Source organism: Scardinius erythrophthalmus (genome assembly GCF_964197995.2).
Source record: "Scardinius erythrophthalmus genome assembly, chromosome: 20".
Taxonomy (NCBI): Eukaryota; Metazoa; Chordata; class Actinopteri; order Cypriniformes; family Leuciscidae; genus Scardinius; species Scardinius erythrophthalmus.
The window spans coordinates 36365151-36483632 of NC_138240.1; the positions used below are offsets into that span (position 1 = coordinate 36365151).

Sequence of the window (118482 nt, forward strand, 5' to 3'; positions counted from 1 at the left end):
ATGCATTAAAAGGTTTACAAAGAAATCATAAAACTAATTACAAATTTTCTGAAGAGACTTGATCGCTTTATATGATGAACAGATTTAATTTAGGCTTTTATTCATGTATAAACATTCATCAAATCAGTTGTGATAAACAGAAGCTCAAGCTTGACGTTCGAGAAGCAGCGAGATGTTCCGCAGCACATTTGAGCTTCAGCAAGAACCAATGAGGTTCATTCTCGTGTTACGCATCACATTTGAGCTTCAGCAAGAGCCAATGAGGTTCATTCTCGTGTTACGCATCACATTTGAGCTTCAGCAAGAGCCAATGAGGTTCATTCTCGTGTTACGCATCACGTTTGAGCTTCAGCAAGAGCCAATGAGGTTCATTCTCGTGTTACGCATCACGTTTGAGCTTCAGCAAGAGCCAATGAGGTTCATTCTCGTGTTACGCATCACGTTTGAGCTTCAGCAAGAACCAATGAGGTTCATTCTCGTGTTACGCATCACATTTGAGCTTCAGCAAGAGCCAATGAGGTTCATTCTCGTGTTACGCATCACGTTTGAGCTTCAGCAAGAGCCAATGAGGTTCATTCTCGTGTTACGCATCACGTTTGAGCTTCAGCAAGAACCAATGAGGTTCATTCTCGTGTTACGCATCACGTTTGAGCTTCAGCAAGAGCCAATGAGGTTCATTCTCGTGTTACGCAGCACGTTTGAACCTCTGCAAGAACCAATGAGGTTAATTCTCGTGTTACGCAGCACGTTTGAGCTTCTGCAAGAACCAATGAGGTTCATTCTCGTGTTACGCATCACGTTTGAGCTTCTGCAAGAACCAATGAGGTTCATTCTCGTGTTACGCAGCACGTTTGAGCTTCTGCAAGAACCAATGAGGTTCATTCTCGTGTTACGCAGCACGTTTGAGCTTCTGCAAGAACCAATGAGGTTCATTCTCGTGTTACGCATTACGTTTGAGCTTCTGCAAGAACCAATGAGGTTCATTCTCGTGTTACGCAGCACGTTTGAGCTTCTGCAAGAACCAATGAGGTTCATTCTCGTGTTACGCAGCACGTTTGAGCTTCAGCAAGAACCAGTGAGGTTCATTCTCGTGTTACGCATCACGTTTGAGCTTCTGCAAGAACCAATGAGGTTCATTCTCGTGTTACGCAGCACGTTTGAGCTTCTGCAAGAACCAATGAGGTTCATTCTCGTGTTACGCATTACGTTTGAGCTTCTGCAAGAACCAATGAGGTTCATTCTCGTGTTACGCAGCACGTTTGAGCTTCTGCAAGAACCAATGAGGTTCATTCTCGTGTTACGCAGCACGTTTGAGCTTCAGCAAGAACCAGTGAGGTTCATTCTAGTGTTACGCATCACGTTTGAGCTTCTGCAAGAACCAATGAGGTTCATTCTCGTGTTACGCATTACGTTTGAGCTTCTGCAAGAACCAATGAGGTTCATTCTCGTGTTACGCAGCACGTTTGAGCTTCTGCAAGAACCAATGAGGTTCATTCTCGTGTTACGCATTACGTTTGAGCTTCTGCAAGAACCAATGAGGTTCATTCTCGTGTTACGCAGCACGTTTGGGCTTCTGCAAGAACCAATGAGGTTCATTCTCGTGTTACGCATCACGTTTGAGCTTCTGCAAGAACCAATGAGGTTCATTCTCGTGTTACGCAGCACGTTTGAGCTTCTGCAAGAACCAATGAGGTTCATTCTCGTGTTACGCATTACGTTTGAGCTTCTGCAAGAACCAATGAGGTTCATTCTCGTGTTACGCAGCACGTTTGAGCTTCTGCAAGAACCAATGAGGTTCATTCTCGTGTTACGCAGCACGTTTGAGCTTCAGCAAGAACCAGTGAGGTTCATTCTAGTGTTACGCATCACGTTTGAGCTTCTGCAAGAACCAATGAGGTTCATTCTCGTGTTACGCATTACGTTTGAGCTTCTGCAAGAACCAATGAGGTTCATTCTCGTGTTACGCAGCACGTTTGAGCTTCTGCAAGAACCAATGAGGTTCATTCTCGTGTTACGCAGCACGTTTGAGCTTCTGCAAGAACCAATGAGGTTCATTCTCGTGTTACGCATCACGTTTGAGCTTCTGCAAGAACCAATGAGGTTCATTCTCGTGTTACGCAGCACGTTTGAGCTTCTGCAAGAACCAATGAGGTTCATTCTCGTGTTACGCATCACGTTTGAGCTTCAGCAAGAACCAATGAGGTTCATTCTCGTGTTACGCAGCACGTTTGAGCTTCTGCAAGAACCAATGAGGTTCATTCTCGTGTTACGCAGCACGTTTGAGCTTCTGCAAGAACCAATGAGGTTCATTCTCGTGTTACGCATCACGTTTGAGCTTCTGCAAGAACCAATGAGGTTCATTCTCGTGTTACGCATCACGTTTGAGCTTCTGCAAGAACCAATGAGGTTCATTCTCGTGTTACGCAGCACGTTTGAGCTTCTGCAAGAACCAATGAGGTTCATTCTCGTGTTACGCATCACGTTTGAGCTTCAGCAAGAACCAATGAGGTTCATTCTCGTGTTACGCAGCACGTTTGAGCTTCTGCAAGAACCAATGAGGTTCATTCTCGTGTTACGCAGCACGTTTGAGCTTCTGCAAGAACCAATGAGGTTCATTCTCGTGTTACGCATCACGTTTGAGCTTCTGCAAGAACCAATGAGGTTCATTCTCGTGTTACGCAGCACGTTTGAGCTTCTGCAAGAACCAATGAGGTTCATTCTCGTGTTACGCATCACGTTTGAGCTTCAGCAAGAACCAATGAGGTTCATTCTCGTGTTACGCATCACGTTTGAGCTTCTGCAAGAACCAATGAGGTTCATTCTCGTGTTACGCAGCACGTTTGAGCTTCTGCAAGAACCAATGAGGTTCATTCTCGTGTTAAGCATCACGTTTGAGCTTCTGCAAGAACCAATGAGGTTCATTCTCGTGTTACGCATCACGTTTGAGCTTCTGCAAGAACCAATGAGGTTCATTCTCTTGTTACGCAGCACGTTTGAGCTTCAGCAAGAGCCAATGAGGTTCATTCTCGTGTTACGCATCACGTTTGAGCTACAGCAAGAACCAATGAGGTTCATTCTCGTGTTACGCAGCACGTTTGGGCTTCTGCAAGAACCAATGAGGTTCATTCTCGTGTTACGCAGCACGTTTGAGCTTCTGCAAGAACCAATGAGGTTCATTCTCGTGTTACGCAGCACGTTTGAGCTTCTGCAAGAACCAATGAGGTTCATTCTCGTGTTACGCATCACGTTTGAGCTTCTGCAAGAACCAATGAGGTTCATTCTCGTGTTACGCAGCACGCTTGAGCTTCTGCAAGAACCAATGAGGTTCATTCTCGTGTTACGCAGCACGTTTGAGCTTCAGCAAGAACCAATGAGGTTCATTCTCGTGTTACGCAGCACGTTTGAGCTTCTGCAAGAACCAATGAGGTTCATTCTCGTGTTACGCAGCACGTTTGAGCTTCTGCAAGAACCAATGAGGTTCATTCTCGTGTTACGCAGCACGTTTGAGCTTCTGCAAGAACCAATGAGGTTCATTCTCGTGTTACGCAGCACGTTTGAGCTTCTGCAAGAAGCAATGAGGTTCATTCTCGTGTTACGCAGCACGTTTGAACTTCTGCAAGAACCAATGAGGTTCATTCTCGTGTTACGCATCACGTTTGAGCTTCTGCAAGAACCAATGAGGTTCATTCTCGTGTTACGCAGCACGTTTGAACTTCTGCAAGAACCAATGAGGTTCATTCTCGTGTTACGCATCACGTTTGAGCTTCTGCAAGAACCAATGAGGTTCATTCTCGTGTTACGCAGCACGTTTGAGCTTCTGCAAGAACCAATGAGGTTCATTCTCGTGTTACGCATCACGTTTGAGCTTCTGCAAGAACCAATGAGGTTCATTCTCGTGTTACGCAGCACGTTTGAGCTTCTGCAAGAACCAATGAGGTTCATTCTCGTGTTACGCAGCACGTTTGAGCTTCAGCAAGAACCAATGAGGTTCATTCTCGTGTTACGCAGCACGTTTGAGCTTCTGCAAGAACCAATGAGGTTCATTCTCGTGTTACGCAGCACGTTTGAACTTCTGCAAGAACCAATGAGGTTCATTCTCGTGTTACGCATCACGTTTGAGCTTCTGCAAGAACCAATGAGGTTCATTCTCGTGTTACGCAGCACGTTTGAGCTTCTGCAAGAACCAATGAGGTTCATTCTCGTGTTACGCATCACGTTTGAGCTTCTGCAAGAACCAATGAGGTTCATTCTCGTGTTACGCAGCACGTTTGAGCTTCTGCAAGAACCAATGAGGTTCATTCTCGTGTTACGCATCACGTTTGAACTTCTGCAAGAACCAATGAGGTTCATTCTCGTGTTACGCAGCACGTTTGAGCTTCAGCAAGAGCCAATGAGGTTCATTCTCGTGTTACGCAGCACGTTTGGGCTTCTGCAAGAACCAATGAGGTTCATTCTCGTGTTACGCATCACGTTTGAGCTTCTGCAAGAACCAATGAGGTTCATTCTCGTGTTACGCAGCACGTTTGAGCTTCAGCAAGAGCCAATGAGGTTCATTCTCGTGTTACGCAGCACGTTTGAGCTTCAGCAAGAGCCAATGAGGTTCATTCTCGTGTTACGCAGCACGTTTGAGCTTCAGCAAGAACCAATGAGGTTCATTCTCGTGTTACGCAGCACGTTTGAGCTTCTGCAAGAACCAATGAGGTTCATTCTCGTGTTACGCAGCACGTTTGAGCTTCTGCAAGAACCAATGAGGTTCATTCTCGTGTTACGCAGCACGTTTGAGCTTCTGCAAGAACCAATGAGGTTCATTCTCGTGTTACGCAGCACGTTTGAGCTTCTGCAAGAAGCAATGAGGTTCATTCTCGTGTTACGCAGCACGTTTGAACTTCTGCAAGAACCAATGAGGTTCATTCTCGTGTTACGCATCACGTTTGAGCTTCTGCAAGAACCAATGAGGTTCATTCTCGTGTTACGCAGCACGTTTGAACTTCTGCAAGAACCAATGAGGTTCATTCTCGTGTTACGCATCACGTTTGAGCTTCTGCAAGAACCAATGAGGTTCATTCTCGTGTTACGCAGCACGTTTGAGCTTCTGCAAGAACCAATGAGGTTCATTCTCGTGTTACGCATCACGTTTGAGCTTCTGCAAGAACCAATGAGGTTCATTCTCGTGTTACGCAGCACGTTTGAGCTTCTGCAAGAACCAATGAGGTTCATTCTCGTGTTACGCAGCACGTTTGAGCTTCAGCAAGAACCAATGAGGTTCATTCTCGTGTTACGCAGCACGTTTGAGCTTCTGCAAGAACCAATGAGGTTCATTCTCGTGTTACGCAGCACGTTTGAGCTTCTGCAAGAACCAATGAGGTTCATTCTCGTGTTACGCAGCACGTTTGAGCTTCTGCAAGAACCAATGAGGTTCATTCTCGTGTTACGCAGCACGTTTGAGCTTCTGCAAGAAGCAATGAGGTTCATTCTCGTGTTACGCAGCACGTTTGAACTTCTGCAAGAACCAATGAGGTTCATTCTCGTGTTACGCATCACGTTTGAGCTTCTGCAAGAACCAATGAGGTTCATTCTCGTGTTACGCAGCACGTTTGAACTTCTGCAAGAACCAATGAGGTTCATTCTCGTGTTACGCATCACGTTTGAGCTTCTGCAAGAACCAATGAGGTTCATTCTCGTGTTACGCAGCACGTTTGAGCTTCTGCAAGAACCAATGAGGTTCATTCTCGTGTTACGCAGCACGTTTGAGCTTCTGCAAGAACCAATGAGGTTCATTCTCGTGTTACGCAGCACGTTTGAGCTTCTGCAAGAACCAATGAGGTTCATTCTCGTGTTACGCATCACGTTTGAACTTCTGCAAGAGCCAATGAGGTTCATTCTCGTGTTACGCAGCACGTTTGAGCTTCAGCAAGAGCCAATGAGGTTCATTCTCGTGTTACGCAGCACGTTTGAGCTTCAGCAAGAGCCAATGAGGTTCATTCTCGTGTTACGCAGCACGTTTGAGCTTCAGCAAGAACCAATGAGGTTCATTCTCGTGTTACGCAGCACGTTTGAGCTTCAGCAAGAGCCAATGAGGTTCATTCTCGTGTTACGCATCACGTTTGAGCTTCTGCAAGAACCAATGAGGTTCATTCTCGTGTTACGCATCACGTTTGAGCTTCAGCAAGAACCAATGAGGTTCATTCTCGTGTTACGCATCACGTTTGAGCTTCAGCAAGAACCAATGAGGTTCATTCTCGTGTTACGCATCACGTTTGAGCTTCTGCAAGAACCAATGAGGTTCATTCTCGTGTTACGCAGCACGTTTGAGCTTCTGCAAGAACCAATGAGGTTCATTCTCGTGTTACGCATCACGTTTGAGCTTCAGCAAGAACCAATGAGGTTCATTCTCGTGTTACGCATCACGTTTGAGCTTCTGAAAGAACCAATGAGGTTCATTCTCATGTTACGCAGCACGTTTGAGCTTCTGCAAGAACCAATGAGGTTCCTTCTCGTGTTACGCATCACGTTTGAGCTTCTGCAAGAACCAATGAGGTTCATTCTCGTGTTACGCATCACGTTTGAGCTTCTGCAAGAACCAATGAGGTTCATTCTCGTGTTACGCATCACATTTGAGCTTCAGCAAGAGCCAATGAGGTTCATTCTCGTGTTACGCAGCACGTTTGAGCTTCAGCAAGAACCAATGAGGTTCATTCTCGTGTTACGCATCACGTTTGAGCTTCAGCAAGAGCCAATGAGGTTCATTCTCGTGTTACGCAGCACGTTTGAGCTTCAGCAAGAACCAATAAGGTTCGTTCTCGTGTTACGCAGCACGTTTGAGCTTCTGCAAGAACCAATGAGGTTCATTCTCGTGTTACGCATCACGTTTGAGCTTCAGCAAGAGCCAATGAGGTTCATTCTCGTGTTACGCATCACGTTTGAGCTTCAGCAAGAGCCAATGAGGTTCATTCTCGTGTTACGCAGCACGTTTGAGCTTCAGCAAGAGCCAATGAGGTTCATTCTCGTGTTACGCAGCACTGTCAATGGTGGGACAGAAATCTCTCAGATTTCATTAAAATATCTTCATTTGTGTAATGAAGATGAACAAAAGTCTTATGGGTTTGGAACGACATGAGGGTGAGTAATTAATGACAGAATTTTCATTTTTGGGAGAACAAACCCTTTAAATATGACTAAATGAATCATTCCCCCCAAAAAATTACACTGTCACTATTTACTCACCCTCAATCCATATGACTTCTTTTGTGGAACAAAATGTTGCACTTGACCAGGCATGACCCGGAGCTGTCAAGAAACACCACGATTGCAGTCCACATGACTTGCACAATATATTCCAGGTGATGAACAGAACAGGAGACCTTGACTATTATGCATGAGTCGAATGAATATGGGTCACTTTTTTGGTATTGTTAAATGGAAAAGAGCTGTTTAGAAGAAATATATCTCCTTTTGCAGTAACAATGTGCATGAGGGATAAGAGAGAGGGAGAAGAAAAAAACGAGAAGATTTTTATTCGTGAGTCCACTATTCCTTTAAAAAGCGAGGGCTGACCTGATGATGATGATGATGATAATGTATCGTGTGAAAGGTGAGGTGCCTGTAATGAGGAGGCAGAGGAATGTTTGGAATGTTCCATTTCATTAGCGCTCGGTCTCAGATGGGCGTGGAGGAGCAGGAGCACTAAAGCAGGGATTCAGCAGTCCTTTTCAATAGGGGAAATTTCCAGGGATGCCGAGGTGAGTGAGACACGAGCGTGTGTTTAAAGCTCGACTGTTGGTTCTGGACCTTCAACACACGACTTTACTGCAAATGCGCAAAGCGCGTTTCACGCGTGATTTATTGCGTGTTGCGGGTGGTCTGCTCGTCATCTCCGCCGATCATCTTTCACCAGCAAACCCAGCGCGACACTTGGGATTTCACCATATATCACCAGCACATGTGAGTTCGCATCACTGCTTTATGTTCGTTGCATATGATGCAGGAAAATCGAGCTATATGTTTCGCACCTGCAGTAGCTCGCGCTCAGCGTCAACATTTCAAGCGTTCATTCATCAGCAAGACGCTCGCCTCGCTCGCGCATAGAGACTACCGGCTAAACCAGGGGTTATGAAGCATTTTACAATGTTGACTTTGCCACAATATTGTGTACTGTCCAAATACACATATTGTTCTGATGTCGATTACATTAGAATTTAGAGGTAGCATAGCATGTGGAGGCCACGCTCTTAAAGTGGCATTTGCTCATGCAGTAAATAATATCATCTTTCACCGCCGCGTGTTTAGAACCATATTCCACCATATTTCTGGTAAAATAGCATTCTATGCTAAAATAGGTATTTTTATATAGCCCACGAAATGCTCAAAAATTCTTTTACTACTTGGGAACCTTCTGACAATGACTTACCACTTGATTGTTCATGAAATTAAGAAAAACTCGCCTTGTTTGTGCAGTCTGTCACTTCTGATGCAATATGAAAAAAATATGCATATTTAATGAGATGTCACCTAATTTGCCGGCAATCAAAAAATGTGGCAACTTCAGATTAAAACGAAAACTAGAGAATTTACAATCTGCTACTAATTTGAGCAAATTTGAATTTTCTCTCTATTTTGAGAATATTTCTTTAGAGAGTTTTGAGTCTTTTTTTATTTCTTGCCAATTTATGGTTTGTTTTGTCTTAAAACAGGGCAGAAAACATTAATTCCCTACACATTTTCAAAAATGTAAATATTAGTAGCCTATTAAATGAGCAAGTCCCTGAAAGAAGCACATTTGCACCAGTGTTAAATTAAAAACTGACACCTTTTGCACACGGAGGCAAGTTTGCCAGATTCCATGCATAAAGAAATTGTGCATTTTGTTATTAGACCTATTTAGATTAGTAGTTGTGCTGTGTCCTAAATCTTAAAAAAGATTCTGCCGTGAATGCATTAATGATGAATCTGTTGTATTCCCACAGATGTGATATCGCTGATGTTCGGGATCATGCGTCAGTGCTGCACCAGCCTGTGATTGATTTAAATCATGGAGCCCAAACCCGACTGCTGCGCTTCTTCGGTGCCAAACTCCCAGTGTGAGCTCAAGCTGAATATCTATGAGACCATCAGCGAGGGCAATGTGAATAAGCTGGAGAGCTCTGCACTGGTGCGGGCGGGCAGTGACCCGAGCTCATACCCGTCCTCCAAACACCACAGGTTCATCCGACGGAGCCTGTGGTTCGCGGATCATGACGAGCACCAGGCGGACGACTGCGCACCCGAGTGTGAGGAGCAGAGCAAGATACTCAGCATTAACCTGCGTACCATAGTGGACCGGACTCTGGCCGTACGCTCCGGTTTACAAGAAGGGTCGAGCACGGAGAGCCAGAAGGGTCAGAAAGACCTAGACAGCACCAGCACAGATGAAAAGGAGAAAACAGACCCTAAGATGGACTCCACGGATGCGGGTAAGATGACCATGAAGGCGGCCAGCGAGGAGAACGAGGAGGATGCTGGGATGAAGGCTATCGCCACCTCTCCGGGAGGACGCTTCCTCAAGTTTGACATCGAGATCGGACGCGGGTCCTTCAAGACCGTCTACAAGGGCCTGGACACGGACACCTGGGTGGAGGTGGCCTGGTGTGAGCTTCAGGTGTGTTTCTGTTGTTCATTAACTGTGGCAGTGCCATTGTGCTGTGATGGGCGCTTTGTGAAGCTTCGAATCCTTTGTGAATCCTTTGTTTCGAGTCGGTGTTTCGTGGCGCATATCGAAGTGCCAAAGTCATGAGATTACAGTAATCTAGGCTTCGTTATGTCGTAACTGCTTTGAAGCGTTTTGAAATTTCAGTGGTTCCCCACTAGGGGGCGATGATCTCTGTTAACCAGGGTCTGAATGTTGTTGTTTTTGCAAACAAATTTGTAAACATTTTAAATGACACATAAGACAATGAGTGCAAAAAAGCGCTGCACGGGGTGTAAAAATCCGTATCCCGCTGCTCTTTGGATGTAGGGAAAATGCGACTCATAAAAACGGATCAAGTAAAGGCTTTCGACAAATTTAAAGCAAAAACAAAGGCTTTTCATGTTTTATACTTTAATTGTTGTGTGCCTTGGCTTGATACGTTTTTATGAGTCGCATTTGAATAATATAAAGGAAGAGTTTTAGTTGGTATTTATCTGATTAAAGGTTATATTTGAAATCACAAAAACAAACACGCCCCACCCTATTTTATAGCTCTGCCCCCAAATTAATGAACACGTTATGCAGCACAGGCCCCTCCCCCTCATGAGTGGACACGCCCCTTACTACTGATTCGCTACAAATGTGTAGATCCACTTTTAACATTGTCTCTCAGAAATCGCTTACTGCACCTTTAACCATGCTGTCCATTAAACTAGCCCTACACATTTAATAAAATATAATGTTATAGACACTTCATAGTTAATGGTATTAGATGATTTGTTGATTGCGTTGAATAGATTACACTTTCAATAAAACAGCGTTGAGCGTTTGAAACGGTGAAATATTTTGTGAAGCTATTGGTTCAGTTGATTGAAAGTTTGATTCAGAGCTTTGTTTTCCCATCACTACTGGAAAAGACCATTACAGAGTGGTTTGTAGCGTGTCTCCCAGCATAAGCTAGGTGGTTTTCAGAAGGTTTAGCTGGTAGTTAGGGGCCTTAAGCACATAAATAGGTAATTTCGCGCAAATTCATCTAAAAGCGCCAAATTTGGCACAGATGTAGCTCAGGTCATACCGAAATGATTTAGCTAGGGCGCCGGAGCCAGTGACCCTCGGGGCCAAGATGGCGGCCAAATCCAATATGGCCGCCGCCCGAAAAGGGTTCCGGCTTTAACTTTTGAACCACATGAGTTACAAATACAAACTTGATATATTTTTCAGCTTAATTGATCATGAGAAACACATAGGAATGTTTATTTTTATGACCCAGTATATCTGGACCCCTTAATCCTCCAATTCCAATATGGCCGCTGTCCAAAAAAGCAGTTTGGGCTGTTGTATGGGGCCTTACACACCATTGTTCGCGCAAATTCATCTACAAGCACCAAATTTGGCACAGATGTAGCTGAGGGGATACTGAAATGATTTAGCCAGGGCGCCCGAGCCAATGGTCCCTGAGACCAAGATGGCGGCCAAATCCAATATGGCCGCCGCCTGAAAGGGTTTCGGCTATAGCTTTTGAGCCAGATGAGATACAAATACAAACTTGATGTCTATTTTACCTTCTTTGACCATGGGAAACCCATAGGAATACTTACATTTATGATTGGGTATATCAGGACCCCCCAAATTCCCTAAATTCAATATGGCCGCTGTCCGAAAAATGGTTTTGGCTACAAATTTTGAACCAAATGCGCTACAAATGAGGATGTGGTGTCTATTTTATGTTTATTGACCACAGGAAGTCCATTGGCATATTTATATTTATGCTTGTGTAAGTCTGGAACCTGTATTTTTTCAAGACTGTGGTTGAAAATCCTTTTTTTTTACCACAACTTTGAAGGTTATTCTCAATGTTGATTCATTTCCTTATAAAAGTGAAATGGTTTTCAGTTTACCACAGGTGAATACATTTCAAAGTGTAATCATATAAGAAAGAATAAGACACAATTATTATTGCAAGGCAATATTTATATTATATCAAATTGTTAAAATAATAATATAGTCAATTTTTCCAAAACTCTTAAAGGTTTGCTTAGCATAACAAAAAAACAGCAATAACATAAAAAACAACAGTGAATTCTCATGGTCTCTCACATGAATTATCATTATCACTCACAATCACCGGATCTCTTATTGTCTTCACCATCATTGTTTGTACAAGCACCCTCACATGCACATATAGAAGTGCAACGAACTCCAGCTTTACAGCACTTACAGTGCCCTCTACATGCTGTCTTGCAGCCACAGTGGAGGAGAATGGTGCAGGCTTTACTGGCGTCTCCGAGATTAGTCCAGTAAGGTTCCCAAGTCTTGCTCGTAGAGTCCCGATACCATCCCCAGTCAAGTCAAGTCAAGTCAAGTCATCTTCATTTATATAGCGCTTTTAACAATGTAGATTTGTTCAAAGCAGCTTCACAGAGATAAGCGTATAATTTAAGGTAACAGAGATTGTTTTGGATTTATAGCAGAGTTAAGTTATTTTCCATCTAAAGTTATTTTTTATTGATTTGCTTCCGTCGCAACGATCATTTGTTATTAAATTAGGGGCCGCTAAGACGACACCATTCCCTCTACACAGACTTTAAACGCGAACCTGTGAGAAACGCTGATGGCGTTCATATGCGCATTTAGAATGGGTTCTATAGTTATGTGCATTAGAATATACGCAGGTTTGGAATTCCCTACAAGCCAAGCCTAAACAAAGTACTTGTCTTTCCTTATAAATTTTGATAAAGAATTTAATTTTATTTTGTTGCTTTGGGGTAGGAACGCGAAACGAATTTTCCCGACAACGCCTTATCTGTATAGTGGTAGTGGGATCCTCCATAGGGAGAATGCATCCCCATGCATTGAACTCTGGGATATCTTGCTGGACAGCGGTTGCCTGATTCCAGTAGAAGCTGGCCTGCAGCAGTGCTCTTTTGATGTGCTGAATCAATGCAGCTTGGGTGGGTGGCAGGTTCTCGAGAGACTTGGTACCATTCAAGAAAAGGTGATGTCTAGCTTCATCTACACGGCTGGAACCACAGCTCTTGCTGTACATGATGACGACCATACGCTCCAGTCTTTGGACATGGACGTCATTGTTGATCTGTTCAGGCTCTAAGGTGAGGGTAACCATAGATTCTGTGAGATCTGGTGTTGCCTCCCAAGCTGCCCATGCACTCTTTTTCCCATGGCACAGGAAGGCTGAGGTTGTGTCACAGCCTGTTAAAGCGTGGAAGAGTGGTAAGGCTAGTGACTTCTGGGGACCAAGATCCTTGCTGATTTCATGAGCAGGAATGTCCATATAGTTTTTTCCACCTGCAAAGCCGATCCAGAGCTCTGTGAGGCCGAGTGTGTTGAAGAAGCGGATGGCAAGGATGACAACATCGCTGTCGACAGTCCAGACAAATGCCTTTTTATGGCCATTGGCCCCAGCATGTGCAAGATGCAGGATTATTCTTGCATCTGCTTCTGGATGATTACAAGGCTGAAGGGCAGACATGTCATACCCTGGTCTGTTGGAGAGTACAGCATCTTTCTTGGTGGAAAGGAGGAGTTTACCTGACATGCCATGCTTGGTTATCTCTTCACTGATATATCCAAATAGTTAGATATATAACAATATATCCAGTATATATATAATAGATATATCCAGTTACGTTTTGGAATTGGAGTTCTCCCATCTACTTTAGTTCTTGATCCGGTTCCTCTGCGTTGGTGAGTTTGTGTTTTGAGGTTCTCCTCTGGATATGTATCAAACACAATATCCAATCACGTGACAGATTCATAGCTCATGTGTGACCTCACAAACCCAGCAATATTGGTGTTAACGTAGTCATGGAATGTTTTTTCAGTAGTTGGCCGGACCATTTGGACCATGAGCTATGAATCTGTCACATGAGCCCATCATGTACAGCAAGAGCTGTGGTTCCAGCCATGTAGATGAAGCTAGACATCACCTTTTCTCGAATGGTACCAAGTCTCTCGAGAACCTGCCACCCACCCAAGCTGCATTGATTTAGCACATCAAAAGAGCACTGCTGCAGGCCAGCTTCTACTGGAATCAGGCAACCGCTATCCAGCAAGATATCCCAGAGTTTAATGCATGGGGATGGTTTCGGGACTCTACGAGCAAGACTTGGGAACCTTACTGGACTAATCTCGGAGACGCCAGTAAAGCCTGCACCATTCTCCTCCACTGTGGCTGCAAGACAGCATGTAGAGGGCACTGTAAGTGCTGTAAAGCCAGAGTTCGTTGCACTTCTATATGTGCAAGTGAGGGTGCTTGTACAAACAATGATGGTGAAGACAATGAGAGATCCGGTGATTGTGAGTGATAATGATAATTCATGTGAGAGACCATGAGAATTCACTGTTGTTTTTTATGTTATTGCTGTTTTTTTGTTATGCTAAGCAAACCTTTAAGAGTTTTGGAAAAATTGACTATATTATTATTTTAACAATTTAACATAATATAAATATTGCCTTGCAATTTATAATTGTGTCTTATTCTTTCTTATATGATTACACTTTGAAATGTATTCACCTGTGGTACACTGAAAACCATTTCACTTTTATAAGGAAATGAATCAACATTGAGAATAACCTTCAAAGTTGTGGTAAAAAAAAGGATTTTCAACCACAGTTTTGAAAAGAATACAGGTTCCAGACTTACACAAGCATAAATATAAATATGCCAATGGACTTCCTGTGGTCAATAACCATAAAATAGACACCACATCCTCATTTGTAGCGCATTTGGTTAAAAATTTGTAGCCAAAATCGTTTTTCTGACAGCGGCCATATTGAATTTAGGGAATTTGGGGGGTCCTGATATACCCAATCATAAATGTAAGTATTCCTATGGGTTTCCCTTGGTCAAAGAAGGTAAAATAGACATCAAGTTTGTATTTGTATCTCATCTGGCTCAAAAGCTATAGCCGAAACCCTTTCAGGCGGCGGCCATATTGGATTTGGCCGCCATCTTGGTCTCAGGGACCATTGGCTCGGGCGCCCTGGCTAAATCAATTCAGTATCCCCTCAGCTACATCTGTGCCAAATTTGGTGCTTGTAGATGAATTTGTGAGAATAATGGTGTGTAAGGCCCCATACTACAGCCCAAACTGCTTTTTTGGACAGCGGCCATATTGGAATTGGAGGATCGAGGGGTCCAGATATACTGGGTCATAAATATAAACATTCCTATGTGTTTCTCATGATCAATTAAGCTGAAAAACATATCAAGTTTGTACTTGTAACTCATGTGGTTCAAAAGTTAAAGCCGGAACCCTTTTCGGGCGGCGGCCATATTGGATTTGGCCGCCATCTTGGCCCCGAGGGTCGCTGCCTCCGGCGCCCTAGCTAAATCATTTCGGTATGACCTGAGCTACATCTGTGCCAAATTTGGCGCTTTTAGATGAATTTGCGCGAAAATGTGCTTAAGGCCCCCAACTAGCTGGTTGGTTCTGCTTGGTGTAGTTTTGGCTCTTCATTAGCTACATGCACCCAAATAATCGGAAAAGCCTACATGTACATGTCTCAACTGATCCGAAATAACAGTTCGATTAGATTGAAAGGGGGGATTTAGACCGGAAATAATCCGATCAATAGGAAAAGCTAAGCATGCAAACGCTTGAGTACGGGCATCTTCTCAATCTGATTCAGAAACACCTTATGTGCTATGATGCTTATGATCCCTAGCCTGTTATAATAAGATATTTACGTTTACATGCACTCAAAAAAAAATATTTTTGCCTCTTGTTAAATTTAATGAATTAAAATAAGCTAAAGTAACACAATTGTTTAATATTTTGTCACAACTTAATTTAATTGTGCTCAATCAACCTAATATATTTAAGACTGAAGTTTACTTAATTTGTGTGAGAACTACATGAATCATTTTTGTTGACAACTAACTGGGCAGTGGATCTGTAGTTCCCAGCATGCTTTGCAAGGGACTGCATGGTAAATTTAGGGATTAAAGTGTTATTTTAGGTTTTTCTGTAAATGGAAAGATGTTGTTAGTTAATTTTAGTGTTTAATATTCAGTTATGTTAGAAACTTAGAGGACTTTCTGTAATGTTTTTGAATTTTGTGGTTACCATTATGCAGAAGAGTGTGTTTAGTTTAGGGTTGTGGGCACTCAGTACATTACACATGCATTAAACCTCATTCGCAGATCTGCATAAGTAATATTCAATATTACTCTGTATAAAGTGGTTTTAATTTAATTGAACACTAGTAGCTTCTATCCTTGGAAATAACTGTAGAGTCAAATTAGCTAACATTATAATGTTGGTGATTTTAGGCAGGGCAAAAATTAAATGTAGTCAACCTGACAAAACTTTGTCAGGAATGACTAAATTAATTTAAGTTCATACAACAAGATTACAATAAATCATTTCAAACAAATTAGATTTTGTTGGAAAAATGTAATTTATTTTCGTGGAAAAGTTTTCCTTTTTTAATCAAGTTCGTTCAACAGTAAACGTATACGTTTTACTTCTGATGAACGTGCACGTGTTTCTTTATAACTGGTCAGTGGATGAGATCTAATGAAAAATGTGAACTGGATTGCAAGTTTTGGGTTGGATTTCTGATTCATCTCGATTGACTGAAATGAGTGCATGTGAACTCATTGACTGTGTGTGTTTGTTCTGACATGCTTTACTGTTCAAGCTGTTCATCTGTGATTTACACCGTCTGTGCTTCGTTCAGGTTACTCTCAGTCTCTCTCTCTGTCTTTAATGGTGTGAGTGTTTATTATTGACAGTGCTCATTCCCAACACAAATGAAGAAATGACTTTCACTGTAAAAGAATGGTCAGATCGTGAAGCTTTTGAAAGATAAGCATTTGATGAAAACAGCAATCTGTGAATGTGAACAACAGCCATCATGAGATCTTCTGCGATCTTTGCAGATATCTGGTGTTCTAGAGATCCCAATGTTTAAAACGTTTTTATATCCTTTCATAACTGTAAATGCCAGAGTCACGTTGCATGTAGTGTGCTTAACTTTCAAATGTTTTCACATAGATTTAATCATCCTAATTAATCATGTATGAAAATGTTCTGCACGAACCGACTGAAACCACAAATGCACAAATCCTGGATTCCTGGTGGCCTTGGAAACACGTAATAATGACCAACATTTTGAAACAAATTACAAGTTGAATAACAAAGTGGCATTTCATGGTGGCTTCTGGTATTTGATAAGTAGAACAATGGCTCTTATACTCCTCAGATCTGAAGGGATGAACATTTAGTGTTTGTGTTTGGAAGTGTTTAGTCTGAACATTAATCTCAAGTGTTGATGACAGAAGGAGCCATTGTTAAAAATAAAGACACATCACTCATGTTAAAAATGGCACACATAAAGACAGTGGCGGCAAGCCTAGAAAACTGACATCTTCACACTTTATTCAAACATTTATTAATATAAATGTGTTCATTTTGTAGTAATATTGCGTAGTTGTGCTTGGAGTTGATTGTTTTATTTGTGATAATAACACAATGACAAATGTGCAACATAATTTTTGGCCAGACTGTCATACATAGAAATAATGAACATGCAAAAACAAGAGCGAACCAAGGTAATATTAATAACTGATTATGTTGTAGTTAATGCAAACTGTTAGCTTTGTTTTTCAATGCTTTTTTTTTTTTTTTTGCATAGTAAAGTAAAACCTGTAAGTGTTGTTGTTGTTGTTTTTTGCCAAATCATTTTGTCAGAAATATACAGTAAGTTTAGTTTTTTGTTCTTCCCTCATATTTAAAAAATATATTTCCTCATATTTTGATGGTTTAATGAACTTGTATGGTCATTATAAACAAATATCCTCTCCTGACGTCGCTTTTATACTGTATGTTGTGCAACCAGGTCATTGTCTGATAATAAAAATGATTGTCTTCTGTCAAAGGTTGAGTAGACCGAGGCGAATCGCTGTCGTTTAGGAATGAGATCATGTTTGAATCCAGATCGCCATCTTTTAACGGTTAATCGTTCAGCTCTAAATGCATCACAGAAAAGCAAATGTTTAAGGCTTGAAGTCACATGTGCATTATAAAGAAATGTGAGATCTAGTGAAACTGTAACAGTGGCTCTGTGATGCAGTGATGAGGCAGAGGCTTTATTGATGAGCGCTGGAAAGATGTTCTGGTGATTTAGGCTAAATGCTTTTGAAAGCACAGGCCTTGATTTGCAGTTTAAAGGATAAGTTCACTTCAGAATTAAAATGTCCTGATAGTTTACTCTCCTCCACGTCATCCAAGATGTTCATGTTTTTCTTTCTTCAGTGGAAAACAAAAGAAGGTTTTTGAGGAAAACACTCCAGGATGTTTCTCCATATAGTGTCTTCAATGGGGTCCAACGGGTCGAAGGTCCAGATGTGAGTTTCAGTGCAGCTTCAAAGTCTCGACACGATCCAGCCGAGGAATAAGAGTCTCATCTAGACAAACCAGCGGACATTTTAGAACAAAATAAACATTTATATACTTTTATCCACAAATGCTGGTCTTGCACTCGCTGTGATGCGACACACATTACGTGATCACGTTGAAAGGTCAAGCGTGATCCGGTTTATAAATGCCCTTTTATTCTTTTTTTTGTAAATGGCGTTTGACTTAGTCTTTGCATGTTCAGTTTGTAAACACTAAGTCGGTACTTCCACCTACGCGTGACCTTTCAATAGAATCAACAAAATGTCCGCTGGTTTGTCTAGATGAGACTCTTATTCCTCGGCTGGATCGTGTCGAGACTTTGAAGCTGCACTGAAACTCACATCTGGACCTTCGACCCGTTGGACCCCATTGAAGACACTATATGGAGAATAACTGTGTGTGTGTGTGTGTGTGTGTGTGTCAGCGCTCTGTCGATAAGCATCTCCTGCTGGAATGTGGCGTTGCTGATGGTGATCATACACCCACACACTCGAGTCGTGTCAGGGTTTGTCTGCTCATGTGTTTGGGAGGATTTAAGGGAAACAAGCAGAAACGCTGCCAAGTGGGTCAGTGCTGTTGTTCACTTCAGCGGGTCATTAGAGGTTGAGTTTTAAATTACCCCTTTGTTTCAGGTCTGTTTGCATTTCAGTGCATTGAATTCATTTGAAGGATTCAGATGTTGATGGCTTTGAAATGAGATCTTTTGGCTGGTGACAGATTGTTGATGATATTATTGACATGTTGTCCTTCACGGTTTCTGCTTTGAGCTCATTAGTGACCGGACTCGATTACAGCAGCTGTGATTCAGGAAGATGTTGGCATTATTAGATAACCTGGATCCTACTGTTATGAATCCGGTCTGTGTGTCTCAGGATTTGGCTTTGTGTGCGTGTGTGTGTGTGTGTAATTAATTAAAGCTCCTCGTCATAGGTCTTAGTGTTGATTGTGTGTACTCATGTGGGATGCCATAAAGCGTTTTATGGAGTTGATTGTGGAGTCGAATCTGTTAATGTGCATCTGGCGCCCTGCCTGACAGATGAAGCCACATCAGGTGTGTTTGTGCTGTGTCAACATCGCCATGCTCGCGTGGGAAACACACTTTACTGAGCTTTACAAACCTGCTGCCAGATGAGGACGAGCAGAGAGAGATGGAGAGATATGGACATGACAAGCAGAACCAAACCGTGAATCACTCATGGAATCATTCTTAAGTGTCCTGTTATGCTTTTCCATCTGTGTTTAGTGTGTAATGTTGCTGTTTGAGCATGAAAAAGCTCTGCAAAGCTCCAGTTGTGTCAGTGTTTCTGAACTCCTTGAAATGCCTCAATTGTAGTCTTGAGTTTCTTCCAGGAACGAAAAACATCACAATATTCCTCATTTAAAGGTGCAGTCAGTAGGAATGACAGCTAGTGGTGGAAATAGGTACTGCAGGCTAAATTCAAAGTATCAGAGATTGTGGTTTCTCCCGCCCCGCCTCCTCAGACTCGATGCTCACACGGGTTGCTAGTTTGAGCACACGCAACAGGAACGAGCGCAATGGACAATGAAAATTGCCAACGTGCAGCATCACAGACCAAAACAATAACACACATTCCAGCCTGGAAACGCACATTTCAAAGTAAAATAACTGGCTGTAGAAGTGTTTTCAGAGAAACGAGTGTGAACTTAGCATGTTTCCTCAATATATGCAAACATATTATGGTATTTTTATGCTTTAGTAGAGTAAAAAAGTTACATACAGCACCTTTAAATAATTAATGCGCAGAATAAAGGGGCAGGGCCTGGTTGAGTTAGTCAGTAGTGTGTTAAACTGGCAGTTATGGTAAGAGACGGAACATTTCCCAAACACACTCAAAGTGCTCATCCAATCACAACACACCGCTCCAGCCGACCAATCAGAGCACAGTGTGCTTTTCAGGAGGAGGGGCTTGAAACCTGTTCTAGTAGAGCCTGAAACAACATCAAGAGTTTGTAAAAGAGCAGAATAGGTCAACTTTAAAATGTTGCATTGAATTTAATGTGACAATTCATGCAGTTTTACTTGTTTTTCATGTTCAGTAGAGTTGCACAATAATTGCTACAGTCTTTGAATTATTATTATTTTTTTAAAATCTGATTGAATAAATGATTGATTCACTTGTTTCATCACTGGATTAATGTGTTTTTGAACAAATCTCTTAAATGAACGATTCAATGGCATTGTTTAAGGGCGGTTAAGTCCACCTACAAAATTCTTTAAAAAAACAGTTTTCATGATTTCATGATGAGCTGTTAATTTCCTTAATAACAATGTGTAGATAAATTGTGTTTACAGCAATAGTTTTTTTCTGGTAATTTAACCCTATGTTACTTCCCCTATAATGCTATTTTAAAGGCTCCTAATTTTGTTCTTGAGTCTCAATAGGTTTACACGCATCAAAGGTAAAAAACTCTTTAATTTTGAAATGGTTCGATCATGGATTCAGTCTCTCTAAACTCCGCCTCTCTGAGAGCTGCTCTGATCTGATTGGTCAGATGGCCTAGTCTGCTGTGATTGGATTATTATATCTGAATCTCAGCTCTTGATCACAGTGATACGAACAGTAACGATGGCGTGGGTTTTACCGTATCAATCTCAGAAAACAGCGTCTTCTCGACACGAACAACACGAACCAAACTCTTCCAGTCTCAGATACACTACAGTGTTTGAGGGCGGGGCTAAGAGACGCTGATCAGCCAATCAAGACCACAGGCTGGCATTATGCTAATGAGTTACAAACCTACACAGGTTCAGCAGGAACTGAGACTGAATTACTGACGACTAGTTTCAGTTCAGAATCAATTCTTTCTGTTATGAGACTTTGATATTTTCAGACCTTTTACATTCATAAACTGCTATATTACACACTACATGAAAGGTTAGTGTGTTGCTTATATACACCAGACCATGAGGACAACATCTCAAAAATGTGAAAAACATCACTGAAAAATGACAAATGACAGCAGTGCTAGAAAGGTTATGAAACCTTGTGGCTTAAATTGAGGTCAAAATCTAAAATTACATAAATATTCCCTTAAACAAACAGATCTTTGCATTTTTCTAATTGTATTTATTGAGCAAAGATTTTACAGGAAGTAGATCTATTTGTTGGCATTTGTGGATGCAGACCTCCAAAAAATTGTGATTGTGAAATCGTGAAAATGTAATTTTCATTTTCATTAATTTGAAATGAAAAATTGATGAATTAAAATGAAACCTTTGTGTTATTAAGCTAGTATTAATATTCAGCTCCTGCCGAAGGGCTCGGGATCAGGATTCTGCGGTTGTGATTCTGCCGGAGATGAGAGGAGGCGTTTCTGTGTCCAAAAATAGCCGGAGCGAGAGAAACACAACGGCTCTCAACACCGGCTAAACATTAACACTGTTAACTCATCATGGCTCAGCGTCAGGTCTCGAAGACAGTTGTGCTTCAGACCACAGCGAGAATTGCAGTATTTGGCTCTTCAAACTCTCAAAGCAGCATTTGCAACCCGATTTACTTTCATAGTTTGCCATGTTTCAAGTAGCAAGATTGCTCAAGATGTTGATCTTCAGCTTCTCGCATTTTTAAAACAAACACTGATGAACACGAACTGTGAACAGTTTCTCTCTTCACACACTGTAAGCTCATGGCACAAAGTCCTGAAAACAGACCGATATCTTTAGCTGTTGCTCTGTGTCTTGCGAAACATTGCAGGGTCACTTTTAAAGAGTGCAGGGTGATGATGCTTGACTTCCATTTGGTTTTAAAATGTGCAACCAACAAACAGCCTTGTCTTAAAAAGCTCTGTTTTTTCCAATATTCCCTTCAGGCGTTAAAAATAAAGCTATAAAGCTTTAAAGCTTTATAATATTTGCAATAAAGCTTTTTATGAATGTAAAAGGTCTGGAAAGTTTCACAGATCAAAGTGCAGATAAATTGAGTTTTTGTCTCCTAAAAGAAAGTGATTCTGAACTGAAAGGAGTCGTCAGTAACTCAGTGTCTCCTCCTGCTGAATCTGTTTTAGGTTTGTAACTGACAGGGTAAAACCCACGCCATCGTTACGGTTCGTATCACTGTGTATCAAGTGAATGAATTGAAAAATATTCATATCAAAAGACTTAACACTGGTTCAGACCTTTCTTTCATTTTCCATGAACAATGTAGTCCAAGTGAATTTAAGCATGTGAGTCTGTCTTGCATAATGCATACAGAATATTCATAAGATTTATTAAACGTGTGCCTCTCTAGGCCTCGTTTACACTGTCAGTGAAATGTGACCCAATTCCAATTTTTTTGCTCATATGTGACACAGATCGGATGTGTTCTATGACCGTGTAAACAGGAAAAAAACACATGCATTCGGATATTTCCAGATCGGTTCCAGGCCTCATTCATATGTGGAAATAAATCAGATATAAATCATATCTGTGCCAATGCGACTGTCATGTAAACAGGCAGATCGGGTTTTCTGAGGCATTAGGCAACGTCTCCACAGTTTAATGACGAGAAACACCGACGTGCGTCTGCAAAGGGACGGATGGCCCGGCGAAACGCAGTGTTGTTGTAGGAGAGGAATGTTGACAACATATCAAAGGTTGGCTTGCTCATCCTAAAATTTCGGACCCGCTGTTCCTCGTTAAAGCCCGCCACGATCTCATGAAAGTGCGTATAGCACAAATTTTATTTCTTGTGCCATTTACGCCAAAAATACTTTTTTCGTGCATATGATACGCAGTTTTCGCGTGCATAAGATATGCACTTTATGGCGTGTAATACACACACACACACACACACACACACACACTCCTCACCCCTACCCAAGGGATTTACAGTGCGTATCATGCACGAAAAAACTATTTTTGGCGTATAAATGGCATGAGAAATAACATGAGTGCTATAGATACACACTTTCATGAGATTGTGTTGTATGTTCCCGCCAGTCCTGAGATCTCTCTCGCACACAATAACCGAAGCACATGCTGCAATGATGGCCCTTTTCTCCTCCTCCGCCTCATAATCATGGTGATGTTTGGCGAACTTCACATTTATCACCAAGCTAGCATCAAGCATATTTCGCATTCGTCCATCTTTGTCAGAACCCCCTTTAAGCATGCGCGATGTTTCAGATAGTATGTCAAGTTTAAACACATGAATCGGATATGGGTCACAATTGAAAGAACGTGTAAAACGGACGGTCAAAAAAAAAAACGGATATAGGCAACAAATCAGAATTGGGCATCAAAACCTGCAGTGTAAACAAGACCTAAGACACACACACACACACACACACACACACACACACACACTGTGTGAAACCGTGGGTTCGAATCTCTTTCAGTGGCCATTACATGATAGGAAACCACTGAATCCTTCTGTGTCTCTGCTTTCTTCATTCATATCTGCTGTTTTTTGTTTTGTTTCAGCCTGAGCGTTCATTAAGACTCTTCTGCTGTAATTGAAATAAGCCTGAGTGTTTCCTTTCATTGTAAAGAGGCTTAAACCGTATGTGAGCTGCATCCTAATCCATGAACAAACACGTTCACTTCAACACACACGTTTACTGGGCCGTCTAAAAGACGACATACAGTACCGCAGACTTCTTGTTTTAATATAAATACTAAACTAAACCCTAAACTCAGCCCAAAACAGGGTAATGTAACACATGTAACATAGTATAATTAAAATGGTATTTGTGTTTTAATAGAAGTGTATAAACTGTTGCACTGTTTGTTTCAGAATGAAGAGTGTTACTGTGTTCATTTACACGCATGTAATCCGCTTATAAAAGCGTCTCGGTTCACAGTAAATGCCGCTTCTCACGAACTCTATCTCCAGCTCAGTGAGTTTAACCTGCATTAGGGAGTGCAGTGTTTGCTAGGTTCACTTTATTTACATTTATATTCATTTAATTGCCATAATTGCATAATCATTCTTCTAGCTCAAACAGTAGATCATAGGATCATGGGTTTGATCCTCTGGGAAAGCATGAACTGATCCACATCCTTCAATGCAACGTAAGTCGCTTTGGGTAAAAGTGTCTTCCGAATGCGTAAATGTAAAAATGTGTTGTAACATCTTCTTTGACAGAAGTTTACAGCATTTCACCAGTTTCAGCCAAAATGAAAGCTTAAGGATTTGAAAGTGGAAAATTGAAGACATAAATATTTGTATTGTAACTTGTAGTGTTCGTTGGTCCTTGTAAAGAGTGAACCTATTCAATTTATGTCCAGCTCATCTGTGAACACAACCATGGATTTATTCTAGATTATGAGTATTAGAATTATTATCCATCCCAATTAAAACGTTTTAGACAAAGTGTTTGGAGGTTATTCATGATGACACGGCATATCTAAAGTGCTTCAGATGGACATGCATCATATCCCTGGAAGTGTCCATGATCACAGCGAAACCCCAGCGTCAGCGAGTGTCATAGAGACTCTTCTGAAGTGCAGGGTCGTACCGTGACCCCTGACCCCATGACCTGGGCATTCACAGGGCCGTTTGTCCTGAATCAGGTCAGTGGGTCAGTCAGGGCTGAGGTCAGACGCAACACAAACATGTTCATTCAGGACTGTGGTAAAGCGCTGAAGTCAGGAGTCTCCTGTGTGGAAGAAACTAAACGCCAGTGAGTTCATGGCAAGCACAGAGACACTGCACAAACTCCACAATTCAACAGATAATTCTATCTCTATCTGGACTAGATCAGCACACTAACTACACTGTAAAAGATGATCATGATTTTTAACGGTAAAAGGCTGTAAAAAGGCTACGGTGAAAACTGTTAATTGATTGACAGAAAGTACTATACAGTGAATAACTGTGATAGATCTAACTGTACATTTAATGTAATTTGTAATTTTTTAGGTTTTTTTGGAAGTGAAAAAGAACAAGTCATTGTATAATTTACAGTGAAATACTGTAAATTGACATTCCCACAATTCCCTGCAACACTTCACATTTGATTGTATTTTTGTTGAAATAACTGTTTCTTCATAGTTTTTCTTAGTTTTTTCTAATCTGCTATGTACGTTAGCGTTTTATGTTGTTTGTTTATTGCACTTTTTAAATTTCATGTGTGTTTTAGTGTATATATATATATATATATATATATATATATATATATATATATATATATATATATATATATATATGTATATATGTATATATATATGTATATATATATATATATATAATATATTATTAGTATTAAAGGTGCTTTATGTAACTACAGCCCCTTAGAGTAACTTTTTCATGTACTAAAGCATGGAAATACCCTATGTGTGCAGATATTTAGGAAACATGCAAAGTTCATATTCTTGTTTCTCTGAAAAACACTTCTACGGCCAGTTATTTTACTCATCATTTTACACGCTCCGTGTTGTCAGTCGGGTTTTGTTTTGGTCTGTGTGACTCCGCCCACAGCCAGTTCAGCCAATAGTGTTTCCACACCCGAGATGCCAATTGGCGGGAAACACAGCGTATTGTAGCCTAGGAAACGAGCAAACAACCTTGGTCAGAGATTGCAGATTCCACACAACCTAAAAAGCCTCGATATCCATCTAAAAATCTCTGAACGAGAGCGTATTAAACTGCAGATAAATCAACTCATTTACTTGCAGTCTGTAAGTCTCCTCAGCTTTCGTCATCGTTCCTGTAGCGTGTCCTCAAACTGGCGTCGAGTCAGGAGGCGGGGAAACAACGATCTCTGATATTGTGAATTTGGACTGCAGTACCGGTTTCCACCACTAGCTGTCATTCTTACAGACTGCACATTTAAAGGTGGTATCACCGATTTCAGGCCCAAACATAAATGATCACATTCATCTAATATTTCGCTAGCTGCACGCCCCATAAGCATGCTGTCAAAAAACCGCGTCTCTCTAGGTAGCCTAGGCTCTGAGATCTGCACACAAAAACAGTTGGTATCAACATCACTCAAAACCCAAACAAATAGTGTTAGATTTATGCATTGCATTTGCATGCATGTCGATTAATGGTTGTGTTCCAACCAATCATCGACAGGGGCGGGTGTTGTGAGGTTTTGCGCTCGTGCACGGCTGCCTATGACGGCTGCACGCGAAAACCTCACAACACCCGCCCCTGTCGGTGATTGGTTGGAACACCATCTGTTTGGGTTTTGATTATTTGGCCAAACAGACTGAAAACAGCTGTTTTTGTGTGCAGATCTCAGAGCCTAGGCTACCTAGAGAGACGAAGTTTTTTGACAGCATGCTTATGGGGCGTGCAGCTAGCGAAATATTAGATGAATGTGATCATTTATGTTTGGGCCTGAAATCGCTGATACCACCTTTAACTTTCTCAGCTTGTGGAAAAGCTGCTTGTGATGAGCTTGGATTCATCATGTGACTCATCACCACTGTGATTGGTGGTTGTCAGTATATTAAAATAGTACAAAACAGATATTAATACTTCAATAGGTTGGTAAATTAACATTATATCAGATAATAGGTTTTTTTTTTACTGTAAATTTAAGTTAAATCTGTAAAACCTAAAATGTTGCTACCATATTTATACGGAAAACTACTAGCACACACAACTGCTGTTTGTTTTTTTTACCGTAAATTTAGCAGAATTGTTTTGGCAGTGTACCTCTCTAACTAACTAGTTCTCTACATAAATAGTCTGCAGTTGATGAAGGAAAGTCTCTCAGTAAGTGTGTCTGCAGTTTTTCATTATGATGTTTGAGCCACTGCAGCTGAAGTCTTATTTCACACAACAGATTTTGTGATTAACCTTTGGTTTGTCGTTTGCCTCTGGGAATGGAGACGCAAGCGTACTCTCAGATGTGCTCTGTGTGCTCATCTGTGAGTGTGTATAAAGCTCTATCAATAAATGTCTTCTGGGAGTGTGTGTCAGTCAGCGGTTGAGCTAATAGAGCTGCTCATTGATTCCAGCCCATATTTAGATGTGTCTGTCTCTCAAAACCGTCTCCTGTCTCCATGAACGACTCGCCAGCACGTCAGTGTTTATTTCATGCTTTTATTTGCACTTTTACACATGCTGACCGCACTGATTTTAAAAGTATAAAATGGTCTAAAGTGAATCTAGTTAAAGCCTCTTTGGGAATCATGCATTTGTTATCATCATTTGGTGTGTTTGTAAAGTTTGAGTAAAGCCTGATAAAGGGAAAGAAGAATAAAATGTGTTGCTGTTTAGAGTTGCACGATTCTGTTATGGTGATGCAAGGATAAACCCAATTGCAGACGGTTTGCAGGAAACAAGGTTTATTCTTTACAAATAACAGGGAAAACAAAACCCACGAGGGGGCAAAACAAGACAGGATAGACTAACAAGACTAGACTAAGACTGACAGAAAACAGAACAATAAACTAACAGCTAAGACAGGATCAAACACTTCACAAGACTTCTCAACAGGTTACTCACGAATGAATCTTCACATAAAGATTGGCAATGAACCAGCACAGGACAGCAAACACAAGGGGATTAAATAGGGAGAAACTAAAGATGACAACAGGTGACACAGATGATTAATAATGACTAAACAAGGGTAACAAGGGGGCGGGGTTATGTGACGAGACAACACAAGCACATGGCCCAAACAAATGGCCATGTGCTTGTACACAAAACATGGGTCTGTCATGATCCTGCCTCAAAACAAGAAAGATCTAGGACATGAAGGCAGAATCATGACAGAACCCTCCCCCCAAGGAGCGGCTTCCAGACGCTCCCTAGAGGGAACATGAAACACGGGACAAGACCGACTGAGACATAGACACAAACCAACAATACATGACAAAAACTAATAAAGGCAGACATGAATACACAATGACAGGATTGGGGTGACATAATAAAAATAAAAAACAAGGGAGAGGAGGCGGAGACAACACAGAGTTCATGGGGGAATGTCCAGGGTGGGTGGGTGGGACTGTGGTCTTGGGTGGACAGGACGATGGCTGAGGGCGAGGGGTCCGGGCAGACTTGGATGGGGACACACGAGGAACAGTCTTAGGGGAAACAGTCCGGGGTGAAGTGGTGACAGAGGGAACAGCTACAGCCGGCAGTGGAGCGAAGACAATGGGTGAGGCAGGTGGTAAGGGAGTGGAGAAAGATGTAGACTGATGCTGGGACAGGGCTGGACACAAAATTAGGGACAGGGCTGAACACTGACATCCTCCTGTCAGCTGGGACAGGGCTGGACACATCAGCTGGGACAGGGCTGGACACATCAGCTGGGACAGGGCTGGACACATCAGCTGGGACAGGGCTGGACACATCAGCTGGGACAGGGCTGGACACATCAGCTGGGACAGGGCTGGACACATCAGCTGGGACAGGGCTGGACACATCAGCTGGGACAGGGCTGGACACATCAGCTGGGACAGGGCTGGACACATCAGCTGGGACAGGGCTGGACACATCAGCTGGGACAGGGCTGGACACATCAGCTGGGACAGGGCTGGACACATCAGCTGGGACAGGGCTGGACACATCAGCTGGGACAGGGCTGGACACATCAGCTGGGACAGGGCTGGACACATCAGCTGGGACAGGGCTGGACACATCAGCTGGGACAGGGCTGGACACATCAGCTGGGACAGGGCTGGACACATCAGCTGGGACAGGGCTGGACACATCAGCTGGGACAGGCATCTCCAGAATCTTGGCTAGACTGGACAGATACTCGGACAAGGCTCTTGCAGCGATGACAATCGGCATCTCGTGGCTCGCCGAAACCGACCGCAAAACAGCCTTAGCAGCTGAATCGGCCGCTGCTCGCTCTGCAGCCTTCCTGACTGCAGACTCTGGAACAGCGCTTGCAGGAGCGGGCTCTGGAACAGCGCTTGCAGGAGCGGGCTCTGGAACAGCGCTTGCAGGAGCGGGCTCTGGAACAGCGCTTGCAGGAGCGGGCTCTGGAACAGCGCTTGCAGGAGCGGGCTCTGGAACAGCGCTTGCAGGAGCGGGCTCTGGAACAGCGCTTGCAGGAGCGGGCTCTGGAACAGCGCTTGCAGGAGCGGGCTCTGGAACAGCGCTTGCAGGAGCGGGCTCTGGAACAGCGCTTGCAGGAGCGGGCTCTGGAACAGCGCTTGCAGGAGCGGGCTCTGGAACAGCGCTTGCAGGAGCGGGCTCTGGAACAGCGCTAGGGAAAGCCTGAGATGAAGAGCGAGAGGCTCCCTTTCTCCTCTTCTTTCTCCTTGGTCGCGAAGCGGAATCCGTAGCCGGACTAGCGACCAGTTGGAGATGTTCAGCAGGGATCGTAACTGGAGCTGGGAGGGCGTTCTCGGGCAACGCTGACTCTGAAGAAGATGACTCCGAAGGAGAATCCCATGAAGTTCGCCTCCCTCATTTGCCACGGAGATCAGCAGGTGTGGGTAAAACCTCGGGAGACGAAACAGTACCAGCCTGAACACCCTGGGCAACAACAGCCAGGACACGACCCTCCGGGATCACAGGCAGCGAGACGGATGGAGAGAAGACAGAGCCCCGCAACTCCCTTCGTGACAGGCCGTCCACCATGTCAGAAAACGGGCGATCTATCAACCTCTCCCGTTCAGCCAGAGGAGGAGGAGCGTTGAGACCCGCTATGAAGTAGCGGTTGAGAAGGATATCAGGGAGGAAGAGCCGCTTCTCATTCGCGACCCGGGCATACTCCCTTATCGAAAGCTCTCCCTGGGAGGGGATCGGGAGTCTGCCCCTCTTCGAGTCGGCGATGGTCCTGTGCCACCACTCCTTAAGAAGGTCCGACTGAGACTCGACGGGCGAGGACCTTCTGTCTGCTGGGTTCGAAGTTGGCTGGTTCATTCTGTTATGGTGATGCAAGGATGAACCCAATTGCAGACGGTTTGCAGGAAACAAGGTTTATTCTTTACAAATAACAGGGAAAACAAAACCCACGAGGGGGCAAAACAAGACAGGATAGACTAACAAGACTAGACTAAGACTGACAGAAAACAGAACAATAAACTAACAGCTAAGACAGGATCAAACACTTCACAAGACTTCTCAACAGGTTACTCACAAGACTTCTCAACAGGTTACTCACGAATGAATCTTCACATAAAGATTGGCAATGAACCGGCACAGGACAGCAAACACAAGGGGATTAAATAGGGAGAAACTAAAGATGACAACAGGTGACACAGATGATTAATAATGACTAAACAAGGGTAACAAGGGGGCGGGGTTATGTGACGAGACAACACAAGCACATGGCCCAAACAAATGGCCATGTGCTTGTACACAAAACATGGGTCTGTCATGATCCTGCCTCAAAACAAGAAAGATCTAGGACATGAAGGCAGAATCATGACAGATTCTGCAGAAATTAAAGGGATGGTTCGGAGTAAAATCCTCCTAGGGTCCTTTGCACCATGACCTCGAGCCAAACACCCCACAGAAGCCTTTTCTCCCTGGGTCGAACATTATTAAAGTTAGAGCTTATTTAGAGACATCAGCCGGATGGTTTAGTGCAGGCGCTAATGGATCCAAGGCTGTATCTGGTAAATTACCGCACTAATAATGCCCAGAATGGCACCAAACTTCTAGAACTACAAATATGTTCTGTACTCATAAAACGAGGCATTGGAAAGTTTATAAGTACATCAGGGGCCTCATTTATAAAACTTCGCGTAGGATTTGCGTCAGAAGTGGCGTACGGATGAAACATAGGACGTGCGTACGCACAGAAATATTCGGATTTATAAAACCGTGCGCACGCACATCCTACGCAGTTTTCCCTTAATAAATCACAATCAATTCTAAATGTAGCGCAGCTTTTGCGGCTTTATGTCACGCCCATAGTTGCCCATAAATAGTCCGTGAAACGCCCAAAAGTTAATATTAATCGACGATGAATATTAACTTTTGGGCGTTTCACGGACTATTTATGGGCAACTATGGGCGTGATCGATTGCGAAATCATGGCAAACACAGAGAGGAAAACCAAGAAACGTAACTTCACTCAATGTGAAGTAGAAATTATCGTTGGCGAGGTGGAAAAGAGAAGTAAAATGTTGTTTGGAGGGCACAGTGTGGGCAATACTAATGGCAAAAAGGCACTTGAGTGGCAAAAGGTTGCAGACGCCGATAATGCTGCAGCCTCACAACCTCGGACCGTGGCCGAAATAAAAAAGAAATGGTCGGACATCAAAGTCGTCGGACAAAAAAAAAAAGAGTCTAGCGCTCCATCGCCAGAGTGTGTCTGCCACGGGTGGAGGAAAGGGGATACGGGAGCGTTTTATTACCATCCATTTGATTGCGTCTGACAAGCTACGAGGATGAATTGCATAACATGCCAATATTATTGCAGAACATATTTCACTTTTCTTTTTGCAAATATGTGTTAATTTGCATTTCTGCTGTAATTTTCGTTTGATTTTGTTTGTTTTAGACTGCAGATCGATCAAACGGGTGTTCGTGGCTGTTAACTGTTAGACTTGCTTTGTGAAGTCTTCGTGTTATTTATGAGAGGCAGAATTGACATTTCTTTTACACAACGGTCTACAGTTTCACACACTTTCACATGTTTCTTCATCTGCCGACGGTGTCGCCATTTCTCATTTCACCCGTTTTTGTGCGTACGCCTGGGTCAGAGTATGCGAGAAGGACCGCACATTTTCCAGTCAAGTTAGCTTTTTATAAATACCAATTATTACGGCGTACGCCTTCTTTTGTGCGTACGCAACGTTTATAAATGAGGCCCCAGGAGTTTATTTAAATAACACTTGCCTGACGGCTCATGCTACCACTAACCCGGACGTCGAGGTCACTTCAGGGGTTTGGGAAAAGTAAAAGTCCTGCAGAAAGCGATGCATAAGGATGCAGTGTAACAACGCCCAGCTCCAGGAATGCACTAATATTTTGTTGGTAGTTCCAGTTTGCAACAATTATTAGTTAACACTAAGTTGTCAACACTTTGGAAAAAATAATAATTCGTTGTTACACTACATCCTTGTATCAAATATCAAAATGTACCATGATTCTCCAATTCTGAACAGACAACTAAACAAAATAACATGTAATTTACTAGAGGTTCTGAGTCTGACAAAATGTTAATTGTTTAATATAAATATTTATATTAAAAAAATCATAAATGATAAAGACTTCTTGTTTTATAACTGGATGAATCAGCGTTTTTTGAAACAAATCTCTTGAGTGAATGATTCAATAAACACATATTTTAAGTCTCCTGTCGCCACCTACTGGTGTAACGATGTAATCAATACAATCTTCATTTGAAGCATCAAGTGACTTTTAAAAGCTGATTTGCTCTATTTTGATCTCTACTGTAGACATCAGTGTTTATATCTGGGCTATAATCTTTTCTCCAGCACTTCTGTGATAATCTGAGTGATTGTAAGAGAAATAATGAAGCTGTGATGTTGAAAAGACTGTTAGTGAAGCTGTTTCACATCTCTTCATGACAACGGCTCTCTCTGGATCAGAACACATCTGAGTGTTTAACGATTTAACGCATTTAATGATTCGATACAATTTCGATTCACAAGCTTGATTTGATTAAATTCTGCTTTTGGTTCAGTTATATTTGATCTGGATTAGTTTGGATGTATGTCAGTACATCCAAATATAATGAATATTTACTATAGTGCATGTATTTAGCAATATGCTCTTCTCTATAGTTCTTATTTTTCTGGCTGACTATTGAGTTTATGGTCATTAAATATCTTTTCTGAGGTAAATGTGACTGTGATATTATAGTTATTGGTCTCCGGCTGTTTTATTGACGGTTGAAACATGGATTGATGGATTTCATGAGACATGATTGATTTCAGAAAGTTGTTCTGTATCTTTCAACTTTCCTTCTGATGTTCACTGATGTTTATTTGCTTCTGTAACTAGTAGTAAAGAGGAAGAGATGATCGGTTAATCCGTCACACACACACACACACACACACACACACACACACACACACACACACACACACACACACACACACACACACACACACACACACACACACACACACACACACACACACACACACACACACACACATTTATGGACTGAATTCAACAGAACCTGAATGTTTAGGGAAGTTCACGCATCAACTAAAAACGTGAGCTTGCATCCCGTCTCTTATCTCACCCTCTCTCCCTCATACGGACACAAGTGAACATAACTTACATGCTTTGAAAGATTGGGAATAACCTTATACAGGCGGACGTGGTTTGGCACGTGCTCGAATCCCTCCAGTCCCAATCCAATGCCTGTGAAACGTTTGACATTCTTATCGGCTGAATTTTTCTATTTTTTCTTTTGTTTTATGCAACTCCTTGTGTAAGTTGAAGGAAACGTGCAGCTCTTGTGTTCTCGGCTGCTGACATGCATTCATCTTTTCTACCAGCCTCAGACATGTGACGTGTGTGTGCTTGTGAAAGTGTGTGATAATCTCCTGTTTGAAGCGTTATGGCAGCAGAGAAGCAGGAGAAGCAGAGATCACTCCAGTCCTGCTAACAGAGAGAGGAGATGCTGCATGTAGAGACTCAAACACTCCCGGAAACACTGCATAATTCATGAGGCTGCTGCAGCTGGAAAAACCACACACACACACACACACACACACACACACACACACACACACACACACACACACACACGCACACACACGGAAGAACCTCTCACAGACTCACACACACACACACTCACAGACTCACACACACAAACACACGCGCAAGGAAAAACCTCTGCCAGACTCTCTCTCTCTCTCTCTCTCACACACACACACACACACACACACACACACACACACACACACACACACACACACACTTGAAAAAACCTCTCGCTCACACACACACACACACACACACACACACACACACACACACACACATGAAAAAACCTCTCGCTCACACACACACACACACACACACACACACACACACACACACATGAAAAAACCTCACACACGCACACACACACACGGAAAAACCTCTCACAGACTCACACACACAAACACACACGGAAAAACCTCTCTCTCTCACACACACACACACGGAAAAACCTCTCACAGACTCACACACACAAACACACACGGAAAAACCTCTCTCTCTCACACACGCACGGAAAAACCTCTGCCACACACGCGCACACACACACACACACACACACACACACACACGCACGCACGCACGCGCACACACACACACACACACACACACACGGAAAAACCTCTCACAGACTCACACACACATGTGGAAAAACCTCTGCCAGCCTCTCTCACACACACACACACACACACACACACACACACACACTCACTAACACAGTCACACACTCACATAAACACACTAACACACTCTAACAACACACTCTCACACTCTCTCTCACACACACTCAAACTCTCTCAGACACACTCATGTAGTTTCTTGCACACATTAGACCCTAAAAACGACACCTCTACACTTCCAGCTACACTGGTTTAGAGTCGGCACGAAACAACACTTCGCTTCAGTAATGTGTGTATCAGTGTGAAGCGGACTTGATGTTCTCCACCAGGAATTGACTGGGTTGTGAAAAGTGTCTCTATATGATTAAATGTGCTGTGAATGTGTGTGTAAACCGACCCGAGACGTCAGAGGAAGATCTCGCTTATTGAAGAAGAGACACTCAATACATGATGACATCACCAGCCTCTCCATCTCTCTCTGCTTCATTACAGTCACTCAGCGGATTCAGTCTGGCGGGATTTAACATCCAGCCGATGATGGAGTATGAAGACTCTTCTTTCATGTTTATATATCTGGGTCTCTACGGTCTCATTCCACTTCTAGGTTCAGTGGGTTCTTTATAGAACTCTACGGTTCTAGACTCAGTTTTAAAGAACCATTACAGCAAAAAGCTTCTATATAAGGGGAAATGTCTTAAATACAGTCATGTTTAACTGGTTATTACATTTTTTTTGTGATAAAGTATGTTTACATGAGGTTTAATGTATAAAATTTGATAAAAAATAAAAAATTATTAAAAACTAAATCCGTAAAATGTTTCCATGATGGAATGTTCATATATGAAGAGTCTGACGGAACCCTTTAAGCTTCTGTGTAGAACCTCGTCTCCTGAGAGTGACTGCGTGTGTCCGGCCGAGTGTTTTAATCGCGTGTGTGTGTGTTTCAGGACCGCAAGCTGACGAAGGCGGAGCGGCAGCGCTTTAAAGAGGAGGCCGAGATGTTGAAGGGTCTCCAGCACCCGAATATCGTGCGCTTCTACGACTTCTGGGAGTGTCCGCTGAAGGGCAAGAAGTGCATCGTTCTGGTCACAGAGCTCATGACGTCAGGAACGCTCAAAACGTGAGGAGATTCCCACACGACACCGACATTTGAGTCACATTCAGATCGGGAATCAAGTGTGGTAGTGTTTTTTGCTTTGTTTTTATATTTGATTTTTATATTTTATTTATTATATTTTTTATATATTTCATTTTATTTTTTTATTCATACAGTGATAGTTCTTATTGAACAGACCTGTCAGTCTCCAAAACACACATAAAAGCGCCCTGAAGTCATCCAGGTACGCAACATTTGGGTTCTGGAAGTAAAAACCCCACTAAATTTTCTCCGTAGGGAAATTGATTTTAAACAGTAATTTATAAGCGTTTATACACACCTTCTGTGAATTATGAGCTTGGATTTGCTTTTGTTGTATTTGCTTGTGTTTGACAGCGGTATTCGTGGTGAAAACTACATTACCCATAATGCTGTACAGAAGTATCAGATAGTCGCCACAAGCAAAACACACCAAAATATCTTGTTAGCTCCGCCCACTCCCATGAAGCACTGCAGATGTAATCAAGCTGGTCACCCTAATCTCTCAAAGAATATTCTGGAAAAAAAAAACTAAAATATGTTTATATATATATATATATATATATATATATATATATATATATATATATATATATATATATATATATATATATATATATATATATAGGCTATAATCAACATTTGTAAATAAGCAGTTTTATAGGCTATTTCTCCATCATTTTTTATTGGATTATGTTGTTTGCAATGCATCATGGGATTGTAGGTCTTTCTCTCTCACAAGCTTCAAATCAAAGTTTGTAGTGCTGTGATTCTCCTCATAGCTGGTTGGTTTGGTTCATGGCTTATAACGCTAAAACAAAGACTTTAAAGGGGTGGTTGCTTATTATTTAATTTTTCTAACTTTAGTTAGTGTGTGATGTTGCTGTTTGAGCATAAACAACATCTGCAAAGTTACAACGCTCAAAGTTCAAAGCAAAGGGAGAGATTTGCTTTTAAAGAAATCGCTTTTTAAGGACTACAACAAACGGCTGGTAGAGACTACATCACATTCCTCCCGGGTTAGTGACATCACCAACCCTAGAATTTACATAAACCCCGCCCCCTGGACACGATTTATAGATTATCAAGACAGAATATGCTAATCAATGACTAGAAGATAACTACACATCAGCTTCATAAATTCATCAACTAACCATTCAGAAATGTCCTGTTGCTTCTACATGTTGTCACTTCTTCTCTCCATCATTGACTGACTCCGGTTTGAACATAAAAGGCTAAAAGTTTGACATTTTCAGTGCATGTCTGTGTGAGTGCAAACTCTTGAAGCTCCGCCCCCTGTGCCGGGAGCAGCAGCTCATTTGCATTTAAAGGAACAGACACAAAACTGGTGTGTTTTTGCTCACCCTCAAAAAGTGACAACTTTAACATGCGATATAAAAATATCTGTGGGATATTTTGAGCTAAACCTTCGCACACACACTCTGGGGACATCAGACACTTATTTTACATCTTGTGAAAAGGGCATTATACCACCCCTCTAAAAAAAAATCCCTATTGGAGAAATTAATGGAAAAAATACTTCCGGAACCGACGCCGCTGAAAAAGTGGGCGGGCACTAATGCGCTGTAGTGCAAAACACTTGTTGTGTATATTATAATAACATTACACAAGAAGTGCTGCTTCATCAAAGGATTCATTTAAATGTTATTACATAGTAGTTACTATAAAGTGGTTTCATAGTCCATATGACTATATTACGTTTTCTGAAGTCATATGACAGCTCTGCGTTTTTGCGTTCACTCATCATTCTTGAGCAGTTTGAAAATGCATGTTGGAGAAAGAGAAAGGAAGACTATGTATATCATATGACTTCAGAAGACGTGCGATACAGTGTACGAGCCATACAGACTGAAGGTATGGAGGTTTACGGTGCTTTTATGATGCTCTTGTATCAATGTAACAGTTGAATAAGTATTCGTTTCTCAGCCAGAGATGAGTGTGTCAAAGTAACGTCCAGATGACAGTGATATACAGATATAATATAGCACACATTTTGTGGTTAGTTAATGTCATGTATTCAGTTAAACGGACATACTGCACATGTTAAGCAGTGTTGAAATGATTACAGTACAAGTAATGCTGATTATCAGTTATAAGTGCTACTCATTGTTTCCTCCAGGTATCTGAAACGCTTTAAGGTGATGAAACCCAAAGTTCTGCGCAGCTGGTGCCGTCAGATTCTCAAAGGTCTGCATTTCCTGCACACGCGCACTCCTCCCATCATCCACCGGGACCTGAAGTGTGATAACATCTTCATCACGGGCCCCACGGGCAGCGTCAAGATCGGCGATCTGGGTCTGGCTACGCTCAAGCGAGCCTCCTTCGCCAAGAGTGTGATCGGTGAGGCGGTGGTCCTTCATTTCCAACTGTTCTGGATCCAGATTTTTTTTTAATTATTCGGGTTCATTTGATTTTGCTTTTAACACATTTTACCATGTTTACATGATCCCCATGGGTCGTCAAAGTCTGAAATTCAGTTTGATCAAATTCAATATTCACAATATCTTAAAGTCTCCCTGTAGTCAATAATTTTATCCCTTAAAACTCATCTTTGATCACCAAAATTACATATTAAGTGTTTTTTTGTCATGCCTAAAAATGGCTTGAATGTAACTCGACACCCTTGCCTTGTTTAGTATGTACAGTTCTATGAATATGCAAATGAGCCCCGCCTCCACTCACTCACTCAGCTCAGAGATCCACTGGTTGACGATCACACGTTGATCTGATTGGTTACAAGGTAGTTTGTGACGTCAGAAACACCAGTGATTTCAAAGCGTGTTTTTGAGACTGTCTTTGGTTCACTGCTAGCCTGGATGCCTGAACTTAGCCCCGCCTACAACATTTGAGGTCGGGAAGTTCGGTCTGGACTTGATCCGTTGTGGAGCAACTATGCTCGAACCAGAGCTGTTCGAACCAATCAAATTGTCAGGGCGGGCTTTATATGATGATGGACAGATGATCAACAGGAACGTAATCATCCACGTCACCAAAGAGCGCTTGGGTTGAATTAGTTTACAACAAAGATACCGCCATCGCGTCTGTTATAGAAGATATACAGCGCATTCATTTTAATAGAGGAACGGAGAACTGCGATCAAGGCATTTGTCGATCGGAAAGATGTTTTTGCAGTCCGTCCTACAGGATTCAGCAAAAGTTTAATTTATCAGCTGGCCCCGATGGTCGCTAAAAGATGGGGCGCAATGAAAACCCTGTGGTCATTGTGGTTTCTCCGTTGCTCTGATTGGCTGTAGGTCTATCCAATTGAGTGCAGAGGCATTTTCTTTCCTGGTTCTGTTGAGACACGCCCCATGATCACAGCCCAATGGAGCAGATCAGACTCACATTCTGACTAGAACCTGAGTATGACGATGTCAGGCTAGCTCACTGCAGTTAATACTCAGCAATGGTGTTGACTTATGAATTTACAGATGGTTTGTCTTAAAAAAAACATATATTAATATTACCAATATTAAAAACACCACATAGAAACACATAAAAAGTTGGATTTTCACCACAGGGGGACATTAAATGGTGTAAGAAAAGTCTTGATGGTCATTTCAAGAGGTCTTAAATTAGGGGACAGAAAAACAGGCATCGCATTTCAAAGTCGCATTTCAGAGTAAAAACGTGGTGCTGTTGTTTTTATTCAAGTGCATGTCTGAAGGTTCCAGGCAGTCTTTAGGAAAGTTTCTATTGCATTTTCTTTTCATCTTACCTCCTTATAATGCCTACTACAGTTAACCGGGGTAACCGCTATACTTCTACTATTGCAGAATTGAGAGGCGGCGATTGAGTGCTATTATAAGATGGTTTCTCTGTGTATCAGAAGAGTATTTCATCCTTTGATTTGGCCAGGTACGCCGGAGTTCATGGCCCCGGAGATGTACGAGGAGCATTACGACGAGGCCGTGGACGTCTATGCGTTTGGCATGTGCATGCTGGAGATGGCCACGTCAGAATACCCGTACTCCGAGTGCCAGAACGCGGCTCAGATCTACCGCAAAGTCACCAGTGTAAGTCCTGCACTTCAACACTACTGCAATCATTTCATTTCAGTTCAGTGGAGGAAGAATACTTTCTACACAGACCCTGGTCCTGCTGCTGCTCATATCCGTCAAAAAAAGAAACATTCATGACACTAAATGAGATTTTATGTTGTTCACTGGTAACATTTGTTTAAGTAAAACAAACAAATAAATACAGTACATTCTAAAATTGGTTGCGTTAGAATTATATTCTTTGGGAAAAGTGATGCATCTGAAATAGGTTGAAATAGGAATTTTTTCTCCCTATATTTCCAGATAATATTTTCCTAAATTTGCTTTGGCATTAGTGCATAAAAGTAAATTATTCAGCACATGATCCCTTGTGAGATTTATTTGTTTGTTTGTGTATAATGGTCTTTTGTGGTGTCATCCACACATGCAGAGTTGATGAATAACGGCAATAAAGTAAAAACCTAGTTAGCAATTACTTGTTTACATAGTATGATGTATTTTATATTATTATATTTTTGTCTTGTTTTCCAGTACAAATATCCAAACATTCTTAAATCAAGATGCATTTACTGGAGAAGCAAAATGACTGAAGATATTAAGTCTTGTTTTCTGAAAAACTGATAAACATGAAGTGAGTTCATGGTTAAAACAAGAACAAATATCTCCATATTTGTATACCCTGTAAGATACCCTATATGTATTTGTGTTTTTACCTTTTTTTTATGACAATTAAAGGGATAGTTTACTAAAAAAGTAAAATGTCAGTCATGTACTCTCCCTCATTCACTTTCAAACCTGTCTGATGGTGTTTGTTTTTCTATTGAGAACAAAGTAATCTTTTTTCATACAGTGATAATTCATAATGAAGAAAAAAATCCCACCAAAACATCACAGTAAAAATAGTCCATGCAATTTGTGCACTATATTCTAAGTTGAACGATGGCTTTTTGTGACTGAAATGTAATTTCTATGCCCTGAAAAGCCGAGAATCGCTCCGGTTCATAGATCTGTGGAATGAGTTCAGCTCATGAGTCTCAGCTCGCCGGAGGAGAAGAGTATCAGCGAATAACAGCATCAGTTTGGGTCTGTTCCTCACAAACACGTGCGATTGTGTCCGACAGTAACGGCTCTTAATGTGTGTCTCAGGGAGTGAAGCCTGCCAGCTATAACAAGGTGATGGACCCTGAGGTGAAGGAGATCATCGGAGAGTGTATCTGTCAGAAAAAGGAGGAGCGGTGAGTTACCGACGGCTTCTCAAGTCACTGTATAATATAGAGTCATTTAACCTGTGTGGACATTTTTTTTATTTTTTTATCATTTTGCCTATGTTAATGCCAACTGCATACATTCTGGCACAGGTGTGTATTTCGATTGGAATTTTACTATTTCACCCCCATTTCCTTTAAAATAAATCTGTTTTGCACTAGTAACACGAAAATAGTTCCTCTCAGCAGCTTTTGAACCCATTGAAACCCATTAAAACAGCAATTTCTACTATAAGGGCCATTTAAAGCAACACTAAGTAGGATTTTTTACCTTCAAATAATGTTTCCAAAATCGTTTCAGTGGTTCATCAAGTTGTGACAGGGTGAAAGGCACTTATGCGACCGCTTTGCGGTCCTTTATCTGGTATATCCACACTATGTAAGATAGCCAGATCGGGTCGCGTTTCTGTAGTTCTAATGAGACATAATAAAACTACAAATTTGACTTGCTTTACGGCAAGCGTTACAATTGCCGATAGGTGGAGCGTACTGCCGGTGCTGTGTACACAGCGAGCGTGCACGTGCGCGTGTGACAGTAGGATATGGTAGGCTAAATTATTTACGACAGCGGTAATGGACAATTCCGCTTCCAACCTGTAGGGCGACCGCAGAGGGAAAGTTCCTTGGTGTTGCTTTAACTATAAAATGTTGCAATCATTAATAATAGGCTTTTATTCTGTTGGCAAGGCTTCAAAATTAAAAATTGTAAAAAAAAAATTACCAGTGCCATTTTCTCAGGTTTGGCCTATAAAGCAAATACTCGCTTTATTCCTGTTTTCGGTTTCTGCATATTATAGAGCCAATTGGATAAATTATGCAGCTATAATTGTGTTGGTGTGTTGGTATGGATGTCAGAGTGTGGTTTGTGTGTGTGTGTGTGTGTAATAAAAAAAAATGTGTGTGCTTGTAATAAATGAGAGATAAAAACTTTAATCCAACCATTGTGTGTGCATCAGTTTTGCTGCATCTAACAGGGAAAATCTGTCACTGCGCCCAAACAAAATCTTCCTGAAAGCTCATTTTCTGAGATGTCATCCTCAAATTTGGAACACAACTCATTTAGATTTATGGCTTTTCTTATTTTTCTAGCTCAAAATGATTTTATGATCACACTGAACTCTGAGTTTAGAGTTCAGTGTGTTTTATAATATACAGGTGAAACTCGAAAAATTTGAATATCGTGCAAAAGTTCATTTATTTCAGTAATTCAACTTAAAAGGTGAAACTAATATATTATATAGACTCATTACATGCAAAGTGAGATATTTCAAGCCTTTATTTGTTATAATTTTGATGATTATGGCTTACAGCTTATGAAAACCCCAAATTCAAAATCTCAGAAATTTTAAAGATGTTCATAAGCTGTAAGCCATAATCATCAAAATTATAACAAATAAAGACTTGAAATATCTCACTTTGCATGTAATTATCTATATAATATATTAGTTTCACCTTTTAAGTTGAATTACTGAAATTAACTTTTGCACGATATTCAAATTTTTTGAGTTTCACCTGTATATATTTTATATAAAATAGTGTTCATGAATAATTTATCAACTTTTTTTGGTTTTACTTTAAACTTTTTAAGCTCCCAAGCTTCAAATATTATACAGTTTTGGATATTGTACCACTATGGACCTATTTGTAACTTTTTTTTAAATTGATGCAAAAGAGTTAACTCTCCTAGTTTGTTGGTCATCATTTCCTGAAGGTTAAGCACCAGTTTTCACTGTATCCTGGAACATGTACGTCCGGTAACCGTCTCTGCAACTCTCTGTCCACAGGTACACCATCAAGGACCTGTTGAATCACGCGTTCTTCGCCGAGGACACGGGTGTGCGGGTGGAGCTGGCGGAGGAAGACGACGGGATGAAGACGTCCATCGCGCTGAAGCTGTGGGTGGAGGATCCTCGCAGGCTGAAGGGCAAGTACAGGGACGGAGGAGCCATCGAGTTCAGCTTCGACCTGGAGAAGGAGGTTCCTGAAGCCGTGGCGCAGGAGATGGTGCGTGTTTTAGAGACTTCACCAGCGTTACCCGCGCCACCAAGCTCCGCCGCTATAACATATACGGTAGAACTGCACTTGTTGTGCGTCATGCTAATGTGGACGACCCAGATCTGAATCCAGCTTCCTAATATTTCAATATAAATATAAATTTCTAAATATTAATTGCTAATAAAAATTTCATGATTCGATTCGAGTTTGATTCACCAGATTGCGATTCAATTCTAAACTAGATTCGATGTGGATTCATTTGGACATATGTCAGGTACAGCACATGTCCATGTCTCTCAAAAGAAGAAATCTCTCCTAATGCTGCGTTTTGGGAACCCTGTCAGTCGCTACATTACTGTAATATTACAGGTTAATATTGACAAATGATTGGCAGACAAACATTTAATGACATGTTTGTAGTCCAATTCGTTTTTAACATAAACATTTATTAATGAACAATGGCTGTCATAAACGGTTCTTCTATATTTAATGTACGTTTGAATAAACTGATTATTAAAGCATGTTAAGTAAAAATATAATGATTTCATATATATAATATAATGATTTTTTCATAGTGATTTCATATAGTGCTTTTATATATATATATATATATATATATATATATATATATATATATATATATATATATATATTCAACCCAACATTTACCTTCAGGTGTGTTTATTCTGTCTGAATTTAGAGCCAGAGCTAATAACCTTGGAAACCAGATTTACCTGTGGCATGTGAACACCACAAAAACAGCCAATAAGTTTCATGGCTCATGAAATCTGATGTATTCCTGCTTCTATTGTCTCTAAGCTATGAGCGCTGATCAAGAGATATTTCACGCCTACAGAATTGAAATGAACTTTGAACGGAATAATGTTCTGGCCAGCTTTGGGTTATTCCATTGGAGAAGTGGATGTTTATTCCCTTAACAAACACCCTCCTATCCTCTTGTAACCTCCGCCTGCGATGCCATTTTCCTGCTTAGATTTGATCTGGTCCTGAGTTTGAGATTCATAACAACCTTCCTCGCTTTCTGAGGAACTCTGGATCCCCTGCTTGAGTTACGACCAAACCTGTTTTCAGATCTTCACACTAGATACGCTCATGCTAAGCAGCCAAAGCCGCCTGTGCACGTTATATATTAAACCATGGTCTTGCAGGTATGTGGCCTCCTGGACCCTGGTCGGATTGGAAAATCCTTTTGCCGTAATCACGTGTTATGTAATCTGAGAATTGTAATGTGTGTGAATGTTTGCTAAAGGGAAAATGAGTCGACAGCTGATATTCACACTGATCGACACAAACCACAGTCCACACGTCTCACCCTGTCAGACGTTTGTTCGGTACACTGATATTGATTTTCCATTTTGCCGTTTTACCCCTAACCCTTCATGCATTTAAGCGTACTTTGGTGAATCTCACAAAAAAAAACTAAATTACCAGTACTTTCTTTTGAATGAATGTTAAGTACATTTCCCCCCACAATTCTCTGTAGGGAGAAATTAAATGAGTAAATCATTCAGATTTTATTTCATTTATTAGAGACTGCACAACAAAAGCAAACATGATTTCCTTTTTCCCCCCTTGGTAATTCTCATTGTTTATTTTTTTAAATAAAAAAATACATAATCAGCAATGTAACTTTTAAAATATTATGTATTAATTCTCATTATCAACTTACTTTTATTTAAATTTATTGGAGACGGCACAACAAAAGTAGCCATGGTTCTTTTTTTCCCCCTTTTTTGAAGTAATTCTAGTACTTCATAATTTTGTTAATTATGTATTAACGCAGCAATGTTTTTTATGTAAATAAAAACATGTAACTTTTAAAATAATATGTATTAAATGTTGTTTCTACAATTTTTTTATTTTAATTTATTAATTATAGACAGCACAACAAAATCAGCCATGATTTGCTTTTTTCTTTGTATTCTTTTTAAAATTCTTCAAGATTATGTATTGAAATAATTTTTTCTATTTAAATAAAGAACTGTGTAATTTTTTTTAAATAATATAATATATATTGAATATTTTTTCAACTTATTTTTTTATTTAAATTTATTTAGTAGAAACAGCACAGTTTCCTTTTATTCTCTTTTTTTGAACAATTATTCTTGTTCTCATTAGTCACATTTCTCCTCTGTGTGTGTGCAGTGTGTCTAGTTGAAGCTTTCCCCCACAGACTCTTGCTTGTCTCTGTGAAATGTTCCTTTAATACAGCGAGATTCATTCCTCTGTTCCTAAAATAGAGCCCTCATTTCTTCTTGTCTGCTCTAAAAGTGCGTGTTCACACCAGCCCCCTCTTGTGCTTCTGTCAGGTTGAGTCTGGTTTCTTCCATGAGAGCGATGCAAAGATTGTGGGCAAGTCTATCCGTGACAGGGTGGCTCTGATCAAGTGGCGCAGGGAGCGGACGGTGCCGAGGGCCTCTCAGGGTGGCACTGCCCCGTCCATGCCAGCCGGTACGGTACCAGTCCTCTGCGAACCACCCTGTCTGGTGGAGCCCGAAGAGACTGAAGTGGACCAGCATGCCCGCGTGTGCCAACTTAGTGCCATGACTACATCCACCACATGTAAGCGTGTGTGCCTGTGAGCTACAGTAGTCAACATTTGAAATGGATCAAAACCTTCATCATAGTTATAAATGAATTTTGAACAATACCTGTTCTTGTCTTAGAACAACTCTGATTAACTTTTTTTGATCCACTTCAAATGTTGACTACTGTAGCTCAACTTGAAACTATTGTCACAGACTCACTAACAACAATATCCAGTCTGAGGGAACTGAGGGACAAGTGGCATTAATTGTCTCAGATCTTTGTTATAGTCCATGTGTGTCTCTCTGTCTCCCTCTAGCTGACAGTGGCATCGGCTCAACCGTGTACTCTGACTCCCACAGCAGTGGTCTGCACAGTGTCATATACCAGTCACTACAGGATTCGGTCTCCACCACAGCCCAGGAGGTTCGTATCACTTACCCATCATGGTTACTGATGATAAAATTCTGATATGTAAAGTTAGCATTCCTCTGCTTGCACGTACCCATGCATGCTTGTACTTGTATAGCTTTTATACAGAGGAATTATACTAAATATAGACCATCATTCATAATGACACTGTTGTGCAGCTTTGTAACTGTACAGTGTTGGTCATCAACCAGTATGTTTGCCTATAAGCATTCCTTGCATGGAGAGTTGTACATTCAAGCATCACTCACTATTTCCCCAAGTGTAAAAATGTTTGTTGTGTCTTTAATTTGATTATTAGCTCAGTGCTAGAGATCCTTGTTTGTCATTTCATGATAATAGTTTGGAGAAGTGGCTTTTCTTCCAGGCTCCACATCATGCAAGTTCCTCTGTAAATTACTTAATCAGAAGCCATGAGCATCTCCGACCCACAAGCCCTTCCTGCTTTCAAATACCACCAGACCAATCAGAGCCGACAGAAAGAGGATTTGCAAGTTCCGGCTCTATGAATTTTCTGTCCGTTCCTTTGCCTATTACGACCCGCCGCTATAGCGACACATCAGTGGAGACGTCCTCTGAGACAAAGGGGGAGGAGCCTGTCTCAATGGTGAGAAAAGGGCGTCGCCTTTCTTTAAACCCCACCCCTCACCAGCCACCGTCCCCATGTCAGGCCTGCCTGTCCTTATTCCTACTTGGGACATGTGCAGATGGAAGACATACGCCCTATTCTTCACTTATGCTTTCAGCCACAGGGTCTCGTAGGGGCTCTGTCAATGAGACCTCTAACCTCTCCCAACTCAACAAATCTCTGGAGAGCATCACTGGCCACAAATGTCAGCCTGCTCTTGCCTTTCTAAGAGCCCCACTGACCAAGCCAGAAAGAGGGTCCTATCGGCCTGCACGCAGCCACAGTGATGAGGGGCCCGCCATGGAGTCGTCTGGTGAGGAATTGGCATCACGTCGCAGAGCAAGTTTTTGTGTTAGCGAAAACTTCCTGTCTCATGTGGTAGGTCACTCCGCAACTGAAGACAAGGTGTAACCCTGCTGCTTATGGAGGAAATGCTGTGGTTTTCTCTATCCTTTGTGGTGGTTCTGCTGTTGCTCCCAGGGGCCTCTAGTACTTAGTGTAATTTGCTCAAATCTAAATGCGTTCTTCTTCTCCACTTTAACCGTACTCACCAAGTCCTGTGGGTACTGCTGTTCTCTAACGGAGTCCATTTTCCCCTCAAAACCTACCCAATAACCACGCTTAACATGTGCCTGACGTCATGCTGCTGCTAACCATCTTTGTGAATCGCTTCATGTTTTCATTATCACTTAACCTGGTCGTGTGTGGTCTGCATGCATGCCTTCATAATACTCACTATTGCAGCTGTAAGTGTCTGTGGTTTTATTTATATGGAATGGCTTTGTATGCGGTTTTCAATAGTTTGTTTGCTCTTCTGCAGCCTGCCGTTTTGAGAGTCCAAAGTCAGGCCGCACCTTCCGTAGCTCAACACGTGCAGACTTACCCTCCTGCATCCTCCGATACCCCTGCACAGCACACTGGACAGACTCCGGTGTCCGGACTGTCCACTCCCCAGCCGCTGGCACTTCTGCAAGGCATACTGACTGCTCCACAAGCCATGAATCCACAGCAGCTCGCGTCTTCGAGTCAGACTGCAGAGTTGAACACGCAGGCCCATGTGTCGCATCAGCCTGCATTTGTGCCGCAGAGTGTCACCGCTCCGATTTACCATCCTGCCACAGCAGAGCTAGCCAATGCACATATATTTCCACCTGTGCAGCGCACTGCAGTCGCAGCTATCCCATCTAAATCAGAAGCAGCGCTGCCTGCAGATCAGAGTTTTCAGAGTGGAGCCTCTAGCGTGCAGCATGTCTCATCAGCACCTCAACAAACACCTGCGTTACACCTTTTGCCGCAACCACCTGCGAATGCCACAACAGACGGGCAACTCCACGACTTCTCGAACATGCAGCAAACTGCTCCTGTACATCTGAGCCAGGCAGGCTCTGCACCATCATTCCAGCAGGTACACTTGTTTCAACCTTATCTACCAGATGTGTGTGTATGTTGGTACCAATGTGGCTGATTCAGTTTATACACTTGTAATGATCGGACACACTTTCTCTCTAGCCTGTTTGGTTTGTATTGGCTAACTGAGCTCATGGGCTTCTTAATGTGGGTCGCAGCTGTAGATTTGTCATTGGTTCGGTATTGCAGATAATTCTGGCCAAGTATAAATCAGGGGTTCTCAACTCTGTCCCTCAACATCCAGGCAAGGCAATGGCCAGGTAAAGTTGTCCAGGCATCACTAAAGAAATTATATATTGTCCAGCTTTTGGCCTGTATTTTTCATCCATCCAAAAGTAAAGTTACATTTTCTGTTTTCTGATATCCTGCCGACTACGCCAAAATGTTAGATCATGCCGATATCCTGCCGACTTAAACCAGAATGTCAGATTGGATAGATCTCAATGTCAGAAATATCAGATATATTAGATCCTACCCTGGACCCCAAATCCCTGCCATAAGTCTTCTATCAGCCTGAGAGTTTGACAGAGAAAGCCAGGAAAGGGCAAACCTGTGATGTTAAAAACCTTGAAATGTAGACATTCTCTTATCTCTAACTCATAAAGCCAAACATCCCTTGAAACCACACAATCATAGGATTAAACAACAATAGAAAGGAAATAAGATGAAATATAAAATCATAAAATGACAAATAATAATAAAAGTTGTTACAATAAATGATTAATCAAATGACAACTACATAAATGACTGATAATAAATTATTATTAAATTAAATCATAAAAAAACTAAGAAAATAAAACTCAACACAGATGGATGATTTACAAATTACAAACAAACTGTGCTATTTCGTTACCGTTATTTTTGTGACCACTCTTAAAGAAAGCTTGTAAGACATGTCTTAACGGTTTATTCCGCTGCACACTTCCTGTTCCTGGAGACCTATTTTCCTGATTCATTTAGCTCAAACTCTGATCAGACGCACACAAACCAGCTAATCAAGTTCTTTAGGATCGCTTGGCAGATGTGATAAAGCAGGGTGGCAATAAACCTTGCAGGACAAGAGCAGGGTTGAAGATCTCTGTTCTACAGAGTTCAGTCCCAACCCTGCAACAAAACACACATGTTGGTAATCAAGTGTTCCTTGAGATCTTAATTAGCAGGCATAGTTGTTTAGGGTTGGAGTTGAACTTTGCAGGAAGGTATATATCCAAGAGCAGGATTGGACACCTCGACTATAGTATAGACTGACATTGAGCTGACAAGAATAAGACCTACATCTGCAAAACCATCTCATGTTTTTCTCTTTGCACACTTGTATTTCTCTCTCTTTCAATCACGTTAGCTCACCATTCAGACACAACTAATGGACAGCTGGCAGCAAGGAGTACAGTCCACGTCCAGTCTTCTTACACAACCCGCCCCCCCTCCACAGGCGGCAGCTTACCTCACACAGGTGAGCCTACTGCCGGCTCTTCTGCTTAGGCGATGTCTACATAAATACGGATACATTTGAAACGCCTTTTCTCTACATTTTGGCCTTTCATCCGCACTGAGACATGCGAAAACTGAGCGTTTTTTTGAAAACATGGATACATTTGAAAATACCGTTTTGTAGTGTAGACTGTGAAAACGGAGGTTTTCAGAAACAATGAGGCATGTTTAAGCATGACTCATATTGTACCAATAGATATGACGGTATCTGCCTGATAATAGGGGGACTCGTCCGGGATAAAAGTTTTAAAGTGCATTGGTCTGAGCCACTCTTCATATTACATTCGATTGAACGATTGAGTGCAACCTGGATGCACCAGTGAGTGGTGAGATATTTTGAGAACTTTTATTATATCTGGTCTCTCTTTATCTCAGGGAGCTTTTATGTTTACACGTGCACCGTAAGATGATTGTAGCATTTTCTGACGTTTTAGTATGGACAAGCAACTTTTGGAAAAAGTTTGAAAACGCTAGTGTGGACGAAGAGCGTTTTGTGCTGCTTTCGGAATGTATCCTGATTAATGTAGAAGTCAGATGCTTTTTTTTTTTTTTTTTTTACAGTCCACTGTACAAAGGACCTTTGACATTCTGTTCTTGTTGGTGGCTAATTCTTCCCATGCTTCAATGCACTTTTGTCTCCTGCAGTTTCCTTCCCTTAACACAGCTCAGTCCGCTGGGATCCCTCATCCTGGATGTGACCCGTTCCCCGCCTGCTTTCCCTCTGTGCAGTCGTCCCTCTCTCTGCCAGTCCCAACACACCCCAACATCTCACCAACTTCAAGTTCACAGATAGAGAGTTCTGCGCTAACTCAGTTCCCGCACCTGTCCTCCACCTCCCCTATACCCTCACAATGTCCCGTCCCACACTTCGCTGCTCCTGTGTTCTCGACTCCATTGCCCACAATTCACCAGTACCAGCAGGCCTATTCTGTTGCTCAACAACCCACTGTAAACTCCATGGCCACTCTCTCTCAACATTCCCACAGTCAGGCCACACCCTCTCCAAACCCCACCTCTATGTGTGTTGGAGCCCCGCCCACTAAACAAGCTCAGCCTATACAGGTAGAGTATATCAGTTTGTCTGGACAGGTCTTAAATGGATAGTCCACCCCAAAATTATAATTTGGTTACACTTTATTTTAAGGTGTTTGTGTTGCAGTGTAATTATACATTTAAGTTATAAGAACTAACTACATGTACTTACTATAGGGTTAGGGTTAGTTGCATGCAATTATACACAATTTATAGTGATTACTATAGTAACTACATGCAACGTGTAAAGTTGATACTGTCAAATAAAGTGTTACTGATAATTATTTTATAATTTACTTGCCCGCATATCATTTGTTAAAAATGTATCTAAATGTATTGCCATATCTGCTTCACATGCTATTACGTGGTAAAGTCAGCATGAAACAGAAGTTGCAATAGTTTTTTCAACAAGAACAATTGTAGGGCTGGGCTTGATTTGCTATTAGTGGATCTCATGTCAGTGACAGGTTGCCCCGCCCACATCATCAGAGAAGAGATGTCGCTGATTCAAGATTACAAGGCACATGAATTTAAAACAATGATGTGCAATGATAAATCATTTATTATAAACACTGCAATATTCCATAAAAAAATAAGAATTGTCAATTCTGATTTCATGGTGACTTTAAATACAACAACTGGCTGCTGCATTGGGTCTGCTGAAAATAATAAGAATTGTTCCAAAGCAATCAAATTGAATAGTTGCCAGATTTTCTAATAATAATCAAATAATTTTCATAAAAAACATGTATGCCCATACTAATTCAGTGTTAATATTTAAATATGTTATAGTATTTACCCAAAAGTCATACTTTTTTTTGTAATTATATACAAAGAATATATATATATATGCTTTGTATAAGTGAATTTTACATTAATATGATTCATTTTTTTAAAAATCTGTATTTTTCAGGGATCCTTGACCAGCCAATGCCAAACCGTTCATGTGGACCAGAACTCTTCCATCAGCCATAATGCACCTCAGCCTCCCACAATACCGCAGCTCTCGGCTTTTAGACCCGTCCTCGATACATTCAGCTCTGCTGTGCCTGTGGACCAAAACCAGGTTCCTCAGCTCATGAGTCAAGCATCTTTACCCAACATTCCCAGTGCAGGAGCCGGTGCCAGCCTGAGTCAGCTAAACCTGGCGGGCAGTGCATGTGGAGGAGCTCCTCCGGGCCCCGCGGACGTATCTACTGAGGTGACACTTAACACAGTCTGCACATCAGTACAGTCACAATAAGAATAGGAGTAGCAGTTCAAGGAAGTACTTTTGCTGTTTGCGAGAATGCAATCCTGGGTGGCGCGTTCTCACAGTTCATTTTGAGCTTTTTCTTAAGATTTTAAATCCCTCAGTTGGTTTCATGATTAGGGACTATCAGCAGAAATGATCCCTTTGCATTTACAATTTTTTTTTTGTTGGTTTGTTTTTACCCAATACAGATAGTTTCAAAGCAGCTTCAGAGCACAGCAAACTTCATTAAATATGAGACAAATTCAAATGTTGCTGTAAAGCAGCTCTACAGAAGACAAAGTATTTATTCAGCACCATTCAATTCAGTGTTTAAAAAAAAACATTACAGAGAAAATGACAGGCTTGAATAGGCAATTTGCATCAACAATCTTTACAGCTATAAACAATTTTGATGGTACATTATCAAGGGAATAATCTATTTTGTTCCAGTAATGCATAGATTTGTGTAGGGTGCACCAAGAGATATTGTAGATTATAAATGTAATTCATTCAGTGCCAAAAATAATAATTTTGGTTGAATTTAAAAAATAGACTGTATTCTGTGTGTTTTTAATGCTTGTTAGAGTTTTGCATTGTTAGTTTAGCAACACTCTAATGGCAAACTCAGTTGTGATTGCCATTGAATTCATTGCCTTCTGTGCTCTTTAGGTTGCTGATAAACAGGCAGCACCGGCTGGGTCCACGTATGACAGGTGCCAATTCTTTGTTCATAGATCATTGGCATATTCTCTGTTTCATCATGCATTGTTTCAAACCTTGTGCATACAGAAGCTCAATGACTGAATCTCTGCTCTTTCTCAGTATGAACTCAGACGCCACATCCGGTAAAGAGATGAGTGATGGGAACGAGGGCTCCAACAGAGCTCGAAGTGAATCACGAGTCCGAAAAAACCTTCGCAAAACATCGCGCACTCGCTCCCGACAAGACAAGATGAACAGATCCAAACTCACCATGATCAAAGTGAGTCCAGAGCACACAGTAAAATCAATGAAGCCTGTCCAGACAAGATGTTTAGATATTAGCTTTCGAAAGATAAAGTGATCTGTGAACTGTTTAGTGGTATTTGGACTGTAATTGTTTCTCACAGGGATGTCTGTAAAAATAGATCTGCATGTTGTTGTTTTATTAAACAGTTTCCAGCATTTCAGTAATAAAAGTATCCATATTTAAAACATCGCGAATGAACGGTGCTCAGCTGTGGTCAAAATGGATTTACACAATGACTTTAATGAGCAATTAAATAACCAAGCGACCTTGGTGTTCATCAAAGAAACAGAAGGTAATTTGACTGAGATATTTATGCTGGTCGTGGGAGAAAAACACTGACATTCTGGATTCAGAAGGAAATAAAGTGACTGACTAACTCTTGTGAATGCTGAAAATACTCCACGTCCCTATGAGAGACAATTACCATCCGATCAGGGCTTTTGAGCGGTTCACGGGTCGAAGCTCAGACCTCAGTAACAATTTGGACATTAGAAAACATGTTTAACTTAATAGAATTTAACACATTTCTTTGTAAAACTGAGAATTTAGCTTAGATAATGCAAGCTGGTGTTTGCTTTTATTTATCGGGATTTGATTGGATACTGGTTATTATGCTGTGATATTTTTGGCTAATATTGTGTTCTTTCAGAGGCATTAAGAATGTAAATATTCACTTTTTGTTGATGTTCCTGATGAAATATTTTCCTCAACTCTGTTACAGGTGTGCGACACAGGAGACAAGATGGTGGAGTGCCAACTGGAGACTCATAACCATAGGATGGTGACATTTAAATTTGACCTTGATGGAGACGCTCCAGAGGAGATAGCCACGTATATGGTGAGATCTGTCTCTTTCTCTCCCTATAGAGAAATGTGCTTGATGTGTTTAAACTCCTGTGCTAAAGTTTGTGGGAGCCTTTTTTCTCAAAGTAAATGAGATTTGGAGCCCACTGGGGTTTGGACCAACTATAATAAGGAAATAACCATGTTTATTCACATGAATTAAGTACTTTTACATTTTCATTATTTCTTATTTTGATTTATTATTCATTTATGAATAGATAAGTCTGCCATTAGTGAAGATCTTCACAATATATCACTTCAGTTAAACCAAAAGCATCCAAGACCACGTGTCCACCAAAGTGTTTTTTAGCCAGCTTAAAATGCCAGACTGACCCATTTTTTTTGGTTGAGAACCATTGCATTGATTGCTAGATGAGCATATCTGTTCTTCATGTTCCTCCAGGTTGAGAATGAGTTCATTCTTTTGCTGGAGCGAGAGATGTTCATTGAGCAGCTGAAGGACATCATGGATAAAGCCGAGGACATTCTGAGCGAGGACACGGAGGGTGAGAAGGCCAACGTCCAGACCTCACCCCTCCGTCAGATGCCCGTCACCGCAGACTCCGGCGCACAGGTTTATTAATACATATTAATACTTTCAAAGTGGAAACAACGACTGTGTTCTTGTATTAGCACACTTAACGGGTCTAAAGGCACGCCTTAAGGAAAATGTACTTTTATCTGCTAAATCACTGAAGTGGTTTGTTTTGTAGTGGCAAATGAGGTGGGGTTGAAGGCTTTGAAAGCAAAGGCAAGGGGCAACAGGGAAAACACAAATACTTCAGCTAAAGTAATATGTTCCCTTTAGAGGGAACTCAGTCTGTTGTCTGAGGTACATGTAACAACACGCCATTCAAGGCCAACACAGTGTGATGATGTGGCTTAGACGAACAATATCTGTTGAGTCATAAATGTGCAGCGCTGGTGAGCCTTCCTTTTCTCTCAGACCTGGAGACAGCCACACTCTGCTCGTGTGGCTCATTCGGCTTCGAGTTTTCGAATGTAGAGGGTCTGGGTGACCAGGGTTATGGCCATGGTGGACTGATTTAGAGAGGCAAGAATGTAATCGGTAATCGTTTGCGCCCTCACCAGGAACGAGCTCCTGGAGAGAAGAGCAGAAGGTGAATGTGGTTGCCCAAGAGTGGGGAGCAGAGGCGCCATAATAGGAGAAAACCACACACAAATCTGAGGGCTGTGAGTGGTGGAAAAGAGGACATTTATTGAGCGGGGCTGCTGCTAAAGTTCTCGCCCCACTTTTTCATTCTTTTCTTCTCCTTTATTTCTTTTATTTCCTCTGAGAAGGGTGTTGGTGTACAAGAGCTTGTTTCTGGCACTCATGGCTATTACGTTAGGAGTGGGGTGGTCTAAACTGAGGTTGGACCAACTCCTTATCCCGAGAAATAAAGTGAGCTAAGCTTGTTTAATTAGGCCCGAGTAGCGAGTAGTAACATTTATTATATTTATTATTTATTAGAGATGACTATCTACATTCTTTATAATCTCATTTCTGTCACCTTGTTCAGGTTTCGATATGAAGTAAGGTTATGCCCCTCATTTTCCCTGTCTACGGTTGGGGAATTTGTTACAAGTGGGTCATGGGCTTGATGTGGATTTTCTGGTAGCTCTGCTCTTCGGGATCGAGACTCTCCTGGATCATGACTCGGACTAGTTTGAGATTCCAATTGAAAATAGAAGCTTTAGGGCCTTTCCTAACATCGCTATATTAGTTACTGGAAGCAATGTTGTGCAAGGTGTGTACTGCACGCCCACTGACACATTACTGGTTCAAGGCTTAAGCCTTTGAGTTTTAGTGCTTAGGTTGTTAGATTGGTCGTAACCACAAGCAGGCGCTGGTCAGAATGACATAGTTGGGATTGACGTCCCCATAGCATCAGGCGATGCAGTGTTGAGTTCCCTCAAAATAAAAGGCTAGGTTACACATGTAACCTGGTTCCCTGAGAAGGGAACGAGACACTGCGTCACGTTGCCATGCTTCGGGTCATGCCTGCATGTCTGCCTTAAAACGACACGAATCTGATGATGTGTACTCGGGCGCCCTTCATATACCCTGGGGCATACCTTGTTACTCCTCACTGTTTATGTGCCATCTAGTGGTTTAGAGAAGAATAAAATCTGCCTTTTGCCTCGGTGTGTACTGTTGTACTATACTGTGTAACTTCTGCATCACCAAACAGAACTGAACTTGTTGTCTTCCGTATTCAGGGGTCAAAACCTGAGCACACGCAGTCCGACCAGCTAGTCTATAAACAGAACGGTAAGTCTAAGACTCGTCATGTTCTCCAGGTCTCACTGCAACGACTGTAGTATGAGCATTTAACACACAGTCTTCCTCGATTTACAGTGCTTCACACCGGAAAGCGCTGGTTCATCATCTGTCCTGTTGCTGAGACGGCTGCGCCTGACCGAGAAGAGACGAGTAATACAGCACACCTCAACTAATACTAAATGCACTGTTTTAGTGCGATGCATTGCTCAGAATGTTTGTCTTGTTTTCCAGTACAAATATCTAAACATACTTGAATCAAGATATATTTACTTGAGAAGCAAGATGACTTGTTCAAAATATAAAATGTATGATTCAAACAAGAAAAAATATCTGTCAATGTGGTCAGAAATATAAACAATCCTTGTGCTTTTAAATTGCATGTTTTCTCTCATTATGCTATATTATCACCAAATATTGGATTCAATCTTTTTGTCGACTTGTTTTCTTTCAATAGTGTATTAGTGCCCACCCACTTTTTCAGCGGCATTGATTCAGCATTGCGAAACAGCATAATCGAATTAAAGACAATGGAGAAATATAAAATTACTCATTTAAAAATGTTGATTATATGTATAAAAACAATATATTTTAAGTTTATTGCATAGACACACATATTTAAAGGGTTAGTTCACCCAAAAAAGAAAATTCTGTCATTAATTAATCACCCTCATGTCGTTCCAATCCCGTAAGACCTTTGTTCATCTTTGGAACACAAATTAGAGATTAAAGATATTTCTGATGGAATCGGCCCTTTCACGGTGCTTCATGAGAGTGGGCGGAGCTCACAGGTTTAGAGCTTCACTATTATTTGAAAAATATATATGCTGGAATAATACAGGTAGTCCGCTTCAACAGAAGCAAATACTATTGATTGATTATCTCATAGGCTGTCTTTAAAGGTTTATAAGTTACAATTAAAAGACAGTTTCTCTATGGAAAAAATAAATGGAGTTTTTACTTCTGGAACCCGATTGTTGCGCTTGTAAGGGGGGTACAGTTTTCAGACCCAGGACCAGATATGATGAAAGAAGACCAGGAGTCGTGAAGTTCAATCAAATAAGTAAAAATTTACTGAAGAATAGTTTGCAGTTAAATTGGTAGAGCCAGCGTCAAAGTCTCACGAGGAGATCGCAAGCTAACTCTACCTTCTACACCAATTATACCTTTTCCAAGGACATACATGACATCATCATCGTTGACTTCTGATTGGCTAAGAGAACATAAAGTCTAAACATGAATACATTTTTAATAGATAAGTGGGTATGTCATCATTAATCAAAACAGTTGTTGCCCAATTACAAGATTTAAGTCCAGGGTGACCTTCCAGGGTCCGAGGAAGGCGTCTTCGTGTCTATATATCGTATATCACAGTGTTAAGAACCTGTAAAGAATATCAAACACACACACATAGCACCAACGAACAACAGTTCTTTTCAAGGCTGAAGAAGGCCTGAGCCCATTATCAGAAGAGCAGTCCACCATAACAAACCGATAAAACATTTCACTCCTCAGAAAGCAGGAACGATAATATCCCCCTTTACTCCTTAGAAAAATGCACATGAGGATGTAAACTTAATTAAAAATCAGGTAAATTTATGTATTAGAAATTGACCCTTGAACTTACACACGTCAACCAAGAAAGATATGTATATATATATATATATATATATATATATATATATGAGAGATATAGATATATATATATAGATGCAGATGTATGAAGGTATAAGCAACACATGAGTACAAAGCCCTTCTCGCCGCTCTCTGTATCTCAGGAGAATTATAATCAAAGGGGCCTTTCCTGCAGACACAAATCAAGGGCATACATTGGAATGCACCTAAAAGAAACTGGTTAAACACTCACAGAAATCATATGGGTATGTATATATATAGATTCATTCAATGAATATAGAAATGATTATGATAACATGCATTTACTTGTTTATTGAATTGTTAATAAGAATAATAAAGTAATCATTCAAAAGGATATATGTAAATTTAAATTGAAGAGGCAAGGGATTCTGACCCCATCCCTTCACGCTCTATTAGCACAGGTTTTTTATTTATTTTTGGAACAGTTTTTGAGTAAAAAAAAAATTCAATCAAGCTTATTCACCTCAAAAAACACTTAGGCGTATGATCAGTCAGTTCGAAAAAGAGATACAAAACCTGTGCTAATTGAAAAGAGAACCAGTTCATGAATCCCTGAATCCATGATTTGGTGATTTAATCTAGCATAATGAGCGATTTACAATGCGATTTAAAAGGTCTGTCATTTTTGACTGGGAACTGGACTGGAAACCAAAACAAAAAATGCCAAGTAAGAAATAATTTTTTTGCAGTGTATGTGCTTGCTTACCTCTCACTTATTTTTCTCCAGACCCAGAGAGTTCCTCTACATCTCAAGCGCAGGACGTCAACAGTGCCAAACCTCTGCAGAAACAGCCATCAATGCCACAAGCATCTCTCTCTGACAGCCCTCAGACCGCCTGTCCTCCAGGTGTTTCTATGGTTTCTGATATCCCATGCTGCCCAATTGCACCACCTGTCTCTCTCGATGTCACTGCTCAGAAAGTCGACGAAACCCCTCAGCAGCCGGTGGCTCATGAAGGCAGCCCGAACGCAGAGCCGTGTGTCAGCCAGACTCCAGCCGTGGTGCTTCAGCAACCCTTTGCCACGCCCACTCCACAAGCTGCTGTCAGCATCAGCCAATCACAGCCTCTGAGCATCAGCCAGTCGCAGCCTCCGAGCATCAGCCAATCGCAGCCTCCGAGCATCAGCCAATCGCAGCCTCCGAGCATCAGCCAATCACAGCCTCCGAGCCCCACCCATCAGTCCCAACCCGCCACAGCATCGCAGACGCAGCCGGCCGAGTCCGACGGCGAAGGGCCGCCCCGACTGGAGTTCACTGACAGAACCATAAAGACTCTGGATGAGAAACTCCGAAACCTTTTGTACCAAGAGTACCACCCATCGCAAACCACAAGCTCCGCCTCCGAGCCGCCGGGATCCCCGCCGCTGTCAGACAGCCAAGGCAGCGATGGAGCCGTGAGGAACGCAGAGAAACTGGTAAAGTTTAATAACTTTTCCCTCACACTGCCAGCTGTCAGGTTGTTTTGTTAAGATTAATAGCTGATACTAAAATGGGTAACACTTTACAGTAAGGTTCATTAGTTTACATTAGTTAACTACCTGGTTAACATGAACTAAGAATGAACAATACTTCTACAGCATTTATTAATCTTAGTTAATATTAATTTCAACATTTACTAATACGTTATTAAAATCAAAGGTTGTATTTGTTAACATTAGTTACCATAAACCTTCTTACTTTCTTTATCAATAGTTATATCCTAACATATTTATTTTTAGCGCAATTTTCCACCAGACAAAATTGTTATTGTTAACTCATGATTTCTGTTCTGTCTGTGCGCACCAATCTTGCACTTCTATCTACTCCTCAACCAGACCACCTAGAGACTTCGGGTAGGGCTGTGCCGGTAAACTTGACAACCGCACCACCGCGGTTGTAAAGCGCCACCGCGGTGGCTGAGTAGTACCGGCGGTGTTTTGCCTAAAAAAAAAATTTGTATATGAATGCTGTTTTACATTAATATTATGACACACAAAGCGTTGTTTACAAAAGAAATAATAGGTTAGCAATTAAATGTTATATCGCAGCCATGGAAAAGTTTGAATTCATGACGAATGAGAGAGTTGTAGCCTACGTGAGCCCATAAACTTAAGCTTTGTCGGCTTTGAATTCTGGTTTGCGATCTGGTCACCCGATTATTAGCGAATTTAAAAATATTCCATTAGTTATTCCTTATAGAAAGCTTGAATTATCTACTTTTAAACAAAACAATTCAAAACGAAAATAAACCGACTAGCATATGCTTATGTTTTCCGTATGAAGTGTGCATTTCTCATCGTCAACTTCATCTTTGCAGCTCGACACTGACACACACACACACGCACACAAAACACTTTATTAATAAACAATTCAAATGTCTCCTTGCTATATTTGACACGTTCATAATCATTACTTTTGCCGGTTCTTTGTGACAGCTGTTATGTGCGTTATTTGCAGCACTGCGTCACCCTCCGGTTACATGAACTCGTCACCACCGCATCAGCACCAGAACATGGAGATTTTATTTTAGAGAATGATCGCACAACAGACATTAGAACATTAGATTTTCTATAATTAAATCAACTAATCGAATATTCAAAAATCGTGACTCATCCCTGCATGGAATCTCTTTTTTCTTTTCCCATATCTTCACTCGCGTCTAACCCAAAGACGCGTTAAACGTTTCTTCCTTTGTTCGCTTTTAGGTCGATTATTTTCGTATTCTTTACTGTGTTAAAGTAGAAAAACGCTGTAGGACAGATAGCCAACATTTTTACTTGTAAGTCAAATTATTTTTAACAGTTTGTGCTTTTTAGACATATGATAATTGGTAAGGCGCGTCAAGTTCATTTTGTAAAGCGCGTTTCACACGCGCGGGTGATTTTAGTTTTGCTTTCTCTGGCAGCGCGCAAACAGCTTAAATGCCTTGCCCTTGTGGAAGATAAAATTCGCTCTTCATACCTTTTACAAGTAGAAAACATGAGGATATCAGAAACGAGATCGATGGTCTCTTTCCTGCTCGTGTCCACATCCCTCTCAAAGCGCAGAGCGGTAGGCTTTATCACGCGCCTTTGTGTGGAAAGTTTTTTTTTTTTTTTTTTTTTTATAGATGCAACTTTATTATATTATGTAAGTTACCAGTATTTACTGATATTTATTTCAATGCTTTTCAGACTTTAGTGTGTTGTTTCTTTTTTTTTTTTAAACAACAACCCCCCCCCCCAACCAACCACCGCAACACCGCCGGTATTTGGGTCCATTACTACCGCGGTGGTAAAAAACTGCCACCGTCACAGCCCTAACTTCGGGTTTTCGGCATTATGTTAAGGAAGGTCTAATCTCGGGAAGGCACAAAAAAAATCCAGAAAAATATTTACTATCTCTTAGTGTTGTGATCCCATGACGTGAGAAAATTGCGCTAAAACACTCACCGAGTTTTTATTACTTGTTTAATTAATTTTGCTTGATGGCACAATACAGCTTCACATCAGATGCAGTGTTTCAGATAATGTAACTTTCAGATAACATTAGTTTCATTTCGTAACTAAATCAAATCATCATAAATCACTCATATTAATTTAGTATTTGATTTTTTCCAAAGCAAATAAAAATCGAGAGAAATAAATGCATTTAAATATTATGACCTTTTCTTTACAATGCACCATTAAATTAAGTTTTATTCTAAGTTGTCTCATGTATAAATGTGTAGTGAATTAGCGCTAAAGAAATATTAATAATCAATTAATTAATCAATTACTATTTGGATCAGTTAATAGAATTAACAATGTAGTAAAATCAATATTACAATCAATTAACCTGTTTTTGCTGTGAACACTCGGCATTGTTTATTAATTCTAAGAAATGTATGTTTCCGGGGCATGGGAAATGTCTTTCTTACTGTACAGTGCTATTCAGAGCCTGTAGTCAAAATCTATGATTAGAGACTCCAGATATGAGCTTGAGACATGGACAACTTTATGTGTGACATGAACAAGACTTTATTAACTAGACTAAACACTTAAATTACCCTAACATACACACACACATACATGCATACAGTTTACCAAGGGAAAGAGAGCTAAAGCAGAATACAGGAAAGCAAGAAGTGATAGCATTGTTTGTCAGCAGATCAACAGCCTTGAGCAAACCATCAGTTTAGTTCTAACACGCCCTTCTTTAAAGGGGTAAGGATACTTAATGTATCAAATAATGAGACTAAGTTTGATACTTGCATGTCTCGCCCATTTGAATGAAACTGTCCTGATGCAATTCGTTGAGGCTCCAGTTGATCTTTGCTGATGTGGTCTTGATGAGAGAGAACCAGTGGGAGTCAGAGGATCTTTGGTGAATGGAAAGACAAGGCCGCAGCCTGGCACAAGCTTGGTGGGTCCTTAGAAACTTCTAGTTCAGCATCATCTTCACATCAGGATCTTGTGATCAGTGACTTTTAAAGCGTGAAGATGTCACACCCTGAGCCGATAAGAAGATTTCCCTTCGGAGGGAATTTCTTTACGACCCTTTGTTCAAGCAGATCTTTGAACGTAATTTGATTGGATGTTATAAGATTCTTATAATACTAATGTGTCACAAAGTTAGCAAAATGTAATGTAAATTAACAAATGGGGGACGAAGATTGGAGTTTATAGAGACTAAACATGCCACACATATGATTTTGGTTAACTATAGTATGCAAGTCTGAAACATTAACCCAAAAGAGTTTAAAAGAGTACATAGGCCAAACCACATAAAAGGAAAATCATGAGATGGGGAAAGTAGATACATGTTTACACATTTCTCAAGTGGTTATATATAGAATATATAGTATTAAAAGGTTTTATTTCTCAGCAAGAATTAAGTGAGAACAGAATCACAACTCTGTATATTCGTTTTGGGGTCATAAAACTCTTATTAGTCTCAATGTGTCCTGTAACAGGACACCGGGTTCAGCCAGTGTGTTCGCTTCATTTGGGATGTTAGTTTTGGGGGAAGTTTCACAGACCTTTGTTGGGAGAGTGAGTTTGCTGGATTATTCATTAAATATAATGAATACTCTGTGTGTCTGATTGGTCCAGATGCTACAAATGTTTATTTTCTCCAGTTTGTTGCTATATTTTTGCTATACTGTATTTCTTTCAGCCTCAGATTCCAGAGAGGTCTGACAGTCTTGGGACCTTGAGTGACTCTGCTGTTGCCCGTAAGTAATGAATGAGTGAATTTGTGAGTGAGTGAGTGTGTGTGAGTGAATGTTCATTTATGGATGCAAGTATTCAAAAACACACAGAGAATTAGTCAATTAAATTAGTACTTAAACAAGCTAAATTATTCATTGGAAGACCTCCAGAAATGTAACATAAATGTACTGCGAATGTTTACTGCTTTGGTTGAATCTAGAATAAGAGTGGAATATAAATCCTATCAAATCACAAGGCGTTTGGTCTGTGAATGGTGCTTTATTGTCATTCTGTGAAGATGTCTGGTGGTCCGTTTTAATCGTTTTTATGATTTTGAGATGATTTTTTTTTTGTATTTTGAGCATTGCATGTTGTGTTTTAGTACATGTTTAAATAAAGAGTTTTAAAAGTCAGAGCCTCTCTCTCATTCTCCTTCAGCGTTCAGAAGACCCCTGAGCAGAGCGGACTCCGGGGCCGGATCAGGCACTCATGCATCCAAGAGCCACTTCCAGGTCACAGCCCGTCATTAACTGTTACTCAAACTCCTTGCACACTGAGTCCCAAATTTTATGCGTTTTTCCGTATTCGTGATTCGGTGGTTCTGAACCGTCAAAACACTTCTCAAAAGGCTTGCTACGGATGCGAAAAACGCAGAAAATCAAACCCAATCCGAATTGACACAAATTTATTTTTTAACTTGCGAAAATTTCGGACGAGAATTTCTGACTCTGTGTTCAAGGACCATATGATGCATATGATGCTCCTCAGAAATGAACTGTCTCGGTTCGCTGACGCTGTGAGTTTGTGTTGCTGTAGATTGTGCCGACTGATTCAGACGTGTCTTCTCATGATGGAGGAGGAGATCCTGTGATGGATCTGGAGTCGGGATCTGAGAACAGACACAGATCCACGTCAAAGTCAGCGAGCAAACGTTACTCAGCACCTCCGGACTTATATCAGGTCTGTCTGCAGCGTTTGGAGTAACACTCCTCATTGTGCACCTCCATTATGGCAAAAATCATAATCACGAGTGTAAGAAAAAGGTCCTCAAAATAATTGAACAAGTGAACAGTCAGCAATACAATAAGAACAAAGAATCTAATTATAAATAAAACTGACAGATAAATACAACAGAACAAAAATACAAATTAAATAGTGTTTTAAGTTTTATTCAATTTATAATCAAATGTAAAATCACACTGTTATATTACATATATAGTCATATAATGTCACTGCATAGTCTTACTGTACACATTAAATATAGATTAATCCTTATTAAAGCTACTTCATAAGTTATTCTGTCGAGATCAGTGAGTGATTGTCCTTTGTCTTTTAATGTTTGATGAACATTAATGACACAGACAGCATCAGGTTTATTAGGCTGCTGTCTCTTTAAGAGCTAATGCACAGATCCAATATACTGACACACACACAACTGTGTGTGTCTCAACTGTGAGCGTTTACTAAAGACATAACCCACTGTGTTTACGTGAACACTCTCCAAACAGGCATTTTGACATTTTATGTGTGTACGCGTTTAGCTGTGTATCCGAAGCCCATTTGCTTATCCGCATTCGGCTCCGTCTCGGAGTTTGCATACAGAAAGCTGTCTGGGGAAACAGTGTCTCTTTTATGACTCCTCGTTTGATCAGACTGTCAGAATTTTAGATGTTTGTGCCAAAATTTGGATAATAAATGCAAAATAAGTGTATTTTTAGCATGCCACTCACTGAATAATGTAGCGTGATGAAGTCATGTGACCGCAATGTAACACACTAATGTTTCACGCGCACTGCTCATTATTCCATCAAACACTGCCTCCGTCAATCAAAATGATTTCATTTATTCAATATTTTATTTTATTGTATAGTTATTTAAGTTGTATTCATTCATTCATACATTGATTCCTTCATTCGTTCAGCTCTTCATTCATCATTATTCATTATCCATCCATCCAATCTTTTATTTATTTGTATAGTTATTTATTTAGTTGTATATTCATCCATCCATCCATCCATCCATCCATCCATATTTTTATTTTAGTTGCATTCATTCATTCATTGATTCATTCATTCATTCATTGATTCATTCATTCATTCATTCATTCATTCATCATTCATTCATTCATTCATCATTCATTCATTTCTTTACTATTCATTATTTTTTATATACTATTAATTCTTTATTTATAGTTCCTTCATTCATCATTATTTATGTATTTGTTTATTTATTTTAGTTTTTCATTTATTCTGTTATTTTTACCTAATTAGGGTTATTTGCATAAACTTTGTTCTTTGTTTTGGGAGTCTGACATAGCATGTCAATATCATACATTTACATTTACATTTCTTTTACTTTTCTTTTTTCAGGACACACCTACTTCCTTTCCAGAGTCCAGACCCACAATGCCTAGCGCTCGGAGCTGTCAGTCAGCTGATGGGACGATGCAGTGCCTGTCCTCTGACTCAGGAGAGGAGGATCCAAGCGAGACCCCGTCCATCAGGCCCTCGGCTCCAGCTCCGGCCCGGTCCGACTTCATGAAGCGTGCGGTGGCTTTCCTCCGGCGCTCGGGTCACAGTAGCAGCGTGCAGAGCTCTGATTCGCCCTCGTGTCCCATGGCGAACGGACACGCCCCTACGGTCACAAGCCACGCCCACTCTGCTTACGTCAGCAGCGATAACGACTCTGAATTTGAGGACGCTGACATGAAACGAGAGTTGCAGAAGCTGAGAGAGAAGTGAGTAAAGCTACGTGTGCTAACATTGGACCAATCCAAGAGGGAAAACTTTAACACAGGTTCTTGTTCTTGTGCACAATTCGTCAGTGCACATTATTAAACTTGGTAATCTTTCACCACAATGTAACAATTGCTTCACTTCTGAAACGACTTTTCTTTTTTGGCCAACAACATCATATATCATCATATAATATAGAAACATTTTTCACCATGTGTTTATTTCCCAGTTGATTAAACGAAGTCCCCTCCTACTTTTTTCCTTGTTATACTGGTAAATATTGCACAAAACAAACAGTGTATAATTTTGACTTTAATATTAAACTACAAGAAGCAACAAAATCAATCAAAAATCACAGCCAATCAGAAGAGCGAGTGGGCGGAGTCTCTCTGCAGGCGCACTCACAATCAAATCAATCTAAAATCACAGCCAATCAGAAGAGCGAGTGGGCGGAGTCTCTCTGCAGGCGCACTGCACTCGCAATCAAATCAATCTAAAATCACAGCCAATCAGAAGAGCGTGTGGGCGGAGTCTCTGTTCAAGCGCACTGCACTCACAATCAAATCAATCAAAAAATCACAGCCAATCAGAAGAGCGAGTGGGCGGAGTCTCTCTGCAGGTGCACTGCACTCACAATCAAATCAATCAAAAATCACAGCCAATCAGAAGAGCGAGTGGGCGGAGTCTCTCTCACTTGCTACAAAATGGATAAGCATATAATCAAATTCACAAATATTACACAATTTTAATATTATTACATACTGAGTGACTAAAACAAGCTCTAGTCTCGTCATAGAAAACACTTTTGTTCACAGTTTGAACGTTCTTGTTTCCTTTAATTTATTTTTAAGATCTGAGATGAATTAACCATTGATACTTTCAGTACAGCTATAAAGGTCACACAAAATGATATTCAAACTCACATTAGATGCTTTTAACATTAAATAAAACACATAATCTATGTATGTTGTTGTTCCAGTGAGCTGGTTCAGACAAAAACTTCTGATTAACTTAGAAAAGATGCCTTTTATCGCGCGTCGCGTCGCGTCCAGTTAGGACACTGTTTTATGCATCCTGAACAACAGTGAAGGACCTCCTGCTTCTATAACACAGAATAATTGTGCAAAAATAAGGGTTTTCAAGCTATAAAAATAAAACTGTGCAGTCAAACATCTGATGAGTTGACCACTTCTAACGGGACCAGCTGAGACCAGGTGTAAACCGGCCCCTGTAAAAGGAAACTGATGTGTATTTTAACATGATTGAACATGACGGGGTTGTCAACTTTGGTTGCTTGGCTGGAGCAACCAAAGAGATTTCTGTGAGATTTCTTACTGACTAATATATTAAAAATGCATATTTTATTCTAAATTATTGCGCTCCTTTCTCTCTTGTGTGTTTGCACATTATGGCTATAGTTGTACACAGTTACGCCAAACTGTTGCGAAATTAAAATTTGCATAATTATAATATATCTTGATTGCATTAAATTCACTTTCTCGGCACCTGACATGGTTCAAATTAAACTCTTATACATAGAACATATCAAAGTCCCTTAAATTGAGTCGAGTCCTTTTGTCAATGCAGTTTGCTTTGTCCTTTTGTTTTACAAACACATTTTCACTTCTGTAAACTGAATTTCACTGGCCAAACAGAACATTTCCCCGACAGAATCACGTTTCTATATGCATGCATTCATGGCTCGACAGTCAAAACAAGCAGATTAAAAAAAGCCTAACTCAATGTTTTCTCGCTGCAGGCACATGAAGGAGATCTCTGAGCTTCAGGCCCTTCAGAGAGGAGAGATCGAGCAGCTGTATTCTCAGTTAGGTCGGCCCGTTCCCCCCAGCGTGGGCTTCTTGCACGCAGTGCCGCCTACAGGCCGACGCCGCAGAGCCTCCAAACACAAGCTGAAGGGAAGCCGACTGCTCAATCCCATGGTGCAACACCTCAGGAGCAACCGAAGCAACAGCTCAAGTATGTATGCAAGCATCTGTGTCAGAGTACCAGCTTTAAAGTCCCCCTGTGGTCAATCATTTTTCCCTTAAAACTCATCTTTAATCACCAAAATTACATATTTACACGTTTTTTCCTTAAAAAATGTTTTCATGCCTTAAAATATAATGTAACTCGACATCCTTGCCTCATTTAGTATGCGCAGTTCTATGAATATGCAAATGAGCCCCGCCTCCACTCCCTCACTCAGCTCAGAGATCCACTGGTTGACGATCACACGTTGATCTGATTGGTTACAAGGTAGTTTGTGACGTCAGAAACACCAGCGATTTCAAAGCGTGTTTTTGAGACTGTCTTTGGTTCACTGCAGTTTTAAGGAGAAAATACTCAGCAACGGTGTCGACTTTACACATGGTTTGTCTTAAAGCATATTAAAAACACCACATAGACACATAAACAACATTAAAAGCTGGATTTTCACCACTGGGGGACTTTAAGTTTAGGTATTGGGTAGGATTAAGGGATGTAGAATATGGTAATGCATATGTACTTTATAAGTACTAATAAAGAGCCAATATCCTAGTAATATGCATGCTAAAAAGCAACAAGTTAGTAGCGAGAATTGGACCCTAAAGTGTTACCATTACATGTAGTTTATTATTATTACTCAGTACCTAAATGTATAATTACGCTGCAACACGGACACCTTAAAATAAAGTGTTACGAATACTCTAATGAGAGTTAGTTGACATGTAGTTGCAAAGTTACTGTTAGTTAGTAGAATGTCTAAAGTGGACTATCGAAATAAAGTGTTACCAAATAAAGTGTAACCGAAAGTTTTCAACCCCTCAATGGAGGTTTGGGTTTGTTCGAAATGGGAATTCCGTAAGTCTGATCTCTTAGAAAAGATACATAGTCAGAACATCCATGAAGGTCTGTGCTTAAATAGAAGATTAGTAGTTTGGCTTTGTCAATCCAACATAATACTTATATTTTCAATAATAGCATTTTTAAATATCCCATCTCTTCCAGTTTTGTGCGACCCGTGCGTCTTTAATCTTTAAAGGGATAGTTCACCCAAAAATTGCAATGCACCTTTGGCGTAAGTCGACTTGCGTAAGCCGTCTGCCGAAGCTAGTTATTTTTAGTTTTTAAAGTTTTATATATGAATATTTTTCTTACACAAATGCATCGCTTTGCTTCAGAAGGCTTTTATTAACCCCTGGAGTCGTATGGATTACTTTTATGATGGATGGATACACTTTTTTGGGCTTCAAATTCTCGTCCTCCATTCACTGCCATTATAAAGCTTGGAAGAGCCAGGACATGTTTTAATATATCTTTGACTGTGTTCGTCTGAAATAAGAAAGTCATATACACCTAGGATGGCTTGAGGGAGAGTTATTTTTGGATAAACTATCCCTTTAATTCCACCAAAATTAAAGCTTCATCCTAGTTGGATTTTCTACATATTTGTTCACTATCGCACTATAAAAACCCAGATTGTCACCATTAGCCGTCTGTGTTCTCCTGTAGCCGAGACGTGCTCCAGTACATCGGGTTCTCCGGTCAAGAGCTCTGTGGGTTCCAGCACTGCCAGTCCCGTGTCAGAACCGCTGGAGCCGGTCCAAACCCAGCAGCCCTGCTCGCTCAAGGGCTCTCTGTCCTCCGACAACATCTACGGCCCCAACACACACACCCCACCCAGACAAGGTGAACACACACACGCCGCTATCATCTAGAGGAGCCTGTCGAGCTGAGGCTGCACACACAGTGTCTGCTGTAAATGCGTCTTCCGCTGCCCTAACCGGCCACGGTGCGGCTAGCATCTCACTGCAGAAACAATCACAGATTACGTGAAGCAAGACTTTACACTGCCAAAAAATGCTTTTCTTACTTAGTATTTTTGTCTAGCGTAGCGAAATACAGTTTCTGTCGTGTTTTATTTGCCATTTTGTAAAATCACATTGATTTCTGTTGGAGGACTCATTACTCGTTGATATTACTGCGCTTCAGACTCAAATATCGAGCGGAAGTTTATACGCGGTTGTGAGGTATCTGAAAAATAGTTCCACTATAGCAAATAACACGGATTGAAATCATACATTGCGCCGATAGATTTGTTTTTAATCATCAACGAACACCACTAACCACTCGGTGAATTGCACAGTTTTGGAAACGAACGTTAAGGGTTGTTTTAAGGACATGTTCGTGCTTGCCCGTAGCCAGCCACTCTGAAGCAGTCAAAGGCGATTCTAAATGAGTCAAAAAGTTGAGACAGGACCCATCGTCAACATTTCTGTGTCCACCACTCTAGTTCATCCAAAACAAACCAGAAAAGAGACTCAAAGTGCTAAATACCGGAGTTATCCTTTAAGAATATTTTTTTCTTACCCCATTGGCAGATAATTTTGCTTGTTTTAAGCAAAAACTCACTTAATTTTATTTATTTTAATCAGAAAACAATGTAGAATTTATGATGTATTTTTATTTCTCTAGTAAATGCTTCTTGATTTAAGAATATTTAGATATTTGGACTGGAGATTAAAACAAGACAAAAATACTGAGTAAGAAAAGCTTATTTTGCAGTGAAGTGTTTGGACACTCAGAAACCAAAAGCATATGATTCATTGGTAGAAACGGGCTCGGACGCAGCGTGACACTCATTTACAGCTGATATGCAGAAGACAAAAGTGTCAGAGATGCCTCTCTGTGACTCATATCTCTCTCCTTCTCTGTTTTTGTCACATATCTCACTCACTCTCACACGCATGGGGTTATTTCACAGTCTCTCATGTGCGCTCAACTCATTTACTTCGTTTAAATGGAGTCTGAATGTGACATTTAAACGGCTCCTTAATTGCTCTGTCACATGATTTCTTGGACGGCAAAGGAAGATTGCATGATGCTCATACTGTGTATGAAACATTCTTACGGGTCAGTAGACACTTTCACACATTTAGTCTTTGCCGTAAATGTCTCCATTTAGAGGTCATGTGTGTGCGAACGCTCTTCTTTTGTGGTTTATTACCACAAAAGTTCTGAATGTATTGATGCTATATGTGAACAAGTCTATCATATGAATAGTTTGTGCCAAAGACTTGGGGCAAACTACATATGCTGTACTCTGATGTTGCGTTGGTGCTTATGCAGAAACAAGAGCTTGAATCTGGCTCATGTCATTTCCCTATTCCTCTGTTGTTTCCTTTCACCTCCACCTTTGAAGTGAATCGTAAAACTCCCCAAAATTATAAGGAAGATACTGAGGAAAACCAGCTCAGGCCCTCCGGTTGGATTGAAGGTTTACCTTCCACCTGATGTTCCTGAGTGGCCTAACCAAAGCCTTAACTTTAACCCCTCTAAGAATCTGTAAAGGACCTAATGATGGTGGAAGAGCAATGCTCTCAACTTCACAGACCTTGAGAGGATCCATAAAGAAGAATCCCCAAAAGAAGGTGTGCATCATACCCAGTTTTAATTGCTGAAGCATCCTTGGTAGCCCAGGACTTTCAACTGAAAACATTCAATTTTGTATGCATTTTGGACATTCATTTACACAACAACAGCGTTTTGGGTGCCTGAAAACGCAAACTTTTGAAAACAGGTTTCAAAGTGCAAGTTTTTGAAACTGAAAACTTCTCTGTTTTAAGCGTATCATTGTCGTACCCTAAGAGTAGGGTCTGAATGCATATGTAACTGATTTTATTTTATTTTACTGCAAGAAAGTGAATAAAAATGCAAAGAAGTCTGAATATTTTGTGAATGTATTGTATATATTTCAATTGTAGCTGGTTAAAGATTTTCCGGCAAATAAATGTTAAAAATACCTGGAGAAAACGACCCGTTAGCATTCAGTAAATCTGTAACGGCCTCACGGACAAAGCCTGTGCTCTGTCCCATTCTCCAGCTCAAAGGGTGGAGGAGAAAAGCTAAGACTTACTAAGACTATAGTTAAGTTACAAGAAAGAACACAAGCTTGACAGAAAGGCCTCAGCCAGCTAATCCCATGCATAATACAGGAGACAAGTGAAAAAACACCATTAACTGGTGTATGCTCAGCAGTAGTCACTGCTACATTCACTTTAAGTGTAGCTGAGTCCATGCATGCAGAAGAACACTCTTGAAGGTATGGCAGAACCAGAGGTGGTGTTAGACTTCCGCATTGTCAGGGTTGGAAAAATTCTGTCGTAATCTATTGTTACCCATCATTTTTAATCATGAATTTATAGGACAAGAATATAGGTTAGATTTAGCATTTATTTATTTTTGAGGAAAACAGATGAACAGAGAGTGTTTCATGTGTTCAACACCTCACGAAGCGGATGAATGTTTGTTTGTTTTCCCCCGCAGGTGACAGCGGAGGCCACTTAAACACGACCCCAACAGGCAAATGTAAACAACGTTAGGGCTAGGTACACTTTTTTTTTATTATTATTATTATTTTTATGGACCAATATCAATTATCAAATCTCAAGAATTCTTATTTTATCTCAAGAATTGATCTTTTAGTCAGTGCAGTTTTCAGTTGATGAATGAACAGAACATTATATTGCGCCTCCCATCCAATAAATCACAATAATCTTTGTGCTTTGTTACTTTTGATATGAAACAAAGTCTCATTCAAATTATGTTAATTTTATTATGAAATTCAAACAATAATAAACAGCCTCACTCACCCACTGGAAAAGGGTGGGACTTACAGTTACAAGTTACAATAGATCACCCTCAGTGTAATCTGTCAAAATGACAGCATTCCAATTTTTCCATCACTGCTAAAAAAACATTCTGTAAATGATGGAACATTTCAGTTAATGCAAACCTCTGTCCAGAACTGAAGCAAGAAGGAATGACCCAAATTCAAATTGTGCTCTCTACGCAACAATGCAAATATATGCCACTTAGGAAAATACAGCCTCCTAGTAGAGGGAGCCCTTGCATCCAAAAGGGTCTCTGTAACCTCAGACAAAAAACAGAATTAACCAGATACCCCCAATCAAATACCAAACTCAAAGTTTCCTTCCGGGGATGCCACATACTGCCCTGAGCCTGTGAGAGTTAATCCACTCTGATCTGTATTTCCTACGGACTCTCATCCAGAAAAAACACCAGATTCAAGAAACATACTTCAAGACGCACTTCCCACACTCTTAGAAGGACCGGCGTAAGCAGACTTACCAGTGGGAAGGCATACAGATGGCCCATCAGCCAATCATGAAGCCAGGGTGTTTATCCCAAGAGTTGGAGGACACAAATCAAAGGGGGAGCTGGACTCTTTCTCGCCAAATCAGACCCATGGTATGAGGCTGCAACCTCTGTACTCTAGGCCTCAACCCTTACCTTCAGAGGAGATCTGCTCCCACATGCAACTGACCTGGCATATGCACCAAATGAATGTTCCACACTAAACACCGCATGGGTCACCAACAGATTCAGTTTATGTAAGAAACTATTGACATGTTGTCTGTCATGAGAACCACATACCAGGCTCAAATGTCCTGCAAGAAATAACTTATTAGTAGAAAAACTGCCACCATCTCTAGGTAATTTCAGTGCCACATGATATGATCGCACTTCCGGACTCCATGGGCTGAAAGTGACCCTATTCTAGTGATGGGAAGTTTGGATCATTTTACTGACTCTCTCATTCGATCTTGTTCATCAAATTCGAGTCATTCCATTAATTTAAGCAAATGTAACCTTTGGGTTACCAGTCTTACTTGGCCAGACAATTGGGCGTTCTTTGTAAAGTGCGTCCAACCTACTGATGAGGTGTTTGTTGAAATAGTCTTGTGTTGACAGAATCTGCCAGAATCTGATATAGCTGATGAGCTGATATATTTGCTTTACAGTGACCAGTTTCACTGGTCAGTGCAAGAGATATGAGAGGACCTTCATGAAGGGGACCCTGAAGTGGCTGAGCAGCAGGAAAACCCTATCCCAACTGGAAGATGGCATGCACCATGTAAGAACATCACTGTAAACGAGACTTGAGGCACAACTCCTGTGCTCCAAAGGCATTGTTGCATGAAACACAAGACACAGTGTTTTTCTTCTGTCATCTGAGATGCAAAATGTGGAGGAACTAGCAGAACAGAACGATTTAGCGGTTTGACATGATTTTTCGAGACCCCTCAATCAGGAACGGCTGCAGGTCAGAAGCCTTGGCTCCCAGCCTCTGATGCACTTATGGGGTTTAAATTCTAGACAACTTCAACCTCACAGATATACATGAGAACCACAGATGCCTCTCGGTCGGCTCCAACCTTGCCATAGAATGACTGAGCACCAAATCAGTCGCTCGTCTGAGCTCCTTGTCAAGGAGTCAAGTCAGCCCCTTCATCTTTATAGACATCAGCTTGGTACACCTGCAAAGCTAGCAAGGTATCCAACACCTCACCCATCTGACCGGCAGTGATATAGGAATCACTGATCAGGGCCGATGTAGTCCTGCAGAGCTTAGACGCCCACTTCTTCCAAGATGGGCAGAAGACGGTGAGAGATGAGTAGCAAGCTCTACTTCAACCACATGCGTTTCAACACACCCCTGCTCCATCACGTCAGAGATAATGGAGTGAGGCCAGTGGCGCGAGTATTAATGAGCGTCACCTGTGCCTCACTGGTCTCGAATCCCACGGAAGAGCTCCGGAAGGATAAAATGAAGGAGTGATGAAAGTGCAAGATGAGAGAGGACCAGGCCTGGACTTGTTGTTGTTGTTGTTTTGTTTTGTTTTGTTTTGTTTATGCGGCAGTCCTCCGTGTGGGGCTGCCGCTTTATTTTAGTTTTTTTTTGGATATATCTATTTTATTATTACAGTTACGTTTACTGTTCGCAGGTTCCCACCTCCTCCTCCCTTGAACTTGAGCTTTATTACACAGAGGTAGTCGGATTCGGGATCCATGCTGAAAAGGGCTGCTTCCAGGACATCAAAATCCAGGAAATATGGCAGCGACCTGCAAGGCGGACACGTACTATGGCCAGCCAATATGCATTAACTTATTCAACTTAGACGGCACATCTGGCTGGGCTGCATCGGTCGCCACATCCCAAAGCTAAGAATAAGCCAAAGAGTGCCAGGCTTCATTACCACTTTGGAAAAGAAGAGCGTCAGAACAGAACTCACTGCCAAGAACCTGCCCACTGCCAAACTCTTAACAAGCATTGACTAGAAAAATCACATCTTGAAGAGAAATCCGCGAGATGATGGCACATCGTTTTGAGGCACCGGCAATGCTGTACTACTGAGGGCAGTGATAGTGCCACCAGCCAATGCATTCTTGTGTGATTCTATGGGTTTCAGACAATCGCCACACTTGGAGGTTGTTCCCATAATGTCTGACACAGCGTTGATTTAACCTATGAAAGGAAAAGGTATCCTAACATGCTTGATGGCAAAGGCAGTCCCAAACTTTTTACTAGGGACTTTCTTGAGCTGTGAAGTGACGGAAAATTACCAGTCGGATTATCTGGAATGGTTGTCAATGCAATAAAGGAAAAAAACCTGGACTTTTCCCCTCATACTGGTGTAATTACCAGTTAAACCAACTAAATCACTTTTGAGTGAATGGTTAATACAGCAATGTTACAGTACTTTAAACATAAATGGGTTTTATGTGTGAAAGTGGCTAATGATGCATAAGACTGTGACCTATTTAATCAATTCAAGAAAACATTCCCATTGTTAGAAACACACAGGCACATGTAAACACTTCCACATCTACATTAACCACTGTTTTCTGAGACGCTTAACCCATGTTGTGGTGTGTTGCTGATATGATGCTTGTTGATGGGGTACTGATCTGAACGCTACCTGTGTCGGCTGTTACACCTGTCTCTCTCTCCCTCTCTCTCTTTCTCTCTCTCCCTTTCTCTCTCCCTCTTATATTCATTTCTCCACAGGCTGGACCGTTTACCACCAAACATCCGAGCGAATCACCTATAAATCTAGTAGCAAACCGCGCACTAGATTCCTCAGTGGACCCGTGTCTATGTCCATCTGTTTGTATTTGTTCTACTTTTCTTCTATTACTCATAATTCCTTTCCCCATTTCTTTCTGCTCTTCTCTCGTGATTTGCTTTGGTTTTTCTGTACTGCATTTCCCACATGTTCACATCTACTAACACACATTCTCTGCCATTCCATTTCCATATTCATGTCAGTTGGCACTTTCCATGAATACGATGTACTGCAAATGAGAAAAAGTAAAAAAATTCCCACAAACTCATTTTGGGATTTGTGCCTCTACAGTGTATCCTATTCGGGAAAGACCTTCATGTCTACTCGTCCTGCCTTCAATTTGTCTTCTTTACAAATGCTTTGTGCTGGGCTGCAGCTTTGACCGATAACGTGAGCTGTCTTCCCCCAAACATGGCCATTCCCAACATTTAACTGAAAGTAGAGAGAGCGTGTATGGATTTGTCTGCCAAAGCTTTTGTATCGTCTATATATCTGTGCCTTCTTTCCTTTTCACTCCACGTAAAACCCCAATGAGACGATGATTGACGTGCCGTCTCATGTTTGGATTCGGAAGATGAGCATGCCAAGGGCACGAGCAGGTTGCTGTGGAAACCATCAGGGCTGTATTTTGAATTTTTTTACCTCACTTCCTGTTCTCTGGCTGTCACCTGCATGATTCTACTATGACACTGTCCCAGATGCATATTATTTACCTTGTGTTTCTGTTACTTTTGGCTTGTAGTATTTTGTTCCTCTAGGTGAGGGTTCAATTAGGACAAAAACATGATTTTCCCCACCAGTGCATCATAGCTGTGATTAGGAAGATTAGGCTTTATTTTTATACTTGGTCTCCCTCCATGTCAAAGTTATGATTTAGTCATCATTCTAACCTTCATTGTGTGGAAAATGCCCCCCCCCCTTTTTTTGTTTGTAATTTACTAGTTAGATTTTCAAATTTGGCATGCAGCACTTTTGTTGCATTCAAATTCCCTTTTGAAATGCTTTGTTTCTTTATTATTTTTCTTTGTACCGTATGACGTTTTAAAGCTTTATGTAAATTCTGTTTAAAACATTCAACTGTTTATAAATAACTCATGCCGTGCTTTCTGGGGTGGAAAAAAAGTATTTTTTTGCATCCAGATGTTTGTTGTTTGGTTTTAAATGGTGATTCTTTTAACTCTTTCCCCGCCAACATTTTTTTAAAAGTTGCAAGCCAGCACCAGCATTTTTGATCATTTTCACAAAACTTTCACACAAAACTTTCATGGCTCCAAGAATATTTTGTTGTATGAATATCTGAACAGTCAATATATCAAAAGAAAGAACAGAGCTTCTGCTTTTAAACAAAAACACGTTTTATTCTAGATTCATGCATTCTTTTTTATTAAAACTTGAATACGTTTCATAAAAAAAGCAACATTTTGAACAAAGCTGCAAAAAAATATTTTTTTAGTTCAAGTCTTCATCCGGATGGGATTCAGAGTGATAAACACAGATAGAGTAGTTTGATCCATCAACACCCTCACAGCTTCACAGTCGTTTCCTCTTCATGGATTCAACATTTCATTCACTAACGTTAGGCAGTTTTGATTTATATGCCGTTTGATGATCGCGTGATTTGACGTGCGTCAGCAATGCTTCTATCACTTGTTTCTGCTTCTTCTCCGTCTGTGTTTTGATCCAGAGATTCTGCACTATTTCAGAAGATGTGTAATAGTGCCCCCTACCGTATAACAGTGGAAACACGGATTGCTGGAAAAGCTTGTCAATGGCTGGGAAAGAGTTAAAAGTGGAGGTTTAGGAGAAGATCAGTTCAGTTGTAATCTTAAATGCACAGTATTTTCACTCACGGCCACAGACACGTAACATATATGATTGTGAGCAACAATTCAGTTAAATAGTCTTGACTTTTAAAGACCCCATGAAATCAAAATTAGTTTTTTAGTCAGTGTCTTTTAGCTTTGAGGTAATTTGCTCTATAGAGTCATGTGAAAAAGAAAGTACACCCTCTTTAATAAAAATAATTTTATCATACAACCTCAGATGAACAACACAGCATATTACAGTGTCATTATTTAGCAAAACCTTGGCCAAAATGGAGAAGCCATGGGTGACAAACTAAGTCTTATTGCTTCCATATGGATTATGTGGAAAAGTAGCAGTGAGTCGCTGCCCTTGATTAATTGATCATGTGTACTGACCAACTCGATAAAAGCAGAAGTTTTGTAAGTTTGCTAGTCTAGAGCATTGCCAAAGAAAGAAAGACATCAGCAATGATCTTAGAGAAGCAATTGTTGCTGCCAATCAATCTAGGAAGGATTACAAGGCCATTTCCAAACAATTTGAAGACCATTATTCTACAGTAAGGAAGATTATTCACAAGTGGAAAACATTCAAGACAGTCTTTCCAGGAGTGGACGTACAAGCAAATTCACCCCACGGTCAGAGCGTGCAATGCTCAGAGAAATCCTAAAACACCCAAGAGCTACACCTCATACTCTACAGGCCTCAGTTAACATGTTTAATGTTAAAGGTCATGACAGTACAATTAGAAAAAGACGGTACAAGTATGGCATGTTTGGAAGGGTTGCCAGGACAAAGCCTCTTCTCTCTAAAAGGAACATGGCGGCACTGCTTAGGTTTGCAAAGTTGCATCTGAACAAACCACAAGACTTCTGGAACAATGCCGTTTGGACAGACGAGACCAAAGTGGAGATGTTTGGCCATAATGCACAGAAAACCAAACACAGCATGTCAGCACAAACACCTCGTACCAACTGTCCATCACGTTGGTGGAGGTTCGATGATTTGGGCTTGTTTGGCAGTCACAAATCCTGAACACCTTCAGTCATTGAGTCGACCATGAACTCATCTGGATACTAAAGTATTCTAGAGTCAAATGTGAGGGAGACTGTCCGACAGCTCGGATGATATTGGGTCATGCAACAGGACAATGATCCCAAGCACACCAGCAAATCTACAACAGAATGGCTGTAAAAGTAAATAATCAAGGTGAAATGCTGAGCCGGGACCTTCAGAGAGCTGTGCATAAACAAATGCCCACAAACATCAATGAACTGAAGCAACGCTGTACAGAAGAATGGGCTAGGATTCCTCCAGAACAATGTGAGAGACTGATAGTCATACAGAAAATGATTACTTTAAGTTAATGCTGCAAATTTCGCACGCCAATGTGCATTGGCTCGTTCTGCATACACTCGATGATGGTAGGGCTCCCTGAAGTGATCCCAATTACATCGGGGACGCCGACGTAACGTCGCCCTTTCCCTCCTTCAGGGAACGAGGGTTACATTCCTAACCAAGACGTTTTACAAGCTACGGACTCATGGGGTGTACTTCTTGACTCATGCCTTCTCCATTTTGGCTTTATTTTTTAAATAATGTAATGTGTTGGTCATCTGAGGTTCTAATTTTAAGATCTGCTAAAGACCAGATGATATTTTATGTCCTGATACATAAAACCATAGAATTCAAATAGGGTGTACTTTCTTTTTCACATGACTGTTTGTATCATTCCGGTGAGCATTTTATTGGACTATGACCATGAGCAGAGGATAAGAAAGTCCTTACTTATAAACACTAAATGTCCTCATTTAAAGCTACAACACAAGCAAATGTTTTGACAGCTGCCATTGGATCTTAAATGAAGGTGAAGCTGGTGGTGAGAAGTCCATCCACAGTCATGATTTTGGCCAAACCAACGACCTATTTCAATAGGACCTATTCAGGAAGGAACGTTGTTGTGCCCGTCAAACCATTTCATTGGGTCTTTAAAGTAGGACACTTTAGTCAAATACAAGTGTTGGACCTCATTCAGGCTTTAAGGTTGTCTGCACAAAAGGCCTTTTTTAACCCATGAGCCATTCAAACATTTCACTCACCGACACCTCATGAGAACACAGATGAAGCCTCCCTGCACCTGATTCTGTATCTCCTCACTGATTGGTCGCTATGTTCTCTTGTGCATCAGCTTGTCCAATGGGCTCGGCCGTGTGCTTTCCCCCGCCCCCTAACGTCTCTGTCTTTGCTGTTTTGCTCTTGTAGGGTCCACTCTGAAACGACTCTGTCTAGGCAAAGAGCGCAACAGTAGTAAATATCCCACTCCTTTCTTCTTCGCTCCTAGTCTTTCTTTCTTTCTTTCTTTCTTTCTTTCTTTCTTTCTTTCTTTCTTTCTTTCTTTCTTTCTTTCTTTCTTTCTTTCTTTCTTTCTTTCTTTTCTGTTTTTTTTTTCACTTGTCATTTCTTTTGTTGGCATGAGCGTGAGCCTGTGTGATAAGTGCTCTTCATTTGCAACAGCAGATTGAGAAATGTGCATTGATTCTTTTATATTCATTTTAATAGTTTTTTTTTTCTAGTGCATGGTTGATGCAGTCAAGTGCTTGAAACCTGAATGATTTCTGTATTTCTGGTCATTTAAGTGCATTTGTGTATTGCTTTGTTCTTTGTTTGGTTCTGTAATCATCCAGCTGCTTTATTTTAGGCTAGAAACAAGTGCACAACAAGAAACACACAAACGCAGAAACAATCAGATACACCAACACATTTCAAGTACATACTCAATGTCTGTTCACTCATTGGTGGGAACAAACCTTAGTACGCAAGGGGTTGATTGATGGTCTGTGACTCTTAAACCATGTGTCTGACCTCGAACTTTTGAATGGTTAATTAAAATTTAATTAACTTAAAAATTGGTATTGAATCAAGTCATTGTCAAAGCATATATTTACACCTCTAGTAATGCGTCATCTCATCATCTGTCAGTGAGCAGCAGATTGGTTACAGAGGACTTCAGGGTGAATTCTCTGAGTGTGAGGTCTTTCTCTGTCTCTTTCTCAGGGTCTCATAACGCTGGTGCTTCATCATCATCATCATCTGCAGCCGTGCCAGCTTCATCGCCTCGGCCAATCACGGCGCTCGTCCAGGCTCAAGCCAACAACAGCAACAACAAGACTGGCACATTCACAGATGACCTACACAAGCTGGTTGATGATTGGGCGAAAGAGACTCTTGCCTCCACCCCTCAGCTCCGCCCCTCCGTGTGTCAGATCAGACCGCAGAGATCTCATCACTCCTTCCAGACCAGCAGCACTGCAATGGCCAGAGTCCCCAATCAGGTACTATATACTTTTTGTTGTCCAGAATTGTGATGAGGATGTTTTTTTTATCCATGTTCATCTGTGTTTAGTGTGTAATGTTGCTGTTTGATCATGAAAAAGCTCTGCAAAGCTTCAGTTTTTCTCTATATCAGTGTCACTGTTTCTGAACTCCCTGAAACTTTGTAGTCTTGAGTTTTCTTCTGGGAACAAACACGTCATATTCCTTATTTAAATAATTAATACGCAGAATAAAGGGGTCTGGTTGAGTTAGTTAGTAGTGTGTTGAAACTGGTGGTTAAGGTAAGGGGCAGGACATTTTCTAAACACGCTGGAAGCTCTCGACCAATCACAACGCACTGCTCCAGCCGACCAATCAGAGCACAGTGTACTTTTCAGGAGGAGGGGCTTCATAGAGACCGGAACTAAACAGAGTGTTACTGACAGACTGGGAAGAGAAGAGCTGCAACATTGGAGAATATGAGGGAACTCTAAGGGAATTTTAAGGCCACCAGGTTACTTTTTAACTTTTTAAGTTAAACCAACATATATTTTTTTATAGTGAGTATATATTCTGTTCTATTAACCAGATACATTTTTATTGAGACATACTATAAATGTGAACGTCTCTGTTATGTATGTAACCCTCGTTCCCTGAAGGAGGGAACGGAGACGTAGTTGGACGCAACGTACTGATTGGGATCCCAATCAACACGCCACCTAGTGCTGCCACCTTCCAGTGCCTAGCGGGAGCCTCCTGACCCCCCGCAATATTGAGGCGGAGATGGGACAGGGCTTAGGCCTGGGAAGTTCACTGCTGTTCTGCATGACTGCATCACCTAGGCTATAGAATCTAGCCGATGGCATCCACTATCCGGTGGGCCAACCTCTGCTTGGAGACAGCCTTTCCCTTCTGCTGGCCTCCGTAACAGACGAAGAGCTGGTCTGAGGTCCTGAGGCTTTGCTTTCTGTCCACATACAGGCACAGAGCGCGGACGGTACAGAGAAAAGCCAGGGCTGGGTCTGCCTGCTCTGGAGGCAGCCCTTGCAGGTTCACCACCTGGTCCCGAAAGGGAGTGGTATAGCTCTTGGGCATATATCCATGCTGTGGTATCAGGATTAAGTGAGAGTCGGCCGGTCCCGAATTCCAGGCACGATTTGTCGACCGAAAATGCGTGCAGGTCCCCTACTCTCTTGATAGAGGCCAAAGCAAGCAGGAGTACTGTTTTTATAGACAGGACTTTTAACTCTGTTGCCTGCAATGGCTCAGAGGGAGGTCTCTGCTGTGTCGCTGTGTTGCTGCTGAGGCGGAGGTGGAGGGAGACAGCCCTCGCTCCGTACACCTTGTAGAGGGTGCTCTTCCAGAAGTGATGTGTCTACAACAGCTTGTGGTAGATCACCAAGAAACTCCGCATCCCATCTAGGGACCAGACATGGAGTTTCCAGAGTTCTGAACGCGGGTGCCATTTGGTGCCCCGTCCCTGAGAGAAAAGGTCCTCCCTCAGAGGAATGTGCCAGTGAAGGGCTGTCGAGAGGAGCATCAGTTCAGGGAACCAGGTCCAGTTGGGCCAATAAGGGGCAACTAGCAAGACCTGCTCCTCTTCATCCCTGACTTTGCACATTGTCTGTGCGAGAAGGCTCACTGGGGGGAAATGCATGCATGGAGGAGCAAGAAGGAGCCAGCTGGACCGGTTGGGAAGCACTCTCCAGGCTTCCAAGAACCGGGCCAGGGGGGCCAGAGGCACCACAGACGTACCAGGGGTGGGGCAGCAAGGTGGAAGAGAGGGACCCGACTCGGAAGGCCCGGGGGAGTGTGGTCCGAAGTGTGGTCTGAGTGTGCGGTGCAACACTTACCGGTCTCCACAGGTCGGCAGGGGGTGCGTGAGAAGGCGTAATTGGGTACTCGAACCGCACCTAGCTGCCGGCTGGCGATACAAGAGGGGGCTGAGGGTGGCAAGCCTTTACAGACTATCTGGGGGAGGAAGATGGGGACCAAACCAACCTCAGCCTCAGCCTCTTGGGAGGAATTTGCTCTTTCTTTGAAAATGTGGGTGACAGAAAACAGAAAGAGACACAAAACAAAGATTCTCCACCCGTCCCTCCTCCGGGGGAGGGAGTGGTTCAGTCACCATTTCCCGAAGCTCGTTCCTCCATCCCTGGGTGGCCTGTCTCAGGGACACTTGCGCTTAGGTACTAAGGCCGTTTCTGGCAGAAAAAGGTGACATCCACGAACCAAGTAACCTCCTCATGAACCTCGGGAAAGAATGGCACTGGGGCGGCGGGACCAGCATGGCCCTCCCCGAGAAACCAGTCATCCAACCGAGATGGTTCGGGACACAGTGGAGGTTTCCACCGACTCGGCGGCCCGTTTCAGCATAGCTGACATTTCTGGATCTAATCCAGGCAACAATACTCTCCCAGAAGGAGGCAGCACAGCTAAATTATCATCTCCAGAGTCAAGCTCCTCTTCCAATGCAGCGAACGACATCCTGTCCTCATGAGGAGCCCCGAACGAAACGGCTGGTTGGTCCACTCTAGAGGGACCAGCACGTTCCACATGGAGCTCCACCGGCTGCGGTGCCACAGAGGAGTGAGGGGCCCATGGGGACTGGTTACCAGATGGGGAAGCCCTCACTGTGATCCTCAGATCACCCATCTCACACGGCACAGTAGGTCTCCTCTGGGATTTGCCAGAGGGAACTCTAGAGCGGGGCATGGGAGTGAGGAGTTTCGATCCTAACAAAAAGAGAGTCATGTTCCCGCAATGGAAACATGAACTATCCACAAAAGCTGTTTCAGCGTGCTGTAAGCCCAAACATGTGATGCATTTATTGTGACCGTCAGCTGAGGACAGGGAACGACCGCATCCAGAAACACTTGGGTGGAATGGCATCTTGAAAAAAACGCAGACACACCTGTGTTGCTCTTTCAGGAAATAGCGCTCTCAACCAGTGCCGGAGCATACAGGGAATGACCGCGGCATCACTTGACAGGACATGGTGCAGCCTGTACCAGTAAAGCACTCACCCTCTTCACCCTCTAACCACCGTCAGAATACTGATGTTGATTACACAGCAGTTGAGAGCTCAGAGGGCTCGCTATCACCGTTGCACTCGTGCTGTAACACACCAGCACCGGGAGAGACAATCTCGCACTCCAATGTGCATTGGCTCGTTTTTTCAATACTGGAAGATGACAGGCTCCCTAAGCGTGATCCCAATCAGTACGGTATGTCCGACTATGTCGAACGTGACCGAACTGAAAGGGAACTAACTAAAGGTAGAGGGGGTCATCCATTTAAATTATATTAACACATTTACACATTTATGCATTTGGCAGATGCTTTCATCCAAAGCGACTTACATTGCATTTCAAGCAACACATTTACATTCTTATCAGTTCTTGCTTTCCCTGGGAATCGAACCCATGACCATGTTGTTGCAAGTGCCAACGCTCTACTGTTTGAGCTACAGGAAGGCTATATATTAAGCCTTAAAGTTCTGCATAATTAGGGGCGTGGCCACTTGAGTGACAGCTGGTGTCACTACTAGCCTCTGCTGTCTGTTAGCATCACATCACCTCAGCTAATCCGCCTCTTTGCCCATTTTCGTTAATCCGGGAGGGACGTGCCGAAGGTGACGGCCGGCTCCGCCCACTTTGGGTTTCAAAATTGCTCTTCAGAAAGCTACAGGTGATATCACAGACACTAAGGCCAATATTTTTTCATAGTCTATTGTTCTGACGAGTCACAGGCGGTCAGTTCCGCGAACTAGTTCTATCGGACAGTTTGTTTCAATGAACCAGTTCAAAAAACTATTCCCCTGTTAGTTTGTGTAATCACACAATGACATTATGCAATTCTCTAATTAAAGCACCCACTAATTATTTTCTAAGGCTAAAATTTCTAAAGCATATAAGTGAATAAACCATGAGAAACCCATAAAGCAGTGTTATTTTATCTGGTGTCTCTCTTCTCTTGTAGTTTAGAGGCTCAATCCCTGCGGCGGCTGTGAAGCTCCATCTACCCCTGTCCTGCCCCCTGTCAGCAGCTCTGGGTCCCATCATGCCTCACGGCATCACCAGCGGCCCGTCGCCCGTCATCCAGCGAGGCGGATACCTGATGCCCACCGTCCCCTTCGCTGGGATGATGCCAGCCCCTGTGTATCCACACCAGTGGTCCGGTTTGCCCAGTCCGGTGGGAATGTTTGGCACGGCCGCTATGGTCCCGTATCAGACCATGGCCAGCCCGGCACTGCAGACATTTCCTCTGGTGGTCAAAAGCCCAGATGCCCCAATGTGCCCCAGCAAAGCCAGGACTGCATGAGCGCTTCAAACACTCTTCTGCATAAGGCTAATCAATGCACACTTGCAGATGGATAATCACGCAAACTCAAACTGACTGGGAGTTCCTGCAACACGTTTTAACTCGGCTTCAGGATGAAACCATAATCTCTCCTCAACGTCTGTGTGCTTTAGATCGCTGTTGGATGGGAGACGCGTCTGTATGAAGCTTTTGAGCCTGTAAATATGAGGTGTGAGTTTGTGTGTGTGTGTGAATGTGGGCATGAAGAGTGTGTTAATGTATCAAACCAGTCCTGTGGGCGCCGCTTGCACGTTTGTTTGTTTGTTTGTTTGTTTGTTTGTTTGTTTGTTTGTTTTGACCTTTTAGCTCTTATGTTTGAATATGAATTAAGGAGTGTTAGTGTTAATGGTTCGGCTGAGATTAGGTATCATTTCATAATCATTTTGGTGATTGACTAAAACTTACGGATACATAAACAGGCATATTGGGCCTTATTAATGAAACAGGAGCATAATAAATTTAGTCATTCGTATCTAAATCTCATGACAAATTGTGTAAGAATGGAAAAAATACATAAATGTTTTATGAAAGCGTCCCAGTGCTGAACGTTGATTTATGGTCAGAAATATCAGTCCTGTTTTCCAATCATACGCGTTTCATTCATTTACAGCACTTTCATTGGCGGTTTACAGGAATATCCAGCAATTTCAGACCACAGGACAAAATCCCTACTTTAAGAAACACAATTCAGGATGATGTAGTGCCTTGATCGGTCATCAGTTTTCCCTCGAAAGGTATGAATCGGTTTTAAAGGGGGGAAATCATTCCTTTTCTGTTCCTAATGCAATGGCTTTTTTTTTTTTTGCGTAATCTTTTTTCTATTTACGTCCCCTTTCAGTTGAAGCAAGTTTGCATTAAATATAAACCTAATCATTTGAAGTGTAGCTAGTAGCTAGATTGATGAACGAATGCGGTTGATGTCTGGGTTTCTGATTGGTTACAATCATTCATAAGCAATACTGCACTAAGCACAGAGTCTCAGACGCGTTTGAGGAATGACTGGTTTACATTGCGATGATCTGATGAACGATGCATGCCATCAAAGCGTCGCGGACGCCCAAATACAGAATTAAGAATTACTGTGTAAACGTGCTCTTATAAGTGCGCCGCCTTCCCTCTTTACAGCGTAACACAGGGACTGAATGCAGGTTTGACTCTGAATGTGTGTCAAAATGACATTGCATGTGATTCACCCTCCCTGTTACGTGCTGCATTATCCCAACCCATAATGTGAACATTGACAAACTACTTTACATTTGACTGTTTTACCAAATGTATCATTTTTATTTGCTTTGCATAGTGGCTGAGTTTATTCCTTCTTGCACAGTGTTATTAATGTTGAGTTTTAATTTCTTTTAAGAGGGCAGTGCAATTGTTAGTCATGACTCATATTTATTGTTGTTTTAAATAAAAGCGATCCAGCATGAGAAAGTGCAAGATTTTGAATACTAGCTCACAGGTGTACAAAATGTATTTACAAACAAAATCCACATCCCAACATAAAGTCTGGTTTTATTTGTATGTTTGTATGATTCAATCTTTAGTCAGGGTTATATTTCTATTATAACTGCCAAACTGTGAATTGTACAGTCCTCTAGTATTTATTTCCTCAGTGCTTAGTTTTGCTGCAGCTTCTGTCCTGTAATGTGTTTTTCATGCATTTGTACAGGATGTTAATCAATGATCTGCAGTTAGAAACGTTTCCGGGAGGTTTCTGATGTTTTGTTCTTGCCGTTATTAATGCTGATAATATATCTGGCAATAATTACTCCACTTTACCATGTTTGTGTCTCACGGATCTGATAGTTATGGACTTTTCCCGGTCTTTTCTCTGTGAATGATTGCTTCACCCTTCTCTGCATTACTTTGCTCCGCTCAGATCCAAACAAAATGCACTCACAACACAGACTGTGTACAAGTTTAATTAAGAATAAATCAATATTTTGTGCTTAATAGCTACTGTGTTTTTGTGGTTTTTCACAGGCGTAAACAGTGATTATCTGAGCCGTGCTCTTGAGGTACAGGTACACTGTAAAAAAACAACAACAAAAAAAGCTAAAAAAATCTTGTTTTTACAAGGAAAATAAAATCTGTTTTGTATCTTTTAAAATATACTTTTAAATAATTAAAAAATACATGCTTTCATGTTGAAAATGGTGAGAACACTGTTATATTACACATTATATTACATCCTATAACATTCATTACAACAAATCATTATGGTTATTTATCGTTCTGCTGAATGTGTTTTGTCCCACATCTCACACTTCTAAAACCAGCCACAGACAATAAGTTTATACAGAAAACAACATCCCTGATATTTTGTCTCTCTTGGGTCTGGCCTTGACGTGGCGAGGGGACTTGCGTGTTCCAGTGACCCAGGAGAGCGATACCGTCGGGAGCTCGCTCCTGGTAGGGTCACCCTAGATGGGCCGGTCTCCAGGGTAGGTTCCAGACAAAGACCCCAGCATGTCGGTATGCTGTGAGGTGGCAGCCCCACCAACCGACTATCCTGCGGAGGGCTAACAACCCACCCAGGAGAAACCCTTTTGTTACGAAACCGATCAGAGAAAGTAGCCGGACTGCCCAACACGGTAACGGACCCCGGCCTGCCCCCGACAAACTAGTACGGATCAACCTTCGTCGCAGGACCCGAGTCGCCACATGGAATGTCCAGACACTCCTTCGCCCCGGAGCTGCCACCCTGCTGTCCCGAGAGCTCTGCCGCTATAACATCTCCTTGGCAGGACTCTGTGAAGTTCGATGGCACGGCAATGGTGAAACAACAGCAGGTGACCATTGCTACTTCTGGAGTGGCCCCGAGAGATGGACAGGCCTTTATGACGTGGCACTTGCCATCCCAAAGGCCCTCCGCAAGTCCCTCATCAGCTGGACACCCATGAGCGACAGATTACTGTCGGCCTGCTTTCTTAACCAACATGGCAAGATGACAGTAATCGTTGCTTATGCCCCCTCCGATGTCGCTGATGAGGATGCGAAGGATGCCTTTTTTGACCAACTCCATCAGGCTGTTGGCCAAGCCTCACCACACGACATCACCATCATCCTCACTGATGCCAACGCCACTCTGTCTAGCAGTGATCGGTCCACAGGCTCACCTGTCGGCACAACCTTTGCTGACAGGTCCACAAACGACAACAGTAACCGCTTTCTCCTTCTCTGCCACCACAACAACCTCTGCGTTGCTGATACCTGGTTTCCCCGGAAGCTTATCCATCACTGGACATGGTACAGCCCAGATGGCAGAACCAGGAAAGCGCTGGACCATATCCTCATCTCTCGACGCTGGAAGCCGTTTGTCACCAACTGCCATGTGTATCGAGGAGCAGAGCTTGGCAACACAGACCATCGCCTGCTGGTGGCCCAGCTCAAGTTAAAGCTGCGAGCCAACCAGCACACCAAGACTCAGCCTCGCCTGGACTCCTCCCTACATCCAAACATCGCCACAGACTTCAGTTGCGCCATCCGCCGCACCTTTGATAACCTGGCTACCGACAAGGTGAACGACTGGCAGACCTTCAAGGAAAGTATCATCCAGTCAGCTCACAATGTCTTCAGATGCTTTCGACCTTCCCCGAAAAAGCCTTGGATATCGGAGAGGACACTCAACATCATCGACCAGCGGCATGAGGCCCGGCTCCGAGGTGACCTGACGGAGTATCAGCGACTGAACCGCCAGCGCAATGTGGCTATAGCCGAGGATAGGGAGAAGTTCTGGCAAGCAGAAGCTAAACACCTAGGGCCCTATCTTGCACCCAGCGCAATTGACTTTGTACACTGACGCATGTATCATTCCTATTTTGCACCCGTGCACAGCAGACTTTTCCCTCCACAGACGCACATCGGTAAATTCGGGAATGAACTTGCGCTCCCGGGGCGGTTCAGCGCAAAGTGGAGGTGTGTTCTGGCGCAAACGTTCCCTCATGCTATTTTGCAGGTTTAGAAAACAATTCCGCCACTGACCGAAAAAATCTAGTTTAAAGTCAGTGGCGCGTTGCGCATGTTATTCATAAGCTATTTTAAGGGCGCATGCTTGGCCATAATCAATGTAGCGTGTGCACAACATACACTTTGATTCTCTCATCTACACAGAAGCAGCAGTTTTCATTTTTGCAAACCATACATTATTACGATAGATAGATAGATAGATAGATAGATAGATAGATAGACAGTTTATTATAAAAGCATACATCTAGCTTACACATTTACCCAAATGATCATACGCCTGTTTAACCAAAGTTAATTTGGGTGTGTTTCTCCATCCCCAACGTCACTTCTCTGTGTTTTATGTCCCTGACGAGAACGTCGCTCTCCTTGGCTGTGAACCGCTCCTGGCGTGCGTCTGGCAAATCCGCCGTTATAATAGGAATCTGCTATAGAACAAGCGCGCCTGCTCTTAAAGGGAATGTGAGATGACGCTCTGATTGGTTTATTTCACGTTACGCCCAAACCACACCTATGAATAATAAAGCTACTTCAGACCAACCCATTTTAGATTTGCGTCGGGCGCAAGAGTCATTTATCCCGCCGCTATAATAGCAACAGCGCCCAAGACCCGCCCACAAAGTTATTTGCGTTTTGCGCTTGATACTTGCGTTTCAGATCGTTAAAATAGGGTCCCTAGAGTCCGTGGCCAATAACAACAATATGAGCCGTGTCTTTAGTCTGCTGCGCCAAGCCCGTAATGGCCCACGCATCAAGACAGCCCTGGTGAAAGATTCTGATGGCATTCCTGATGAAAAGTCTAATTGCTGTTATTATTGCTACTACTATTAGTATTATTAAATTATTATATAAGACTATATTATAATTTATTCCTCATCGTCAAGTTATTATTTTTACTAATATTATTTTCATCAATATAACTGTCATAAATATGTATTTTATGTTTATTAATTTTTATTACGTCAGTTGTACATCTGTAAAGTTACTTCCACTCACACACCCAATTATACTTGCACACACGCACACATTCAATCACACACTCACACAAACCACGTTGGTTGTTATGTATGTTTGTATCTGTCACCTGCTGTTATGTATGTTTTGTTTTTGTTGCATATAAAAAAAAAATAAAAAAAATTCTGATGGCAACCTTATAGCAACTGAAGCAAACTGCCTCGAACGCTGGAAAGAGCACTTCAGCCTCCTTCTGCAGCACGGTACCTCCCCGGCTGATCCCGCCAAATCATCAGCCGCTAATGCTGCAGCCCCTAGTGCTGTCTGCAGTACAGACCCTGTCACACCTGAGGAAGTCAGAGCCGCTCTGGAAAAACTTAACAACAGGAAAGCCCCCGGCAGAGGAGTTATCTTGCCCTTCTGGAAACGTAAGGGTGACAGTCTAGTCTGCGGCAACCACAGAGGCATTACCCTTCTCTCCATCCCCGGCAAGCTCTTTACCAGGATCTTGCTCACTCGTGCTCTCCCAGTCATAAGAAGCAGCCGCCGTCCCCAGCAGGCTGGCTTCATGCCTAACCGCTCCACAACAGACCAAATCTCCGCTGTCCGCTTGCTGATAGAGAAGACCTATGAATTCCGTAAAGATCGCCATCTTTACATCGGGTTCATAGATCTGAAGGCTGCCTTTGACACCGTCTGCCACACTTCACTGGCGAGTATCCTACACGCCCTTGGAGCACCACCCAAGATCGTTGCCCTGTTCAAGTTGCTTTATAGCAACGCTCAGAGCTGTGTCCGCATCAACGGCAGAGACTCAGACTGGTTTCCCCTCTCCAGTGGCGTTCGCCAGGGCTGTGTGGCTGCTCCTGACCTCTTCAACTGCATCATTGACCATCTGATGTCCAGGGTTTGTGAGCGGGTCCCCGGAGTGTCCTTCGGCAGTTACCACCTGACTGACCTGGAGTACGCTGACGACACCAGAGACGCTCTGGGCATATACAGTGAAGAAGCTGAGAAGCTTGGCCTCCAGGTGTGCTGGACGAAAACCAAGTTCATATATGTCGGTGACAGACCGCGTCCACCTTCCCTGCGGCTTGGCAATGACATTTTAGAGCCTGTCAAGAACTTTGTGTATCTGGGATCTATAATGACAGACAACGGGGACCTAAAACCAGAGATTACCCGCAGAAGAGCCCTGGCTGCGTCAGCCCTGCAGTCTCTCTGGAAACCACTCTGGCGGCACCAGACCATCTCACGCAAGACGAAGCTCCGGATTTACAACTCAGCAGTACTCTCCATCCTGCTTTATGGCTCGGAGACTTGGCCCTTAAATAAGACACTGGCTGCAAGATTAGATGGCTTTGAAAGCAGGGCTCTCAGAACCATCGAGAACATCAGGTGGCCCCAGCGGGTATCCAATCAAGTGCTTAGAGCCCGCACGTGCCAGCCCAGAGCATCCTGCCTAGCTGCGCAACGTCGCACCCGCTGGTTCGGCCATGTCCTCCGCCTTCCTCCTGACCATCCGACGAGAGCCATTCTCCAGTTTGATCTGAGGGCCGCAGACTGGAGACGACCACAGGGTAAACCCCGCACCCGATGGCTTGACGTCCTTGCGGGCGACCTCCAACAACATGGAGTTGCTGTGGAGGATGCAGAGCAGCTGGCACAAGACCGTCAGCACTGGAAACAACTGGTTCATCTGGTCGGCTCAACGCACAGGGATGGGACGCCCCCCTACCCATCGCAGGAGCCAAAATAGAAAATAATATATATTTAGTGCTTCTAAGATTCGTCCGATGGAGAAAATTACCAGAATAAACACTAATATTGGTTGATACAAATATGTTGCACAATATACTGGACTTATGAATGCCTATGATTTTTTTTTTTTATCCATTAAAAACAGATGTGAACCTCACTGAGACATGCACAAATGATTATTTGTATCCTATTTCGATCAGACTGTCCTAATCAAATTAAATGAAGAAGGGCAACTGCATTTCCGCAAAAGGAATGAACTTTTGTGTCCATTTTTGGCATGCAATAAAAATGTATTTTGTAAATGCATGTAATGGATCATACTGTCGAGAATTAATCCATGTATGTTTATTCAAAAAATAATAATAATTGACCACATACCTGTAATTTTTTTTTCCTTAAATGGATCTTCTTCCAGTGAAATGTGTTGATGTGTCGTGAAAAGCACATTCTAGAGCAGGTGTGGGAAAAGTTTAGAGAAAAACTGTCAAATATATAAAAATAAATACATAAATAAAAAGATTTAACTAAAAATATATAAAAATGAAAAAATGAATACATTTAATAAAAAAATGAATACATTGATAAGCAAATAAATCAAATTTGATGTAAATAAAAAATAACTAAATATAAACATTTGATTAAAATAAATAAATTGATAAAAGTAAATAACATTTGATTTAAATAAAACAAATACATCTAACAGTACAGTAATATAGTGAGTAGAAAAGAATGCAATAATGTAGCATATGTGTATTTATAAATAAACAGTGATGTGACAATGTATATTGATATTATATTTAAGAAGTTAAGAAGTGTCTTAATGCTAATAAAGTGAGTATATTTTTCATAATTAACAAGAAATACTAAATAAGTGTTAATAAAGGTGCTGACGAGTGATCCATGAGAGACACACTTTTGTCTCATCTCCGTTTCTCCTCAGGACTTTTAATCTGTTGATCTGTTTGTTGCTCCAAACACTGACAATCAGCATCATAAACAGAGGAGTGTTTATCACTGAAACTTCAGCATGAGAAGAAATCATTTTGAGAAAGAGAGGATCATGACAGACCCTGGAGAAACTGACAAATAAAGAGGAGCAATAAATAAAACACATACGTTTTTGAGTTTTGAGATCTTTTGGTTTAATATTTGAGTATATGCGTATTTTAATTGTTCTTTTGTGTTTTATCCAAGGCTTTATAGCGTTATGTCTTAACGTTTCAATGCAAGTTAATTTTTAATACATTTTGTTCAAATTTTACATGAAGAAATCCTGATGTTGTTCTTTGACTTGTTTCAACACACCAACTTGATCAGAAGCTCCACCCTCTTACAACACTAACCAGGAATAAACAGACTTGTTTTTTTCTCTTTTCTGCTATACTGACTTTGTCTCGACAAAAGCAATAAAGAATCAGCGATCAGTGGAGTACGAAGGGAAAAACCTTACAGAACAATTTGAGAAGTTTATATCTGAACAAGTTTGTTTCTGATCTTTGTGATTCTCATGGTGCTCTGTTTTTTAAGCCGTCGTTCAGAAAGTGAGAGTAAAGTTTAGTTTGCTGGAGCTCAAACAGTGAAAATGGATTCACTAAATGTCTCTGAAGAAGAACTTTCTTGTCCTGTGTGCTGTGAAATCTTCAAGGCTCCTGTTATTTTATCCTGTAGTCACAGTTTCTGTAAAGAGTGTCTTCAACAGTTCTGGAGAACAAAGGAATCTCAGGAGTGTCCTGTCTGCAGGAAAAGAGCCTCAAGAGATCCTCCTACAGTTAATCTTTTGTTAAAAAACTTGTGTGAGTCGTTCCTGAAGGAGAGAAATGAGAGGCGTTCATCAGGGTCTGAGGAGATCTGCAGTTTACACAGTGAGGAACTCAAACTCTTCTGTCTGGAGGACAAACAGCCTGTGTGTTTAGTGTGCAGAGATTCAAAACAACATGACAATCATAAATTCAGACCCATCAGTGAAGTGGTTTCATCATATAAGGTAAGACACATGTTTCTTGATTCACATTAAAGAACCATAACGAGTCATAAACACAGATCGTTCCGATTACTAACGTAACCTCAGTTCCCTGAGATCATGAGCATTGCATCAGTAACTGAGTTAACTGAGTAAACTTAGTTTTTCCCTGAACACTGAAGCCTGCTCTGCACCTGCACAGACAGGCTTTTCAGTCCGCCAAAACAGACGGGACCGACTGCCTATTTAAGTCACCATGAAAGACATTTTTGTCAGAATTTTTCTACTGAGGAGCGACAGCATCGACTTGTGATTCGACTTGTGATTAGGGCAAAAACAGCCAATCATTGAGGTAATTCAGGATGCGAACTCCCATCTGTCTCAGGGGGAGAGGGCCGCATCCATGAATATCATAAAAGTGTGTGAAGCAAGAGACAGTCAGAATGGTAGGACTGTAGGGTGGTAAGCCACCCCTTTGAACGTGAATCTCAAGAACTGTGATGAGGGGCTATTTGAATATCAAAGTACGCATCCTTCAGATCCACTGATAAAAAATCAGATCTGTGAGAGGATTTGTTTCAAAGTTAACATTCTGAACGGCCGTCTTACCAAAGCGCAGTTCAGACATCTCAAATCTAGGATGAGCCTGAGGCCGCCATCTCTGCGCACACACACTGACGTAGGTTTGTGGCGGCGTGTTTGAATGAAGTGTTATAGAAAGGCGTGGCTGAGCCTTAACTTTTATAAAGAATATCTCTTTGGGTTTGAGACTTTGAGCTTTGTGACACTGCAGATCTTAAACAGCCACTAAAGAAAAAGAAAAACAAGAAATCGCATCATATGAACCCTTTAATAATGATATTGTCTCATGAAGAGTTGGATAGCCGCAGGGGAAAAGCACAGAGCTTTAGCTGTCGAAGGGCCGTTAATCCGCTGCTTGAGGCTCGTTTCAACGGCGAGCAGAAAGGCTCCAATCTTCTTCTCTTTGGAGATAGCGAGGAGATGATCTTCACACTTGAAGGAGAAAAATACTGATGAAAACAGTTTTCAGTAGAACTTAAATATGCAGGTTGCAATTTCTGAATAAATTTATGAGATGTACACAAAAACAGAAGAAATCAGGATGGGGGTGAAGGGAGTGGATTGGAATCCACTGCTGCATCAATGTATATGTAATAAGTAATTATAGGTATCAAGGTATTAATCAATATTTTTCCTTCTAAATATCACATGAGTTGAATGACTTCTCTGGAGATTTTATTTTGTTATAGAAGTTACCAGTGTGATTACTGAAATGTTATTTTCATGTATTCTTTTTAATGTCTGTATTTGATATCTGAATGCAGTAACAATGCTTGCTTATTTATCCCGGCTTCCAGAAATGAAATAGGGACTGGTTTTGTGTTTGAGAATGGTCTTCAACGTGTTAAAACATATAGGGGTCATTGAAGTCTATAGTTTAAGGGACCATTTCTCAGTTAAAGCCTATATTTTTCATTTAGACTAAAGTGTCCTATCCTGAGAGAAAGAACTTGTTATCTGGATGTTTTGAGACGAGACTCCTGTTTATAGTTAGAGCCTGGCCAAATCCAACCATGGAAAAGATGTGTGTCGGTGTGTGTGTTAGTCTTCTTGCTTACAGGTTAAGGAACCACTGGCGTTATTGGAGATTGACTGAGTTGTTGTTCGAGACATGCTGACACCCAGCAACCCAAATCTGCGACCTGGAAGGTCACGACGTGCCTAACTTCAGGGTCTGAGTGTCAGCCGTATAATCGAAGGAGATATGCTTCTGTCTATCTGTATATGTGTGGAAAATTACTATGTTTATCAATTTCTTAGCCAATCAGAATCATTCAACCTGTAAGCAATGACGTAGCTTAGACCTTGGAAATGGTATAACTGCTGTGATCTTTGTAACTGAAAGCGGGGCGGCCTATGAACTCCTGTGTGAGTCTTGAAGCTGAACTTCTGCTGATGAAACTGCAAACTATCAGTAAAACTTTTCTTAAATTTTTTATAATTCTGACTCCGGGTCTTCTTTCAAACATCTGGTCCTTGGGTCCTAAACTGTTAACTCCTAACAGGGGCAAATACTTTTTCACTGCATTATATGATCATATCACTGTATTGTCTTCTCTTCACTGTAATCTGGTGTTTTAAAGTATTTTTGTTCAATTCTAGGAGGAGCTCAATACAGCACTGAAGTCCTTAAAGAGGAAACTTAAACACAATGAAGAAATGAAAGCAGAGTTTGAGAAAACAGTTCAACACATCAAGGTGAGGAAACAGAGACGAGAGTAATTTTCATTACAGCTGTTGATCACTATATACAGTTATGATCTGATATAATGATTCCAGTTTATTATTTCTGTAAATGACTAGCAGCAATCTGCTTCTGGATCCGTTTTTTGTCGGGTATCCGAGTTTATCTTGGATATTAATGATGTGTGTCGATTGAGATGATTGAAGTGAATGTGCTTTGATTTCAGTCTCAAGCTGAGCACACAGAGCGTCAGATTAAACAGCAGTTTGAGAAGCTTCATCAGTTTCTCAGAGATGAAGAAGAAGCTACAGTCACTGCACTGAGGGAGGAAGAGGAGCAGAAGAAGCAGAGGATGAAGGAGAAGCTGGAGGAGATGAACACACACATCTCAGCTCTTTCACACACAATCAAAGACATGGAGGAGATGATGAAAGCCAATGACGTCTGCTTTCTGAAGGTCTGATTTCAGATCATTGGTTGATTGATTGATGATTGATTGAGTTCTTGATGATAAATGGTGTGTTTGTTCTGCAGGAGTTTCCAGTCTCAATGGAAAGGTGAGTGATCTGCTCCTGTCTCTGGTCTCTCTGGTTCTGATCCAAAGCCACTGCAGTTCTGACTCCTGAATGTTCTTCCAGAGTCCAGATCTCACAGCCGGATCCACAGATGGCTTCTGGAGCTTTGATTCATGTGCCACGATACTTGGGCATCCTGCCGTTCAGAGTCTGGAAGAAGATGCAGGACATCGTCCAAAACAGTGAGTCTGACAGCAGGAGATCTGAGCTGGACATGATGGATGGGTGGAGAGTTAGAGGCTCTTCATGACAGAGATAGATAGATAGATAGATAGATAGATAGATAGATAGATAGATAGATAGATAGATAGATAGATAGATAGATAGATAGATAGATAGATAGATAGATAGATAGATAGATAGATAGATTGATAGATATATGGATAGATGGATAGATGAGTTTGGTGTTTGTTAAGAGGTTACAATTTATTTTTTTTTGTCTCAGAATAATAACAATAATAATAATAACTAGAATGTACATTTCCTTTAGAAAATGTGAGTGGTGCTTGCAGTGGCAAAACTCTGAACTAGGCAGATGCTAACATAATTAGCATTTTGCTAACATGATGCTAACACATTTATCATGTTGTTAACAGGATTAGCTTTTTCTTAGCATGATGTTAACATGTTTAACATTTAGCAAAAATCCTTTTAATTAAATGCTAACAAGATTAGCATGTTGCTAGCATGATGCTAACACAATCACCATGTTTCTTGCATGTTGTGAACATGGTGCTAACATTATTAGCATGCTGCTACTGAGTTTTAGTTAGCATTGTTGACAAGTTTTAACACTTAGCTTATCGCTATTAGCATGTAGCTATTCTGCTAGCATGTGAAGCATGATGGAAATCCTGTTTGCTAGCATTAGTCAAAGGAGCCAACCACCATGTCTCTACGATGTTCTGGTGCAGAGATATAGGTCTTGCTGAACAGTTGCTAGGGTACTCTGTTTAGTTGCTAGGGAGTGGCTTGGCAGCTGCCAATGATGTTACTTCAAAGGCTGCTTGCCTTTATGAATGACATAAACCAACCGCAACTCCTCTATGACATTCAGATTACAAGATATCCCTCTTTGGAGTTGGGTTGCTAGGGTGCTCTACAAATGGTTGCTAGGGCGTGGCTAGGAAGTGTTAAACGCTGATGATAAAAACGAGTGTGAAACTAATAACAACACTGACAGTGATCAGAGGAAAATGTGTTTGATCAACAGGACGAGTGTCATAATTCATAATAATCTGTGTTGGGTTCACTCTTGATCATTATATGAAGATCAGAATAAAAGCTTCTGTTGATTGTGTCTCATCAGCTCCTGTGATTCTGGATCCAAACACTGCGAATCCACGTCTCGTCCTGTCTGATGATCTGACCAGTGTGAGATACAGCGAGAACAATCAACCAGTTCCTGATAATCCAGAGAGATTTGACTGTTGTCTCTGTGTTCTGGGTTCAGAGGGTTTTAACTCAGGAACACACTGCTGGGATGTGGAGGTTAAAGAGAGTTTATACTGGACTCTTGGAGTAACTACAGCATCAAACCAGAGGAAGGGAGATGATTTCTTCGACACTGATGTCTGGAGTGTGGAGTATCATCAGTATGAGTCTTTAGGTTCTGGTTTTCATGTTAATCAGAAGCTTGATCGTGTGAGAGTGAATCTGGACTATGACGGAGGAACGGTGTCGTTCTCTGATCCTGTAACTAACACACATCTACACACATTCACAACCACCTTCACTCACACACTCTTTCCATTCTGGTGTGTGTGTGTTTATGAGGCACCGGACTGGACAAAAGCGAGGCGAACGCCGCGAGCGAGCTCGACAGTGCGCGAGAGAGACTGAGTGTGTCAGAGCATAATAGAGTTTGTTTATAAATAAATCACACATTTCAGCTTTAGAATAATCTCTTTAGCATATTGGTATCATCTGCAACGTTTTAATTAGTTTACATGGTTATAACATAAAACTCCAAAATAACCTGCAGAGAACGTTCCCAGAAAACATCTTTGTTTGACCGGTTGTGAACATGTGCAGCAAACATGCCTAGAATTTGGCTTAACCTCTGATGATGACGTCCTCTATAGGTTATAAAAATAAAACCCAAAAATATTATATTTTATTATTATTATCTATGTTGGTACATTGTTCAGTATTATGTTGTGAGCACTTTTGTCTATTTATTCTATGTAGTGTCCATTTCATTCATTTAAAGGGGAGGTATAATGCCCTTTTCACAAGATGTAAAATAAGTCTCTGATGTCCCCAGAGTGTGTATGTGAAGTTTTAGCTCAAAATACCCCACAGATATTTTTATATAGCATGTTAAAGTTGTCACTATTTGAGGGTTTGCAAAAACACACCGTTTTGTGCCTGGCCCTTTCAATGCAAATGAGCTGCTGCTCCCGGTGCAGTGGGCGGAGCTTCAAGAGCTCTTGTGTGTTAGCAGCTGCGATTACCTCACGCAGACACACTAATGGCGCTTTTCCACTACACAGTACCAGCTCGACTCAACTCGACTCGCCTTTGTTTGGTTTTCTAATGTGTAAAAGTTGTATCTGTACCTGCTTCCAGGTACTTTTTTTCGTATCACCTCCGGCGAGGTTCTGAGCGAGCTGAGGCGATACTAAAATGTGACGTGAAAACAGGGCAGACTGCTGATTGGTCAGAGAGAATCGTCACTATTCACTGCGTCATCATTGCACGCGTCAGACGGAGTGTCCTGAATAAAAAACAGCAAAAACAAAAACATCCAAAAACAGCATACACTCGATTTCCTCCATTGTACTATGTGTGTGGGTAGCGGGTGTGTCTCGCGTGGAAGATTACGTCACGGCAGTTTCCTGCGGCATCACTATGACGACTAGGTACTATTGTGGAGGTACTATCTGCAATGGAAAACGGAGCAAAAAGCGAGCCGAGGCGAGTCGAGTCAAGATGAGCTGGTACTGGTAATGGAAAAGCGCCATAAAATGACAGAAACTGTTCTGCCTTTAATGTTAAAACGGAGTCAGACAAAGATGGAGAGACTCAAGAAGAAGTGACAACATGTAGAATGCAACAGGATGTCTCTGAATGGTTAGTTGATGAATTTATGTTGCTGATATGGAGTTAACTAGCTTCAATTAGCATATTCTGTCATGGTCACCTATAAATGGCTCGTAAAGGGACTGTTGTGAGATGCACACAGAGTGACTTTCTATTGCATGTGAAAAGATAGATGCTAAAGTTTGAGCTGACTCACAAATGTACTCTTATACAACAACTTTTCCTCTTCTCAACATGGACTGCGTGTTCCCGGGGGCGGGTTTATGTAAATTCTAGGGTTGGTGATGTCACTAACCCGGAAGGAATGTCATGTAGTCCCTACCATTTGCCATTTGTTGTAGTCGTTTTCTTTAAAAGCAAATATCTCGCTTTGCTTTGAACTTTGAGCGTTGTAACTTTGCAGATGTTGTTCATGCTCAAACAGCAACATTACACACTAACTAAAGTTAGAAAAGTGAAATCATACTCAACCACCCCTTTAACATATTTACAGTTTTTCTCGATTGCTTAAACACATTTCTTGAAACTATGCCCCGTATTCTCAAAACTGTAAACACAAATCCATAACGTCTCACCCAGTTCCCCAAACATCCTATTTTCAGGTCAAAATGAAGCTCTACACTCAAAACCATTCACTCTTGCTGAAAAAAAAAAACTTCAAGCCCTCAAAATCACACATACTACAACATAGTCTAACACACTGGTGCAATAAATTCAAAACAACATTTCCAAAACTGGTCAGTTATGTTGCTTGTGGTTCCCCGCCTCACAAACCTTTTCACATGATGAACAAAAGACACAACCAATGGATACATTGGCACATTTTTATTCATTCATGTACTACACAGTACAACACACACACACACAAAAACAACACAAAAAATCTTTTTTTCCTGTTTTACTCCTCTTCTTTTTTTTTTACTCTCTCCTCTAATTTTCATTTTCATTTCATTCATTTCATTTAATTTCATATGACAGTAAAAGAGCACATACAAACCTTATTCTAATATGGAATTGTATTGGAATGGTAAAGAGTGTTGGGACGTGACAGGAGGTTCTCCACTCAAGGACACAATATGATGAACACGTCTAAGAATGTCCCGCATATGTTTGAAATACCATCATTGGCCTAGAAAGATAACATTCTGGGAGTCAAGACTATAAAGGAGAAAGGATGCCCTCCCTTCACTGTCACACTCTGCAGCCACACTGTCTGACTGTATGACTGCTGGCCTTTTCTTGCAAGAAAATAAACCTCATCAAAGACTATTGGAAATGTTTGTCTCTTATTCAGTGATAGAATTTTGTTTGTCACCACTCCTCCCTGAAGGCTCTCGAGGCGACGGTAAAGCGACTCAAATTTGGCCCAGCCTCCCTCATAGTCATACCATTGATAAAGACATGGGCAACTAGAGTGGCTTGAATTTCATCTGAGACTGCTCGTCTTCTTGCCCTTGCCCTTCGTCCTCCTCCTCCTCCTTATCCCTCCTCAATCTCTTCCTTCATGTCTTTCTGGATCCATTGTTCCAAAACTCAATAAACTGATTTGGGCCCTTTTATATATCTATTGAAGGATCTGATTGATGTGTGTTAAATTTGGACTCTTAGTGTTTCCACCTGGGTAATTGTGTCTAACTGAGCTGAAGCTGTGCTGACTTGAGTAAACAATATTGAATGCTAGTGCTTTCTAAATGACAACATGGTTCAGGCAATGAGAAATGAAGGGATTTGTGTGTAGAGTTTTGCAGTGACAGTTCAACAAATCTGACTCATGTGTCAAAACAGGGAATAGTGTTTATAGTTTAGGGAAATGGGTGTGCTTTTTGATAAATGGCATTATGGTTTTGAAATTTTAGTTCAAAAGCCTGGTTATAGTGTTTAAAGGTGCCTTGTGTAATGTCCGCCAAAAAATTCAATTCATACTCCACTTTCCATACCAGATGGGGGCAGTATACCTCCAGAAAGTGAGTTGGTCTACTCTAGAGTAACAACCGAGAAACGGCATAGTCTCTATGCTCCGCCCCTACCTTCACAGTGATTTTGAAATATTCAATTCAATTCAATTCAATTCAAATTTATTTGTATAGCGCTTTTCACAATACATTGTTTCAAAGCAGCTTTACAGAAAGTGCATTTCAGAAATGTACATAGAAAAATACAGTTAGTTAACCATGTATTAATTTAGGGCATAAACATATCGCCAGCGTCGAGTCGTCTCTTCACAGGCTTCGAGTCGTCTCTGCACGGGTGTTGGGGCATCTGTAGTTTCCATGGGAGGCTGGATACAAACTGGAGCTGACGATCTGTATTTTGGGACTAGCGTCCCGAGATAACAACAGAAAAGCAGATGGGAAATAATAGCGTAGCTGCTGTTTATAATATTAATGCATTCAATCTGATTCAACTGTAGTAGGCTATAAAAGGTAAAATATGTCATCTTCAAGCTACTCCCCTTCACCTTTACCAGTGAATATGTTCATATTCGTTTTGTTCATATTACATTTTTATTGTTAGTTTGAATTACATTAATTTGACAGACAGCATTCGCTGATGTTGACCAAGCTAGCGGCCAACATAACTTAACAGAGCTGCCAACTCTCACGCATTCACGCAATTTACACTTTTCACACGCTCTCACGCCACACATCAATTTTCTCACGCACAGAAAAATCGCCAAGCAAAGAGGACACGGAGACCGACAGACTAGACAGAGCAGGTTAGTTATGATATAAAAAAAATCTCAGCTCTCAGATTCTGTCAATTTTATTACGTTTTGTCGCTTGTAAATGTTACACGACAGATCCCTAGCGCACGTGAACCGATCATCTCTACTAATAGTAAAAAAAACGAACACTGTTGAAAGATACAGTAGGCTACGACTTACCAAAATGTATTCCTCATACATAATATCGACCAATCAGTGTTTTTTATCAGCGTGAAGAGGTCAATAACATAGCTGGAGAACAATTATGTCAGATTTACCTCAGGAAAGCCATTTTATAACCATAATATATAGGTCACGTAGTTCGCAAGAAAAAATGAGCTATAGAGATTGTGCTATATGTGTAATATATTACAATACTATATTTATGTACGTTATATATACGTTTATCGAAAAGCCTTCGATACATTTCTATGTTATAACTTCCCGAAAAAACTACACAAACATATAAAACAAACTTCTAACGAAATACTAACAGCATCTTACTTACCAATCCAAAAGAAATGTTGCAAGTTCGGAGTCGAACCTCATTTCTTTCATGTCCATTAGTTGTCTCCAGCGATGGAAAGCAGTGCCAATGTTTACTCTGGTTCTGTTCCTTTTTTTTATCAGATTTTATTTGAATGTAGTAGTGGGCTGTACTTTCCACACAATTGACATCAGGTTCAAGTATGCCCACAAGCCGTGCGAGTTATTCGTGTATTGCATGTTTGGCTGGTGGTTATGTTGCCCGCATACCGCCTCCCATGGAAACTGGTATTACGACACCTGTCGGGCCGTGGCTAGTAATGCTAATGCTAATGCTAATTCAGGTTGATATCTCTGCAGCACTATAACTTGTCATTTTTTTAATGACATCATCGTCCTTATTTCTTCTCATTCTTTTGATGCGTGTAGCTCATTTTTTGGATATTTTTACCTCAATTCTGACACATGGCACCTTTAAGCAATCGAGAAAAACTGTAATATGGGGGTATCCAATTATTTCACATATTTAAACATTTTTTTTAAAAAGTAACGCAATAGTTATTTTCCCTGTTAATTAGTTACTTTTGTAATGATGTAACTCAGTTACTTTTTGTGAGAAGTAACTAGTAACTATAACTAATAACTTTTTTGCCATTATTATTATAAATATAATGTCTAAATATATTTGTATAAAGTTACGGGACTTTTCACAGTCTGTATCACTCTGCTTGTCTGTGTTTGTGCACAGAAGATGGCAACAAGTGACTGTCTTTATGAGTGAGCAATTGAACGTCTCGGTTACGGATGTAACCCTCGTTCCCTGAGTGGGAACGGAGACGTTACGTCGGATGACGACGATTGGGGTTTCGCCTAGAAGCCTATCACCTTCGAGTATATAAAACGAGCCAATGGCAATGAAATGCCATGGGTCTGCGGAATTTGCATAGCGTAACTCCGCCCGCCGCAGGGGGTATATAAGGAAGTACGCTGGCACAATGCAGACATGTCTTCGCTGAGGAGCCGAGACTGGCCCCAGGCGTTTTTCAGCGGTACAGCGGAAGTGGCAGGAAGACGTAACGTCTCCGTTCCCACTCAGGGAACGAGGGTTACATCCGTAACCGAGACGTTCCCTTTCGTGGTCACTCCGAGTTACGTCGGATGACGACGATTGGGGTTCCAGTCTAATCACGCCACCTCGGCTGTCTTCCAGTGCCCTGCGTAAGTCTGAGCTCCCTGTTGTGAGACTAGCACGAACGAAGGAGTCCTACTTAACACAGGGATACCAAGGTACACTGGGAAGCATATCTCCAGAGAGAAATATGCAATTATGCCCAGCCATTGATGGGGGGGACTTAGAATACACATATGGCCCAGAGGGCTGCATATGGAAGATCACTGGGGTGTCCAGCCGCAGGTGGAATTTTAAACCCCAGGGGTGGCAAGGGTGGCTTGCCAAGGGAAAGACACACGCTCACAAGGAGACTTACAGCGGAATACACATGTGGGGGTCGCCCAGAGGGGGAACCATGCACATGGAGGCACCTAGTCAAGCGCAAAAGCTGTGTTATGGAATTTGGCATAACTCAGGCGATGACGTAACCAGTGCTGGAGGAACTCAGAGCTTATCAGACTCACCTGAGAGAAATATCGCACGTATCCCGTCCGTGGAGAGGAATGGCGAGCAAGCGAAGACACCTGAGCAGAATCTAGCACCGGCTGGTTGAAGCGAGTACATGAGAAGAAACTGGCTCTACTCGGAGATTATAGAATCTCGCGAATGTGTTGGGTGTCGCCCAGCCTGCAGCTCTACAAATGTCTGTTAGCGAGGCGCCATGCGCTAGAGCCCAAGAGGAAGCCACACTACGTGTGGAGTGGGCTTTCACACCAAGGGGGCACGGACGACCTAGCTGCTGGTATGCCAAAGCAATGGTATCCACTATCCAGTGAGATAACCTTTGCTTTGAGAGAGCCTTTCCCTTCAGTTTCCCACCATGACAGACAAAGAGCTGGTCTGAGGTCCTGAAACACCGCGTTCTGTCTACGTAAGCACGGAGGGCGCGTACTGGACAGAGCAGTGCCAAGGCTGGGTCTGCCTCCTCCAAGGGCAGCGCTTATAGGTTCACTACCTGGTCTCGAAAGGGTGTGGTAGGAACCTTGGGCACATATCCAAGCCGGGGTCTCAGGATCACGTGGGATCCGGCCCGAATTCCAGGCACGCTTCGTCAACCGAAAATGCCTGCAGGTCCCCTACCCTCTTGATGGAGGCCAGTGCAACCAGGAGCGCTGTCTTCATTGACAGGAACTTAACCTGTTAAGCTGCAACCCCACTTTTGAAAAATCCCCAGAAATGACATACCCAAACTGAAACAGATACAGTTCATGAACCCTTTGTACTAACAGCACAAGTATGATCTCATTTGAAAGCTGACACCTGGCAGTTTATTGTAAATGTAGAATTAATTATTGTCATAATGAAAAAAAATGTTATAAATAGCTTCAAAGTTTTGTAAAATTATTAGAAATTATTTTTTATGAAACATCCTCATGAAAATAAAATTGAAGTTGGCACTGGAGCAATCTAGAAATGCACTACAACTAAAGTCACATGTCTAAACATTTTATGTTTAAAATCTGAAGATAATAAGTCCAAAACTCTGTATTTAGTTAAATGTTTTTCAAGACCATGTCATGTGACTTTATTTTGATTTGACGCTAAGATGCTTCTGATGTTTATTGCCATCTTCTAACCATCTATCCAGTATATTGTCTCTATTGTTTTGTGGTGCAAACGAGCCCCATTCAGTCTCAGTCTCCCCCTGCACACATTCACACCTCTCCAGACTGGTTATGGCTCTAAATATGCATTTCTTTTGTCTGCATTATAGTTACTAACGACTGGCTATTCACATACTATTCATAGGGTTATCAATCCCTAATTTCTTTTCTCAAAGTTCACCCCACATTTTAAACTGTATCAAATGCATTTTTTGAATAAAGAAACATTTCAGTAAGCGTTCAAAAAATCATAAAAGTATAACTTCTAGGTGGCAGCCTGGCAGGTGCACCTAGGGCTAGCTAGCATGTTAGCTTAGCACACCATCAATACGCGACAATTTATGAGATTAAAACCATGTTTGTGCTTATAAACTTACTTTATAAAGCAAATCGAGTATTTTAAATAATCTTCTGTGATCTAATTTGGCTTCAGATAAAAAAAATCAGACAGAAAATATACTATTGGTGTAGCATTCTGCACAATGATAGTCTATATAGATTAGCATTACATTATAAATATAATATATTATTATGGAAATACCTGGCATGGCTTGAAAAACACAGGTAACTCAAATATCATAGCAAACATGTTTATTGTCTTCAAAACGTCTGTATCTGCATGTCTTGTTAGCTTTGTGTGTATCAGTGAAGCCGAATGTCACATGATTATGGCACTTCTTCATGTGTTCTATATATGGACTAAAACTGTGCACAGGGCGGCGAGGGCGCCCTCAGGCTGTTGGTATGGATTGAAAACACATATCAGAGTTATGCATTCGCGTATAATGATTACATCGACGCATTTGGGTATAAATTCAATAAATATTATTCCTGTCAATAGAAATCTGATGTAAACCTATGAGAATATATCAATATTTCTCCAAATCTGCACATTTTTGAGCTAAAGCCTAGAAGGACGTTGTTTTGTGTATCGCTGTCATGACGACGGCACGGGAGTTTTTTTATGAATGAAAGCGGCTGACGTGCATAATTCATATCAAAGGTATCGACTCATTTTTTCATTTCATAACTCCTGACACAAATTAAGAAATAACTGTCGCTATGAGTTTCTCAGAATACAATAGTGGTCAAATACTGAAACTTGAGTCTTATATCTTTTTAATGATGTATAGTGTGTCAAGGTATAACATTAAATCTGATAGTAAATTTGAACTAAATAAAAAAAAAAACGCTTCAGTGCGCCGACGCACTGGTGAAGCTTAACAGGTTAAGCTCCACTGATTGCAAAGGCTCAAACGGAGCACTCTGCAGGGCAGTTAGAACCACCGAGAGGTCCCAAGAGGGAACGAGGGGAGGACGAGGAGGATTTAGTCTCCTCGCTCCCCTCAGGAACCTGACGATCAGGTCGTGCTTCCCCAAAGACTTACCATCAACTGCTTCGTGATGTGCGGCAATGGCGGCAACATACACTTTCAGGGTGGAGGGAGACAGCCTTCGCTCCAACCCTTCTTGCAGGAAGGAAAGCACGACACTGATCGGGCATTTCGTGGGTTCTTGATGTTTAGAAGAACACCAGTTGACGAAGAGGTTCCACTTCAACGCATAGGCATGTCTCGTGGACGATGCTCTAGCGGAAGTGATGGTAGCCACCACCGCAGGTGGTAGGGTACTCAAACCTGCCTCGTCCCGTCCAGGAGCCACACGTGGAGGTTCCAAAGATCGGGACGAGGGTGCCATAAGGTGCCCCGTCCCTGAGAAAGGAGGCCCTTCCTCAGAGGAATTGGCCAGGGAGGTGCTGTCGCGAGGAGTACTAGTTCGGAGAACCAGGTCCGGTTGGGCCAATATGGGGCAACCAAAATGACCTGCTCCTCGTCCTCCCTGATCTTGCGCACGGTCTGCGCAAGGAGGCTCACTGGGGGAAACGCATACTTGCGTAGGCCCCGCGGCCAGCTGTGCGCCAGTGCATCCGTGCCGAGCGTGCCCTCGGTCAGGGAATAAAACAGGTCGCAATGGGACGAGTCGTGGGAGGCAAACAGGTCTACCTGTGCGTCGCCGAACTGATCCCAAATCAGCTGGACCGTCCGGGGATGGAGTCGCCATTCTCCAGCGAGAGGCCGAACTCGAGACAGCTCGTCGGCCGTCTGGTTCAGGTGTCCCGGGATATAAATGGCTCGAAGCGACCTCAGATGCTTCTGACTCCATATGAGGAGGTGGCGAGCGAGTTGCGACATACGGCGGGAGCGTAGACCACCTTGATGGTTGATGTACGCTACTGTTGCGGTATTGTCTGATCGGACTAGTACGTGCTGACCCCTGAGCAGCGCATGGAAGCGGTGCAGGGCGAGACGTACAGCCAGCAACTCGAGGCAATTGACATGCCAAAGGCGCTGGGGTCCTGTCCAGGAGCCCGCGGCAGCATGACCATTGCACATGGCGCCCCAGCCCGTGTTGGAGGCATCTGTTGATACAACAACATGCCGGGAAACTCGTTCTAAGGGCACTCCGGCCCGTAGAAAACTGAGGTTCGCCCACGGGGTGAAGGTCTGACGGCAGGCTGGAGTCACTGGGACTTGGAGCGTGCCGTGTTGCCATGCCCACCTCGGGACTCGATCGCGAAGCCAAAGCTGAAGCGGTCTCATATGAAGCAATCCCAGCGGCGTTACTGCGGCTGCGGATGCCATATGCCCCAGGAGCCTCTGAAAAAGTTTCAGTGGAACTGCACTCTTGCCCTCGTACTGACGAAGACAAGTCAGCAGTGACTGCGCGCGCTCGCTCGTAAGCTGCGCGCACATGGCGACCGAGTCGATCTCCATACCGAGAAAAGAGATCCTCTGCACGGGGCAGAGTTTGCTCTTCTCCCAGTTGACCCGAAGGCCCAGACGAACTAGGTGCCGGAGCACTAGGTCCCTGTGTTCGCAAACCTGGTCTCGAGAGTGAGCTAGGATCAGCCAGTCGTCACAGAATTGAAGCCACCCTGAGCAGCCCGTCTCAGGAGCGCCGCTTGGCCTGGCGTTTAGCGGGCGGCGGGGCTGGAGAGGGCTGTGGCGCCTGCCTGCGGCTCCCTCCACAACGCGGCCCGGGTGAAGGTTGCTGCTGGGGCCGTGCGGGAGGGGCGGCCGCGGGAGGGCGCCCTCGGCGGCGAGCAGGCTGAGGATTCTGTGCCGACGGCTGAGCAGCGGAGCGTCGGGGCAGAATGTGCTTGATAGCCTCAGTCTGCTTCTGGGCGGTCGAGAACTGTTGGGCAAAATCCTCGACCGCACCGCCGAAAAGGTCGGCCTGGGATATGGGAGTGTCAAGCAGACGAGTCCGCTCGGGCTCACACATATCAGCCAGGTTCAGCCAGAGATGTCTCTCCTGGACCACAGCTGTGGACATCACCAAACCCAGGGAGCGCGCGGTCACCTTCGTCGCTCGGAGAGCGAGGTCGGTGGCGGCGCGCAGCTCACCAACGAGCCCTGGGTCTGTCCTGCCCTCGTGCATGTCATGAAGCATCTGGGCCTGGTAGACCTGCAGGATGGCCATGGCATGCAAAGAGGCAGCTGCCTGTCCCGCCGCACTGTAAGACTTCGCCACGAGAGTGGACGAGAATCCACAGGCTTTGGACGGGTGCTTAGGATCACCACGTGATGAAGCGCCTGCCGGACACAGCTGCATCGCGACAGAACGTTCAATCGTGGGAATCCCAGTGTACCCACAAGCATCAGCTCTATCGAGGGGAGGAAAGGCGGAGAAAGCCGACGAACGATCGCGGGAAGACATGGGAGCCTTCCAGGACCGCGTGACTTCCTCATGCACTTCCGGGAAGAATGGTATTGGGGTTGGGCGGCGACGAATGTCAGCGGCCGCTCCCAAAAACCAATCATCCAGCCGCGAGCGCACTGGATCGGGCGGCGGGGACCACTCAAGCCCAATGGCCGCGGCTGCCCGGGAAAGCATGGCAGTCAGCTCGGGATCAGACTCGGGCAATGCTGGCACGCCCGAGGGCGGCAACACAGCCGAATCCTCACTTCCCGAGGACTCATGCCCACCTTGTGATGCAGTGATCGACATTGCATCCTCCTGTGGAACGCCAAACGAAACGCGCGGGGCCTCCGTAGAGGGACCAGCGGTCTCGGTTTGCACGCTCGCGGGTACCAATGCTGAAGAGGGGTGTGTGGACCGTGGACGTGTCGGCGGTTTGTCCCACACAGATACCCTCAGGTCACCCTGGCCACCAGCCGAAGTACAGCCTCTCGGGGAGACCGTAGATCGGGGTGTGGATGAGGGGACTCTCGCTCTAATGAGCTCATTGAGTCTCAATCGCAGCATGGAGATGGTCATGTTCCCGCAATGAGAACATGAATCATCCACAAACGCTGCTTCAGCGTGATCAACGCCCAAACACGCTAAGCAGAGATTGTGCCCATCAGGAGAAAATACATCGCGACCACAACCAGAAGTGCACGGGCGAGACATCTTTAAAAAGACGTGCCACATGCAATGCTCTTTTTGTGAGAGGAAAACTCCGCGGATGTTGAAGCGAACAGGGAGAAATCACACTAACTGTCAGATCACTGACAAGATCAGCAGGGAAGTGTGCACTCGCTGAAATCGCCGTCACACCAACACCGGAGAGCTCGCTCGTCTCGAAGGAATGAGAAGAAATAACTCAGAATTTCGGCTTACGTGGAGTGGAGAAGTTCTCGGCTCCGAAGCGAAAACATGTCTGCATTGTGCCAGCGTACTTCCTTATATACCCCCTGCGGCGGGCGGAGTTACGCTATGCAAATTCCGCAGACCCATGGGATTTCATTGCCATTGGCTCGTTTTATATACTCGAAGGTGATAGGCTTCTAGGCGAAACCCCAATCGTCGTCATCCGACGTAACTCGGAGTGACCACGAAAGGGAACCATTGATTAAATGAACAGATTAGTCCAAAAACATTGATTTATTTAGGAAAGAAAAGTAGCTGAAACTGATCTTTGATGCTCATACTAATTGCTCATAGGCCTCTGGAAACAGAAGGATTGCATTGGTGTTTGTTTGAAATGTAACATCTATGCAAAATAATCCTTGAATCATTTCTTATTTCCCGTTTCGAATATGTGATTTGTGTATTGCCAACAATAAGCATAAACATTCTGCATTTCCATTTTGTTGTGTGGATCATTCATTGTGACATTTAAACTGATTCTCATGTTTAAAAATATCTGATAAAAAACTTCATGCTACTGCCCACTGACATGCTTTTAAAGCTACTGTTGTCCATTTATTTTGGCCTTCAAAACACCTTAAAATGCACATGTCGATATCAGGATAATATTTTCTCGAGGGGGGTATACCCCCCAACCCCCCTAGCGAGATCATTTTTGGGACCTCTGTATTTATAAAACCCTGCGTACGCCCTGCACCCAGTAAAGACAGTGATCCCTTGAATAGTTGTCCAATTTTCATGTGTGGATGGACTGAGGAATAGTCACTCAAAATTCATAATTATTTAGTATTAATAAATAGTTAAAAGCCAGTATTGATTGCAAAAACTGCACCTTTTCTGTGGCTAATATTAATTTCATAATAATCCTTTCTCTGTGAAGTCAAGCAGCAAAAGTTAAGTGATAATGTGCAAATACTACTGGCCCATTTTGAGGTGAACTAATATGCAAGACTAGTCATACATGTCACTGTTTATAACACAGAGCGTTCATCCTTTGCTGGGGCGCTTAAAATGTATTACATCAAATCACTGTATCAGTAAATTCTGCACATTCTCAGTGTTTGTTCAACATGAGACTAAATGAATAATTATTTCAGTTATAGAGGAGAAATGATCATTTGTTCATTGGAATAAATGGATGTAAAAGGTTCTTGCTGATAATCTTGTGTTTTAAATAAATAAATAATATGTGATTATGTGATTTAATGCTCAGAGTGAAAGATGAAATGTTTGGGATGATAATTAGGGTTTAAGTCGTGGAAACAATACTTTACAGACGTAACATTTTTATTTTACCTTTCTTTCTGCCTTTATTGGAAACTCCTCCAGTCTTCCTTCGTTTGACAGACGCACATCTGTAGTTTTGACGAGCGGCAGAGATTTTCAAGGTGCTGTTTTCCTCATCCATTTCAAACAACACGTTATTATATATTATTAAATTGTATACAAACAATTATTATTTTTATTAACAAATGCCATGATTTTTTGTACTTCATTATAAAGACTATTTAGATCAATACTTGATCCAGCAATATTCAGAAACTGCTGCAGCTATTAGGCTATTTTTCTGTTTAACTTTTTTTAGATTATAAAAAACAGACAAAATTACAAAAATAAGGAAGAATGATGTTTGAGAGGTAACATGTATTATTCTTACCAACAGTGATAAAATAATTTAATATACAATTTATTTATGTGAATATTATGAACCTTTTTAACAGTGCTTTAACGGGATCAACAAATACAGCTTCTGTCATGTGACACCATATTTATTTGCTTTAAAAACATTTTTCTTGATAAAAAGTGTTTCCAAACTAGTTTTTCGCAGCATTTGAAATTTAATGGAAAAAGATTTAATGATCAATAATCAAAAAATTATCGATAATTATCATTTCCATTTTGATGCACTAAACCTTTTTTTTTGCAAACAATCTTTACTGGAAACATAAATCTAATATTTGATGTAAATCCACTTTGACACTTTAGTTAAGCACAAGAATTATTCCATCTATGTATTTTTTTCTAACATATTGTCTTAAATTAGCTATATGGCAGTTTGTTCTGTGAAGTATTTCTGCATTCCAGTATTATAATTTATAAAAAAAATATTACATGATTTATTTATTACAGAGTTTACTTGGCCATGGGCCATTGAAACCACAGAAAACCACATTTTCCATATTGACAAAATGTAATATTGTATTGATTTGTGTAGCCTAATTTATTCTCTTATGATGTCTCCTCATCTGTGTTTCTTCTCACTGTTAATGTCTGTAACCTTTAATTTGCAATAACAAAAATCCAACTTCCGCATCTTGACGTTCATGTAGTTTCTCCAGTCAAAGCTGCGCTCCAAGTGCGCAGAGCGATTGAAAACAAAAGCATTTCCTCTTTGTTACACTGCGCAGAGTCACGCAGCTTATGCACAAACATCAGGAAAAGAGGATCAGTGCAGTGAAGACGTGTCGATAGATCCCGATCCTCATGATTTCAGCTGAACTTCAGCCACTGCTTCCATGAGAGAATGTGAAAGAGCTCCGAAGATGAAGCGTGTTTCCATGCGGATTAAATGTGTCGGATGAACACATTGGGTAGAGTATCATGTCTCCGTTTAACAGTATCACTTCATACTGTTGTTTGTTCGTGCAGATATCTTACATGAAGCGGAATAGAGTCTTAAATGATCTTTGATCTTTATTTGTAATGTATTGTTTTGAAGAAATAATAGCATAAACATATAGGTTTTTATGTCCTATAAATAATCATAACCCAAATTAAACAAATAGATTAGACAAACATACAAGACATAAGTACATAAACTAGCTTGGAGCACATATATAACATTAATAAATACTATTTGAACACTTTATTTGAACACTCACTTAAAGACGCATGTAAAAAAGTAATTTAGCAAAATCCTACTTTATATTAATTGTCTTTAACTATTATGTGCTTTAACTATTATGTGTAAACAACAACTATCAGACGCCCCAATACAGTAAAACTGTAGATTTTAGAGTGGCCTTTTATTGTGGCCAGCCCTAAGGCACACCTGTGCAATAATCATGCTGTCTAATCAGCATCTTGATACGCCACACCTGTGAGGTGGATGGATTATCTCAGCAAAGGAAAAGTGCTCACTAACACAGATTTAGACAGATTTGTTAACAATATTTGAGAGAAATAGGCCTTTTGTGTACATAGAAAAAGTCTTAGATCTTTGAGTTCAGCTCATGAAAAATGGGGACAAAAACAAAAGTGTTGCGTTCATAATTTTGTTCAGTGTAATTAGGAGCCACCGGACTCGGGACCACCGGACTCGGGACCACCGGAACAGTTACGGAGGGAGCCTTTCTCCTCCTCCTGTGTTTCGGGACCACCGGAACTGGGACCACCGGAACTGGGACCACCTGACTCGGGACCACCGGAACTGGGACCACCAGAACTGGGACCACCTTACTCGGGACTACTACCGAAACTGGGACCACCGAAACAGTTACGGAAGGAGCCTTTCTCCTCCTCCTGTGTTTCAGGACCACCGGAACTGGGACCACCGGAACTGTCACGGGAATGGCCTCCGGGACAACAGCGGGCTGCCTTATCTGGCACTGAACCGGAGGAAAGAGTCCTAATGCTGGAGAATGCAGACATGACCTTGATTACAGCAGAACACAAAAAGATCCGGTATTAACCAGGGTGAGAGAAATGGTGCAACAAGGATTCCTGCATGAATTAAGCAGAACAGAGTTGGACCCGTTCACATCAAGAAAAGTTGAATTAAGTGTACAGGATGGTTGTGTGGTCCGGCAAGTAATCATTCCCAGTGTGGGAAGATCAGAAGTCCTGAAACAACTGCATCAGTGCCACCCAGGAGTGTCTAGGAGGAAAGCCTTGTCCCGAAGTTATGTGTGGTGGCCCAAGGTTAGATCAGGATGTTGAAAGGTTGGTTGAAACCTGTCGTGTGTGCCAAGAACATAGGAATGTTCCGGCTGTAGCCCCACTGCATCCTTGGAATTGGCCAGAAAATCCATGGCAAAGATTGCATGTGGATTACGCAGGACCATTCATGGGAAAAATGTTCTTTGTCTTGATTGACGCACATTTAAAATGGATGTATGTGTATCCAGTGAACTCGCCACATCTGCTGCTACCTGGCGCGGATTAATTCACAGGCTTGCCTAGGCTGCAGCCTAGGGGCCCCACGTGTGCAGGGGCCTCGGATTGGCCAGACAATTTTTTATTTTTTATTTTATTTACTTAAGCGCAAAGGCACGGCGCCAGGATTCCAGTTTTGGATGGGCCAGACCAATTGTGGGTGGGCCTTAAATTAAAAACATTAAATTAAAAACCTTATCCAATCACTGTTTAACCTAATCAAAATTACTGACTAATAGGCCTATACTGTTATATTATCTGTGCGTATACATAATATAGATTTTAATAGCTTGATGCTCTTTAAATATTTTGTTGCATTGTAAAAAGTTTCGGTGCATAGGACGGACCTATCCGCGATCGCTCTCCATGGTTCTGACCAAAGAAGAGCACTTTGTAATCTCCATTACGCATCATACCTGGGCTGCGTTTCCCAATAACGCTGTCTCTTAGCGCGCTACGAAGACTCGTAAGGTATAACTTAACTAAAGGTATACTACCACTAAAGGTATACCATTGCTAGGCGTCTTCAAGGCTATCATCCACTCGCAAAGCAACGGCGCTGGTTACGCTAGCTGTACAAGCCGCGCTATCCTGGGGTGGCAGAGACGAAGATGTGCTAGGTGATGTGGATCTCAGCTCTCTTCATCTCCTGGTTGCAGCGATGACACCGAGACTGTATGTGCGTGTTTAAGGTAGCCTACCAATGACTGTTGCAACTGGGCCGAGGGCTGGGTTAAAAAATATGTGACGTCATTATGTTTTTTAATTTAATCAATGTTGATTATGTAAGTGAGCATGCAGCATGAGAAAGATATTATACATCATGAGATGCACAATGTCTGGAGACATGGAGTGGTTAAAACATGATTTTGACCACTTCATTGAGTCTTGTTTTGTAGAAAGTCTCTTTTTAAAAGATTTTCGTTTTGTATAAATTGTATCTTAATTTTGATCAATGTTTTATCAACCAATTGCCTGTATTTTCTAAAAAAGAAGCAAATATATAGCAGGCAATCGAATAAGGCGCCGACACGATCACTTGCATTGCACGTGAACTGGAGGGCACCGAAACTCAGCTTGTGCCTCACAGATTTGAGAAATATAGGCTATCTATTATAGAAAGCTTGAAATGTCTACTTTCAAACGAAAATATTCAAAACCGAAAGAAATAGGCTACTCTCTGAATATGTCATCTGAAATGTGCATTTCTCTCTGGCGTTTATGGCAAATCCGCATCATCAACTTAATCTTTGCAGCGACACAGAAAACACCAGTATATTAATAAATAATTAAATGTCTCCTTTAGCTATTTTAGACACATTCATAATCATTACTTTTACCGGTTCTTTGTGGCAAGCTTTATGCGTGCGTTTCGTGCGCTTGAGTGCGGCTATATGTAGGCTAAACGCTCTTAGGGTATATAGCCTAGTAATTAAATTAATATAAAGGGGCGATTTGTCCACGAATGGCTTAAATGAACAACTACTAGTCGAATAGAAAAAAATTTAGTCGGAGGCAGCCCTTATTCCACATATTTTCGAGTCAGGCAGCAGGCCATTCTGGGTTGAGCGAGCGACCCTGCAGAATGAGCGAGCGTAGCGGAATATTCAGAAATGCGCTCTCCACTCACGAGCTCTGGTAGGAACTAACCCGAACCACTGTCTGCTGAACTTGCACAGAAACATCAAAATGGACATAACCAGCTTTTTAAAATTGTTCTTAAAACTAAACATTTAGACTATTTTAGCACAAATTATGAGCTTATAGACGATTTTTTATTATTCTTGACAAAATTAGAATAATATTACAAGTTTTTTTTTTTTTTTTGAAGAAGAAAAGTTTTGGGTGGGCCTGTTGAAAAGTGGGTGGGCCTAGCCCCGTCAGGCCCACCCATAACGATTTGCCTGGCGAACAAAAAAAGACCCTAATGGCCCATAAAAAAATAATAAAAAAAAAACAAGCAGGTGATTGGGTAGATTTGAATTGGCCACCACTTGAAGGAATGCAAAGGAAACTCTGTAGTGTTGGCTCTCTCAATGTGTGTTTGCCAGTTCACCGTAGTTGCGTGTGGACCATGTATATGGCACTAAATAAATTTTTAGGGGGGGCCTCACACAAAGAGCAGCCTAGGGGCCCCTGACCACCTTAATCCGCCCCTGGCTGCTACAACTGAATGTTTGCGTAATAGCTTCAGTAACTATGGACTTCCTGAACTGACTGGATCAGATAATGCTATTCGTTTTGTTAGTGCCGAATTCAAAGAGTTCCTGAACGGCATGTTCATTTTGGACCTTATCATGCTTCCAGCAATGGTTTAGTATTACGGGCCGTGCAAATTATTAGAGGCAAGCTGTAAAAAGTGTTGAAGGAACGATTGCAACTAAATTGGCCTGAGTGTTATTCAGTTATAGGATCACTCCTCAGACCTCCACAGGGCTCTCTCCAGCTGAAATGTTACATGGATGGAAATTGCGAAGTTCTTTGGACTTTTTACATCATGATTTGACTAGAAAGACTCAGAAACAACAGCAAAAGAAAAAAGTACATCATGATAAAAAGGCCCATGAATGTAGTCTTGGAGTTGTGGACCGAATGGATTCCGGGACCCATAGAGACTGTGACTGGAACACTTTCTTATAATGTTCATGCCCAACATAAATTGTCTGTGAACCTTCCAAAGGGAATGGACTGTAAATATCCGGATTTAAAAAAAAAAAAAACTGTGATAAAAAAAAATTGTGTAATTGTAGTGTGGTTACATATTGTTGAAAAGTGTTATACTAGTTACTCTGGAAATTGAATTAAATGACTGATTTCTGATTACTCCTTTTAAAAGTAATCAAGTTACTGTTCTGATTACTTTATTTTAGGGCTTTGTCTCCAAACTTCGTTACCCAATATAATTCTAATATTTAAAAAAATAATAATATTCGAATGAATATTAGGCAGCCTTTAATATTCGAACCTGTTATGGGCATTATTTTTTGTAATTGTGTTTGCTTGTAAACTTTGTTTTCAATTCAGATTCCGAGGCTTTTTCAGGCCTGGTGAAGTTGTGAATCGCGAGCCCATTAGCGAGGCTATTATTGGTCCTCTGGGCTCCTGTAGGTTATGTTAGCAACCTGGTTAGCGCCTATTTTGTATACCAAAACAATGGCCGCGCCAACGGCTACAACAGCCACGCCTGACGAGGAGTTCGAAATCTACACTCCTGACAATTTGAAAAGCAACATGTGGCGCTTCTTTGGGTTCCCAAAAAACGGAAAAAAATCACAATTAAGGACAACGTGATGTGTAAAATATGTAGGACCAAACTCACATACCATGCGACAACCAGCAACATGAGAGCCCACCTTTCAACATTACATCCCGGCAAGCTGGAGGAGGAGGGGGAGGGATCGGGGGCGAAGCAGGCCAGAATCGACTCCATACTATCTCAGTCAAAATATTATTAATAAATATTCAAATATACTCAAATATTAATATTAATAAACAAATAAACATTGAATATGATTTTTGGGCAAAAGTCAAAGCCCTACTTTATTTCAAAAGTAATTAGTTATGGTTGTTTCGCATTAACAAAAGCTTCTCAATTCTCTTGTCAGACAGTCTGTTCCTTCTAGGCGTGAGCACCAAACCACCAAGCCGCTCGACATGTGCGCTAGATGGAGTCGGAGTGTTGTGCTTTAAGAAAATGTTCTTGATGTTTGGGAACTGGTTCAGAGTTTCAAGCTCATATCCCCCTGACCTCAAGTAGTCCATGACTTATTTGTCTGCAGAGTAGCTCTCCACAGGCTCTATCTCAAATCCAAAAACGTCGACCCCATCCCCAGGTATGGCTGAGCTACAGGAACTCCTTCACCTGCTGTCTCCTGCCCTCATCTCTCTACCATCAGAGTTTGAAGTTTGGACAAAGAGATCTGCAAGAAGTGCATCTTTGTTGTCCAGCACATCAGCAAAATGAGTCTGGATGGCCTGAAAAAATAAATAAAAATTGATGTCTTTATTACAGCTGTATAATAGTCAGTACTATTTATTTTGTCATTATATCATTTGCAATTCAAGCTATTTGCTGTAGACGTACATCATGCCTCATGTGGGATCAAGAACATTTATTTAATGTTGTATTTGTTTATTTACTCACCCTTTCATTTTTTATCTACTTTTGCTGTGATATGTTTTTTTTTTTCTATTATTACTTTTGCTAAATTGTACTGACTACCTTAAAACATACTGTGCTATGCTCTGTTTCCTGTTCATGATGGTGCAATGCAACAAATCACCAAACTAAATTAGCAAAAAGATCAGATGTATAGGAACATGCCTTTACAATGACTCCTGGAAGGTCAGCTGTCATCCTGGAGACACCCTGTCTTTCAAGGTGAGGGTCTTTGCCATCAGGACTTCGAGCGTGCGTAATAAAGCACCATAAGAACAGTTATGCCCTTGTAAATATCTAGTGCAGATGTAAGGGCCTTCATTGTGATGCGGTACTCATGCAAGAACTGGTACTCCTTGTCATTAAAGTCTGTGAACCGGAAGTTGCAAATGACTTTTCTTCAGTGTTGTGATGTATTTCCAAGTGAAAGGGAATATTGAACAGAGGGCAGGGTTTTACTTTAGCGCTCCTCCTCTCCATCTCTGCTCATAGTAGACGAATATGGAGC

At 41.8% G+C, this 118482-nt stretch overlaps 2 protein-coding genes across 2 annotated transcripts; both read left to right on the forward strand.

Moving 5' to 3' along the window:
- The first annotated feature begins 7598 nt into the window (after positions 1–7598).
- On the forward strand, positions 7599–86463 carry LOC308681038 (serine/threonine-protein kinase WNK2). Its single transcript, XM_081349558.1, has 28 exons — positions 7599–7739; positions 8964–9634; positions 35209–35381; positions 37537–37757; positions 39276–39433; positions 40565–40653; positions 42468–42687; positions 45009–45261; positions 45545–45651; positions 47103–47687; positions 49032–49142; positions 49826–50242; positions 51126–51413; positions 52116–52159; positions 52269–52428; positions 53177–53293; positions 53702–53872; positions 55522–55573; positions 55661–55735; positions 57966–58654; positions 62355–62412; positions 62828–62901; positions 63206–63349; positions 64759–65126; positions 66884–67101; positions 68617–68793; positions 79893–80170; positions 84132–86463. Exons 2-28 carry the CDS (start codon positions 9029–9031, stop codon positions 84471–84473), a joined length of 6195 nt encoding a protein of 2064 aa, XP_081205684.1. The 5' UTR covers positions 7599–7739; positions 8964–9028; the 3' UTR covers positions 84474–86463.
- A 6309-nt stretch (positions 86464–92772) lies between these two features.
- Positions 92773–97836, forward strand: LOC308681039 (nuclear factor 7, brain-like; the record flags this gene model as incomplete). The annotated part of the gene is made up of 6 exons (XM_081349559.1): positions 92773–93177; positions 95338–95433; positions 95646–95876; positions 95954–95976; positions 96058–96176; positions 97304–97836. The coding sequence occupies exons 1-6, from the start codon at positions 92776–92778 to the stop codon at positions 97834–97836; spliced, it is 1404 nt and encodes a 467-aa protein (XP_081205685.1). The 5' UTR covers positions 92773–92775.
- Positions 97837–118482: the final 20646 nt, after the last annotated feature.

Excerpts from the sequence above, each read along its gene's own strand:
- LOC308681038 (XM_081349558.1), top strand. The coding sequence starts at position 9,029 with ATGGAGCCCAAACCCGACTGCTGCGCTTCTTCGGTGCCAAACTCCCAG. Across the intron at positions 45,652-47,102 it reads TCTCCACCACAGCCCAGGAG|CCTGCCGTTTTGAGAGTCCA; the intron begins GTTCGTATCACT and ends GCTCTTCTGCAG. Across the intron at positions 52,429-53,176 it reads CCAAACTCACCATGATCAAA|GTGTGCGACACAGGAGACAA; the intron begins GTGAGTCCAGAG and ends ACTCTGTTACAG.